A 144,179-nucleotide genomic window follows, 5' to 3' on the forward strand; every position below is an offset into this window, starting at 1 on the left:
AACGCAGTTTGCATGTCATCTGCATTATCGTAATAGAAGAAATGGACCAATCTTGTTTCGTGTATAAACGGAATGGATTTGTGCGTCGAAGTATTGCGATGTTGCCTGATTTCGAAGCATGATGGACATCTTATAATCATGATGTATCGAAATCGCTCTGTCATATTGTAACTATAAACTGAGACTATTATAAGAATTGTAAACGTCGGAATACGTTGCCACCATATAAGAATTTTACGATTTCTCGGATAGGTGATAAGGATGAGATTTTATAATTTTAAGTTAACACATTTTTTTAAACATTTAAAACACACAAATTTAATTTATCTTTTTTATTATAACATATAAATTTCAAAAACTATCATATAACAAAAAAACATAACAATATATACAAAAAAATTATAATACATTAATATCCTACAGATATGTCTTTCAAATAAAATTTATTTACATTTTATCGTTATAAATCATTTTTAACTTTTTATATTTAAATTGATTTTTACTTTTACATTTAAATCGATTTTAACTTTTACATAAAATATTTCATTATCACCTCGAGTGATTTTATTTAAATTATTTCCACAATATAACAGAACGTATGGTGAAAACGTTTACGATGCACATGAAAAGAAAGAGTGATTTAGATATTTCACTTGATAAATTCTTATTTAGTTATAGAAACACACCTAACAACAGGAATTGCACCTCCTAAAAGAATGTTTAATCGCGACATTGGAATTAAATGGGACTTATTAAAACTCTTAGAGAAAAAGGAAGATAAAGATAACATTATACTATCAGGTAATAGAACCATTAATGTAGGAGATTTTATTTGGTATAAAATACAAGGAGATGATAAATGGGATAAAGGCATGATCACACACAAAGAAGGTGACATGATGTTCCAAGTCAGGACAGATAAAGGTATTATAAAAAGACATTCAGATTAGTTAAGAAAAAGAATATGTTATAATATATTTTTGAATCATGATACTAACTCTAAGAATTCTTTTAAGGAAGGAAGTGTGAACATAGATAAAAATATCACATATAAAGATAAATTAACACCAATTTCTAGTCAAATACAAATAAAACAAAAACCTGTTTATTTAAAAGATTATGTAACTTAATATATAAAACAAATATTAAACATTAAAACGCGAAAATAAATTAAATATTGAAAAATATGATATAATAATCTTATTGATTTATCATTCTAATATTTGATTATTCAATTGATTCTATTCTATACATTATTTCGAATCCCATAATTTATTCCAATAATTAATTTATTCTAATATCCAATTCGATCAATTATTATTCCTAATTATTTATAATCGATTGATGATAATAACAATTTTGAAAATTGATAATAATAACAACGGAGTACCACAAGCAAACCAACTATATGAAATTGCGATTGATAAAAACAACTTACGATAAGGATAACAAGCTAACGATTGGACAAACCAACGTACAAACTCAAAATCGATTTGGACAAACCAACATGTAAAATCAAATGCGATATAGACACGCCAACGATAAGGAATATGACTTATACCACGAGAACAGCCAAAACGATAAATTATTTGGATTAAAAGCTCTTAATGATAGCTTATATCAAACTATAGGGACCGCTTCTTAGAAGAGGGAATATGTTAAATGTTTTGAATATTATGCCCCCCCCCCTGTTGATTGTTTTGGACATCACCCTCTTCATTGTCGATTCTCTAAAGGTAGACACTCTCGGCACAGTGCCGTTAACGGCACCATTCTCCGCTCTCTACGCTCAGCTCACCGAAATCCTCAAACCCTGTGGCCTCTCAACTGAAAATAGTATCCGGCCAGATGAGCTGACCTTAATACCTTGGAGTAATGGAACTCCTTTAGCATGGGATTACATTTGCATCGTCCGATTCGCTCCCTCGTTTAGTAAGAACTCATTCGTACGAGCTGAAAATTCTAAAATAAACAAATACATTTCCCTAACCAATTGCAATCTTATACCAAATGTATCTGACACAACCGGTTTTTTCGGCAATCATGCACTAACCTTCTTCAAATCCCTTGGTAAAAAAATTCGCGCCATCACTGGTGACCCACAGGAAGGTTTCTATCTTCGACATCGTGTTTTATTGACATATGCAGATCTAATTGTATCGCCATCCACGGCTCTCTTTTTTGATCTCCTCCCTCCCAACATATAATTTATTATAATAATTATATACAATTTACATTTTGTAATATTTTAAAATTGCTATTTACACATAAATATACAATAAAAGGATTATTCAAAAAAAAAAATTTCTTTATTTAACTTTTTTTTTATTTTGTAAAATTAATATTCAACTATTTTAATTTGTTATCAAAATATTATTTTATAAAACTATTCTAATTTTTGTAAAACTTATTTTGTATTTTTATTTTGGAAAAGCTTTCATTATATAGCTATTTAAATATATATATAAAACATTATATATAAGCACCTAATTTTTATAGTTGCGTGAGTGAAAAAATATAATTTTAACTAAATAATAGAGTGTTAATAAATCAAAATTTAGCATGTATTAGTGTGTATTAATGTGTATTTTGAACGTTCTACCATGTTTTTACATAAAGATATAAATTTAAATCATGGAAATTTCCTAGAACTGATATGTCACCTTGTAAAAAATTTAATCTTAAAATAACAAATAGTTCTTTTAAATAAAAAAAAAATAAATATTTTACATATTATAAACTAGAGATCTGCAAAGTTAGGCCCGGCCCGGGTCGGGTCGGGCCTAATATTTAAAAAAAAATTTTGGGCAGGGTCGGGTAGACCTTGGAAATTTTTTAAATATATCTAAATTAATCAATTCTATATTGAATTTTTTATACGACATATAACATATGTCTTTTATTTTGAATAATTTATAAAAATTAATTTATATATTTAAATAAGGGCCGGACCGGTAAATTTTCTTAAAAAAAATTTAGGCTATGGGTCGGGCCGGCAAAACTATTTTAAGAAAGTTTCGGGTTCAGGCCTGCCGGCAAAACTTTTTTTAAAAAAATTTCGGACCGGGCCGGGCTTGAAAAATTAGGCCCGATGCAGATCAATATTATAAACCCAACTCATCATGAATTTTTTTTCTTACTAGTTTAAAATTGAATTTTTGTATTTAAAATATTACTGTTCTAAATGAAATTGATTTCCTATCAAATCTCAACCTATAGCTTTAAATATTTTCATTAAACCTACACTTTTAAGAAATCTCAACATTTCTAAATCAAAACAACCACTTCCCCCACCAAAGAAAAATTATAATATAAACAACCTAAATATACTAACTCAACTCATAATAATCTTAAACTAATTAATAATAATAATCCTTGGAACATAATCCATAATTCTATCAACTCTGCCAACCTCTATTTAAATATCAAAACAATTCTGATTGGATTAGCTCAAATACTACTAATCTAATTAATCACTTACCAAATAAAAATAAGAAAAAACAAAGAAAAAATATCATAAAATCAAATTAAACGAAATTAAAAACATTAGCAAAGATAAACGAATAATCTTACAAATAACTTAATCACATTACATAATTTAAACGTTCAAACGACTTATATAATGCTTTTAAAATTTATAACCTCATCCAACAATAAGAAAATAAATAAACTAAAGGTTGGCCGCCTTATAATAAAAAATCTTGAAAATCAACATATTTTTGTCGACCATTGCAGATCTATTTTTATTAATAAAATTCCTCAACTTAAATCATTAACTTCACAACAACTCATAACAACTCCCGACTTTATTACGATTATAAAAAAGCTGAAAAATCCCAAAGCGTCAGATAATACCTATAACAAAATATTATTTCCTGATACTATTCCTATTATTACCAACCTTAAAATATTTGGAATACATCTATTATCCCATTGATTGGTGTAAATCCATAACCATTAATCTACCCAAAACCTCAAACCCTCACCTCTCCATATTATAAAATTCTCACAGAATTAATAACAGCCCTAAAAATTAAATTAGAAAAGCTTCTATTTATAAAATCAACACCTATATTATTTTCATCGATATCTCTAAAGCCTTCGATTCCATTAACCAATATGGAATGTACTCTTCAAATACAATATTACTACTCATTTAATAAAATTTTTCATGTCAATCTACAAAAATAGTATTATTAATATCAAACAAAATAATTTAACATCTCTTTATTTTAAAATAGAATGCGGTATCAAACAATGTTCTTTAACTCCATTCATATTTTACTTACTAATTAGTGATCTAATCCCTTCCTGTAATCTTCAAAACGTCGAATAGCTCTGTTACGCAAATGACATTTGTATCATTACTGAAGATTTTAATAATACTAATAGATAGCCCATCAAAAATAACGGGGAATGAAAATTTTCTTCGTTTTTACGAAAGATGTTACCTTTTATTTAAAAACCATGATTTTTATACTTTTTACCTCCTCCCTTCAGGAGTCCAACCCATTAATACGAAGAGTGAATACTATTTATTGATTGAAAATAATAAATTATACGGAAGGCAATTATTATTTAAGTGAATTTTTATATATTTTAAGACATTTGTTTCGATAAATTTACAACTTGAAAACGAGTAACGTATTTTATTCAATATTTATTTTATTACATAATATTACAATTAACTCTAATAATTAACAAAAAAACACGACTATATATCTATAAAAACAAATTAAACTTTAACAACCTAAGGTCATAATCACAATATACTTTAAAGTTAATGTTCAAATTTTATAACCTTTTATCTATAATATCCCACAGTGATAATTTATACAATTTTAAAAGTTACAATTTCAAAGTTAATTTAAATTTAAATAATTTTCCTAATACAACATTTCCCTCTCTTTTAGTTTCCCCCTTCATTATATCTATCGATCGTATCGTATGTTGAAGTTGTCACTAAGATTTTTATCCGTTTACGTCCATGTATCTTTCAGTGTTCATTACCCAGATTTAGCTAAAAAAAATTTCATTTTGTTTATATATATATTTGATAAATCTTTTTCGGTCTCAGATAATAATTCCGATTTTGTTCCTTTTGATTTTGAACTTGACCTCGAACTTGATTTTGATTTCGATTTTATTTGACTTCTTCCCCCTCTAAAACTCGTTCGTCCGTTGTACGATTAGTTTGTCATTTTTGCTATTTTTTATTGTTGCAGTCATTTTGATTTTATCTTTTATCGTTGTCTTGCTTTTGTCATGTTTTATCATTGGCTTGTTTTCATTACGTTGGTTTGTTATGATCGTTTCGTCTCTTTGTTATTTGTTTGATTGCTCGTTTGCCCTCCATCGTTATTATTATCTTTATTATTAGTCAATCAAGAATAATTAGGAATAATAAGAATCAATCCAATTGAATGTAAGAATTAAGAATCATCATAAATGTTGAATATAGAATCGCGTTTTAGTGTTGTTTAAATTTTTTTTATATTAGTATTAATTTACATGTTATGTTAATAATTTTGATCCATGAAGTAATTAAAACTTTATATTACGTACTTTTTTATTCTTTTTATTTTAATTTGAATTTAACTCCTTTATTCTTTAGTTTAATAAATTTTTTTATAAAAATTTTCTTAAATTCAAATTTCAAAATTCTAAAAATAAATTTTATTCACAACAATTTTATTCTCTCCTTCATTAAGAATTCTTTTATATGTTCAATTTTAATTTTGTCATCCTTTCTCCTAACACTACTCCTATTTCTTTTAACATTATTCATACTTTTACACGTAATATTTTTCACTTTTTTAAAATTTTTGCATTTCCTAGAATCTTTATCAATATTAATATTAATTAAATTATTTATATTATCACATTTTTTCTCTTTTATTATTATTTCTTCAAATTTTACTATGTGATTAATATAACTATATATAAACGTTTCTACTATATCATTTTTTAATATTTTTACCGACGTAATTTCAAAATTTTAAGTATTAATTTCTAACTTTTCTACAATTTTTGTTTTATAAATGTCTACTTTTTCTGCGTTAATTCTACAAAATTGTCTCTTGTTAAATTCATTAGTCGTTTTCCACTCTTCATACGACTTACTATTAATATCACTACGAAATAAAGAACTATATACTATTTCTACATCAATTGGCTTATCCTTCACTATTGGTTTTTTTACTTCTATTTTTACATTGATTGGTTTTTTTACTTTTACTTCATTATTTTTTATACTATTATATATATAATTATTATCATTATTATATCGATACTTATTGTAATTGATATTATGATTATTATTTCTATTGTTAAATCTCGCATAATTATTATATTCCTTATTATTGTAATGTCTTTCTTAACAATTTTTACACTCATAATGATTATTATAATTATTCCTATAACTTTTGGTTTGCACTTTATCATTTAAATAATTATGATGTAATTTAGGTGTTTCTTTTATCTCCTTTTCTGCCTTATAGCCAGATAAATATTTTAATATTGTCATAGTTTTCTCAAAAGTTGCATCTCTCCCTGTTGGTAACCTTATTGCTTCCATTAATACGTCCATCTCCAAATATAGACCTTCTGGAAGATTTTGAAGCAATACCTTAGCACTATTTTCAACTTCATATATCAAAAAAAAATTCTCCAATTCATTTATATATTTATTTACATCATTATCATATTTTGGATAGTCCATATTGATTAATTTTATTTTAATTTACTTTAAGTTTTCATATTTATACGTCATATTTATTTTATATCTCTTACGTGTTTTAGAATTTATTAAATATGATCTTTAAGAATCCATTTCCATAATATTTTGTCCATGAGTTTCCACTTGTATCAATTCCATCAACCATTGACACCTAAATTTTTATTTATTTATTTTTTAGAAAAATTATAAAATAATTAATTTTTTATTCATCATACTACTTTTACCGCTGCCACCATAATAAATTATACGGAAGGCAATTATTATTTAAGTGAATTTTTATATATTTTAAGACATTTGTTTCGATAAATTTACAACTTGAAAACGAGTAACGTATTTTATTCAATATTTATTTTATAACATAATATTACAACTAACTCTAATAATTAACAAAAAAAACACGACTATATATCTCTATAAAAACAAATTAAACTTTAACAACCTAAAGTCATAATCACAATATACTTTAAAGTTAATGTTCAAATTTTATAACCTTTTATCTTTAATATCCCACAGTGATAATTTATACAATTTTAAAAGTTACAATTTCAAAGTTTTAAATTTAAATAATTTTCCTAATACAACAGAAAATATATTTAAATTAGCTTTCAACCCAAATCAAAATTATTTGTTAAAATATTATTTATTACCTATGGCTAATATTTAATATTATAAAATCCCAAGCCAGGTCCAAGCCCACAATATTTTTGAAAAATTTCTCTAAACCCGTGACCATAATAAATTTGGTAGTTCAGAACTAAAATAAAATTTTTAAAAAATCGTATAGCATTAATCAGATATCCTCATGGTTCTTTTTTTGATCAGGCCCGGCCCAGGTCTGGGAAAAATTTCTTTAACCAATGTCTGGCTCATATTATATATTAAAAAATTTCCAAGCGTCCAAGACCTTAATAATTTTGAGAATTATTTTATTTTGAAATTTCTCAAACCTGTTCAACACATAATAATTTGTAAAAAATTGTCCCAAGTCAGGTCCAAGCCCATATTAATTTTGAGGAATATTTTCCAAGCCCAGTCCAACCCATAAAATTTTAAGAAAAAAAATTTTCCCAAGCCCGGAGATAGTTAAATTTCTAATTGATTTATCATAGACAGACCTTAGGCTGGAGGAAGTTTAGACTGGGAATTATAAATGGCATAAAACCAGAAATTCCCATGAATAATAAATGGCGAAGGATCACAAATCAGGAGATATCAGAGTTAAATAAAAATATAATATGGGTATGGGGTTAAGAATGAATATTAAAAAAATATTATTAATTTATATATTACCATAATATAAATGAGTATATTTTCATAGGCTAATTTTATTGAGAAGGAACCATGAGAAATAAAAATTATACAAATATTTACTATATGCAAAATAATATGTATATATGTGAATTAAGATAAATATTGTTTGGAGAACCATTTTGGTAAGTTTTCTATAATGTAGGATCGTAGAGAATATACTTTGTTTTTAAATATTTAAAAAAGTAATGATTTTCCATTTTTGAATTGGAATTTTTCCTTTTTTATTGAATCTTTTTCTTTTTGATAGAACCTTTTCCTTTTTTGATCAAACTTTTAGCGGGAAATTAACGGTGCTTAAAAAAAAGTAACAATCCAGAATCAGTTGGAATTAAATTTTTCTAAGAATGATAGGAAGAAAGGGAAAAGAAAAATAGAAAGAAGCAGGAGAAATGAAAGGAATTGGGAAAGAAAATTTTGACTAAACTGAGAATTGGCATCATAACTCAAAAATTAATGACGGAAACTTACATTTTTTTTAATTTTATGTTTATATGAGTAAGTTTACACAAAATTAATCAAAAAATAAAATATTTTAAAATCCCCAAATCTAAAATTTTTTGACTAAACTGAGAAATTACATCTTAACTCAAAAAATAATGACGGAAACTTAAAACATTCTATGTTTATATAAGTAAGTTTACACAAAATGAGTGAAAAGAATAAAATATTTTTAAAATCCCAAAAATGAGTCAAAAATAAAATATTTTTAAAATCCCAAAAATCTAAATTTTTTTTGACTAAACAGAGAATTGACATCATAACTCAAAAAATAATGACGGAAACTTAAAATTTTTTTCATTTTATGTTTATATGAGTGAGTTTACACAAATGAGTCAAAAAAATAAAATATTTTTAAAATATCAAAATCTAAAATTTTTGACTAAACTGAGAATTGACATCTTAACTCAAAAAATAATGACGGAAACTTAAAATTTTTTTCATTTTATGTTTATATGAGTAGGTTTACACAAAATGAGTCATAAAAATAAAATATTTTTAAAATCCCAAAAATGAGTCAAAAAAATAAAATATTTTTAAAATCCCATAAATCTAAATTTTTTTTGACTAAACAGAGAATTGACATCATAACTCAAAAAATAATGACGGAAACTTAAAAATTTTTTCATTTTATGTTTATATAAGTAAGTTTACATAAAATGAGTCAAAAAAATAAAATATTTTTAAAATCCCAAAAATCTAAAATTTTTTGACTAAACTGAGAAATTACATCTTAACTCCAAAAATAATGATGGAAACTTAAAATTTATTTCATTTAGTGTTTATTTGAGTAAGTACACACAAAATGAGTCAAAAAAATAAAATATTTTTAAAATTGCAAAAATGAGTCAAAAAAATAAAATATTTTTAAAAATCCCAAAAATCTAAAAAATTTTTGACTAAACAGAGAATTGATATCATAACTCAAAAAATAATGACGGAAACTTAAATTTTTTTTCATTTTATGTTTATATGAGCATAAAATGAGTCAAAAAAATAAAACATTTTTAAAATCCCAAAAATCTAAATATTTTTGACTAAACTGAGAATTGACATCATAACTCAAAAAATAATGATGGAAACTTAAAATTTATTTCATTATATGTCTATATAAGTAAGTTTACACAAAATGAGTCAAAAAAAACAAAATATTTTTAAAATCCCAAAAATCTAAAATTTTTTTGACTAAACTGAAAATTGACATCATAACTCCAAATATAATGATGGAAACTTAAAATTTATTTCATTTTATGTTTATATGAGTAAGTTTACACAAAATGAGTCAAAAAAATAAAATATTTTTAAAATCCCAAAAATCTAAAATATTTTGACTAAACTGAGAATTGACATCATAACATCAAAAATAATGATGGAAACTTAAAATTTTTTTCATTTTATGTTTATATGAGTAAGTTTACACAAAATGAGTCAAAAAAATAAAATATTTTAAAAATCAAAAAAATCAAAATTTTTTGACTAAACTGATAATTGACAACATAACTCCAAAAATAATGATGGAAACTTAAAATTTTTTCCATTTTATGTTTATATGAGTAGGTTTACACAAAATGAGTCAAAAAAATAAAATATTTTTAAAATCCAAAAAATCTAAAATTTTTTGACTAAACTGAGAATTGACAACATAACTCCAAAAATAATGAAGGAAACTTAAAATTTTCTTCATTTTATGTTTATATTATATGAATAAGTTTACATAAAATGAGTCACAAAAATCTAAAAATTTTTGATTAAACTGAGAATTGACATCATAACTCTAAAAATAATGATGGAAACTTAAAATTTTTATCATTTCATGATTATATAGCTTGTACCAAATGAATATCCAAAGTAAAGAATTATGCTGTTATAACTCATATTTTTTTTTAGTTAAAAACTAAATTTTTAATATATTACGGCATCTAACCGAAATATATTTATGATTTTTAAAATTTATTATATATGTTATATTTTCTATGTAACATATTTGTTCCAGTGACGAAGCGCCCATAGAAGCAAGGGAAGCATTGCTTTACTTGAAATTTTTCTTACAAAATTTTTAAATAAACTTAATATAATCTTTGTACTATGCTAAATCTAAACTGACTTCGTTATAAAAATTAATATAATTTTATAACGCGTTATTAACGTTAAAAAGATTAATATAATTTTTATAACGCGTTATTAACGTTAAAAAGATTAATATAATTTTTATAACTTAAAAAGATTAATATAATTTTTATAACTTAAAAAGATTAATATAATTTTTATAACGTTGAAAAGATTAATATAATTTTTATAACGTTAAAAAATTAATTTTTACTATATTAAGAAATACTATTATTTTTACTACGTTAAAAAAGTTACTATTATTTTTACTACGTTAAAAAATTTACTATTATTTTTACTACGTTAAAAAAATATATATGAGGGAAGCAAATTTAATATTGCTTATTTTTTTAATAAATAAAGAGAAAATCATGCCATCATTTTCAGTCGATTATTCAATTAAAAACATTTGGCCAAAATCGTATTGAAAATATGATAGATTCGATGCGCAAAATATCAATCGAATAGCATAATTCTAAAAGTCAAATCAAATAGAGAAATGTTGAAAATATTGATCAACTCTATATGCTTTCTAGGAATTCAGGAGCTCGTATTCCGTGGTGATGATGAATCTTCTAATTCAGTATATAGAGGAAATTTTATTGTATTAATTTATTTGCTCGCGGAAGAAAATTTACTATTGAAACATCATTTAGAAATAGTGCAGTTTTTATTGGACAATCAAGCAAAATTCAAAATGATTTGATTAATTTTATTTCATATGTCTTACACCAAAAAATATTAAATTCGTCGAATTGTTAGATTTTAGTAAATTCCAAATAATCAAAATTTCCCAAAATATTTATTAGATAATTTAAACGAAACTTATTCTCAATTTTTCGACTTACATAAGCTGGAAAGGTAGTGTTTCCGGATGTTTAATTTAGAAAGAAAAAGAATATTAATTAAATACTTGAATTTTTATATGCACCGATTTGATGAAAAGTTTTGAAGAATTTTTTAAATTATGCAAATTCATCTTAACATTGGCTTCAACAACAGCAAGTGTAGAACGGAGTTTTTCAACTTTAAAAAGAATCAAATCTTATTGCAGAAACAGGATGCGCCAAAATCGATTATCAAATCTATCTTTGATTTCGATTGAAAAAAAATTATTAAAAAATTTAAAATCTAGCTATAACTTTTATAATGCAGTACTTGATCATTTTACTCAAAAACAAAGACGAATACCACATATATACGTGATACGTGATAAAAGCGTTTTCGCCCTCTGGTTGTGGGTACAACAGAGCTACGCTAGGTTTTCCTCAAAATCCATCAAACTGGATAGTTAATTAGGGGAAGAAAGACGAGGAGCCCTTCACACGTTTGTGGGCAAGTCGCACGTACTTGTAGGCGCAACATTTCGGAAAAAGTTGCTTAAAACTCTATAGGCTTAGTAAAAAGGAATGGGGTAAAAAAAAGAGCCTATACCCAAGAACTACAGTATAATTTAATTACTTTAAAGGTGGGTGATGGCTGATTTTAAGTTTAAATTCTTTAATGTAAGTTTTGATGATTACTATCACTATTGAGATTTAATGTTCATAGAATCTGTAAATAAATATGATTAAAATTAAAAAATTTACCTGAACAGTAGATATAGTGTTATTTTTTTAATAATGATTCAACCCATACAATACAGTAATCATAGTCTATGTTCAATTTAATGTAATAATTTCAGCTTTAAAGGGAATTGAGTAGGATAAAAATATTTAGTATAAAATTGGATGATCCTTTTCTCTTATAAATTGCAAAAGGATGTAGATATATACAATCAAGAGTGGAATGAAATGTTCAATAACCTAATTGTGTGATCTTTTGGTTCTTATATATACAAGAATAAGGAATTCAATATATCTAATTGTGTGACCCTTGACTTAATTTTGGATCTGATATTCTCAACAATTTAAAATAGATCAAATGTAACTATTTCAGTTTAGAAGGTATATGTGTAAGTAAACTTATAATTTCAAAAGGAAGTGTAGAATATTATAATAAATCTAATTGTATGGTTATTTTATACTTACTGAGTGGAATAAAAATTTTCAATATAAAATTGCATGTCTTTTAATCTTTATAAAGAATAAAGATATTCTATGTATCTAATTGTGTAAACTTATAAATTACAAAATAATGTAGATATATACATTCAAGAATGGAATGAAATGTTCATAACCAAATTGTGTGGTCTTTTAGATCTATCTTATATACACAACAAAGTCAAAATAGATCAAATGTAACTATTCCAGTTTAAGGGTATATGTGTAAATAAAGATGTATTTATCTACATTATAGTTAATAAATGCTACTTCCTTAAAAGGGATTTAAAGATACAATATCATTACAGTTCTAAAAACATGTCCATAATTAGGGTTCCACAGGTAACAAAACCTTTCTTTAGGTGTAACTAAGGGATTCACAAATGCAAGATCATTACAGTTCTATATATATCCATAATTAGGGTTCCACAAGTACCAAGACCTTTCTTTAGATGTAACTATCTATGTACTGTCTTGATTCAAATGTATATAAAATAAGAAAATTCATGTTATAATTATAAATTGTATAAGCTGGAAGTACATAATTAATAATATATCTTATCATGAGGATCTTCTGATTAAAGCTTCTTGAAAATAATTCCATAACTTTGAATATTCTTCATAGGACTTCAATTAGTGTTTACATGGCATACCCGCCACTGATGTTATAGTTTGATCTAAAAAAATAAATATACATTATAATAATAACTTGTAATATAGTATTGAATCTTAGTATTCTATATTGTGATTGAGGATAACAAATTTTATTTCGTTTCACCGGAAACCGGACCCCATCTACACTTATATATGAATCTTAATTATAGTTTGAGTTTGACTAAAATAAAAATATTTTTTTGATTGTTTCCCTAGTAGTAAACTTGACGTTTCGTCACTGATTTGTTCTATACATATTTTAAATTTATGGACTATAATTTCTTCTATATTCTATTTTATTTATTTAGATAAAAATTAATTATGGATAAATATGATTTACATAATAAAAACTTATTTATATTTTTAAAATAAAATTGATAGGCTATAAAATAAAAATAAATTTTACCTGTCATTTCTCAGTTTTCCTGTCAATTCTCAGTTTAGTTAGTTTGACTATTATACTTGAAAATCAGCTGATGAGCCGTATAGTCAATGGAATCTGAATTTTGTTCTGGTATTTAGATAAATTATTTATTTTAATATTAAATTTATAAAGAAGAACTGATTTTATGTTATCATGGACCTCTACTGTATGAAGCTAAAGTATTCTTTTTATAATTTTATTTATTTAAATTGTTTTAGATTTTAAAAAAATTTCAAATTCAAAATGAAAAAAAGTATTATATACATTATAGTGGTTGGAATAAAAAGTATGCTTATTACACAATATATAAAATTTATTTGCCTAAGTTGGGATGAATGGGTTAATGAAGCTCGAATTTTAAAATTGAATCCTGAAAATATCCTAAAACAAAAAGAGCTTAAATTAAATGTCATTACCAAGTTTAAATTTATTATTATTAATTTCTTAATTATTTCTTCAAAGATGTAAGACCAAAAAACAAAGACAAGCTATTCATTTATCTAAATTAAAAATAAAAAACATATCCAATGAAGGTCAAAAAACACTGAAACAGCTTGATAATAATTTTAATTGCCAGAAGGATACAGAAAGTGATAATAATAAAGAGCCTAAAAGCTTAAATATTCAAATATCAATCTGTGATAAACCCCAAGGGTTGAAGAATATAAAATATATCCCAAGATTAGTGAACAAGAAGAGTTTTAAAGTTTCTAAGAGCTGTATGATGATTAAAAAGAAAGCAAACAACTTTGCTTTGCCGAAATATAGCAATCATAATGAATTCATACTAAAAACTAGCAAATTTAAATCTATGCCATCAAGAAGATACCAATATAACAAGAATCTACATTTTACTGATAACATTGACCCATCTATTGCTATAGATAATTTAAGTTTAGTTTTAAAAATATTTTTCAATTTATAATAAGCACTAGGGCTGGCTGATATTTCATATATTATTGGGGCTGATATATACCATTTAAAAAAATTGGATTGAGCCAATATTTTTATAAAAACTGATCCAATCAGATATTATCATTGTTTTGATTATTTTACGATCATATATATATCTATTTATTTTTTTTATTTGGGTCATTCCATATCAAATGAGTAAAAAAAAGATGTTTGGACAATTCCTTTGATTTTTTTAAAATTTGGTAAATAAAGCAAGATTAATGTAACTAAGAAAGGGCCAAAATTTTAGCCTCCTAACACTTATATTTTTAGAGATATTAGGGTTTAAAATGACAAAATAACATATTGCCTTTATTCAATTAAACATATAAAAACTACATAATTGTAAATGACAAATTTAATATCAAAAATATGCACGAAGATTATACTTTTACATAAACAATTTTTTTTTGATTTTTAAAATTTTTAGCTATTATATTTAATATATAGGAATTAAAAACGATTTTTTATAATTAATTTTAACCTTAATTTTTATAAAAAACATAATTAAACTCTTATATAAAAAAGATTTGGGGTGTGACCAGCTTCATCCTTAAAATATCAAGAAAAATGTAAATATTCTCAAATTAGTTTTTAATGGTTTTTCTTAGTGTATTTGACAAATTTAAAGGATTATTCCATCTCTTAAGTGAAAATAACAATCAATGGAAGTTTCAATCATTAAAATAAATTTGGCCATCCCATACCAAATCAATCAAGATTTGGTTAAGTTTCCAATAATAAATCCCTTTCTTTTAATTTTTTTTATTTTTCATATTTATTAATGACATAGAAATACAAATAATTAAATTCATTACTTTATAAATATATTTGGAACATAATAAAGTCAGAGATAAATATTATATATTTAAATTTAAAAGATGAATAGTTTTAATTGTCTCATCTTTATGTAAAGTATATGTTCGTCAGGTAGCAGTTGAAGGATTGGCCACATCTAAAACTTGTGCTATCTATTTCCACAATTAGTCACTCAGGGAGGGATATGAATAAGAATTTGAGGGTGCAAAAACTAACTAACATCTTTTTTTCAAATTTTTTTCTAAAAAGGCCACCCACCATTGATTGTTATAGATATATGATATATATATCCTTTTATTTTTTCATTTATTAGATTTACATTAATATTCAAGTGAAATTTATGTTTAATATTTGTGATTCTGTTGAATTTGAATAAAATTCTGCTTGAATTTTAGCTTAAAAAATTCTATAGTTAAGTACCAGACTTTTGGGATAATTAACTGCAATTATATTATAAATAAGAGATTCCAATATTATGTAACTTAAATGATTTAAATTATTAAGTGTCTTGTAATAAATCACAAAAGGATGAATGGTAACTTTTATTCCAGTGAAATCCTTGTTCTTTTTGAACCAAAAAAGCATAATATTCAGAAATTTTTATCCTTCATTTAAATTCATTAAAAGAATTCATACCTTAAATAGTTTTTGAGATAAACAATTTCGAAATTTTAAAAGTGTGAAAATAGTAATTTTATGCACCTTTGAGACTCTGCATTGCATCATGGGAATTGGGTGTACTCACGAGATAAAATAAACAGCTTTCTTATTTACCGATTTAAATAAATTCAGCAATATTTAACAATTTTAAATGGGGTCAGCCAGAAATGGGCCTTTTTGATAGATAATTCTAAATAGTATGGAAAAAAATATACTGTTATTGGATAGTTAGCAACAAAATTTTATCTACTTCATATAGCGTATATAAAAGTGAACTATCAATTTTATTTAAAAAATGCATTTTACAACATATACAGTAAACCTTAACTGGAAAGGATTCAAATTGGTGCCAATTTTTTTTATTTCGATAGACCTTTAGAGATTTTTTAATATACAAAATGATTTATTTATTTTATTTTTACCTTAAATAGTTTTTTGGATATAAGCAATTTAAAAATTTAGCTTTGCGAAACTCGTAATTTTTCGCACCTTAGAGCCCCTGTATCTCAGGAACAATATAATTCATATTTTCAAGAACTGTAAACTTGATTGTATTTTTTTTTTCTCTTTAGCTTTCACTTTTTCTGGTGGTAAGCTCCTTCAACATCTCTCTCCACTTTATGTTATTCATACAATCTCTTTTAACTATTTTATACTTCTTTATATTGGCTCTAACTTTATGGCCCCATTGAAGTTTTGGCCTTCCTCTTTTACGTTTGCCCATCACTTCCAAACTTTCAACCTTATTTCCTATGTAGTTCATAGGCCTTCTCATTGTGTGCCCATACCACCTAAGTCTGTTTACCATTAACTTAGTCTTAATGGGCACTACCTTTAAACTATTTAGTATTCTTGTACTGCGCACCTTATCCTTTCTTGTTACCCCAGCAATCATCCTCAGCATTCTCATCTCCAAAGTTTGTAGACTTCTCTCGTCTGATTCTTTGGTTGGCCATGTTTCCGAACTATATAGAATAGTTGGTTGTACTATGGAACTGTAAATTTTTCCCTTTAATTTGTGTGGGATTCTTTTGTCAAATAGCACTCCAGATAAAGATCTCCACTTTAACCACCCTTGATTAATCTTACTCTTTATCTCTTTTTCTATTGTGCCGTTTGTTTGTATAGTGGAGCCCAAATATTTGCAGCTTTCAATTGCGGATATCTGCCAATCATTTATATCAATACTCTCCGTTTCATCTCCTCCTATCACCATATACTCCGTCTTTTCTCTATTTACTTTTAATCCGTGCGTTTCTAGGATATTTATCCAATTCACTAACCTTTCTTTCATTTCATCCTTGGATTGGGCAAGTATCACAATATCATCTGCAAATATCATATTCCATATTTTATTAATATTCTTTAAATATATGTTATATGGGAAAATATTTTATAATAATTATAAATGATTAATAAATTTAATTTCTTTTATTGATTATAACCCTCATTGATTGTTATTTTCACTTACAAGATGAATAATTTTAATTATCAGATTCGTTAAAAAAAACGATTAAAAATTGAATAATATTAATGTATGTAATTTTATTTTTTGGGAAAATATTTATATACTTTTTAAAAAATACATCATTTATGACACTTTGAACCCTAATTTCTTTTAAAATATAAATGATTGGAGGCTAAATTTTGGTTGGCTTAGTTCTTAATCTTTCATTGCTTACCAAATTTTAAAAAAATTGAAGGGGGTAGACCGAATAATGACCTAAACTAACTTAATTTTTTTATTAGGTACAGATCAATGTTCTATATCTTCGAATCAAAAGGTTTATATATTTTGTTTTATTATTATGCATTTGTGATTTTTTAAATTTCTATTTATTATTTGATACTGGTTAAGATACCTAGACATGGGTGCTACCGGCTCACGCCGCGTCCACCGGAAAATTTTCCCATACCGAAAACCGCACATCGATATGAGCCGCTTCTTCTACCCGCCTAATTTTTTTATAACAGCGGAGTGGCATATAAAATTTTTAAAATGTAAAATTTGAATATTAAACTCGATCCATTGAAATATCCTATAAAATAGATATTATTGGCCCTTAATATTTTAAACATCATATTTTCTTTGAAAAATTTATAACCCTTTTTTATGAATAATCGTCACTTCTGAGTATATAGTGTGGTTCGCCACAAGCAAGTAATGATAAATCTCCATTTTCTGCAAGTTTTGAGCCGATTCTAAAAAGGCGTAACCGAATCCGAATTTTTAAGCTGAACCTATTATCTTAGCCTCCATCAAGGTTTAAACGTGGGATAACTGAATCTTGAAAAAAATACTCTTGTCTCAAGGCTTAGTAATTTTTTGACTGTTATTGAGCCGATTTATTAGTCAAGAAATTCCAAAATCTTTCGAATATTTAAATAAAAGTTTGAAATTTTCTAAGAGGTTATTTGTTAATTGTTAAGATTAATCAATCTACTTAAAAGAAAAATAAATTAGGGAATTTTTCTTTATCAATTGGCTGATATTTAAAAAAATTAAATCATTAGGTACATATATAGACAATAATATTTAAATATCAATAGATCAATATTTATAGATGTCGCTCGATTCAAAAATTATACTTTTATTCAAAAATATACTATTTTAAAAAATCCAAAACAAGATTATGAATAAACCAATTTATAATTTCTCATACGGCATCATGCAACACCATCTAATAGATAGCTTTGAAACAAGGTTAAAAGGACTTTAAAAAATTTAACAAAATTATTTTAGAAATTTTTTATTTAAAAATAAAATTAAAGAGTATCTGCCAAAGATTCAAATTAAATAAATATGAAACAATTGCTGAATTTCGACAGTATATCGATTAAGATATTTCTACCTTAACAGTACTACCGAGTGTGAAAGGGGCTTTCATCTTATGAATTTGATCATGGTTCGAGCGAGTTTAGGAATAAATAATTTGTCAAACTTAATGTTCATAATTGTTAATGGACCTTCGATTTCGGAATAGATTCCAGATCATTTATCAAAATATGGAAAAGAAATCATCGCATGCGAATGAAATCTTTTCATAAAAAATACAGCCCAAAGAAATGAAAGATATATGGAATAATTTTATTTCATATTTATTTTAACTTGTATAGATATCTAGGTATTAATAAACTTGTGACATTATATTGAAAATATAATATAAATTGCAACATTATATCGAAAATATAATATAAATTAGAGATCTGCAAAGTTAGGCCCGTACCCGGCCCGACTCAGGTCTAGTTCTATTTAAAATAATCGGCCTAACATTTTTAAAAAAATTCGGACCGGGTCGGGTCGGACTTTGGAAATTTTTAAATATATCTAATTATCAATTTTATATTAAATTTTTTATGGAAAATAAAAATATTTGATTTTATTTATTGAAACTAAACGACATATAACATATTAATTTTATTTTGAGTATTTATAAAGATTAATTTCTATATTTAAATAAATTCGGGCCGGGTCGATAAAATTTTTTAAAAAAGATTTCGGGTTAGGGCCGGGCCGGCAAAACTTTTTTAAAAAATTTCGGGTTCGGAAATTAGGCCCGATACAGATCACTAATATAAATAACGAATTTAATTATTAAAAAAAATTCGATGTATTCCTTCAAAATTTTATGATAAATTTTTTAAATTTAATTTAATGTAAATAAATGTCTTATATTTTTTAACACAATATATTAGCCATGTTAAAAAATTTATTTTGATAATATAATTATAAATACAATATAATATAGCGAATAAAAAGATATTTTTATTTATAAAAAAAATTTCTTATTAAATTTTAATAACAATTGTTTTTCAAAATTTTTGTCTGATAGACAGGAACGCTTGGCAGTTAATACGGCATAGCCATTGGCGTACTCAGCGGGGGGGGGCAGGGGGACAAATCCCCCCCCCCCCCAAGCCAAAAAATGCAGATGCCGGATTATATTTTTCAAAAATATTTATGTTAATATTAATTTATATTTGTTAATATTTATTCCTATCTCATATATATATATTTAATTACATTTATTTATCACATTCATCTACTAAGTTATTTTATCAATCAATTTCGATTTCAAGTTTTCCTTGGCGTAATTTACCTATTATTTTCAAATTTTAAATATTTATCTAAATTTCTAGTCAAATAATAATTATCTCTGAAACTTGTCAACAGGGAGAAAGAAATTGCAAGCTTGTCCAACGAGATCGAGTCTCCGCCATCAAGCAGTAACAGCTATTATGGAGTTAGAAGAGCCGATTATTAATGCTATGAAATATCACAATGGCTTGAAAGACCTAAAGAAAATTATTGGATTCAATACTTATTCCAAATTTTTTTCTAATTAGAATGTATTAATTAATTATACATTTTATGTAATACTTTTCAAAAACATAACATTGACTTGATTAAGAAGATGAGAATAGCGGAGAGCATTTTATTAGAACTCAAGGAAATTAGAGCTAATGTTGTTGAAGAATTTCATATTTTATATGTTATTGTTGAGTCAAAAGCAGAGCTATACGTGTTTAATATTTGTCCCCCTCGACTTGCAGCAAGCAAGGATCAGTAGAAGAGTATTATAAAACAAATGTCCCCTCTCCCAACCTTTTTCATATGGTGATAGAAAAAAAATATAAATATTTGTTAGATTTTTATCATGAAGATGTTAAAATATCTTATGATGCCTTATTAGCTGAATAACTATGATTAAAAGATTAACTATGGTTGATACAGTCCCAAAATAGGCTATGGATGCTTTTTATTTCAAACACATTTTAGATTATACTCCCAATGTATTAAAATGGTTATATATATATTAGCAGCTCTTTAGTACCAATGAGAGAACATTCTCTTTTTTAAGAAGAATAACAGAGCCTTGCAGAGGTACCATTGGCAGGACACGCCCCAGAATTTTTTAAAAAATTTTTTCGGGCCCGGGTTTTTTTTAAAAAAATTTCAGGCCCGGCCTGAATTTTTTTAAAATAAATTTTATTTATTTTTGATTTTTATAGCTAATAATGGCGATTTCAAATATTTGGTTTTAAAATATACAGCTCGGCCCGGATATTTTTTCTAAAAATATTTTCAGGCCCAGCCCGGGTATATTTAAAAAAATTAAAATACGGTCCTGCTCGGGGGCCGGGCTTGCAAGTCTGTGAAAAACATACCTATGAAATACAACGTCTGAAAGTAGATTGAATGATTTTTTTGAATATTCATAGACATTTAACTCCAAGCAAGGATAGATAATTGAAAAATTAGCTCATAACATACAAAATACAATTATTCCTAAGAAACTTTTTGTGTATTAATTTATATTTCCAACATTTAAATTTTTTATACTTTAATATTTTAAAAGCTCAAAAAATTCAAATTTCAATTTTGGGTCATTTAAGTGATTCATATCGTGGGTTATATTCACTTTATATTTTATAATTCACATTTATTTTATAGTTTTTCAATGCCGGTTTATATATATAATTTTTTTAATTCACATTAGTTTAAAATTGTGTATTAGAAAAGTTATTAATCCTAATAAATTTATGCTTATATTTTTAATTAACAATAATATTTCTTTAAAAAATTTATTACCCCCCCCCCCCCCCCAGACCAAATTCCTGCGTACGCGCCTAGGGCATAGCATACAGGGGCAGATAAGGGGATGGCGGTATTATACTTAATAAACAGCTCTTTTAACGTGGAGAATTTATTAAAAACATTTATTGTTTTGTCCTTTGCTTCAAAAAATTGAGAGAAGTTATCCTCCTCCAATCCATCCTTTGCTTACTCGTCAATAAAAAAGATATCTCGAAATTAAAAGTTCTTGCATTATCATTTTTAGGGTTTTCAATGCATTTTTTTTCAATAACGCTATAAATTAATTTTTTATTGGTTTTTTCTATGGACGTTTTATCCATGGCCATTGAAGCTTAAATATTGGATGTATAATTGCAGAAAGAACATATTATTGATCTTCATATATATGTTCAAATCTTTAAAAAATTAAAATATATATAATTAATTTGATAATGATAGGTTTAATACTTTTTACTAATCCCATTGAATAATGCGTCTATCAATAATTGACTATAATTTAGGCCATTAATTTTTTTAAACTATCGTTATTGTTGGGGTCAAATAACCTTAAATGCATTTTTTCTTCAAATTTAATGATTTTTCTTAGTTATATTCTATAAAATAAAATAATTAATATTACAATCAAATGTCGTTTTAAATTGGAACTTGAAAATTTTGAAACTGATATAATACTTTTTGGGCACATTTTACATTTGGTAAGTATTGAATTAGTTCCTTCAATATAGGATGTTACTGTAAAATATTTATCATATTTGGGCTATGGTAATGTTAATTCATCTGATTTTGAATTTTCAGAATCATGTAATGATGAAATAATAATATCCATGCTTATGCTAATCTATTAAATTAAAATATAAACAATAATATTCAAATTAATAAACTATAATAATGGTGTGTTAAAAAAAATTGAAATGTGAAAAGAAAAAACAGTTGATTATAAAAAATAATTTTTTTTAAAAAAAATTCGGATTAATATTATTTTTCAAATAAATAAAAATAAAAGATGTTTTTAAAATTGAAGCAACGTTAAATTCTAAAGCGTTCGTCTCGTCAAAAATAAAATGAACGCGTTCATTTACATCACTAATATTTGTTAATAATATATAAAAAATTGAACGGGAGTGAAACATTTTTCTTTAAGATAATAATTCGCCGCTACTTAATATACTAATAATACTTGATCAGTTATTGGAAATCTAAATCCAATTTATAGTAGATATTTTGGTTCAAAAGGGATATAATTGGGGCTATGTCGTTCCAGATATTTTTCACCTATCCGATATTTATTTTTACCCCCCCTCCCTTATTGAAACAAATGTAATTAAAAAATACATATTTTCTATGCAAAAAATCGAATTATGCATTTAATTTAATTTTAATATTTTCTATTAGACTATAATTTTTAAAAAAATATTATAAATAGGGATGTAATTTCTGGGAAATTTGGGGAACGAGAAACTATCTTTTTTATAATACTTTATAGGTCCAATATTGATTTTTTTTTATGTTTTATTGAAAATATATAAATTATAACCATTATAATTAAACAAATATGAATTTATTTCAACTAATTTGATTTCTTTACATGTTTTATTTGAAATATAGACTATAAACAATATTTAAACAAATATGATTTAATTTTAAGTAATTTGTTGGTTATCTTCGTTTGAAGAAGAAAATGATTCCAGATCAGAGCTTGAAATTCTAGAATCCAGCAATTTGTTATATGTAGAAATTTCTTTATTACTCTCGCATTATCTAAATTTAGATATCCAGAAAATCGGTTAATGATATCCAACCCCTTTGCAACTTCATTGTCCTTATAAATCCGCAAAACCTTGGGTCAAATATATGAGCAGCATAATGTATGTCCCTGCAACAAAATTTTTTTCGGCTTTTAATAAACTGCTCAATTTCTGAAATCTCGCTCTGCAACAACAGATTTGATATTGGTTTATAATCGTTAACTGTCTCCCTGCATCAGATAAATTGACTTTATCCCCTTCCACTATCTATATTTGTGTAAATATGACTTAATACATCGTTATCGAAAAGAGTAAGTCTCTTATCTCTATCATTAAATATATCAAGAATTGCCATTTCCCGTAGAATATCTTTATTTTTTAACATGCTATTTATCATCAAAACTATACCTTCCCAACGAGTTCGGCTAGGCAACTTTAGGGAAACAATTTTATTATTATTTTTTAGGAGTTTTTTTTCTTTTAAGGTTGATAAAAGAATATTGTTAGATTTTTTTGATAATATTTTTAGCTTTTCTGACTAAAATTTGAATCGATAATATCTTATTTGCTATATCCTTTAGTAATAGATTTAATCCAATTCAATAGTTGGATATTTCATTTTTACAAGGGCCCATGATTTTTTCATATTGCTTGCATTGTTAATTATTATGGTGTTGATTTCTGAAATTCCCATCTCTTCAATTATCTTTATAAATTCGTTTGATATGTATTCCCCTGTATGCATGTTTGTTCCTGTGTCAATCGATTTATAGATAATGGGACAAGGGGTTGCCAGAAGTTGATAATGCATACCTCTTATATTTGTTCATCCATCACTAATGAGAGCCAAATTTTTGCTTTTTTTAATTTCTCATTTACTATATGTTAGATCCTTTTAAATTAATTCACTGTCTCATAAGTTTTTGCTTAGTAAATATCTGGAAGGCATTTTAAAGGCAGATCTAAAGGATTGAAATAGTTTCTTCCAAAACAAATAATGGGTTATTGAAAATGGACGATTTGACATAAAAATGGCTTGTACAAATTCAATATCCAGTTTACTTTGTTCTTCAGCTGTTATATTATCAATGTATTTTAAATTATTTTGTTTGAAAGGTATTGATTTTTTTGAAATGATTTCATTTTTATGTATATTATCATTTTTATTAGATTTAATATTGGAAGATGTATAGTTGGTCTATCACTGAAATCAGCAAGATGATTATTTAGTGAAGTTATGACTTGAACTTCTACTGGATCTACATTATTGTAAATTATATTATTACTTAATGATCTAAGATACCTATTGCATTTAGAAATATCTATTGTCATCTTTGTTGAGTTGGGAAAGCTGTATTCTAAATTGCTGTATTAAGCCCTTCTTATTCTGAGCTTTGTGTTTATAAAAATGGGACCAAACACCTGAATACTTTCTATGCTTCTATCTATAAGATCAAACATGAGCAATTTAAAAACTTTAATAGTATGTATGTTGTATATATTGATTTGATAATTAAACCTAAAAATTTTTATCTAAAACATTGATTTAAAAACTGTGAAATTGATTACTATAAATATTTTTTACTAAAAATAACTTTTAAAATTTCTTATATAATTTATAAATTTTATTTGTATTTATTTATAATATATACTTTTTAGACTAGCTATTTAATTAAGTTTCTTCTAGTATTTTGCAAATGTAGATAAGGAAATGAACATATATAAAACAAATCACAATTCTAACTTATGATATGATTCACGAGAAAATTTTTTTTTTTTAAATATAATAAAAATCGTATTTAGGGGAGACCGGGGTAAAGCGATTGACGGGGTAACAATGTTAATGCAAATAACTTTTCAACCCTTGAGCAGAAAGATTTTAAATTTGGTGTGAAGATGTATTTTTATATCTGATTTCTTGCCTATGTTTATCTTTTAAAAAACTTACCCGGTTTTATATATTTTGTCAAAAAACTGTTTTTTACCCAAAAAATATATAAATCATTCATTCTCTAGTATATTTTACTTTTAGTAAAATATACATGTCCTCAGGATTTGGCACACATGTTCCTTAATGTATCAGATATAAAATAAAATTTATCTGACATCTATAGCTATGCTAGAAGTCATGCAATAACGATATTTATAATATATGTCACATTGGGGTAAAGCTGTTATGGGTAAAACGGTTAAAATATATAATTATTCACATTAAATTTTTCATTCATTCATTTATCATTTTATTGTATCAATCAAATAATGAGAAATTATAAAAGAAAAACCATATTCAGAGATGAAGTATAATATATGAAGCCATAAAATATAAAATAATAAATAACAAATAATACTTCATTGAATTTGTCTGCTAAAAAATATAATATACCTTATACAAAGTTAAGAAGAAGATATAAAAATGGTATTAAAAGTTCAGATCGTCATAAACAATATTTAAAAATGAAGAATCTTTGTGTGACTACATATTAGAAGCAAATAGGTCATTTATGGGATTAACGCCTAAACAAGTAATTAAAATATATTGTTTATATTCGAATTGAGTATTAATTATTAAATATATGTTTCAATTGAGCATCACTAATAAAGTTACCAAATTAATATTGATAATTGAATTGAGCTTTATTAAAATTATGAAATACAATATATATTTCAATTGAGCATTACTAATAAAGTTACATATTGATATTTGAATTGAGCATTATTAAAATTATGAAATACAATATATATTAATTGAGCATTTTTATTAAAGTTACCAAGTTATTTGAATTACCATTTTTAAAATTATGAAATTTATTGAATTTATTTTTTTAAGTCTATAGAACTGGTATTCGTAATTTTTAAAATGAAATTGTTTTATTTTATAAATACACAATATAAGAGAATTTTGCATATCAGCTTGCTCTAGAATATGACAAATCTTTCCCAAAGAACTGGATAAATAATGATATGGCTAGAGATGACTGGATGGGGTTTAGAAAACGACATTCCCAACTTTGGATTCATACCCCTGAAGCTACTGTTAGCAAGAGTATATGGCTTCAATCTCACAAATGTCAATAAATTTTTTAAAAATTTAATGAAGCTATATAATTCTTATAACTTTGAACCCATAATATATGGAATGCAAATGAAAGTGAAACTCCTGCAATAATTATAGCACAGAAGAGTGCCAAACAAGTAGGCTCTATAACGTTAGGAGAAAGTGGAACTTCATTACAGTATATTTAGCCATCAATGCTATAGGCCTGAGAATTCCACCATTTTTTATTTTTACAAGAAAACGATACAAAGATCACTTTCTTTATTTTATCCCTGTTGGATCTAAGGGTATGGGAAACGCATCTGGTTGGATGCAAGAGGAGGAATTTTATGTTTTTTTGAACACTTTAAAAAATATTCTAGCGCATCCAATGAGGAAAAAGTATTCTTAATCTTAGATAGCCACTCATTTCTCAATTTCTGTTATAGACTATTGTCGCTCCAATTGGATCGTTATTCTAACTGTTCCACCGCATTGCTCGCATAAACTCCAAACATGACAAAGCTGTTTATGGGACATTAAAATTTTTTTATAATGGAGCTATTGACACATGGATGAGAAATCATGTGGGGCAACAATTTCAGATTTTGATATTCCAGGAGTCTTAAAAAATAAAATACCGAGGGCAGTGACACCAAATAATATATTAAATGGATTCTTAGCTTGTATATATTTTTTAGACCCAAATATATTTACAGATCAAGATTATATCTTCTGTAATAATTCAAATGCTAGCTTAAATATTGAAATTGAAAATAATGAGGAAAGTCTTACAGTGAATATAATATAGTATTTATGACTGAACACAATGACAGTGATTTATCTGTATTAATGAACGAATATGTCCCAAATGATATTGATGAACCCAATTATCATGATATGTTACCATCTTGCTCTAAAAATTATAATAAATTAATTAATTGTATTTTAAAATTTTATTTAAATAATTGTAATAATATAAAATTTGCAATAAAATATTATTGTTGTAGTAATAAATAAAACGAAAAAACAACATTTGTGTTTTTAAACATTGATAAATCATTCATTTATATAGGGGAGACCGTGGTAAAACGATAGGCATTTTGCATATTTACCATAAAAATTTTAAACAAGAGTCAAACACAACAAATTATAGATCAACGTGTAGCACCATCCCTCATTTACAAGATAAAAAAAGTGTAGCCCTCTACCTATATTTTAGGAGCTATGATTAGTTATGTCAAACCACTTATTTTCGTCATTTAAACATTACCCTGGGTTCAGGGTAAAATGGATAAACACTAGGGTAAAGTAGTTAAAATAATATTTGACACATATTTATTGTTTTATTTAACAAATATTACAAATTTAAGATATATTTATGATTTTTATTTACAAAAATCAATACAATAAGGACAGGTAAATAAATTATCATAATTATAACATTTAAAATGCGCCCATTCAAGGCACATTGTAATCGCTCTCGCGACTATTTTTATAGTTTTAATTGCAAATAACACATAAACAATTCTTTTTTGATATTTTTTTTCTTCTCTGAATTAATAATTATTTTTATAAGAAGTAGATGTTAGTATTTCTCACTTCTTTTTCGGATGAAATATTGAACAATATTGGAATAGATATTATAGACGAAGGATGAAAAATTTATAATTTTTAGAGCAAGATGGATACATACCATGATAATTGGGTTCATCAATATCATTTGGGAAATTTTCGTTCATTAATAGAGATAAATCACTGTCATTATTTTGAGTCATAAATTCTATATTCACGTAAGATTTTCCTCATTATTTTCAATTTCAATATTTAAGCTAGCATTTGAATTATTACAGCAGATATAATCTTGATCTGTAAATATATTTGTATTTAAAAAATATATGCCACATGCTAAGATCCATTTAATATATTATTTGGTGTCACTGCCCTCGGTATTTTATTTTTTAAGACTCCTGGAATATCATAAATCTGAAATTGTTGCCCCACATGATTTCCCATCCATGTGTCAATAGCTCCTTTATAAAACTTTTTCAATGTCCTATAAACTGCTTTGTCATGTTTGGAGTTTATGCGAGCAATGCGGTGGAAGTGTTAGAATAACGAATTCATTGGAGCAACAATAGTTTATAACAGAAATTGGGCAATGAGAGGTATGGTTATATAATTAACAAGACTTTTTTCTCATTGGATGCGCTAGAATATTTTTTAAAGTGTTTCTAAAAGATAAAAATTCCTCCTCATACAACCAGATGCGTTTCCCACACCCTTAGATCCAACAGGACCATCACGAATAAAGTGATCTTTGTATCGTTTTCTTGGAAAAATAAAAAATGGTAGAATGCTATGGCCTATAGCATTGATGGCTAAACATATTGTCACCCTTCTGTGCTATAATTCTTGTAGGAGTTTGAACGGTGGTGAAACCACTTTCATCTGCATTCTATATATTATGTGGTTCAATGTTGTGAGAATCATAGCTTCATTAAATTTTCAAAAAATTTATTGACATTTGTGATATTGAAGCCATATGCTCTTGCTAGACTAGTAGCTTCAGGGGTACGAATCGAAAGTTGGGAATGTCATTTTCTAAACCCCATAAAACAGGCATCTCCAGCCATATCATTAGTTTTCCAGCTCTTTGAGAAAGATTTGTCATTTTCTAGAGCAAGCTTATATGCTAATCCTCTTATCTTATGTATTTATAAAATAAAACAATTTCATTTTAATAATTACCAATACCAGTTCTATAGACTTAAAATGATATAAATAATTAAATAGATTCAAGTCATAAATTTAATAATGCTCAATTCAAATAATTTGGTAACTTTAAAATGCTCAATTGAAATATATATTGTATTTCATAATTTTAAAAATGCGCAATTCAATTGTCAATATTAATTGGTATCTTTAATAAAAATGCTCAATTGAAATATAATTGTATTTCATAATTTTATTAATACTCAATTCAAATATCAATATTAATTTGGTAACTTTAATAAAAATGCTCAATTGAAATATATAATGTATTTCATAATTTTAATAATGCTCAATTCAAATATCAATATTAATTTGATAACTTTATTAATAATGCTCAATTGAAATATATATTTAACCCTTCAATACTCTGGTGGGGTATATGAAATCTCAGGCATGCTAGAAATGATATTACATAAAACCGGTTAAATATTATGATCTGGAATCTTCAGTAGCTTCATCAAATATATCTTAGAATCTAGATTCCAAATTTCATATATTAGGTTGAGTAGTTTTTAAGATAAAATTTTGTGACTGATTGGGGTTTGTGAGACCCCACTAGAGAAAATTTGTATGTTCTGTATTTTTTTTATATTTGAATGTATCAGTGTAATTTTTTTATATTGAAGAATAAAGATCCATATTATGAATTATCATGATTATATGATAGATAAGTTATTTATTTTAATTTTATATTTGAAATTTAAAAAAAGTAAGCTTTTTTAAAAATTTTTGGCACAAATTATAATTATCCTCATCATCTTTAATCTAGGCTTAAAAAATAAAAATATTTTATCAAGCAAATAAATATTAATGGATATATACACATTTGAAATTGGAGTCTATTAAATCCCACCCGAGTACTAACGTCATTTTTTTTCACCGGAGTATTGAAGGGTTAATAATTAATACTCAATTCAAATACAAACAATATAATTTAATTACTTGTTTAGGCTTTAGTCCCATAAATTACCTACTTGCTTCTATAATGTAGTCACACAATCTATATTCTTCATTTGTAAATATTTGTTTATGATGATCTGAACTTCTAATACCATTTTTATATCCTCTTCTCAACGTTTATAAGGTATTTTATATTTTTTAACAGACAAATCCAATAAAGTATTATTTATTATTTTATGGCTTCATCTATTATACTTATATCTCTGAATATGGTTTTTCTTTTATAATTTCTCATTATTTGCTTGATACAATAAAATAATAAATGAATGAATGAAAAATTTAATGTAAATAATTATATATTTTAACAGTTTTACCCATAACAGCTTTATCCTGAGGTGACATATATTATAAATATCATTATTGCGTGACTTCTAGTAAAGATATAGATACTAGATAAATTTTATTTTATAGCTAATACATAGGAACATTTGTGCCAAATTTTGAATCCTGAGGACATGTATATTTTATTTTACTAAAAGCAAAATATACTAGAGAATGATTTATATATTTTTTAGGTAAAAAACAGTTTTTTGACAAAATATATAAAACCAGGTAAGTTTTTAAAAAATAAACATAAGTAAGAAATTAGATATAAAAATACATCTTCACACCAAATTTAAAATTTTTGTGCTCAATGGTTAAAAAGTTATTCGCGTTAACATTTTTACCCCGTCAATCGTTATACCCCGGTCTCCCCTAGTAAAGTCGTTATCTTTTTTTGTTCCAAGAGTATATCTATCGTGTATAAATTAGAATCCTATCTAGTATATTCATGATCAACATAAATTATTAAAATTAAGTTTTAAAATTATATATATTCTATAAAAATAAGTTATGTATTTTATTATATTTTTAACATCTTCAGTTATTAGTTAGTTTTTTTATAAAAACAATAAGAATGTTTTTAATTTTTACATATTTTCTTAAAAATTAATAAATAAAATTTTTTTTTTAATTAAGACACTATTTTATAGTATCTAATCCGTAAATTTATTAATATCAGTCGATAAACAATATTTTTAAAAATCGGCCGATCCGATAAAAGTATCAGTACATCCTTGATCAAATTGTTATGCCGACCTGAAAGCACCTTTAATTTTAAAATATAATATTTTTCACATATTATATAATAAAAATTTGGTTTTTTGTTTTTCTAATTATCAATGATTTTATCATAAGTGTATAATTTAGGGTTTTAATAAGCTTAGTTTTATTATTTAATATTCGAGAGAGGTGGCTTAATTTTGCACATTTACCAAAATTCTCAAGTAATATAAAACCTATCGGCTTAAATTTTGTTTCTTTTAAATTTTTGTCGGAATTAGAGATTTGCAATGGGCAATATTAAATCCGAAAGTTCGCCCACTCATTGTTTTAAAAAAATTTTTAATTCACCCCCTCGCCATTTATTTTATTTAAATATATTTTTACTTCTTATAAAATATGCAATATTATGAAATAAACAAGTGTTTTTTAATAAATAGAATTTTGTTCTGCTCATTACGCTCGATAAATATTCCATAAAAACTAGCCCATTTCTCTCACCCCCCCCTTCCCACAATTTTTAAAATATTTTACCCGCCAGTAAAATTGGCAGGCTGGCAAACCTGTACATTGCAAACTTTTAATCGGAATCTCCCTTTTTTTAAATTTGTGACGGAATTTATCCATACATGCATTTTCAATGGGGCATTATTTCTATTATCGAAATTGCTTATTTGCTAAAATTCCGAAGAAATTAAAATATTTTAAACCCCTTATCTACAAACCCATAATTTTTTTAAAAAAATTACCCGCCCGTCAATTTATTTAAAAAATTTGTTTGTTTAACCCGCCCGCCCATCAATTTATTTAAAAATTGTTTGTTTAACCCGCCCGCCCATTGTTTTAAAAATGTCTCTCCCACCTAATGTGATGGAGGCGAGCGAATCATTACTCATCCGTTCCAGACCTCACTTTAAACCCATTTCAATCCCTGATACAGAAAGAAAATCAATATAATAGTGTACTCTTAATTTAAAATAAATTTTGGTGTACGCTAATAAATTATGATGAAGATAAAAAATTTTAGTTTGAATTTAAAAGTTTATAATAAATTATATTTTACTTGTTTATTTTATGTATTAATTAAAAAATAAGATTTTAAGAGGATTTTCATTATGAACAATTTTGCCAAAATTAGGTTCGAATTCCGGATCTTCGATCTTTTGATCGCTATTATTTAACAACTCTATATTATGATGGCGCTATCAGTACCAGTTTAATATTTTTTTTCAACTGTTGAAGAATAATTATTAAATTATACTATTTTTATTATATTAATTTTACGGTCTACACATACGCTAGTTATTTTTTATAAGAATTATTATAGGACCTGGCCATGTGATTTAAGAATATCTAAATCTTACTGTTCTTATACCAATGAGAAATGGGGTACAAGTTTTAATAAAATTTAAAATAGTGAATTATTTATAAATTTTTATACCAATAAAGTATAGCCTCCAAATAAAATTAGCCTCATGCCCTTATTGCAAATATGATCTTTTATATTATTTTGACTTAGTAAATGTAATTATTTTTATATTGACAAATTTAAAACTTTTACAAAATAAAATTTCTTGCATATATTTCTAATGCTCTATTATTTTTGATTAAAGCTTATACTGAATAGTGATACTTCACAAGTAAGAATTCACATTCCCGAAATTTTCAAGCCCGTTCTTTTAGATGATTGGGATTATGTCACTAGCCAGCAAATGGTTTGCATTATTATTTACATAAAATTTTTGAATATAATATATAAATTAATTTTATTAGTTATCAATGTTAACTAAAATAACATTCTGTAAAGTTATCAATTTTATACCTTTGGCACTAATTTCTCATAAAAATCAATTCACACCTATAAAAAACTATAGTAAAAAAATATTTTACCTGTATTTTTAAGCAAAAAGGGGAGTTTGTTATCAAAAATTTTTTTTGCTTTTTATTTAGACATTTTTTATAAATAAATATAGGATGTCAAAACCTTGGCGACGCTATCGACTCTTCCGAAATATACATTTTTATCAAAAATTGAAAAAATAGATAGCGCTTTATGAAATTACGGATTATGGTTAAAATTTTGTTGCTAACTTATCAATGACAGGATATTTTCACTTTTTATTTTCGAATTTCTACTAAATATACTAATTTAACTGAGGGTAGTACGGACAAATGCCCATTAGACACTTAATAAAATAAATAAATATCTTTCGTATTATTTTTTTATTATTCATTTTAATTAATAATATAGAAATATAGATAAATAATTATATTCATTCCTTTAAAATATATATGAAACAAAATTTAGTTAGATATAAAAAATTATATATTTTAAGAAAATAAATTAAAAAGATTAATAGTTTTAAAATCCTTGTGTAAATCCTTAAAAAAAAATTATAATATATAGTAATAAATTAAAATCTTACACCTTTAATATTTTCCTTACAATAGGCAAAACTCTAGGACAAGATATTTGTTCTGAAACAGGTCTTTATAAAGCCCTGGCCACTAAACTTTTGACTGCACCTCCGACCCTGTCACAGATGATTTGCCATGAGATGTGGCTCAGAAATACCACTCAGCTTTTATGTTTGAGTGAAACCCCTGTACTTCATCTTGAACCATAAAGGCATAATTTTCAGCAAAATCTGTCTGACCTATATAATATCCTTCATTTTAATTAATTTTAAGAGAATTCGTGAATATTGTTTGCTGCTTTTTTGTCTTCATGAAGAGCATATTAACATATTTAAATTGATTGGTAAATTTTTTTCGGTCGTCCAGGGTAGAATCCTAGATCGATAATAAGCTTGTCATTGTAGATTAAATGGTTGCAACATTTTTTTGTTTTAACATTTGGTACTTCCATCTGTGATATAGAATAAAATTTCAATTGATCTGCACCTAGAATATATGTTTTTGCACTCTCCAAACCAATGTTATTGGTAGAAGACATAAAATAATAAGCTGCAGACGGGTTGAATTATTTAAAATTAATCTGAACGGGCAAGTTAAAAATATTATGCAGAAAGAGAGATCGTTTTAAACAGTTTATTTTGTAAAATAATATGCTCGTAAAATATCATCTATAATATGCCTAAAATATTCTTTCTTTATGCAGCTTTTATACATTATCGAGCTAATAAGTCATTCGCTATAGTAGCAAAGTAGAGATCTAAAAAATGTAAAAGTTTTTAAGGATAGTGGGAGGGGGTCAGAACTGAAAGGAAAATTTTATTACATTTCTTATTATAGTGATACCAAATTTTATTATAATTTTAACTATTTTTTATATTTTGTACCGCCGTATATATATCTTTTACAAAACAAACAATTAATATATATATTTAAAATTCATCATATATTTAATTGCCTTTGAGGCTAATTGTTTCTATTACATCTATTCTCTCCTTTTTTGGGCTCTCGATTTGAAACGGTATAAATTGTTTTCTTATCCGTTTTGGATAACGGCTGCTTGTACTTTCGTTCTCTACCACCGTTTGCTCATTACTGTCTATTTTCATCTTATCATTTATGATGGTGTCTTTGTTTATTGAGTCTTGTATTCAGTCAATGTCTTTGGTCACCAATTCGTGTAGAGGATCAATGTCTTTAGTCATTGAGTTTTGTATAGGCCTATTTTCATTCATTTGTGGTGTATTTTGCATCTTTTCTTCTTCTCTTCCCTCCTCTTAAATCGGAGTTGTCGAACCTATGTTTTAACTGATTAATATGTCTTCTCCATACCCCTAATTTAGTTTCAACTAAAAACGTCATTGGTCCTGTTCTTTTAACGATGATACCTGGTATCAAATTATCTTTTTTTAAATCTTTTGCATATATTTTTTCATTTATATTAAAAAAAACCTGGTAACTGAGGTATATATGGATGAGGATAAATTGGTTTTATTAATTGTAAAGGTCCTATGGGTTGAAATTTAAGCATAATTGAACTTGGTGATTGTTTTGTGGTTATTTGTGGCGTATTTCGATAATTAAACAAAAAATCTTGTATTTTATTATAATCATTATGTTTTTTTTTAAATTTTTAAAAGTTTGTACTAACCGCTCCGCTTCTCCATTGGTTCTAGGGTGGTATGGGGCACTATATACATTTTTAATTGATAATTGTTTGCAAAATAAACTAAATTCTCTACTTTGAAATGGGAGGCCATTATCCGTAACAATCGTATTGGGGTAACCGAAAATAGCAAACAGTCTTAACAACTATTTTCTTACTTCAGTAAAATTATTCGTCATCATTTTTTGTATTTCAGGCCATTTACTAAAACTATCTATTATTACTAGATATATATCTCCGTTAATTGGTCTGGCAAAATCTAAATGAATTCTTCCCCATGGTTTATTTGCGGAGGGCCATTTCCCTATGATCGTTTTATTGCCAGGATTATTTGTTTGACATAATTCACAATTCTTACCGTGTAATTCGATATCTTCGTTAATATTCGGCCATCAAACGTTCTCTTGTGCCAATAATTTTGTTTTAGTATAACCCTGATGCCCCATATGTAAAAAAGACAAAATATTTACTTGTAATTTTTTTGGAATTATGGTTCTTAATCCCCATAAAATACACCCTGCCTCCCTCGTGAGTTCATTTCGGCGCTGAAAAAACGGTTTTAGATTTTCCTCTATTATCTTTGGCCATCCAGTAAGGTAACGTGAAACCTTTGATAATACCGGGTCATTTCTTGTGTGTGCTTTTATATCTAACGCTGAAATAAATTGTGGAGCATCCGATACTATTAAATTAATATCTAACTCTTCCCAAGCAGATGGTTTACCGTCAATTGGAAACCGGGAAAGCATATCCGCACTACTATTTTTTTTGTCCCTCGAAGTTGCAATTCATAATCATAATTTGCTAGTAGTAATGACCATCTTAATAATCTTGATGACATATCTGTTATTCTTTTATGTGGATTAAGTAACGATATTAGGGGTTTATGGTCAGTAATGATAATGAAATGTCTGCCTATTAAATATTGTTTAAATTTAATTAATCCAAATATAATTGCTAAAGCCTCACGCTCTATCTGACTGTAAATTCGTTCGGCAGCATTTAATGTTCGAGACGCGTATCCAATCGGTTTTTCCTCGTTGTTAATGATATGAGATATAACTGATCCTATTCCATGTTGAGACGCATCAGCAGCTAGAATTATCGGTTTTTCCGGATTATAATGTGTTAAAATTGGTGCTTCTGATATTAATTTTTTAAATTTATTAATTACAATTGTTTCATTATTTGTCCATTTCCATGGCACATCTTTCCTTAAAAGCCTATATAATGGAGCGGCAATAGTAGAAAAATTGTTTATAAATTTTTGATAATAATTTATTATACCGATAAAAGCTTGTAATTCTTTAACGTTTTTAGGTAACGGTGCGTCTAAAATTGCATTGACATTCTTATTTGTTGTCGTAATTCCCTCTTCGCTAACGGTATGACCTAAGAATTCAATCTTTTCTTTAAAAAAATCACATTTTTTTAGATTTAATTTCATACCGTTTATTTCTAACGTCTTTAATACATTTATCAAATTTTTCTTATGACTCTCAATTGATTCCCCCGTAATTATTATATCGTCCAAATATACCGCTACTCCAGGTAATCCCTTTAATAATGAATCTATTGCTTGTTGAAAAATCGCTGGCGCTGAGGCTACCCCAAACGGAAGTCGTGTGAAACGATACAATCCACTAGGCGTGTGGATTACTAACAGCTTTTTTGCCTCATCATCTAGCTCTATTTGAAAATACGCTTCGGATAAATCTAATACTGTATATTTACACCCATTACTTAGTGTGGCTAATAATTCATTAATTCTGGGTAAAGGATATTTATCTATCAAAATATTTGCATTAACCGTTTGTCTGAAATCACCGCAAATTCGTAAAGATCCATCTTTCTTCAATACGGGCACAATCGGAGAAGCGATATTCGAGTATTTTCGTCTTTCTAAAACTCCCATGGATTCCAGTCGTTGTAATTCCGTTTCGAGTTTTGCCTTCCACGCAAATGGTATCGGTCTACTTTTCATACATTGAAACTGAGGGTTGGATTTTACCGATAAACTGGCCTTAAACCCTCTTAGTAAACATAATTTTTTAGTAAATAATAAGGAAAATTTATGTACAATATTATCCTCCCAAACCTCATTGACTATATTACATTGATTTATTTTTATTAATTTTAATTTGTACCTATCAAATTAATCCCATTGTTTACAATAATAAATTCATAATATATAACTTTATTCATATAATTAACGGGTAATATACATTTACCTTTAATATTGATCATTACATTTATATAAGATTTTAAAATAATATCCGTTTTTGTTATTGGTATTTTTAAACGGTAAACATCTTCTATATTCAAAATGGAAACTGCCGATCCTGTGTCAATTAAAAATTTAATATAAATTTTATCTATCAATAATTTCACCTCAAATTTTTCTCGAGACTACTCTGGAAATTCCCAATCCTCAAAACTTTCTCGCTCATTTTCTGGAACATCTATCGTTCAAATATATTCTTTCTTCCCACCATTCCTTCTGCATACTTTTTGTAAATGTCCTTTTATCCCACAATTATGGCAGATGGCATTCAAATTAGGGCACTTAGGTTTTTTGTGATCTCCTAATCCACAACAATAGCAAATAATTTTTGATACTGGTCATACTGCTCCCTTGTTACTGTTTTTGAGATTTTATTTATCTCCTTTCCTGCAGATAATTTTTCATACGACATCATTTCTGTAGTCTCCATTGCGGTCGCGATTTGTATTGCACTTTCCCATGTCAAGTCCTGCGTGTTAATTAATTTCATTAATATTTTTCCATTATTAATTCCTGACACTAATTTGTCCCGCAATACTGTATTATACATATCTTTAAATTCACACGTCTTTGCCTTTATTTTTAATTTATTAATATACTCTACGATGGTTTCATCTTTTTCTTGTTCCATTTTAAAGAAATAATATCTTTCTAACATGAAATTAGTCTTCTTCATATAATAATTTTTTTAAAGTTTAATTATGTCATCATATGATATTTCCTCTAATGTCTTTGGCAAACACAAATTAAATAATTTAGAATAAACCTCTAATCCAATATTCGCTAATAAAAATGATTTTTTATCTTCTATTTTTGCGATTTTAAATATGAAATTCATCTTTGATAAATAAACTTCCATATTGCACTCCTTTATATTATATTTCTCCATTTGAAACTACTGCGCCATTATAGTGATACCAAATTTTATTATAATTTTAACTATTTTTTATATTTTGTACCGCCGTATATATATCTTTTACAAAACAAACAATTAATCGTCGTACACAATTAATAATATATATATTTAAAATTCATCCTATATTTAATTGCCTTTGAGGCTAATTGTTTCTATTACACTTATAAACATCAATATTTTCATTTTCCTTAAGAATAATATTTTTAAACCATTAGCGCCATCTATTTTTTTATTTGGTAAAAATATATATTTCTGAAGAGTCGATAGTTTCGCCAAGGTTTTAACATCATATATATATTTATAAAAGGTGTCAAAATAAAAAAAATAAATTCGAAAACAAATTCCCTATTTTGCTTAAAAATACAGGTAAAGTAAGATTTGTAAACCAGAAGTTAAAGACATTAGCGCCAATTTTAGTTTTTTTTGATAGCCCTTAAGATTTTTTTACTATAAATAGTTTTTGAGATATAAGCATTTTAAAAATTTTACAGATTCCAAAGTGACTCTTTTTGCCCCTATGAGCCCGAAGATAATTATCTATAAATAATCTTATTAAGCGATTAATCATAGTGCGACCTAATTGAGCGTTTTCTAAAAAAAAAAAAAAATTTATATTTCCATTGGCACGATACCATTTGAAATGCTTTGTGTCGTTTTTCATTACGAAACGCAAACGTTCAAATAGGGTGCAGTATTAAGGCATATAATATTATCAATAATAAACTCAATGTGTAAAAATTATGATCAGTAATATCTTAAATTAAAATTTATAATATACTAAAATCATAAATATGATTAGTAGGAGTAGGATGATTAATTTATGTTCACTGTATTTGTCATATTACTAACTAGCTCATTTGATTTATTCATGTAAGGTTAATTGATTAATACTACAGTGTTGTGCAGATTTAATTCAAATATATATTAATTTTTACAATTTAAATAATTTTATTTACAAACGAATTAAAAAATATGGAAATGTTTTAAATTAAATCTGCACAGCACTGTATTTATTCTGAAATAGTAAAGACGATTATCAGTTCATCATTTTAAAAAAACTTAGAATATATAATTTTAAATCATAGATATCAGGTTTTTTATGATTAAGGCCTAAAATTTTATATCTTCAGGGCCAAAATTCCCCAGAATGAAAGGAATAAAGTAATTGGTAAAAATAAAGGGAATTTATTGAATTTTCATATCTCCGTTTGAATAATGGAGTTCCGGGGAATTGCTGACGGCAAATACGCCAATACATGTATAATCCCAGGTTAATTCTCCGTCTTCCTTGAATGGAATAAGTGTTATGCCATCAGACCTTATCCCATTTATTAAGTTAAGGTCTAGTTTAAAAAAATTTATATTCATTTTTTTATAATTTAAATATTTTTAATATAAATTGAAATTCTACAAACATTCATTATAAAATGGTCTGAAATTTATTGGCTAGCAGAGTTGTTAAAGTAGCGCGCTAGTAGCTATAGCTAATAGCGGCTACTTTTTTTTTAATTATTTAATTTTTTAGCGGGCTACTTTAAAAAAATATAATGAATGTAAGTATAATCACGAAAATTTAAATATAATACCATAATTAATTATAATTTTTATGATTTATTATTTAATTTTGAAATTGAAATATATTTTCAATTTATAATTAATATTTTCAATATATTATAAACCTAAATCAACTGTTAATAATTAAAAATGGCATCGCATATGGATATCCAAATCGTTGAAAGTGATTCAGAGTCAGACAATGATATTAATGAAATGGAAGATACCAGGGAAGAATATAATATTCATAGCAATACTTTCCCATTCCCTAGATTTCAAAAAATTTTCAAGATAAATATTAAAACAAAAACTGGCTTCAAATTTGTTTAAAATGTAAAAAAAATATTTCCTCAAATCAATCCAGTAGCTATAACCTCAAGAAACACCTAAAGGTAAATTATCATTTTTACATAAAATAATAATATTTATTTTATAAGACTGTTCATGCTAATTGTTTTAAGAAAATTGAACAACATTTAAATAAATTTGACATAGGTGAATCTACATCAAAAAAGACTAATTCCATTCAGACAAAATTAATTAATAATACAAATGCTAATATTTCTCAGAAATTAACTGATAAAGTTATTGTGGATTTTATAATTGATACAGTTCAGCCAATGTCCTTGGTTGATAATCCATCATTTACTAAGATGATTAAAAATATCACCTGGTACAACTATTTTATGTCGCCAGACACTTGTGAATAAAATAGCAGATAAGTTTAAAGTGATGAAAGATGCTTTAATAGTAGAATTATCAGAGATATCTCATATATGTACCACGGCAGATAGTTGGACACATAACAGAAGGTAAACACTTATTTATATTTATAAATTGATCTGATTAAATATTTTTAGAGCTTATTTGGGAATCACAGGCCATTGGCTAGATCCTAGGACTTGAAAAAGAAGATCAGTAGCATTAGCCCTCAAAAGGATAATAGGATGCCAGACATACGATTTTCTTGCAATAAAATTATTGACATCCACAAGTCTTTTAGGATTCATAATAAAGTTTGCAAGATGGTGACTGATGGGTCCAATTAGCTGAAGGCCTTCAGTATTATAAATTAATTTTTAAAATATTTAGAGTAATAAAATTAAATCAAGTATTAAGTTATTAATTAAATTTTTCAGTATTTATTTAAAAGTTGTTTAATATTTCACATTATATATAGAATTTTTATTAACTAAATACATACATATTTTAGTAATATTATATCATAATTTATATCAAATTAAAAAAAAAATTAGTGAATTTAACTAATAAAATTTACAAGAGAGATGGATTATTTCATTAGTTTTTATTGCACAGTGTCATTGAGCTATTTAATATGATATGGTTATTGAATATTTCATGGATGATTAGAATTTTACTATATTTATTTCTTATTGATTAATATCCATCAATTTATATACAGTACAGGGAATTCAATGTATTCATTTGATAAAATATTTTTACTTAGTTACATCATAATTCCTGAGGTTTAAAATTTAGAATTGCAACCTAATGATTTTACCACTCCATTTTTGATAAATATCACTACACATTTCTATTAAAAACGGGATGAATAATTTATTCTATTTAATATGAATATAGAATATTTGGTGAGGATAATGCTGAAGGTGAGACACAGAGATTATTTAGTAAGGCAAAACTGATACTTTCTGATCGTCGCTTGGGGATGATAATATTGAAATGATTTTATTATTAAAATTCAACAAATTACCATAAATATTTAAAATTTATTACATAAATTTTTTTATAATCAAAATTAACTATATTTTAATATTTATTTATGTTGATTTTTATATATTATTTACTATACAATTACATAATATGCAAAATAAAAAAAAAATTGTTTTTAAATTTTTTTTATAAAAATTAGCCAAAAAGTAGCTAAAGCTACTTTTTTTTAACAATTAGCGTAGCGGTAAAAGTAGCGATTAACAACTCTGTTGGCTAGGCATTCTACACATAATATATATCCGGCAAAATCATATGGTTTAAATTTAAGAAACCAACTGAATACCTGATCTGGTGTACAACACCCGTAAAACTATCGCCTTACCAATGATTTTTAAAATGTACATTGATTCAATTTTTTTCATAAAATACAGCTTGTTCGACTACCTTGTGACAAAACAATTAGCTTAATATGCTCCGAATATCTCGATTCAAAAGCTAGATCAGGTTGGAACGAAATTAGGTATACATTTTTTATTTTAATTTCACTCTTTAATTGCTTCTCCGAAAATTACTCCTAATTTAATTGATACCTTTTTTCGGGACAGTAATTTTAGAGGAATAAAGATGGTATTTATTGCCTTTAATAACGTTAATTATCAATTTTAGACTTATTATAATGTATGGTAGAATACTAGTTTACAAAAGTCACACAGAATTCAAGTCGGTTCTTTTTAAAAGATAAATTTCTTAATGCTCATATTTTCAATTTTTCTTTGAAACAATTTACAATATACCAGTTTGATTACTATGATGAAATTTTTGACTGGCTTCCTTCGGTTTTTATGAAATTAAGTTAGGTTAATTAATTCTTAAGCTGTGTTTTGCATAATCCAGGATTTTCCTATGGGGAGGGGAGCACTATTCGCTCAGTTTTCCCAGATAAATTTTATTTGAGGTCTCTAAGCCCACTTATTGTAAGCTTTTGTCTGTTATAATTTTTTATAAAGGTAAATAAATTAGTTTAAAAATATTAGATTTGGGCAATAGGGAATTCCTATTGCGATTATTAGACTAATTCTTAAAAATCTAGCTTTTATCTTTTTGGTAAAATTTTTAATATTATTTCTTATATAAAATTTTATTATTTCCTTTTTTTTATATGACTATAAATGCGAGTGGGTTGAAAATTGATATATTATTCAGAAAAAGTTTAAGTGACATATAGTTTCAGTGGAAAAAATTTGAATTATTTGATTTTTTTTCCCCAGAAATCAAAGTAAAATGTTTTGCAGTCCTGTATGGATAGAAAGAATATCAAGAATAATTTTTTTGGTCGTAAATTTCAAATGCATATGTGTAAAAATTTAGTCGAAATGATTATTTATTGTGAATATAAAAACATTTTTTCAGATATTAGGAAATCAAAGAGCAGCTAACTCATCAAGTTTGAGGGGTGAATCAAATTTTTCTCTTTATTTAATGATAGGGTACTTTTAATATGAACAAATAATTGAAACATTTTTTGTAAATATACTAGTATGACAATTTTTTCAGATATTACATAATCGATATAATAAAAATAGTATATTTATACATATGTTTTTATTTATTCATATTTAAGGTATAAATAAATATATATATATAAATAACAGTTCCGTGAAGTTGGCCGAACATTTGGAAGCACTAACGATGAATCATATGTCATTTTTTAGTGCTTCGTTAGTGCTTATTAGTGCTTCAATCCGTATAGTAGCTGAATTTAAGGGAAAAAAAGTTATAGGCAAAAATAAAAATTTGTGCCAACTTCACGCTTAAAAGTTGATTGAAAGCACTAACGATAAAACTTATATCATTCTTTAGTGCTTCGTTAGTAGAGGTTAGTGCTTCAATCACTTTTGTTGCCGAATTTAAGAATAAAAAGTTATTTGCGAAAAAAACAAATAATGACGACGTGCCAAAACAAAAACTATAGTAGTACTAAACATCCGATTTTCGCCATTATTTAGTGCTTAATTAGCAAAAGTGAATTCCATAATTAATTTGGTTAACCGTCTTTATAAAAAATTGTAATACGATAAAGAAATGTTTAGAGGTCAAATTATGGCCAGAAAATTATGAAAGCACTAACGATGAAATTTATATCCTTCTTTAGGGCTTCCTTAGTAAAGGTTAGTGCTTTAATTACTTTTGTAGCCGTATTTAAATATAAAAATTTATTTACGAAAAAAACAAAAATAAACAAATAATGGCGACGTGCCAAAACAAAAACCATAGTAGTACTAAACATCCGGTTTTCGCCATTATTTAATGCTCAATTAGTAAATTTGAATTCCGTAATTAATTTGTTTAACCGTATTTATAAAAATTGTAATACGCTAAAGAAATGTTTAAAGGTCAAATTATGCCAGAAAATTATTAAAGCAATAACGATGAAATTTATATCCTTCTTTAGGGCTTCCTTAGTAGAGGTTAATTCTTTAATCACCTTTGTAGCCTAATTTAAGAATAAAAAGTTATTGGCGAAAAAAACAAAAATACACAAATATTGGCGACGTGCCAAAACAAAAACTAGAGTAATACTAAACATCCGGTTTTCGCCATTATTTAGTGCTTAATTAATGAGTTTAAATTCCGTTATTAATTTAGTTAACCGCCATATGGAAAAAAAGTTATAAGCTAAATAAAAATTATGACGTCACGATTTAAGCGTGAAGTTGGCCGAGCTTTTGGAAGCACTAACGATGAAACTTATATCATTATTTAGTGCTTCGTTAGTAGAGGTTAGTGCTTCAATCACTTTTGTACCCGAATTTAAGAATAAAATGTTATTAATGAAAAAAACAAAAATAAACAAATATTGGCGACGTGCCAAAACAAAAACTAGAGTAGTACTAAACATCCGGTTTTTGCCATTATTTAGTGCTTAATTAATGTATTTAAATTCCGTTATTAATTTGGATAACCGTTATATGAAAAAATCGTAATACGCTAAAGAAATATTTAGAGGTCAAATTTTGGCCAGAAAATTATGAAAGCACTAACGATGAAATTTATATCCATCTTTAGGGCTTCCTTACTAGAGGTTAGTGCTTCAATTACTTTTGTAGCCGAATTTAAGAATAAAAAGTTATTTGCGAAAAAAACAAATAATGGCGACGTGCCAAAACAAAAACTATAGTAGTACTAAACATCCGGTTTTCGCCATTATTTAGTGCTTAATTAGCAAATTTGAATTCCGTAATTAATTTGGTTACCCTTCGTTATAAAAAATTATAATACGCTAAAGAAATGTTTAGAGGTCAAATTATGAAAGCATTAACGATAAAATTTATATCCTTCTTTAGGGCTTCCTTAGTAGAGGTTAGTGGTTCAATTACTTTTGTAGCCGAATTTAAATATAGAAATTTATTTACGAAAAAAACAAAAATAAACAAATAATGGCGATGTGCCAAAACAAAAACCATACTAGTACTAAACATCAGGTTTTCGCCATTATTTAATGCTCAATTAGTAAATTTGAATTCCGAAATTAATTTGTTTAACCGTCTTTATAAAAATTGTAATACGCTAAAGAAATGTTTAAAGGTCAAATTATGCCAGAAAATTATTAAAGCAATAACGATGAAATTTATATCCTTCTTTAGGGCTTCCTTAGTAGAGGTTAATTCTTTAATCACCTTTGTAGCCTAATTTAAGAATAAAAAGTTATTTGCGATAAAAACAAAAATAAACAAATAATGGCGACGTGCCAAAGCAAAAACCATAGTAGTACTAAACATCCGGTTTTCGCCATTGTTTATAGCTCAATTAGTAAATTTGAATTCTGTAATTAATTTGGTTAACCGTCTTTATAAAAAATTGTAATACACTAAGGATTATGAATATATAAAATTATAAAATATGTAATAAAACCTAATTAAAAATAAAATTCTATAGTTGAGTCCCCCAAAAGAAACCTATATTGTGTCTAAAAATTTCTATTTGAATTTTTTGTCGAATAAAAATAAATTCTCTGGGTTCATTTGTGAAAAGTCGTATTTTATTACACAGATTTTTTAAAAACATAAATGTTGAAGGCGAAAAATGCCCGTTAGTAGAAGTCACTACTTGGAGTAAATATGAAGTTTTTAAAATTTTTGTATTTGTTTGTCTTTTTAATTTCTGCCTGTGTTATTATATTGAAATTTATGTTTGAAGGGAATGATGAGACACACGTGTAGTCCCAATGAGTGATTTGCCGAGAGCCCAAGGTATGGTTGTCATACCGGTCTTAAACCATCTACTTGAGATAAATTTGATGGTTCAAGATTGTTTGTAATGTGTGCAGCTGTTAGGTTTTTATTTATTAATGGTTTACAGCTGAGTGTTGATTTATTAATCACATGTGGGAAATTCTGTGGTAAATTTTTTATATTACTCAAAAAATTTTGATTACTTGTAAATTTTTATAGTATGTAACACATTTCCATAATGTGAAACATTCTTATATAGTTAAATAACTTTCCATAATTATTGTAAAAAACATTTTGATTTTGATATAATTTTTTAAAAAAAATTTTTAATAAAGACGAACGTCAAATTTATGAATCGAATATAATTTTTTAATGTTTTGGCCTAAAATTTTCTTAGGCGTCAAGAAAGGTTTCAGAAAATTTGAAGGATTAATATGGCAGTAATTTATCGAATCAGGAACTCTCAGAATTCCTGCATAAGTTAGTGATCTGCATCGGGCCTAATTTTTCAAGCCCGGCCCGGTCCGAAATTTTTTTAAAAAAGTTTTGCCGGCCCGGCCCGAACCATAAATTTTTTTTAAAAAATTTACCGACCCGGCCCGGTCTAGCCCGAATTTATTTAAATATAGAAAATAATTTTTAAAATTACTCAAAATAAAAGACATATGTTATATGTTGTCTAGTTTCTATAAATAAAATAAAATATTTTTATTTTACATAAAAAATTTAATATATAATTGATAAATTTAGATATATTTAAAAAAATTCTAGGTCCAACCCTACCCGGCCCTTTTTTAAAAAATATTAGGCCCGAACCCGATTTATTTTTAAAAAATTAGGTCTGAGCACGGTTCGACGGGTACTTTATAATATTGTGATCTTAATATAACTAAAATTTATGATAGAAATAAATATATGAGTAATTTTTTCGAATAAAATAAAACTATGTAAAAAGAACAATTTGAATTAAGAATAAAAAATTTCTGAGAATGTTTTTAACCATATCATTCAATGACACCTCAGAATAATAGATGCTGGAGAAAAAATGTAGTTGTTACAATAAAATAATAAAAATTATATAATTATTACACAAGAATGGGGTTCAATGGACCCATTTAGGCAGTAGTTGAAATAATATTTTATGACTTGGTTATAGCTATTCATGTATTTTGGGAACCTTAATATATATAAGCTTCTGAAACATTATATTACTCAAATATGGCAGATGATCTACGGAAACAATTATAGGTTAAGTGCAAAAAGACAATATGCATTTTTTAATTACTTGGTGTTTTTAATCAAACTAATTATGGTTTAAATTTTACAAAATAAGTACTAAATAATGGTGAGAATAAAATGTTTGTCGCTGATAGATTTTTTGTTTATTTTGGTAATAACTTTTTTATTTTAAATTAGTAAACTGATTGGAGCACTAACCTCTACTAAGAAAGCTCTAAAGAATTATATAAATTTTATTGTTAGTGCTTTCTTTCTGGCCAAAATTTGACCTCCTAAACATTTCTTTAACTTATTACAATTTTTTATAAAGACGGTTAACCAAATTAATTATGGAATTCAAATTTACAAATTGAGCACTAAATAATGGCAAAACCGGATGTTTATTACTACTAATGTTTTTGTTTTGGCATGTCGCAATTATTTGTTTATTTTTGTTTTTTTCGCAAAAATCTTTTTATTCTTAAATTCGGCTGCAAAAGTAATTGAACCACTAACCTCTACTAAGGAAGCCCTAAAGAAGGATATAAATTTCATCGTTAGTGCTTTCATAATTTTCTGGCCATAATTTGACCTCTAAACATTTCTTTAGCGTATTACAATTTTTTATAAAGACGGTTAACCAAATTAATTACGGAATTCAAATTTGCTAATTAAGCACTACATAATGTCGAAAACCGGATGTTTAGTACTACTATAGTTTTTGTTTTGGCACGTCGCCATTATTTGTTTTTTTCGCAAATAACTTCTTTTTTTTAAATTCGGCTACAAAAGTAATTGAAGCACTAACATCTAGTAAGAAAGTCCTAAAGATGGATATAAATTTCATTGTTGCTTTCATAATTTTCTGGCCAACATTTGACCTTTAAATATTTCTTTAGCGTATTACGATATTTTCATACGACGGTTATCCAAATTAATAACGGAATTTAAACACATTAATTAAGCACTAAATAATGGCGAAAACCGGATGTTTAGTACTACTCTAGTTTTTGTTTTGGCACGTCACCATTATTTGTTTTTTTTGTCAATAACTTTTTATTCTTAAATTCGGCAACAAAAGTAATTGAAGCACTAACCTCTACTAACGAAGCACTAAAGAATAATATAAGTTTCATCGTTAGTGCTTCCAAAAGTTCGGCCAACTTCACTCTTAAATCGTGACGTCATAATTTTTATTTAGCTAATAACTTTTTTTCCATATGGCTGTTAACTAAATTAATAACGGAATTTAAATACACTAATTAAGGACTAAATAATGGCGAAAACCGGATGTTTAGTACTACTCTAGTTTTTGTTTTGGCACGTCGCCAATATTTTTTTGTTTTTTTTGCCAATAACTTTTTATTCTTAAATTCGGCAACAAAAGTGATTGAAGCTCTAACCTCTACTAACGAAGCACTAAAGAATGATATAAGTTTCATCGTTAGTGCTTCCAAAAGTTCGGCCAACTTCACGCTTAAATCGTGACGTCATAATTTTTATTTAGCTAATAACTTTTTTTTCAATGTGGCGGTTAACTAAATTAATAACGGAATTTAAATACACTAATTAAGCACTATATAATGGCCAAAACCGGATGTTTAGTACTCTCTAGTTTTTGTTTTGGCACGTCGCCAATATTTGTTTTTTTCACCAATAACTTTTTATTCTTAAATTCGGCAACAAAAGTGATTGGCACTAACCTCTACTAACGAAGCACTAAAGAATGATATAAGTTTCATCGTTAGGGCTTCCAAAAGTTCGGCCAACTTCACGCTTAAATCGTGACGTCATAATATTTAGCTAATAACTTTTTTTCCATATGGCGGTTAACTAAATTAATAACGGATTTTAAATACATTAATTAAGCACTAAATAATGGCGAAAACCGGATGTTCGGTACTACTCTAGTTTTTGTTTTGGCACGTCCCCTATATTTGTTTATTTTTGTTTTTTTCGCCAATAACTTTTTATTCTTAAATTCGGCAACAAATGTGATTGAAGCACTAACCTCTACTAACGAAGCACTAAAGAATGATATAAGTTTCATCGTTAGTGATACCAAAAGTTCGGCCAACTTCACGCTTAAATCGTGACGTCATAATTTTTATTTAGCTAATAACTTTTTTCCATATGGCGGTTATCTAAATTAATAACGGAATTTAAATACATTAATTAAGCACTAAATAATGGCGAAAACCGGATGTTTAGTACTACTCTAGTTTTTGTTTTGGCACATCGCCAATATTTATTTATTTTTCTTTTTTTCGCCTATAACTTTTTATTCTTAAATTCGGCAACAAAAGTTATTGAAGCTCTAACCTCTACTAACGAAGCACTAAAGAATGATATAAGTTTCATCGTTAGTGCTTCCAAAAGTTCGGCCAACTTCACGCTTAAATCGTGACGTCATAATTTTTATTTAGCTAATAACTTTTTCCCATATGGCGGTTAACTAAATTAATAACGGAATTTAAATACACTAATTAAGCACTAAATAATGGCGAAAACCGGATGTTTAGTACTACTCTAGTTTTTGTTTTGGCACGTCGCCAATATTTGTTTATTTTTGTTTTTTTCACCAATAACTTTTTATTCTTAAATTCGGCAACAAAAGTGATTGGCACTAACCTCTACTAACGAAGCACTAAAGAATGATATAAGTTTCATCGTTAGTGCTTACAAAAGTTCGGCCAACTTCACGCTTTGAAAACCAATTATTTTAGGAAGAGCATCACAGATTGTTCCATCATCAAGATGGCAAATAATTATATCCAAATCAAATTTAGATTTAAGATAATGGATGTGATAATGAATACCAAGGTAAAATAAACGAGAACGTTTTCCCCTTGCTGGATCCTTTTGTCAGAATCTATGACATGTGGGCTGAATAATGAAATTTTAATTTTGCAGTATGTCTCTAGGAATTTTGAATAAACAGGAAATTTGGGATAAAAACAATTTATGAAATGTTCACAAAATTTGCTATTGAAAGCATTTTTAATGTCTACTTTGATAATACCCATTAGGAGGAGGATGTAATACAAATGGGTGAAGCTATGCCTTCTCCCTTAACACCAAATCCTAATTGATAAGTATACTTAATAAGTTAAGACCCTGGGTTTTGACCCATGTTTGCTAATAATCTTCTAAATAGCCCATTGCAATGGGGTGGATACCACCCCAGTGTTTGTGAGATAATCAGGTTTGCCCCCATGATTGATTCGAATCTATTATGGCAGGTCTTTTTTTAAAAGAGTATTTAGGAAGGTTTTAAAAGCATTTAAATGATTCTTTGAGAAGAATGTAAATTTTATACGAAGTGAGAGAGCAAAAACCATTGCGTCTGGATGTGGAAAATATCTTAAAAGAATTGATAAATATTATAATTCACAAATCATATTTTTTTTATTCCATATTTTTTATAATATGTTTGGCCTTTTCTCTAAAAATTTATAGAAATATTGGAAGGATGAATACGGATAATCTATTCTTCTCGTTTGACTATTATTCTGATTCACCCATCGTCAAATGATGGTAAAATTTATTATTTATCCATACGGAGAAAATTCTGATTACCCATCATTCTTGGGATCAGCTAGTTTAAAATAATCTTCTTTTTTTCTTTAAAATTTATTTTTATGGCAGAAGTTTTTATTATAAAATTAATTTTTATCCATAAACTGGAAGACTTTTTGAATAAGTTACAAATACACAATTTTTTTTTGAGCAAAACTTAAGGTCAAATTATGATAATTTTTTAAATTATTTTTTCGTTGTTTATTTTATTTTCTATTATAGTTTCGAAAATGATTTGTGAAATCTTTAGTTAATGTATACAGTAGAGATCTAGTAGGCCTGGGCCTAATATATTTTAAGAAAATTCGGTTCAGGTCGGGCCTTAGAAATTTTTTAAAATATATCTAAATTTATCAATTTTATGTAAAATAAAAATATTTTTTAAAAAAAATTTCGGGTTCGGGCCGGGCAAAACTTTATAGAACAAATTCCGGGCCGGGCTTAAAAAATTAGGCCCGATGCAGATCACTAGTATACAATAATAATTGATTTGTTTAACAGATTTTCATAATGGGAAAAACATTATTATTTTTAAAAATTTCCGATAATTTTACTTCAATTAAAACTTCTAATAATTCTTTTTTAAGTTTGCAACAATTTTAATTTTAAGCTTCTAATAATTTTTTTCCGATTAAAATCTATATTTCTTTTTTTTTTAATGTCAAATTTTAGTATCGCTATAGTATTTTGAATCTATCTCCAGTTTCAGGTTTGTTCATATAATATTCGATTATTTACTAACTATATATACATTATTTTAGATACATCTAACTCAGTGGCTTAGCCAGGATTTATCCATAGGGGTGGATTCACCCCCAAACTCTATTTTTAAATTTTGGCAATATTATATGCTTTATTAGTGTCTAATCACTATAGTAACAGGCATAAATAAATAAAATATTAGTAACAATTTTGGCTAAATTATGATTAATAAGCGCTGAAAGCATTATTCTAAAAATTTTATCTATGTTTAGTCAATTGTATATTAATCCAGTTTAGAAAAAAAAAATTTGCTCCCCGAACCTTACATTTTTTAAGATCACTCAATATATCTGATTGAATGTTAAAATAATTATTTTAATTTAATTTTAGATATAGATTTTATTTATTATTAAAATACTTTAGTAAAAATAAAATCCCTTTATTTAACTATGCATTTATTTTAATGATAATATACAATAAATTAAATTTCAAAATGTAGAAATTTTTATGCAGATTATTATATTAAAAATTTATTGTAAATAACTATATTTAAAAAAAATATAATTCAATAAAATATAAGTAATTCTTGTACGGTATTTAAAAAAATATAATTTAACAATTATAATTAATACAAAAGAATCAAAATATAAATAATTCTTATTGCATACATAAATATTATGACTAAGAATTCATTATAATTAAGTTTTGCATATAAAAATTTTATGACTAAGACAATATAATAATCATATAGCAATTTTATGATTTGAATTTATTAAGAGAGGTCAACTTTTCTCTGAGATTTGGCTAATTCATCTAGAATCAAATTTTTATCTTGAATAATCTCCTTATAAATATTTAAAAGGGTTAATCCATTTAAACGGTTTTCATCTGTGCTATTTCTTAAATAGGTTTTTAACCTTTTCAAAGTTGAAAAAGACCTTTCATTAGTGCAAATCGGTAAAGTAGCTAAAATAAAAAGTAATGTTTTGATATTTGGCAGGGAATCTAAAGTGCAATTACACATGGAAAGGGCCTTCAAAGCATTTTTAGGTCTCAAAGAGTACTCTATTCTGTCAAGATTTTTATACCAAAATTCGACATCACAAAGTAACTTATCATACGTTCCTAATAAATCATCAGAATAAAACTGAGATTTTCTTAATATCCTCTCGCGTTTCATGTGTAATCAACAATTCAAACTCAACCGGCAGAAGAAAATAAAAACTTTTTAAAATAAAATTATGATTAATAAATCTTTCCTTTAATTGAAATAAAAATGTGTCAATAAGGGGAATAAAAATATTTATTTTATAAAAATCCTCAATCGAAGAGGCATCAATATTTAAGCGATTGGACTGTCTAGAAACTACTCTAGGTTTAAAAATTTCAATCCCAAACTAATTAGCGATCTCCTTTACTTTCTCGTAAATATCATGTAATTTTTGATCAACATTTTCTCTGATATTTGTTAATATTTCAACTATATCCTTTGCCCTATTCATAACCTCTCTAAAATTCAAATCAATTTTTTGAAGCATTTTGCTAAAATCATGTGTACAATTAAATAAAAAATATACACATTGAATTGTTATTAAAAATTGTGGCTTCGTAATCGCCTGTAAAAAATTTCAGCATCTGAGGAATCCTTTTCTTTGCTGGATACGTAGGATTCGAGTGCTGCAAAAATAACTTCATATAATTTAATTTTAGGTAATGTGAACTACAGTGAACATATAAAGCGGTGCTATAAAACTCTTTAATTCTTGACTGCACCCCCTTAACGTGACCACTCATTGAGGGAGCTCCATCATATCCCTTGGCCTCTCATTAGATTTAAATCTAGACCTTAAAGGGATGCTAAAATTTCTTTGGCTATTGTCTCTGGTGTCTTGTAAATCAATAAATTGGTTCCTTCATTTTATAATCACCTGATTCCATATCAATAAACCTTATTGCTATGGATAATTCCCAACATCCGAAGTCTCATCGGCCAGAACATTAAAAAATGGTGATGCTTTTACTTTTGAAGAAATTTCTTTCAATAGAAACTTATTGCATATGGATATAATTTCATTTTGAATGCATGGACTAAGGTAGGTGGCATTTTTAGCCGAGCTTTGAAAAAGCTGTATAAAATTATGATTATTGTTGCATAAAAGTTTCAGCAATTCCTTAAAATTTCCTTCATTATGAGAAGATGAAAGTGTTAAGGGGCCAGCTGATACTCTATGAGCTCTTAATGCTAAGCCCTGCCTCCCGCCAAATGATTGCATCAATTATTATAATTATTCTGGCTTTGTTGGTTGTAACAATATCAAATTTTTTTTTATTCAATACATTAGATATTGATATCTTTTGATTCATAGAAATGGCTTTTAAAGCATCAGATATCTCACAAGAATTGAGATGATATTTATTTTGTTGATGATAATTAAGATTTTCAAGAGCATCTTACCATCTTGTATATACTTGACTTACCAATGTTTTAAGTTTTTGTAACCCGGTTCCAGCATATCTTGGTGAAAAAATGACGCACACTTTACAAAAAGCTCCCTTTTCATTAGCTGAATAAGCAAGCCACTTATATTTGTTAAGCCACGATGTTTGAAATGTTAAATTTCTTTTATCCAAGGACAATGGAAATTTATAGCATTTGTCAGGTGTACAAATATTTTCAACAGCCAACAATTTTTCATTATCATTTTTAAACTGAAAATTTAAGTATAATGAAATATCTTTTTGAGGACATTGAATCTTTATATTTTTTTTTAAATTTTAAATTATATATTTCAATGTGTATCGTTGAGTTCAGACCTGAGCAGCACAACAAGAAAAGAATATAGTTTATAAAAAATATATATTAGATAAAAATTCAAGTTACTTATTACAAATTTAAAAGACAGGGTAAGACATAGAAGGAAATTTTTGTTTTTATCTAAGATACAAGTTTTCACAATACTGTCCAACTCTGCTTGTGCTTATAATGTTCTAATATATAAAGATTATTTGGGAATTTACAATAATCAAAATGATGAGCTTTTCATATAAAAAAGGGTTATAACTAAATAAAGCACATTGCAAAATTTTAATAACTCAAATGAAAATAATATAATTTACAAATAAAAAATAGAACTCAATTATATTATAAAATACCATACCATCATTTGATGATTTTCCAGCCAAATCAATTGAGAGCTCACATGCTTTTATAACACATAATGTTTCTAATTATAAAAAATTAAGAGAACTTATAAATGATAATTTAGAATTTTATACCATTATCATTTGATGATTTTATTATAGCTAACTCATTTGTTTTCCCTGGGTATAGTGGTTGTATTTCTAATTGCAAGATTTAAATAAAAGATATTATAAAAGTGAATATTACCATTGTCATTTGAGGATTTTGTTATTTCTAAATCAAATTACATAAATTTTATAAATCAATTTAAATATACCTTTTAATAAAAATTTTCTTATTAAATAAAAAATAAACTAAAATTTTAAAAACTATCTAAATTTAGTTTAACAATTTAAATTTTATTATTAAATTTATAAATATCTAATTTAAACAATAAAAATATATTTACAATATATCTTTAATTGTTATTTAATATTTTATTAGTTCATAAAAATATATTTCATTTTGATATCGTATATATTATTTATTTTATTTCTAAATTGAAACAGTTTTTTAAATAAAATTAAAAAAATTTTTAAAAAAAAATTTTTCTGGGTTATTGGGGGGCTGGGTTTCAACCCTAAACCCCCCCTTGTCTACGCCACTGACCTAACTTCATATTCTCTCGGGGTTATCTGAAATAACAAATAGATCAAAATTATTTACATATCATTAAATTCCTGGAGATGTCTAACTGACATTAGAGATGTCAATATTCGAAAATTCACAAGCTACCAAATTTTGATCCCATTCGATTGCGGAAAATAATGGTAATTATAATGATAAAATAATGGAATTGGCTAAAATATGGCTGAACAAACCAATTGATGATTAGCCTAATGCAAAGATAATTGCCCAAAATCTAAATTTATCAATTGGTTCAGTTTATCGTTTCAAGCGGGAAACTTTCCCTGAATATTATGACTACCTTTTATCTGAATATATAATAGAACAACGAGATCGGAAGAAAAAAGACACATAACTTTAAGTTTGGTAATAATAACGGCTATACCATTAGAAACATAATAGAAGATTTACCGCCACATCTAAGCGTTGAGCGAGTCAGCTATATCAAAATGTATTAAATTATTGAGTTAGAGCCGGAAAAGGGTTGGAAAAGAACCCGATAAAAATATTTTTTTGAAAATGTATTCTTCATGACGAGACAGGGTTTAAACCCATATAATTTCGCACTAAGGGTGGGCACCCTTCGGAAAAAGGTCAACTGTTAAGTTAACTCTCCAAAGGAAAAAATATATCAGTCCTATGCACAATAGGAATAAGTGAATTGAAAAAATTCACAATTATAGATAGGGCTTTCACTGCTATAAAATTCAAAACATACCTCGATGAATTATATACAATTTTACCATCGAATTCATTGCATATAATGGATAATGCTCCTATTCATCGAGCTATAATTAGTGAAAATTATCCAAATATCATATATTTACCACCCTATTCGCCACAATTAAATCCGATCGTAAATTTTTTCGGAGTTATTTAAAATCAATACCGATCGAATTCTCCTGAACCAATTAACCTAATAGAAGTTATTGCTATTGATACGAGTATTTTGAGCAATTATTTTACATACTATTTTTCAAAAATATATTCTCACACCATAAAATTTATTAAAGATGGAATTCGATCCATTCCTTTAAATGATTGAATTTATAATTTTTTTGTATTTTATATTTTATTTACATAGAATAAATAACCGTATTTTTTATTTTGGTGTCTCGAATTGATCATAAAAAAATCTAAACAAATAAGAATGAAGTGAAAATCCTAAATTTGAATTTTCATTATTTCCAATCTATATAACTAAAAGTAAAATTAAAATATTAAAATAATACTTTAAATTTAAAAAAATTTAGTAAAAATCTTAGAAAATTTTTTTTTAAATTCTCATTTTCCCACTTAAACTTGTGTCCAAAACATAAAACTATATTCGATTCATAACTTTGACGTTAGTCCTCATAAAGTTGAAAAACTTTTATTATTAAAATTTTTTTTAAATTATATCAAAATGTTTTTTACATTAATTATGGAAAGTTATTTAATTAACTATATAAGAAAGTTTTTTCACACTGCATTTATTTTTATATAAAAGATCAAAATATATTTATTTTTCTATTTGTGTAAAAACAAACTGAAATTTTTATATATAATTATGGCCCCTTTTGGGTAACACAATTTAAATTTGTATTAATTTTTCATTCTTTAAATTTAACCTTTTTAATAATATTTTAACATATTTCAAATTATAGATTTTTAAATTTAGAATTTTATATTAAAACTAGCTGATAACCCGTCAAGAATGACAGGGAATCAGAAATTTCTTCTTTTCAAATATGAATGAACAATAAATTTTACCTTTATTGAAGGACGAATCGGAAATTTTTATATTTTATGATTATTCAATAATTAAGTTTTTACATGGAAAAAATGTTTCTTATTAACACCCCAAATACTAACATTATCCACCAGAGCTCCTGTTAGTCAGCATTGCTGTTCACTCCCCACCACGTGAAGGTAGGAGATGGATTTTAGGGGAGCAAAGAGATGAAAAAAAGAAGGAAGAAATAGAAAAAAAGAGACAAAAATATGAATTATAAGAAAATATAATAATTGTATATACCTCAAGGCTTGACGATTATCGGATTCCAACAAATAAGCTAACCATATTAAAAAAATATAATATAGTAAATTTATAATAACAAAAATTTTACTAAAAAAGGAGATTTAAGATATTTTAAAAATTGAGAGGAATCTAATATTTTTAAGAATTAGTCTCGGGTATATCACCGTATGTTGCCTTTTATTTGAAAATGTTGTTGTCATGTCTTTGATGGTTTTGCTCGATGTGGTATTTTGATGATGATGTGATTTCCTTGCTAGTAGTTTGCCGTAAATAACCTGAAATAAAGAGTGTAAATTGAAAGTTTAAAATAGAATTTACTGATGATGATGGTCGTGTCTTTGATGGTGTTGCTCGATGTGGTATTTTGATGATGGTGTGATTTCCTTGCTCGTAGTTTGCCGTAAATAACCTGAAATAAAGCGTGTTAATTGAAAGTATAAAATAGAATTTACTGATGATGATGGTCGTGTCTTTGACGGTTTTGCTCGATGTGGTATTTTGATGATGATGTGATTTCCTTCCTCGTAGTTTGCCATAAATAACCTGAAATAAAGCGTGTAAATTGAAAGTATAAAATAGAATTTACTGATGATGATGGTCGTGTCTTTGATGGTTTTGCTTGATGTGGTATTTTGATGATGATGTGATTTCCTTGCTCGTAATTTGCCATAAATAACCTGAAATAAAGCGTGTAAATTGAAAGTATGAAATAGAATTTACTGATGATGATGGTCGTGTCTTTGATGGTTTTGCTCGATGTGGTATTTTGATGATGATGTGATTTCCTTGCTCGTAGTTAGCCATAAATAACCTGAAATAAAGCGTGTTAATTGAAAGTATAAAATAGAATTTACTGATGATGATGGTCGTGTCTTTGATGTTTTTGCTCGATGTGGTATTTTGATGATGATGTGATTTCCTTGCTCGTAGTTTGCCATAAATAACCTGAAATAAAGCGTGTAAATTGAAAGTATAAAATAGAATTTACTGATGATGATGGTCATGTCTTTGATGTTTTTGCTCGATGTGGTATTTTGATGATGATGTGATTTCCTTGCTCGTAGTTTGCCATAAATAACCTGAAATAAAGCGTGTAAGTTGAAAGTATAAAATAGAATTTACTGATGATGATGGTCGTGTCTTTGATGTTTTTGCTCGATGTGGTATTTTGATGATAGTGTGATTTCCTTGCTCGTAGTTTGCCGTAAATAACCTGAAATAAAGCGTGTAAATTGAAAGTATAAAATAGAATTTACTGATGATGATGGTCATGTCTTTGATGGTTTTGCTCGATGTGGTATTTTGATGATGATGTGATTTCCTTGCTAGTAGTTTGCCGTAAATAACCTGAAATAAAGCGTGTAAATTAAAACTATAAAATAGAATTTACTGATGATGATGGTCGTGTCTTTGATGTGTTTGCTCGATGTGGTATTTTAATGATGATGTAATTTCCTTGCTCGTAGTTTGCCATAAATAACCTGAAATAAAGCGTGTAAATTGAAAGTATAAAATAGAATTTACTGATGATGATGGTCGTGTCTTTGACGGTTTTGCTCGATGTGGTATTTTGATGATGATGTGATTTCCTTGCTCGTAGTTTGCCGTAAATAACCTGAAATAAAGAGTGTAAATTGAAAGTATAAAATAGAATTTACTGATGATGATGGTCGTGTCTTTGATGGTTTTGCTTGATGTGGTATTTTGATGATGATGTGATTTCCTTGCTCGTAATTTGCCATAAATAACCTGAAATAAAGCGTGTAAATTGAAAGTATGAAATAGAATTTACTGATGATGATGGTCGTGTCTTTGATGGTTTTGCTCGATGTGGTATTTTGATGATGATGTGATTTCCTTGCTCGTAGTTAGCCATAAATAACCTGAAATAAAGCGTGTTAAGTTGAAAGTATAAAATAGAATTTACTGATGATGATGGTCGTGTCTTTGATGTTTTTGCTCGATGTGGTATTTTGATGATGATGTGATTTCCTTGCTCGTAGTTTGCCATAAATAACCTGAAATAAAGCGTGTAAATTGAAAGTATAAAATAGAATTTACTGATGATGATGGTCATGTCTTTGATGTTTTTGCTCGATGTGGTATTTTGATGATGATGTGATTTCCTTGCTCGTAGTTTGCCATAAATAACCTGAAATAAAGCGTGTAAGTTGAAAGTATAAAATAGAATTTACTGATGATGATGGTCGTGTCTTTGATGTTTTTGCTCGATGTGGTATTTTGATGATAGTGTGATTTCCTTGCTCGTAGTTTGCCGTAAATAACCTGAAATAAAGCGTGTAAATTGAAAGTATAAAATAGAATTTACTGATGATGATGGTCATGTCTTTGATGGTTTTGCTCGATGTGGTATTTTGATGATGATGTGATTTCCTTGCTAGTAGTTTGCCGTAAATAACCTGAAATAAAGCGTGTAAATTAAAACTATAAAATAGAATTTACTGATGATGATGGTCGTGTCTTTGATGTGTTTGCTCGATGTGGTATTTTAATGATGATGTAATTTCCTTGCTCGTAGTTTGCCATAAATAACCTGAAATAAAGCGTGTAAATTGAAAGTATAAAATAGAATTTACTGATGATGATGGTCGTGTCTTTGACGGTTTTGCTCGATGTGGTATTTTGATGATGATGTGATTTCCTTGCTCGTAGTTTGCCGTAAATAACCTGAAATAAAGAGTGTAAATTGAAAGTATAAAATAGAATTTACTGATGATGATGGTCGTGTCTTTGATGGTTTTGCTTGATGTGGTATTTTGATGATGATGTGATTTCCTTGCTTGAATGGTTTTTCAGAAAAAAATTATTAAGCGTTTTAAAATATAATCAAAATAAGAAATTATAGGTCTTGGTTTTTTTATCAGGACAGACTTGTAATCAGTTTATATAATAAAAAATAAAGAGATTATTAAATTTACTGTTAAGGATGTTGAAGCAATATTACATTGATTTTGATTTTCAGTACTACTACACTTTGATATTGATGCAATAAGGTTTTGCTCTTATCTTTTCTTGCTTCGACAAAGTTCCTGTCTGCGTCTGGCTTTCTTTCTCCTTATGCTGATATTATATTAAAATTTAAAAATATATACCTATTAAATAATTTGAATTTTAACTTATATACACTAAAAAGATATGCATAACTCGATTTTGTAAATTATCATTTTTAACCCCAATAGAAGCAAAATCCAAGTAACTATTGTATGTTATAATAAAGATTGTCTATTCCATTGCTTATCAGATATCCTTAAAAAAACTTAGTTAATATATATATGTATTAATTATATAAAATGTATAGAAAGCAATAAAACAGGACCTTCATGGCAACAATTTTTAAATTTTCTATGAAATGGTTTTTCAGAAAAAAATTATTAAGCATTTAAAAATATAATCGAAATAAGAAATTTTCTTGGTTTTTTTTATCAGGACAGACTTGTAAACAGTTTATATAATAAATAATAAAGAGTCTATAAAATTTACTATTAAGGATGTTGAAGCAATATTACACTGATCGATTTTCAGTACTACTACACTTTGATGTTGATGCAATAAGACTTTGCTCTTGTCTTTTCTTGCTTTGATAAAGTTTCTGTCTCCTTCTGGCTTTCTCCTGGGGCTGATATGTTATTAAAATTTAAAAATATATACCTATTAAATAGTAAGAATATCTATAATATATCAGTTAGTTCTGTATATATATGAGGATGTATAAGATGGTAATGGTTTTATGGTAAAAAAAACATTTAATAGTTTGAATTTTAACTTATATACACTTAAAAGTTATGCGTAACTTATTTTTGTAAATTATCATTTTTAGCCCCCATAGAAGAAAATCCAAGGAGTTTTATGTTATAATAATGATCAGTTATGTCTAAATTTGAGACAAAAATTTATTGTACCTTCCTGGCAGCTAAAATTTAAAAATATAAGAATACCTATTTAATAGTTTGAATTTTAACTTGTGCAGGAATCTAAAAATATAATAAAATAGTAATTAAATCAAAAAATTTACCATTGCCTATAACCTTTTCGTGTTACTTCTAAAAAATGAAAATTTTGTTTTGTGTACCTTCTAAAAAAATGAAAATTAAAGGAGCGGTTAAAAACTATATATAAATTATAATAATATATATATAAATTGTAAATTATGTATAATTGTGTAAGAATATCGATTATCAATTATTTTCAATTCAGTTTGATTTATCGGTTAGTTGGTATTGGAAAATGAATGAATGTTTAATATGATTCTCTGGTGATTTTTAAAAAGAATGTAAAAAATTTAAAAATATCAGAATACCTATTTAATAGTTTGAATTTTAAAGTAGCTACAAACTTTGAATCGTATCTTCTATTTGATTAATTTTGTCAGAATAAGAAAAAAAAATTTGCCGGGATTCGAACCTAAGTCCAATAATCCATTAGATTTGTAAGCGAAGTTCTTGCCGATTGGGCCACAGGCACTTTTCAAAATTAACGATTTTTTAAATATATATTATAGATAAAAAGTGTGACAGTGAGAGCGTAACGCTATTTTTGTGACAAGGCTTTTATATATATTACTAGCTAATAACCCGTCAAGAATGACGGGGAATTAGAATTTTATCCTTTATAACTATTTTTATATCTTTAAAAACTCAATCTATGAAAGGATGATAGATATTAGGGCTCCTAAGTTCTTAAATATAGTCGAGACATCCCGGTGCTTGAGACATTTTCTTTATTGTCAATAAAGGACACAAATATACACCTTGCTCACATTTAAAAGATAAAAGAAAATTTTACCCAATAATTAAGATTTATTACATGGAAACAATGTCTCTTATTGGAACCCCAAATATTACATTATCCACCAGAGCTCCTGTTAGTCAGCATTTCTGTTCACTCCCCACCGCGTGAAGGTAGGAGATGGATTTTAGGGGAGCAAAGAAATGAAAAAAAGAATGAATAAAAGAAGGAAGAAATAGAAAAAAAGAGACAAAGATATGAATTATAAGAAAATATAATAATTGTGTATACCTTAAGACTTAACGATTATGGGGTTCCAACACATATACATTTGTAACCATATAAAAAAATATAATATAGTAAAATTTATTGATAATGATGATGGTATCGTGTCTATGATGTTTTTGGTCGATGTAGTGTCGTTTTATTGATTTCATTTCCTTGCTCGTAACTTGCCATAAATAACTGGAAATAAAACGTGTAAATTGGAAGTATAAAATAAAATTTACTGATGATGATGATGGTATCGTGTCTATGATGTTTTTGGTGGATGTAGTGTCGTTTTTTTGATTTCATTTCCTTGCTCGTAACTTGCCGTAAATAACTGGAAATAAAACGTGTAAATTGGAAGTATATAAATAACTGGAAATAAAACGTGTAAATTGGAAGTATAAAATAAAATTTACTGGTGATGATGATGGTATCGTGTCTATGATGTTTCTGGTCGATGTAGTGTCGTTTTTTTGATTTCATTTCCTTGCTCGTAACTTGCCATAAATAACTGGAAATAAAACGTGTAAATTGGAAGTATAAAATAAAATTTACTGATGATGATGATGGTATCGTGTCTATGATGATTTTGGTGGATGTCGTGTCGTTTTTTGATGAATTAACTTGAAGTTACAGAATTTAATACGTCCTGATATACGACATTAAGAGTAAATACTCTATTATCATTCAAAAGTGTGCCCTGGTATTTTGTAGGTAATATTTTTATTTTCATATTTTTTTTAAATCTGCAACGTGTTAGAGCGACATAGAGCTGACCATGGGAAAACACAGGTTCAGGAGGAAAGAGGCCGACATTGTCGAATGTTTGACCTTGACTTTTGTTTATAGTGATAACAAAAGCAGGAATTATAGGAAATTGGCATCTTTTTAATATGAAAGGCAACCGGGAATCGCTCGGGGAAAGATCAATTCGAGGAATAAAAACGCGATGGCCATTATGCGTCCTTGATAATATTTCAGAATCTATGAAATTATCATATAAATTTTTGATAAGAAGTCGTGTCCCATTGCATAAGCCTCTGCTGGGATTCATGTTACGAAGAAGCATTATTATTGTCCCAACTTTAAGATTTAAAATATGAGGAGGCATTCCTGATGGGGTTTGAGAATGAAGAAATTCAATGGGGAAATTAAGTAAATCCTCAGGATTATCTGTTTGTATAGAATCAGCGCTAAAATATATCTTAGAATTTCCTGGTAGTTTTTGAATAATTTCGTTATTTAAATTTAGGGCTATGTTATTTTTAGTGGTTAATATAATTTTTTTTGAAAATAGGTTAATATCAGATATTTGTATGGAGTCTCCATATATTGATTTGATTAATGAATTTTCTAATAATGAATTTGGGATTTCAATCAAATCTGAAGGGAGTAAAGAATTGGAAACATTTGATAAAGATTCTCCAACATCCAAAAGCCAGGAATTATACTCAACATCTTCAGAAGATAACCGCATATTTTCATTCAGGTGGATAACTTTAAAATAAACCCATAAATCAGAAGACTTAAGACACTATTCAATAATATATGCTTTTGAACTGTTTGGAATGACAGGTAAAGTTTGCCTAAAATCGCCGCCCAATAATATAACTTTACCACCGAATGGGAACTGTTTGCATTATATCTTTAAGTAATCTATCGATACAGCGTAAAGCGTATTTAGTCATCATTGTGGCTTCGTCGATAATAATTAATTTGGACCTTTTAATAACAGTAGCATCAGGGAAATGAAGACTCATGCGAGATACAGAGTTATCAACAATCGGAATAGGTAATTTAAATCCACCATGTATTGTTCTACCCCCTTTTAAAAGAATAGCGGCAATGCCTGTTGTTGCAAACGGTAAAACTATTTGGTTGCGTCCTCTAATGTAGCACATTAGGGTATTATACAAAAAAGTTTTTCCCGATCCACCTGGTCCATCAATATAAAAACAAGGCTGAGGAAAATCATTATTTTCGATAGATTGAACGATTAAATCAAAGGCTGATTTTTGTAAAAAATTTAATTTAGTAATCAGTTTCAATGACTCAGCTGCCTTAAGATCATTATTATAAAAATCATCCTGAGCTATTAAAGTAGGAACAGGCAAATTGAAATTACTACAACGAAAACCATGGTCGTGCAATACTTTTTCTATATCTGATAAGGCCATATTAATTGCAATAGAATCTGTATGTGTATGTGCAAAATCTTCTATCTTATATTTTTTAAATTTTTCCCAGAGGTTATTTGGATTTTCTGGCTGACAAAAAATACAAATAAAGGCAAAAGATTGACGCAACTGTATGGGCATTAAAAATGTTGACGCTTCTTCCATAAATGCTTCCCATTCCTTGTCATCAACCAATAAATTTCTTTTAAAAGCCGCCTCTTTAAAAGTATTATATAAAACTCCATTTACAGTTCTCAAATATTCAAAACTTGTGGCGCCAACAACATGAAGTAATAGTTAACGTAGGAAAAATCTCTCGCCGGATTTAGGATCAACAGTATACATCCTTGAAATTATATTGTTTTGTCTTTGTCTAAGTTTCCACTTATTAAACGTTCCATTGTTTGGTTTTGTTGAATGGTATCTTGTGTAGGAATCTAAAAAAAATAATAAAATAGATTTTAATGGCCCACAGTAATGTTCAACTTGTTCTTGATTTTCAGTATCTTCAAGATGATTGGATGTTGAAGCAAATTGTTTATTTCCAGTATCTTCAAGATGGTTGGATGTTGTAGGAATAAGACTTTGCTCTTTCCTTTTCTTGATACGACAAAGTGCCTGTCTCTTTCTAGCTTTCTCCTTATGTTGATTTATTATTAAAATTTAAAAATATAAGAATTACTCAATTTTATAAAAATAAGTTTAGTTTAAAATATTTATTATTGTGGACATAAAATAAAATTACTAAATATATACTTCATAAACATATTTATAAAAAATAATGGAAAATATTAGAATAGCCCCTCACCTAATAAATATATATTTCGGAATCACATCTTATAAGATAGGAAAAATCTTTCCTCGTCATTCTTGACGGGCTATCAGCTAACATACAATACAAATTTAAAAAAATATAAAATTCTTGTTGAAGCAATAATGCCTTCTTTAGATTTTGGTAGTATGAAACGTTCCATTGTTTGGTTTTGTTGAATGGTATCTTGTGTAGGAATCTAAAAAAAATAATAAAATAGTATTTATAATAATTTTAAATTACATTGCTTATGAGATAACCTTATAAATAAGTTTTTTAAGGTTATCTCATAGGCAATGAATAAAGGTATTCTTTTATTATTATTACAATTTATATGTTAGGTGATGGGGGGGGGGGGGGTTAAGCTTTCATTGATAAAAAAATTCTAAGACAGACAACAATATTCAATATTTTATTGGGTTACAAAACTAATACCAATACAAACCAAAATATAAAACTAATACCACTTAAGCCAATCTCAATAACCGATAAATTCATCTAAAAGTAAAGATATATACATGTTTAAAAGCAATGACAATATTATTTACAATTATACGTCAATACTATTTTTTAATTGTAATAATAATAAAAGTATAAAATAAAATTTACTGATGATGTGGTGTCGTTTTTTTGATGTTTTCCTTGCTCGTAACTTGCCTTAAATAACTGGAAATAAGATGTGTAAATTGAAAGTATAAAATAAAATTTACTGATGATGATGATGGTTGATGGTTTTGCTCGATGTGGTGTCTGTTAAAAAATATAATTATTTACTGATGATGATTGAAGGTTTTGCTCGATGTGGTGTCTGTTAAAAAAAATATCAATTATTGTAATTATTATATTATTATATGTTTTGTAATTGTTTTTTGTATTGAAATTCTTTTTTTGAAAATGGCGGTTCGATTTGGTTTATGAATGCGTGTTTGATATGTTTAAGCTATGATGATTTTTATTGAATATATATTATAGATTTGAATTCCTTAGAGGAATATCTGCAAACATTTTTTTCATACTAATATTCCTTCCTGCCTATTGCCTCAAAATACTTCTGAAATGCTTTCCATGATTTATAGGAGATTAAATCCATTTTGCTAATATGATCTAAATTGGCTTAAAATTGCTATGATAGATAGATAGATAAATTATAGATATATAGAAAGAACAATATATTTGACATCAATTAAGACAAAATATTTACATTTCAACTTAGAAATATAATGCTATTTAAAATATAATATTATAGATGGCGCTAAATATCATGGAGATTAAAACTACAATTTAACATAACTTAAATACTTCCGAATTTGTTAATATTAATTAAATATTATTAAGAATCACTCCCTATTTAAGTAGGACAAACGTCCAATAATTAATAAAGAAGTTGAATAATACATAATATATTAACAAAATTATAATTGACTATTATCAGGTAAAATAATTGACTATTATCAGGTAAAATAATTGACTATTAACAGGTAAAATAATTGACTATATAATGTCACAGTTGTGACAAACCTTTTATTATATAAGATAGATTAATCATATTTAAATTAAATATTATGTTAGAATTTATTTTATTACAAAAACAAACCGGAAAATATATATTTTACGCAATGGATAATTGCAACATGGTCAATTTTAAAATTAGTTGATGATCTATTAAAGTTTCTAACTGATTTTAAACAAATAACCTGTAAAAAATAATCAACTAATTTAATATCAGATTTTTTTATCACTCCTTGGAATGTCGTGAATTCAGTATATATATAAAGATTATCCCAATATAAAGTTATGATTCATAAAACAACAACATTTAAGGGCCCCTGTAGAAAGACTTGTTAGTGATATAAATTCAATATTTTAGCAATAGAATCCTAAATTAGGTATGCGCATTACATAATTATCAGATCTGCGGAGGTACTTTTTAATAAAAAATTTTCAACTCGTTCGTTTAATTTTAAAAATTTTTCGGCCTGGCCCAGATTTTATATTTTCCGGCTCGGCCCAATTTTTCACCTCAACCCAGCTTGAATAATATTTTGCTAGATATATTATCTAAGGATTGAAAAACTGGAAAAATGATAAGTGAATGAATGTGATATATTGTTCTTTGATACACAATTTATAAATATATTTTATTTATTTTTAATTTTTAAAGATAATAATGTTGATTTAAAATTCGACCCAATTCAGTTCGGGTATTTTAAAAAAAATTAGGCCCAGCCTGACCTGTATATTTAAAAATAAAAAATATGGGCCGAGAGGTCTCTGATAATTATAATAAAAATATATCTTGCGTAAAATTATTTCTATACTTAGATACCTTGTAAAAAATTGTTTCTGTGCAGATATAATGTAAGAATTATCAAGATATATATTCTTTTTCAGCCGCTGTACCTATATCTAAATCCATTTGGATAGTATTTTTAACAACTCTGATTCCTGGCGATCACCGAGGTGGATTACTATTAATTTTAAATATATTAATTGCAGTTTATAGCTCTGTTACATATGTCCATTTAAATTTGGATAAAATAGTTCATCTTTCCCACTTATCACTGATATCTTCTTAAATATATGTGCTTGTAAGCTTAAAATTTTACATTAACCTAACTTGTTCAAATTTTACCAGAATCGATTCGGATCAGTTAAAAATTCTATTTTTTTTAGCATATTCGCATTTATTATACTTTATAATTTAATTATCTATTTATAAGGTTGATGTCAGCCCAAGAATTTGTTGTAGTCTTAAAGAAATATTTTAACTTTACCCTTGGTTCCCAATTATTGTACAGTTTCGAAAGACCTCAATATGCTGATGTATACATCTTATTCACTGTTTTTTTAAATAAATATATACATCTAATATTATTTTTGATCATTTGGTATAAAATTTAAATTTGAATATAAAATATTATAGGGGGTTAAATATGATATTAATTAATTATTATCAGACTTGTTAATATTTATATTTTTATCAAATAACTTATTTTACGATAGAATGTAAAATAACTCGGAATAATTAATTTTTAATCAATAAAACAATTTGTGAAAATTAAATATTTTTTTTATATTAAAATTTGAGAATTAACTATTTTAAGAAAGTATCCATTTTTCAATACATTATCGGGCAAAGACGACGAACATTAAAAATTTTTATCGATACAATGTATTGATCTGATATATATTATCACGATACTTTACTTTTACCAACTCTGATTATTATGCCTCATTTACTAAAATTTAAAATTTTTCATTTTTTTAAAAATTGGCCTAGAAAATAAGTTTTAAATTGTAAATTCATTTTTTGGTCTTTCTAAATAGAATTTAAAATCTGAACTAAAAGAGGTTCCGGTTTCTAAACTCTTAATTTTTTATTACGAATTTTTAAAAATTCAAATTTTATTGACTATTTTTCAAAACTAGGTCTTAGAAGAACATTCGAATAATGCCTTAGTAGACGTTTATGGATGCGTTCACTTCCTTAGATTATTCGGTAACAAATTCACTAAATAAAAAATAATACTAATGAAAATATGTTTGTTATTAATTAGTCAACCTGTTCGAAAAACTTAAAGAATTTCAGTTATCTCCACAACAAATCGCGTTCCTAATTCCATTCCTGAAAGATTTATTTATGTATCGACTTTTTTCAATTTTATACTTACTACTTCTCCTTTACTTACCTTTTAATGAGTTACATTATTGAATATATCGAGCACGGAGATTCCAAGCCACTAAAAAATTGAATTTTTTAAGATAGGCTTCTTTTTTGTAAATTTTAGATATAATTCCTTTTTTTGTTATTATAGATTGAATTCATTATTAAATGTCGTAATCTCATTAATTGAATGATATTCAATATTTTTTACCTCAAAGATAATTATAAGGTTCATGTAGCCTACTAATGGGGAAAGTTTTAGCCTCCTACCATTAAACCATAAAGATATCAATTATAAGGGTATGAAAAATTACCTTTTTACGGGTGTCAGTAACAGTGGCATAGACAGGGCCGTAGCCAGGAATTTTCAGTTCGGGGGTCAGCTGCTTGCTTAGGGGGGCCACTATTTTTTTTAAATAAAACAAATAATTAAGCATTCATAGAAATTTTTATTAAAAAAATATTAATGTTATATGAATAAAAATAATACTATAATATGAATATACAAAATAATACTATAATATAATACGACAATTTTTTATTTTTAAATTTTAACATAAATGAATTAAAAGATTAATTCTGTATAATTCTTTTTTCATTAGCCATTAATACTACATTTTGTTTACGTTGATCTTTCATCGACTCTCTAGTGCTCGATAGAACTCTCACTAGTGTACGTTGATACCACAATGATGGCTGCTGAATAGCATTTATAAAATTCTTTAAATGCAAGATGATATTTTTTTTTATACATAATATTTTAGGATATTTTCAAAATTATGTGTTTCTTTAACTTATGCAACTAATAATCCTTTAGCTATTTCCATTTCATGATGTAAAGTTTCCATATTTAAGTTATAATTATTCTAATCGGGCCATTTTGTCCGGTATAAAATAATCAGGGTCAAAGGGGGACAATGCATTAAAACTTGATAGAAGATTATAATCATCTTGTGTAAATCTATCTAATAAATTATCAACAAAGTAATCAATAATTCCTTTTGAAGAACTTCAATTGGAGTCTTTTTCACAATCAAATTATAATTTGGTCTCGACTAAAAAATCTTGAAAATTTAAAGGCGTTTTACGTATCCTTGGTGATTTGTGGGGTTTGCTAAAAGTTTTTCAGCCTTTATTCTAATCAAATCAATAGAATTATTGCTTCTTATATTTTTTAATATATTGATCGTGGAATCAATACAATTTTTAGCATCCACTTGATAAGTACCTACTGAAGATACTTATATAGTGGATCTATTGTTTTTAATATCTCATAAATTATAGTGGCTAATATAACGTAATTAATAAACGTATTGAGATAAAAGACCAGAGGCTTCAATAGAATCATGAGTGGAAACCTCTGAATTAAGAGTTCTAAAAGTAAACCAATACTGCACCAATAGCCTCAAAATTAATATAAATGATGCGAGATGTTTCTAAATGACCAGTCCACCAACCTCTGGTCTAAAAGTCTCTTGAGTATCCTGCATTTACAGGATGCGTTAAACCGCTTAAAAAATTATGCAATGCATTGAATAAATTAAAAAAATTAGAAATGATAACAATATTATTATACCAATTTTGAACCACAAGATGCAACATGTGGTTGTAGCAATGTATAAAAGGAACTTTTTTGTTAATTTTTTTTTGAAATAGGGTTTGCACTCCTCCATTTCGGCCAGACATAACGTTTACACCATCATATGTTATCATATTCGTTGAATTAATATTTAACTCATTAAGTTGCTTTAAAATGCAATTAGTAATGCTTTCAGCAGAAAGAAATTCCTATTAAATTTTCTTGGACTTTCCCAGAAAAAAAATATAGCGAATAATTATGCTCAGAGTTTCATAACCTTATGCATCTTTTGTCTCATCAGCCATAAGACAAATAAAGCCATCTCACTTTTGTTATATTTATCTGAAATATATTCAAGCACCATATCTGCCATATTTTTAGAATCTGGGGTGATGTATATTGGGCATTTTTAGGTATAAATTTCATAATTTTATTTAATTCAGGATTTTTTTGGATGGTGTATTGCTATAAATAGTCCAGAAAGAATAAATTATGTTTTCTACATTTGCAGCATCCGTAATATTGTTGAACCAGTCTCACGGAAAGGTAACTCCTGTATGTTAAGAAATATCATGAAATCTTGATTTAAGATCCTAAAGATTACGGTTAATTTGTTGGCTTACCAAAATTGTTGTTATCTCAGTATTTTCTTTATGATGCTAAAATATTCACCGCTGTTTTAAATAACTGGTTATATCGGGGTTAGATAATATTATTTTGTCTAACCTAATCGGACCATTTTTAAAAATCGGCCCAAATTGAGCTGTTTAGCAACACTGCACAATTACCAAATTTTAAATAAGAACCTTTTTTATTTTAATAAATATTTACGGATCGGTATCAATCTGTTTCCTTAGATTTGATATATATATATATATCAAGCCTTGAGTAACCACTTGATTAGCTTCAGAAAATCCCTGTTTTTTTATGATTTGCACCTAGATCTATATCAGAGACCTTCAAAAGATAATAATATTGTGATTGAACCATAATAAATAAAATATTATCATTGAAATAAGTACAATTTAAACGTTAAAATAAAGCGCCTATTAATGTTTTACACAAACACGTGAAAATGATAAAATATGAATGAATAATGATTTATTATTGGATAAAAATAAAACAGGATAGGAAGAAATTTACAAACAAGACATGTTTTTTAAATAAATATTTAAAAATATAAAAATAATCAATTACAAAAATTTTTTTTTAAATTTGAGGGGCTGGAAAAATTTATGGGGGCCATTTTTTGGGGCTTAAGATTTTTTCTGGGACCATAAAAAAATTTGGGGGGGGGGGGGGGGTGGTCTGCCTCTCTCGTGGTTTAGGCTCTGGGCATAGATAAGGGATGGCTTGAGTTTAACCCCCCACCCCCATGTTAACTATGATTAGATAAAATTTTGGGTTTTCATAATACTTTTATATATCTTATATGAAAATTTTCTTTTATTTCTTTAGAATTTATAAAACCCTCTCTTTAATTTAGTATTTGTATAAAATCATCTCGGAAATTTCTTCATTTAAAAAAAAAAATTGAAAAAATCCTAAAAACCTAAAAATGAATAACGGAACCGATCCTATAATTCATATGCAATTTAACTTTTAAATATAAAGGCGAACTTAGCATTACTTTACTTAAAAATCGCTAAACCTTAGCTCTTAAGGGTCATCTATTATAAATAAAAATTCACCTTAACCAATACATCTTTGATATCATATTTTCGAAATATGGCCGGTTATTTCTTTATCTTTTTATGCTAACTTTACTAAATTATAAAGTCAAAGCTACATAGACTTCCAGTCTCATATTTTATAATACTATAAAAGTTGATGTTTTAATGATGAAGTAATTATTTTAAATATTTTCTTGTTTATTTAATATTATAATTGCTAACGTTCTTCTATATTTTTTGTTCTATCTTGAATCTTGTTACCAATTTTAAACTTTTTCTTATTTTGCTAGCCACTTTTTTATTTAAGCTGTTTACCAAAGGGATTAAAGTATTAAACTAAAATGTATACTAGTTAAACCTTACATATTGGTCTACGGTTTGATACAGATTCATATAAAATTTTTGAAATCTCCATTTAAAATATGAGATTTTGACTATAATATTTCTATAAAATCCAAGAACAAATAATATATATAAATCGTAGAATCATAAGATTCATAAATATTTTGAATCGCGGAGAAACCTCATAATGTATTTAAACGTAATTGGTTTAAAATCTGATAGTTAAAATTCAGTCTATGGCGTGCCAATAATTTTTATTTTATTTTTAACTAGTTTCTGTTTACTGACTGCAAAAACTTATTAATTAATTAGTACGTACTTATGCATTACATATATACGCACTCATATTTTCAATGCTTTTATTATTTCTGTTCATCTCACAATCTTGGTAATTTTTTTTATTTTGCCAATAATTTTCTTTCCATTTAAACCATCTACCAAGCAGAATAAAACAATAAAATGTGCTAATAAAGCACTACTTAGCTTGACTCACTTCACGCTTAAAAATGACCTCGTAGTTTTCATTATGTTTACAAAATTATTTTTATGAATTTCTAAATTGATTGAGGAATTAATAAGTAGCAGGCATAGCAGATATTTAGCTCTTGTATACTTAGTTAAAATCAAGCCTTCCGATGACGATCTTACAGTGTCCGGTTACGAATTTCTGGAAAGATTTCCCTATCCGCTGACTAGCTAAGATTTGCTATTGAAGTACGGCCTTGCAAAATATTTCTACCATACCAATGTTAACATTGTGAAACCAACGTTGAAGGGTAGACATTGTCGCTTTGTTGAGGCCGTTTCCCACGGCGCACCAAATATAATGATATCATATTACGTGCTCTCAAATCCTCAGGCATTCCATTTAGACTCAAACCAATCGGTATTTTTAGAACCGATGGAAAACGTCCTAATAGAATATCCTTAAAATCTTGGTCAAGGGGTCAGCTCCTGGTTTGGGACTTCATGTGCATTGATCCAAGTGCACCATCCAACTACAAAATCGATGCTCTTGCCCTCGCAGAAACCCGGAAAATCACCAAATACAGTTCCATAGATCCTTTTTTCTCATTCATACCCATCGTAGCTCCATTCTCACCACCTTCGGTAGCAAAGCTCAACCCTTTTTTTAAAGAATTTAGCAGACAGATTCGTGAAAAAACCCATCAGCTTAAGTAATCCCTTTTAAGGCAAGGACTTGCTACCGTCATTATTCGATCTAACTATCTAAGTTTTATCTCTTCCATCGAATAATCTTACATGCTTCATTATACTTTCTTTCTTCCCTTCTCCTTCCAAGTTTTTATTGACTATTATCTTTTTTAGGCATTCTCTTTTTAAAATCCCCAATCCTTTCTCCTAAATTCTATTTTTATAATTTTCACCTTCATTAATTTTATATTAGGCAAAAACAATTAAATTATAATTAATAATATATTATATCAGCCTATTCAAATAAAGAAACCAATAACCAGTTTGTGAAAAAAATTATTCTAAAGCATGATGCCAATTTTGGGAATTTTGTTTTCGTCTAATAACCTTTTTTTAAATACTGTCAGCCAAACGGATTAAAATAATAAATGATTCAAAGCACTAAACATTTTAAAAATTTTAGAAAAAATGCTTTCAGTCATTTTTAATCTTGGAATTTTTTAAAGTAGATCCTTTACTACTTTATTTATAAAAACTAGTAAAAAACTTTTATAATATTTTATTTAATAATCCTAATTTGATTAATGTTTTATTATCAATTTTGCTTATGAAGTCGTCAAGTCTACTTCTAAATTATTTTGTATTCATAGTATAATAATTTTATAATGATATTGGACAATATATTTTGTATAAGTACGCCTTATTCTGATAATAGATTTATTATTTACAAGTGCTTAGTTTTTAAGTAATCATTAATTTAATGACGATTAACTAGTAAAAAGGGGTTAATTTTTATGCCTTTTTATCCTTAATTTCTGCAAAGGTATAACAAATATTTTGCCAAAATATAGGTTACATAAACCTTAGTTTGTATACTAATTTTTTTTAAAAAAATTCTTTTTTCTCTAAAATAATTTCCTAAAGTTTAGAATGCTAATATGATTGATATATATTATCTTGGGGAAAATATTTTACATTCATTTTAGTATTGTATTAATACTTTTTCTTTGTTTATTAAAAATATTTTTAGATATCTCAATCAAAACTTATATAATTACATAAGAATTGATGACTATGAATGTGCACCACCAGATTATTATAGGAAAATAATTTAATTTTTTGGCCTATCGAAATTTTCATAACTATATTAGGTGTACGACTATGTGATATTATACCCTTTATGTTTCAGAATGATTTCTTGATCACGCTTATATTATCGTAAATATATGAATCCACATTTTGATATTTATAAAATTGAAAAATGTTGCTTATTATTTGTCAAATTGATAATATGCTAATTTTATATTATATAATCTATTTATTTTTATATTATGGTATTTAAATTACGAATTAATATATTGATATAATGGCAATACTATCTGTCCGTTATTTTTTCTCCTTCAGTATTATACAATTCCTTTATTTAGTATGAATATATCACATGATAAAATGGTATATAATTAATATTCGTATATACATGCATGATTGATTAGTATATGTCATTTATAACATTAATAATATATCTCATTTATAACATATCCCCACACATGATCTTACAACTCCTCAATCAGCCGATTTGTAGGTTTCCTAGCTCTTTGTGATTTCCGCGTTTCTAGTTTTCCATCATCTTCCACATTTTCTAAAATCTCAACTATATCCGACTCTCTATTTTTTATATTTTCTTCCTCTCTCTCTTACTCCATATTTTTTCCCCCTGGCCCAGACTTTTCCATTTCTTTAGCTACCTCCCTTTTTTGAAGTTGATCCGCATGCTTCCGTACCATTCTATCCTAGCTTTCTACCAAATAAGAATATCTACCAGTTCTGGATTTTATAACTCCTTCTCTCCAACCTGAATTTACATTATGCACTCATACCGGTTGTGCAATCTCAAATTCTCTCATTTGACTATGTTCATCATGCGCTGCTTTGTCGTATATTCGATCATTCCATTTCATTTCTAACATTTGGATGTAACCAAATCCCGTTTTTAAATTTCTCCCCAATAATAACTTTGCTGGTGAACGTCCAATTGATTGATGTTCACCCATTCTATATGCTATCAAAACTTCTCCCATGGCTTCCTCAGGCTCCCTGATGTCTTTCCTAGTTGCAAAATATCGACTCTTGAGGGTTCGTATTGTTCTTTGCGCTAAACCGTTCGTTTTTGGATGGTACGGTGTTCTATGTATCAATTTAATATTTTTCTCGAAACAAAATTTTCGAAATTCTCCAGAAATAAATTGCGGTCCATTATCTGATACAATTTGTCTAGGTGTTCCAAACCGTGCGAACCATTTCCTTAAAGCCCTGATCATTGTCGTGGACGTGGTCTCTTTCATTAACTCAACCTCAACCCATTTAGTATGTGCATCAACTCCAACTAACCATGAATACGAATCAATAGGTCCCACGAAATCCTAATGAATTCGTTCCCATGGCATATTAGATATGTTCCACGAATATAAAGGAACCTCCATAATATTCGACCGGTTACTTTGACATGGCATACATTGACGAACATATTGTTCAATGTCTTTATCGCGATTAGGCCACCAACAATACATTCTAAAAATTGATTTCATAGCATTTATTCCTGGATGTTCTCTGTGTATAATCGTTAATATTGATTTCCTCAAAACGGTTGGAATTACCAACTTCCCATTCCATTCAATAACATCATGATCTACTGACAATTCCTCTCTACGATTATAAAAATAAACTAACTGTATCTTTTTTCGCATCAAAATCCACCCATCCACGTTCAATGTTTTTAACTACTTTTTTAAACAAGCTATCATTCCTTGTCTCTTTTTGGATTCAACTTGACTAATATTTATATCGTGCAAATTTATAGCTCTGATTTTTACCTCATGTTTTTCATCGTTATTTGATTCTATGCCTTCTACTGGAAACCTAGATAAAGTATCAGCTACTTTATTTTCTTTTCCTGGAACATATTCAATATCAAAATCATATGCGGACATTTTCCAAGCCCAATGCGTTAATCGACTATTGGATATTTTTTGTAGTTCCCGTTTATCACCAAATAATTTTTTCAAAGGTTTGTGATCTGTTCGCAATATAAATTTTCGACCAAATATGAAAGTATGAAATTTTTCCATTTCAAACAAAAGTGCTCGTGCCTCTTTTTCTATTGGTGCATAATTTTTCTCTGACTCCAATAATGTTCGCGAGGCAAATGCGATAGGTCTGCTAATACCTTTTTTTTACTAAATGACCCAACACAGCTCCAAAACCAGTGTTGGGGGCGTCACATTCCAATATAATTGGCAAATATGGAATTAGCGTTTTATTTGTTGACAAAAGCTGTTTTATTTTATCAAATACCTCTTGTTTCCTGTCCGACCAACCCCAGCAACATTTAATGCTTGTTAGTTTATGCAGTGGAGTGGCAATTCCATGCAAATGTGGCAAAAATCTCTCGTAATAATTCACAAGTCCTAAAAAAGATCGTAATTGGTGTATATTATTAGGAGTTGGTATCCTTCGAATAGCATCTATTTTTTCTTTCACTGAGTTTATTCCATTTTTGTCTATTACAAAACCTAGAAAAAAAACTGATTCATTTAAAAAGCGTATTTTGGTCCATTTTCCCTTCATACCCACCTGTTTTAATTTCATTAATACTTTTTTTACGTTATTCAAATGTTCTACATCATTTTTCCCCGTTATGATAATATCGTCAAGATATACTCCTGTCATTTGACAGTCTTGTAATAAATTATCCATATATCTTTGGAAAATGGTCGGCGCAGTAGAAAGACCGAAAGGCATACTTTGATATTGGAAATAAACAATATGGGTTGATATGGTTAAATATTCTTTTGAACTTTCTTTTATTGGTAATTGTAAATATGCATCTTTCAAATCTATTATCGTAAATTTCAACCCATCTTTTAATTTGGTTATAAGATCATCCACCGTTGGTATAATATGATAATTGTATAAAATATATGGGTTTAATTTCACCTTAAAATCCGTACAAATCCTGATTTCTCCATTTGTTTTGCGTCGTTTACTGTTGGAGTAGCCCATGTCAAACATTTTTTTGTTAGGTCAATCTCCTTCAATATTCCTGATTTAACCAATCTATCGAGTTCCATTTCAATTGGTTTTCGTAATGGAAAAGGTACTCTACGAGCTGGCCATGATTTCGTTGCTGCCTCACTCAGGTGTATGCTAACTTCCATATCATTCACCCGTCCTGGCTTGTCATCAAAAACACTGAAAAATTCTGTCGTCATGCCAGCAATTTGTTTATCGGTTGTCATAACCTCTTTACTTGTGATACTATGTATAGTAACTTGTCGTGAGATAAACATATTAAATGCCAGAATCCATGGTAGTCCAAATAAAGGTATGTCATTTGAACGGGTCACCACAATCGGTAGTGATCTGCTTATATTTTCAAGACGAACCCTTACCATAGTCTCACCAAGTACATCCAGCGGTTGGTTACCATATACTGACAAAGGTTTGGTTGGTTTAAGCTTGGGTCGGTCAATTTCATCCCAATATTGTTTCCCAATCACCGATACCTATGCCCCCGTATCATAGTCAAAATCTATAGGTACTCCATTTATCCTAACATATATCTTCGCACTATTTCTACCAATTTGGGAAATATTATTAATTGAATCTGATGAGTCATTGTCATCTTGATGCATAGCATGTAACTTCCATCCCTTACAATATTTAGCATAATGCCCTACCTTTTGGCAATTATAACATTTCACCCTTGATGCAAAACATTGAAAGGGGGGGGGGGGTGAGTTCTTCCACATTTTAAGCATTTATTGTATTTACACATATCGTTATTGTTAAATTTATTGTTATCTCTGAACTTAAAATTATTATTATTGTAATAACTAAAATTTCCTTGTCTTTATTATTATTATATGGATACTTTTGATTAGAAAAATTTCCTTGATTATTCTCTATCTGCTCCTTAGGTTTTATTTTTTTTACCGTCATATTTATCACTTCATCCTCAGCCCTTTCCATTGCCAAAGTCATATTTAAAACCTGTTGAAAACTCACCCTTTTTATCATGTCATTTATTCCATCTGGAAATCTGGTGCGAATATCTTTCTCCAATGCACCCATTTTGATTCCAGCCACCATCTGATCCCTCAATCTCCCATCCAGGTCAGATTCAAATTTACACTCTTGTGCCAATTTTTTAAGTCGGTCTGCAAACTCAGCAACTGCTTCACCATCCCCTCTTTCTATCCGAATAAACTTAATTCTCGAGCTCAATAACTTTGAAATAGGCTTAAATATTTTTTTACCCACTTCATATATCTCCTCATAATTAAGTTCTTTCAAAATTTTATCTCTGCCAAATTACTAATCCCCATATAAGCAAATAATATTTTTTTCTAGGTTTTACCTCCAACATATCATCTAGATATTCAATATAATCTTGAAAGTTGTTTTGTTTGTCATAATTTTCAAATTTTACTTGTATAACATTATTTACTGGATTAATATTATTCGTTTCATTTGTATTCAACTACATCACTAGTAATTGGTTCTTTATTCATAATGAGATCGTCGCTAATATACAATTCCTTTATTTAGTATGAATATATCACATGATAAAATGATATATAATTACAATTCGTATATACATACATGATTGATTTGTATATGACATTTATAACATAATAATATATATAATATATCTCATTTATAACAAGTATTAAATTTTCAAAAATAAGGTATTACAATTTCTTAAGTCTTGATAAGTATACTTTTTTCTAAAATAGATAATTGAAACAACATAGGACATTAATCTAAAAAAAATAATACGGATGTACATATATTTTTTATCGGAATATTGTTTGGTATAACAGTTCAAATTCATTTTAAAAAGTACATTATAAACAAACGATTAATTGTAAAAGTTAATTGAAAATTAAAAATAATTCCTAAAAAGAATTATCAAAAATGTAAAAATAAATTGAGAAAAAATCAGAAAAATAAAGAATAAAATGATTTAAAGAGATTTAAAAGGTTAGATATGTATGTAAAAGATTACAATATAAGGAGAAAGAATTATAAAAAGTCAAAATATTGTTATGTAGGATGAAAAAAGAGGAAAGAATTGTTAAAAAATGTAGTAGAAGAAGAAAAATAAAATAAAAAAATTATAAATTATTTTTAAAAAGACAAAAGTTAATTATCAAAAATGAGAAGAAAAATAAATTGAGAAAAGATATAGTAAGAAATATAAATTAAATCGCAAAAAGTTAGAAATAAAATAAGAAGGAAAATTGACAAGAAAAATAAAGATTTTACTTTTTTGATTGACACTTTTCCTTTTGGGAATTATCCTTTTTTGAATGACAGTTTTCCTTTTTTGATCGAACTTTTTCCTAAGCCTTTGGGACTTTTCCTTTATTGATTAACATTTTCTTTTTTTGATTGAACCTTTTCCTTTTTTGATCAGACCTTTTCCTTTAATGATTGAAACTTTTCCTTTTTTGATTTGGTAATTTTCCTTTTTTGAATACTCTTGTAAAAATAATTATATTTAAGCGTAGATATCTTTTAACAATAAATCATTTTCTTCATTTATTGTTAAATATTAAACATAAAGAATAAAATTAATAACCATTAGTGCTCTAAACGTTACTACAAAGAAGAAACTCGTTACGACTGAAAAAAGGAACGCGTTACCGTTACTCGGTACCTTTTTAAAAAGAAACGCGCGGTTACTTAAAAAAATTAAATATTATATACAAAAGAAAATATTTTTTTCTTGCAATATATGAAGGATTGGGTGAAGATAACATCTTTATTCTTTATGTTTATATAGTTAGATAAATCATGCAGAATTGTAATATAATCAATGACATATATAATACCTAGACTGACGATTCATTCATTAAAATGCATTTTTAAGCGTCGTTAAAAGCAAATCAGCTGGACGCGCCATTTTGGTAACACATATAGTAATTATTCTCATGTTAAAAACTACTATTAAATTGATAACTTGCTTCCTTATTATCACGATGATCCGGTAATTCTTTAATAAAGTTTGCATCAGATATAGGAATAAATTAGGCTCGTGTTTAAAATTTTTATAATGATTAGTGTAACCAAGATGGCGTCTCCAGCTGATTTGCATTGATGTATACTTTTAATGAATGAATCGTCAGTCTAATGTCATTGGATATAATAACTTTTTTTATTCAATATATTATTACAATTACAATTTGATTATTCATATTAAAATAAATAGATTTTTCTTTTTTATATTATTATGAATTACATTTTATATCTGTTTTAACCAAAAAAAATGTTCCTTTTATATTTTTTTTAAACAATAAATAAATCATGAAATAACCAATTATATAAAATGAAAATGTTCGTTTAAAATTGAATTTAACTTCATATCAAAAAATATATCAATTGTCAAAATAAATTGATTTTAAAATAATGTTAATACTATAAAATAAAACGTTATTATAAAATAATCTCGATCACTTATTTAACTTCAAAGAAATTCGACTTATGTTTTCCTTGGATATGTTGAGTGGTAAAGGCTATCGACGTTCAGGATCGCCACGCAATACGCCACTCATGTTCATGGTGCAATCTCATACGGAACGATAGCTTGGTAAAGTAAAGGCAGCCCTTAGCTAACTTCCCAATCGGATCGCTTGTGCATGGTATCGGGCATCTAGATTTATCTCGAGCAAGGTTTATGTTGTCCTTCAGCCAGTCATCCAATTACTAAGTCGTTGCGATCTTTTCACACGGAACTCTCCTTGAAGGTATGATCTTAGGCACTGCATCGGGCTTCAAGTGAACTTTCTCTTGTCTGACCATTTTGGGTTTGTACGAGTAAGTTGATGTTGATTCGAGGTCTTTTTTGTTGTCGAGATTACCTTCTCGAGATCATTATCTACGTAACCCACTAAGAACATTTTTAATATGTTGTTGAAGGCATGTAGCTACATACGCCCTAGTAGGGGGATCTTATCATAATCCACCACTATTGCCTCCAGCGTTTGTGAGTTACCTTCAAACTTAACGTTCACATTTACCAGACCTAATACCTTGATGGCGCTGCCGTCATACCCAGAATTGCCAGGTCAAAATTTTCAAATTGCGGGAGAAAGTTGGCACTTTGCGGGAGAAATATGAAAATTGCGGTAGAAATATAAAAATTGTTCGGCCCGTAAAGTGCCGGCCTTCGGCCTTGATTTTGAATTGACTTAATTATCCCTATTTTTTTTCATAATTAATTATATAAATACAAAGTCGGTAACTATTTTTCAAAATCAAATAACATCTTGATTTATTAAAATATATTAATTTATAAAAACAAACCAACGATCTTTTTTAAATAAACAAGAATGTAAACAAGATAAAATTTTATAAAAAAAACGATTTTAATTTTACTATTAAAAATATATTTCATGCGAATGTCCCACAAAACGACCGTAATTGGAAATCTACCCATGTGTGTGTATAACATTATAGGGATAGGCGCTTAATTATCACGTATCACGTTTAAATACATAATAAGGTGCCCAAAAATTAGAAACAATACAGATACAACTACAGTTGCGGCAATTGTAATCACTTATCTTGTAGTACAACATTCACAGAGATTATCATCACAATGTTGGTAGAATCTTTTTCCCATAATATTTAATCTCTAATATAAATAAAAACTATACTTGTAGAACAAAAATGAGCAAGGTTATCATCATTGTTTTAGGATCTTAATCCAGGAGGTAATTCTTGACCATTTAAAAGATGGGCATATATATGCAATTCTAACAGATGCATCTAATAAGGGAAATTGATCCTCCGCCATTTCAATAAAATTAAGGTCGTTTATAAAAATATTAAATTTTTTCCCCTCAAAGAGTGAAAAATCCAAAGACATAGCTAACCATATAATGAGCAGATTCGAGATTATCAATAAATTGCATGTCAGCTTTCTGATCTGATAATGCCTCAGTTAATTTGGTAAAACAGAGTGTATTTACAGAATTTTATGTTCCTACTACCCGCCATCGATAGAATTTTAAAATTTTATAAACCTTTAAAAAAATATTTCTTAAATAAAGATTATAAAAGTGGTCCTAACAATTTGAAAATTTTTTTCAATAATGAATGGCAGAGGCATATTTATGAATGATTTCACATGTAGGAAATCTACCATGCTGTTAATGTGTAGTTGCAATCAGAAGAATCTTAACAAAGATTCACAAAATTATGCTGCAGATGTGTTCATCTTTACAGTTAAAAATTGACAATAAATTTTATGGCGCCATTGCTAAAACTTAATTATATTTTATTTGAAATTTAAATAATAGAAATAAATATTTACCGTTGTTATTAGATATTTATAAAATTCCTGGCATGACATATTATATATTTGTTTAACCATTAGCTCGACTCTAATGTTGTTAAAGCAACCGATTTCTCTTCTTTTTCCAGGCAGTCCTTATCAGGCTAAAAATGCGCTCGGATAAGGCATTAGAATGAGGTAAGGAGAAGACATACTAACATATTTTTTCCAAGCATGGTGATTTATCGTTATTACGAAAAAATTCTACCCATTTCACCTCTGCTTTTAGACCATCTAACTAAGTATTTTGGCGAATCATAAAAAATAGAGAGAATTACAATTTCCTCAAACAAGACATCAATGTCTTTCGGTATTTTTAATATATTTATTAAATTATAAAAACCATCAATTGATGGTTTCTGTTCCAAGGTCATAATATTTATACATTTGTAAATAGAGTTATTAAAATCAAATTTTGATTATAAATATTCTAAAATTGACTTAATAAAAATTCTGCTTCATATAAAAATATATTAATTAGAGTATTATTTGAACATTTTAATATAATATTTTTAGCAATAGCGCCATAAAATTTATTATCAATTTTAACTGTAGAGATGAACAGAGCTGTAGCATGATTTTGTGAATTTTTTAATAAAGAATATTTTGATTGCAACTGAATATTAACTCCATGAAGTAGATTTCCTAAATGTGAAACGAATCCCAAATATGTTTCTGCCATTTCTTACTCGAAAAAATTTTTCAAAATTTTAGGATAGCTTTTAAATCTCTATTTAGAAGTATTTTTTTAAGGGTTTGTAAAATTTTAAAATTCTATCGATAGCAGGTATTAATGATAACCACCTGATAGGTACATTTCGCAACAACTCATACCATTCCAAGTCAGACCACTCCACCAACTTTTTTAATTCATTAATTCTTTTAGTTGATTAACTAAATTCGTTAAAACATTTCATCACAATTATTTCGACATCTACAGATACTACATTCATTGCCTACTTGCAAGAATTATGTAGTATATGGTATATACAGCTAATTGGTAATAATTTTATTATTGTGCTGCCTTGATTCGGTAAATACACTTTGGTTTTTGCCAAAATTTACAGAGGCATTATCAGCGCAGAAAGCTGACATGCAATTCATTGATAATCCTGAATAAGCTATATTTACATTGAGTGGTTAGCTACATCACTGGATTTTTCACTATCCGAGGAAAAAAATTTAACAGTTTTATTGAAATGTTCTTAATCTTGTTGAAATAGCGAAAGATCAAGGGAAATGTTTTAATATTTCCCTTATTAGATGCACCTGTTAGAATTGCATATGGATGCCCATCTTTCAAATCGTCTAGAATTGACCTTTAGGATTCAGGTACTAAAACACTTGTGATAGCCTTGCTCATTTTTGTTCTGCCACAAGTAAGGTTTGCAATTATATTGGAGTCGTTAAATATTATGAGAAAAAGATTCGACCCACATTGTAATTTTATAGCTCTGTGAATGTTGAACTGCATGATAGATGTATACGATTTCCGCAAATGTAGTTGCATCTGTATTATTTATTATTTTTGAGAATATTTTTGTATTGCAATCGATATAGATATACTCCCCTGTACTGACTTATGAATGAAATGATGTTGATTTATTATTGGATAAAAATAAAACAGGATAGAAAGAAACAAAATGTTTTTCGAATAAATATTTAAAATTTATTTAAAATTTATTTAAAAAATATAAAAATAATTAATTAGCGTTTCTCAAAATTATTATTTATATATTAAAAACGTTAAAATACTATAAAAAAATATTTGCGGGAGAAATTAAAAAATTGCGATAGATTTTTGCGGGAGATTTCTAATTGCGGTAGTTTTGCGGGAGAGAGATGTCTGCGTGTAAACTAAAAAATTGCGCGAGTCTCCCGCTGATGGGGGGAGACATGGCAACCCTGGTAACCCTATCAGTTTCATATCCGCCTTACGCATCGTGGTTATGCCTACAGTCTTAGCTATATTCTTCGGAAGTATTGTGTACCTAGTACCGGTGTCTACTTGCATCAACGTGGGTATGTTGTTGATGCTCACCGTTACGTTGTACGCATCATTATCTGATGTCGTTGACCCCCAGATTGTACACTTCCAGATTCTGAAGATTATATTCTTTAACGTCTGTGTTTGTGACGTCATCATCATCGATTACTTCGATGTTCATAGCATGGTTGGTATTCGATTGACAATCACGATCTTTATAATCATAAGATCTGTTATAGTTATTATTGTCATTTTTGTAATGGTTGGGCCTCGGCGAATATTTCGAAAAACCATTAATATTTTGAGGATTATGTCTATGCTGCCCGCGACGGGGATAGTTGGTTTGGTTATCACCTCTATAGCAGTGATCCCGTTGATCAGGGCTCTGATGATGGTCACAACGATAGTCGTAGCGGTTGTCATGGAAGTTGTACCCGAAATTATTGTATCGATCGTCGTAGTGGTTGTCGTAGCGATTGTCCAAACGTTTGCCTCGGCAGTTGTCGTAGCGTACATCGTAACGTTCATCGAAATGTTGTCCGTGGCGGTTGTCATTGATGAGCTAGGGTTGCTTGATAAAAGCATCATATTTTACAAGAGATTTACCATGTGCATGAGAGTCCTGAATGGGTTTTATGGTTACGTGGCTATTTTTGGCTCTGCCCATATGATTAATCTATTGTACTCCAGGTGATTCATTCAAATGAATTGCTTCAACTTTCCTCACTCCCTTGATGTCACTTGGCTCCGTGGTGTCTTCCTCTAGACCTAGATTTAAATATCTTCTATAATCATAGAGCTCCTGGCCGCTTTTCTGACATTTGGGAATTCGAAGCAACTCTCACTTTCTCAAAAATGCGCTTAATGCCATTTTTGCATTCTTTATTAAGTCTTGCTACGCGTGTGACCCAAGCCAAGAACGTCTCATACTTGCCTTGGGTGGCAGCATAAAATAATAAGAGTTTGGAGTTCTCAGTCTTCGACGGATGTTGTAGCTTGAATTTGCCAAGAAGAGCGATTGGGTCCTGGAAGTCTGCCTCCGTGCAAATTGCTCCAATGTTATTGAATTCGTCATCTGGAAGACTTAAGAGATACAACGCGGCCTTTTCTCCGTTGGAGATCCTACTATTGTCGAAGAAATTTTGCAATTTCCCAATATAAGCGCTGTCATCGCTACTAAATTTAGGGAAATCAAGCTTGACAAATTCATGCGAAGATCAGACATAACTTAGTCTTTATGAAGGATTGGGTGAAGATAACATCTTTATTCTTTATATAGTTAGATAAATCATGCAGAATTGTGATATAATAACTTTTTTATTCAATATATTATTACAATTACAATTTGATTATTCATATTAAAATAAATTACATTTTTGTTTTTTATAATATTATAAATTACATTTTATTTCTGTTTTAACCAAAAAAAATGTTCATTTATATCTTTTTCAAACAATAAATAAATCATAAAATAACCAATTATATAAAATGAAAATGTTCGTTTAAAATTGAATTTAACTTGATATCAAAAAATATATCAATTGTCAAATTAAATTGATTTTAAAATAATGTTAATTCGATAAAATAAAACGTTAATATAAAATAATCTCGATCACTTATTTAACAATATATAATATAAATAAAACTATACAAAAAGAATATATAATAAGAGATATTTTTATAAAAAAAAATTTTGATATATATAATTATAATATAAATAAAATCTATAAAAATAATATCTTATATATAAGATAATAAATTTTTTTATATTTTTAGCAACAATTGATTTTCAAAATTTTATCAGACAAACGAGCGTTTTGTTCTCAACATACCCTTCGCCGTGATAAACACACGTTCAATTGGCGCAGAGGATGGGAGAGTTGTATTATATTTAATAAATAAAATTTTAAATAGGGGAATTTATTCATAATATTTAAAGAATTATCTTTATTTTGAAAAAAGCTTAATATATCATCTTCATAAGAATCTTCATTCAATTCCTCACCAAAAAAATTTTATCGTTATAAGAAAATATTCTGGTATGTGTGTTGGATAAAGGAATTAAGTCTGTTCTTTTTCAAGATCTTTTCTCAAACTGGAAATTAGTTCTAGCATGCTTCCTTTGTTGACTTATAATTTTATCCAGAGCCATTTCAATTTAAATAGTGGATGAATTATCGCGTATACTATATATTCACCTTTATAGATGTGTTTGAATGCATTGAAAATAAAAGATAATCAAAATATAGCTTGTAAGCAATATTTGAACTGTATACCTTTTATCTACGCCTTCCAGGAGTTAATAAATAAGCGGCTTATGAAATTATTAAAGTCATTTTTTTAAGTTTTAAAATTATAATAGTTATCGTGGGAGTGAGATATCCCAAATTGAAAGAGCCGTAGCAATCGGTTCCATAACCTATAAAATTATATTATATAACACATCATATTTCTTAATTAACACTAACCTTACAATATTCATCCATGGACCACTTGTCGTTATCTGAAATCTCTGTAATTCAGATTTATCACAAGATTCGTCAAATTTTTAGCAATTCTCCTTAATAAGACTATCTAATAATTTCACGGAGTTATAAAAAGAGTTCCATCATGTTAAAGCCCTGCCTTTTTAATGTCAACACTTGCAATGAGATTTAAAGTGTGTGCTGAACAGGAATGATGCTTAGGTAAGTATACAATACTATCATTAGTATTTTGATTTTCAAATAGATCAATTAATGGCAGACGAACTATTTTATCACCCGATTCCTCTCCTTGTTCATATACTCTAATATATTTTTAATACACTTGAAAGCGTTTATATAATTTCTACCATTGTCGGTAATGCATTTGGTCACTTGTATCTTATATGTGGTAAAAATTTCAAAGATTATTTTTGCTAGATAATCAAATGTGTGTTTTTAATTTAGCTTTTTACAAGCTAAACAGGCTGAAACCCTCTCAAGAGTGTTTGGGTGCAGCCAGTGTATCGTCATTCCTAAATAAGAACCTTTTTAAAAGACAGTATTAATATATCGATTATAAGCTGACCAAGAATCCACATTTGTACAAACAATTTTTTATACACAATATCCACTAATTTCTTTGCCATGGTGTTGCTTTGTTAATTTTTAATACCAGGGTAGGGGTCTAGACATCACATTTTTAGTAGGCTGCAATTTTTTGATAATATTATTAAATGCAGTACTTTCTACAATTGAATATGGTTGTAATTCTTTAATTACAAAATTAAAAACTAATTCATCAACAGCTTATTGTGATATTTTTATCTTTGATGTAGATGGATTCTGCATCTCAATGAGTGTGAGTTGATTGGCTTCAATTTTTTTTATTACTATTCAAATGTTCATTAATTTCTTTCATTTTTGAGGAATGTACATTCTATAATTTTTTAATTAAAATATTATTAATTCCTAAATATCAAGCTCAAATCTGTCTCAGGATTGTTTCCAGGTTACCGAGCATGATCTTTTGCAAATACTTTAGCTTTATCTGCTACCAGATGTCTAGCATATACATCTTGCAGTATTGTTTTTATAGGTTTGAATAACTATTTTGTCTGATTTGAAAAGGCAATCTTTTAATACATTTGGTTCATTTTCTGTTTTTTTATAAATCCTTTTTATGTGAGTTCTATTTTTTATAACATCGCCTTTCCTTTTATTGATTATGACTTCTGAAATACGTTTATCACACGAAGTATCTGCTGCCATTTTTTCATATATCAATGGTTGCACAGGTTTATTATAGTTATTATCATTATTCCCTGCTAATTTATTTAAGATACCTTTAAATGCCTTGAACCATACCCTGCCAAGCAACGGGCCTTTCGTACTCTCCACAATGTAGGCTTCCAAATTTTTTAATGTACCTTCGTAATTAGCATCAATGTGTGGGATACCCAGAATTTTTATGGTGTTTTCGTTATAACCCGTTGATATGAGATTTCTTCATGTTTTTGATGCCTACTTTGTTAGCTACACAATGTGGTATGATTGTTTATCTCATACCTGTATCTACCTGCATCGTCGTCGCTATGCCATTGAGTTTAAGTATTATCTCATAATCGTTATACTTTTTGTCATCATGACCTTTACCTAAATTATTTACACTTACGTTTAGTAAATCATAATCTTTGTTTACATTGTTACTTTTGTCATTTTCCAGTTCTTCGAAATTAATAGTGTTTATCTTGCTGCCATCTGGTATATGATTTTTGTTGTTTTGATTTCTGTGGGTATTTTAGTTGTTGTTATGTGCATAGATGTCTCGTTATTGAATCTTAGGTTCGACCTATTATGATAGTTGTTTCGATTGTCGTATACTGGTCACTTGTTGTTTAAAATTATCACTTCTATGAAAATTGTTTTGCTTGTTGCAAGTTTGTCTATTGTTATTGTTAAAATTAATACTTACTTTTATAATAATTGTTTCAACCACCATAAGTTTGTCTATTATTATCACTAAATTTTCCATAGCTATGTTGATTGATATTATCATAATTTGTTTTGTGTCTTTGATGATCATAATAATGGTCTGTAAGTAATAAGTATCGAATTTGCTTTAATTATTGTGTTTGTTGTAGTTCTGATGACGTGGTATAAAGTTGTAGTTTTGGCTATAAAATCTTTGAGTGTCAAAATGTGGTCGTGGAGCCCACTGCTGAACATAGTTGTTATCATACGGTATCAATTGATAATATTTTGACGTTATTTTTGTATCTGAGATACGTCTAGAATTCATCTTTTAGTTTATCCTCCAAACCTAAGTAGTTTAGTGATAACTTTATCAAAAGTAATATTAGTTTCGATGTCTCCTGCCTCACATCCAAATTTTTATTATCTCATCAATTTTATCTAAATCTTTTTTTTTAAACTTAATATCTTTAGATAGGGTGCATATTTAAAATTTTTTTTATAACTCTATCATCTGTATAATTACATTCTTTACTCAATTGGCAAATTTTTGTTGCGGGCTCTATAAATTTTTCATCCTTAGATTGACTTGCTTTATAGTCTAGAATTTTACTATTAACATTTTTTTTTTGGATAAAGAATTTTAAGTCTTTTTATTATTGAATCAAAATGATTGATTTCAGCCTCTTAGCTTTTAGATTGTAGTTTTATGTAAATGTTATCAGGAAGATTTTGCGTTAGAATCTAAGCTTTGTCGGTTATTATTTTTATTTATATATGTAGTTATTCTGTCAATATAAAGGTCAATGTTGCCTAAAGTCTTTCTTTCTTTCTTTTGGAAAAACAATTCCATCATCCTTTCCTTTGGACATGGTTAAACAAATTTTAAATTATTATTGTTATATATTTTTTTGTTATTTATTTATTTATTTGACAACCCACGTTATTGTGTAAAAGTTTTAATTATTTGGGAAATTCGATAATAATTTTATCATTTCTATGATTGTTTTAATATAAAATTTATCATTTATCGCTTCGTTGTGCGTATTATTTATTTATTTTTATTATATATACATGAATTTCTCTTTCCTTAAATTAACAGTATCCTTTTTTTTATTATTATTTTTTTAGAATTCAAGCTTATCGACCTTGTACTTTGAATGATGACCTTTGAAGGTTAAGAAAATGTTTATTTAAATTATTTAAATAATTTATTTATATATATTATACTATTTTTTCAATGACTTATGATGATTAATAAAAAATATCCCGATGGCCATGACATTACCTTAAATATTAATTAACTTGATAAATAAAATAAATAATTAATTGACTAAATGTATGATAATAAGAAAAGAATATCATAAAAATGATAAAATAATAAATATATATTTTATATTTGGTGTTTTACCTTCTTTTTGAGAAACCAGCATTTCTGCAGACTGACTTGGCATGATGCCATGGGTAGCTAACCCCTTTCCAGGAGAGGTCAGATAGCATTATTTGGGGAAATTTTTTTATTTTATAGTATTGGATTTTATATAGTTTTTAAGAAGTTAATTTAGATTTTAATATTTTACATCTTTCTTTTTATTCTATTTTTTGTTCATCACTATAAGTAGTGTAGAATCCCTCCGTTTGCCACCATAATGAGGTTGCAGAGAGTTAAATAAAAATAGGAAAACAAAATGATATTTATTTTGATTTTATTAATTTAAAAATATAACTCACTAAATCTAATAAATTTTAAATCTATATATATTTTACAAAATTCAATTTAATAATTTACTTAATCGGTTAATATAAAATAACAATCATTTAAACGACCAAGGTATTAAGAAACTATTAAATTAATATTATATAAAGTGAAAGAAATAATAAGATCAGTCCGTAAGGTAAATATTTATATTTAGTTAGTTTAATGTAAAATAAAAGAAATAATAAAATCAGTCCGAATATCTTAACAAATGTAAAAGATATAGATATTTTAAAAGAAAAATTTGTCTGCCTTACCTTCTCAAAATGTAGTGAAGTAGAAATTATGATATATTTTAATATTGATAATCTATATTATTAATATAATATAGAGCAATGTATAGCTACCGAGCACTTTTTATGATATTATATATCCCTATGTAGATATCCAGGATTTTGTGAATTGTGTGTGTAAATATTAAATTGGAATACACAGCGTATGTATAATTACTAAAAACAGATATATTATTTCTTAGTGAATTAGGAAGAGAAACAAATAATCCAATTAACGAACTCCATGCCATGTTTAATTCTATATAATATATAGCTATTTATATTATTAATAAATATATTTTTGATATCTTGAATACTAGATATTTTCCACTATTTTTACCGAGATTTTAGTCTATGACACCTTTGCAAATAAAAAATTTGCATAAGAAAAATATTTACGGCTCGTTTTTCAAAAAAAAAATTCGATCATGCAAATTTTGTATTTTCAGATCAGGTCCGGATTCATTATAGAAAAATTATAAGGCCCGCGGTGCTTTTTAAATATATTACATTTATTATTAATTTTTATAAAATGGCGTATTAAAATATATGACCAGATCCGTATATTTTTTACATAAATATTTTTAGACCCAGCCTGTATATTTTAAAAAAAATTTTTAGACCCCGGATATATTTAAAAAAATAAAAATACGAGCTTACTGCCGGGTCTGCATTTTCTGTAAATACATTGTCTGTGATTAAATATACATATTACAACAAATAATATTAAAAACGATTAACTATTTATAGAAATAAATATGGTTTGATTTTTGCCAAAACAAAAATAGCTAAAACTTTTAGCTAAACCTCGTTCAATTGCAATACCCCCCCCCCCCCCGTTTTCTCCAAGAACTCTAGATTATGTATTTTTGAATCAATATATGAGATCACAAATAGTTTAGGACTTCTAATTATCGTTAACTTGCTGGGCTTGGAAGATGTTCAAAATTTACCATCGAATATAGACATGAAAGGTAAAAATATGATTGTGGATGAATTATCGCTTCATGTATCTGACGTGGAAAAGAATCGAGATTCTCAACATGCTTAGGAGATTTGGAGTATAAATTTGGAAGATAAGCATGTGTCGGAAAGTAGTTTACTAAATGAGTTGATGCAGGACTTAACACTCACAAAACATCATAGCTCCTTGCTTCTAGAGAAATCCTTTTACAATAGTCAATCCTCCCTCGTCAGCATCATAGAAAGAGTGAGGTAACCATCTAATTAGAAATTCCGCTGCATACCATAAATCGAGAAGACAACCCGAAGACTATTCTCTACACTTTTGCATTTCCGCAAGTAGCTGTTACAAATTTTCAATGGTTCCATCGAGAAACTTGACCAAGGGCTAAGCAACGAAGAACTATGTCACGCCAATGGTCTTAGACTCAATTACAAAATGGTCCTATCTGGTGTATTTTTTGTGAAATCGGTCAGCTCCAAAGGCCGTCACTTTGCAAGCATTGTAGATTCATTAAATATTCAAAGTTAAATGTTACTATAGCTAGTAGAACATTGTTAAAACCCGCGATTAGGATCGATTTTTAAAAACGGCCTAATTAAAATTATAACCAAAATAATATAATGTATTCATCTAGATTTTGCTCATAGCTGGCAGAAAGATTAATAATATTTAGGCTAAAATCTTAATCTGGCCGTTTTTTAAAATTGACGACCCAAATTGAGCTTTTTACCAACACCGATAACCAGGGTCTTGAAATCTACTGGCATTTCGACAACCCTCTAACCCACTAGACCATACACTTCCGATGACAAATGGGCAGTCTAATATTAAATGTTAGGGTTAGTATAAAATGGAATTCTTTATTCTTTCCTGGGATTTTTTAATGTATTTAATCTCCTGCTCCACATAAGTGCTAAGTCAAATAAAATTGCTATATATTTGCCATCCCTACCTAACAACTAATCGATAAGACTTTAAATCGTTCGGCACTCAAGCCCCATTAAAAAGTTAGGGAATCGCATCTAAACTCTGCCCGAGTATGAAACGTAGTAAAAAGGAATTAATTATCTCAGATTTATATATTAGCAAATAAGACTCCATAAATGAACATTCTATACTTGGAATATGTTTCAAACTACTCAGTTCGGTAATGGATACATCGATGAAGACTCATTGATTCCTAATCGAGTGAAAGAAAACAAATAAAAAATAAGATCTATATGTATGCCTACTTTTCATAATTGAAATTCAAAATTAAGGCTTTTTTCTTCTATATTCATTATATTTTTTGCAATTTTAAAAATATTTTGATATTTTGGAATTTATTATATACAAACTAATAAAAAAAGTTATTCCATTGAGTATTTACATTTATTTTTAAATTTATTTTAGCTCTTATTCTATATTTAAAATTAACCATTTCTTGTTAATTCAAGACTAAGTTCAATTTTTGATACCATCTTCTCGGTAAGCTATTTTATACATTTTAGATGAGTATAATAAGTTATTTACATTAAAATTAACCTTTTACCCAGGGGCATCGCTAGACTTTACTATCTCAGGGGGCTCAACTAAAAAAAAATTTCCGCTTTTGTCAGGCCTTCAGCCGGGGTTTATATTAATATATTATATTTTTTTTAATTTGCTAACTCTGAACAATTCTGAATTTCATTTTTTTTCATTTATTATATTATGCATACAAAATAAACTAGCATATAAATAATTAAAACAATACATGACATTTCTAAAAAGAATATTTTTTAATATAAAATCTATTTATTATAGTATAAAATATTTTCGTTTGCTGATATCAAAAAAATTTTTATTCTAAAGAATTAAAAGTGATAATATAGGTTAATTAATTCATACATATGGCTCAATTGATAATGGTTTTTAAAAACCACAAAATAAAATATTATTCTTAGCAACTTACATTGACAAAAGGTCATGAAACTAATATAACTATCTGACCATTTTAGACAATGTTTTATAGAATGGACTAATAAGGAAAAATTTATAGGCCTAACCAAATCAATAATTCTTGAAGAAGAGATTATAAACGACCAATCCATATCATAAAACAATATGGTGTTTAGAGCTTCCTCTTAGATGGTATGATGGAAGCTAGATAAATAATCGAGAAAATTATTGTGAGATATTAAATTTCTAAAAGATTATCTTCCATTTTTAATGTATAAACGACTAAACGTTGACCAATATTGCTTATCAAAAATATGCAATCATATGCTTTCAGCAGCGTAGTAATAATTTTAACTTACATTGCCACACAAATAATAGATGCTGGTTAATTTGCAGTCATAGCTATGACACTCATGATATTAAGATCAAATTTATTATGTTAGACAAATTGATAAAACAAAAACACTAAAAATCATTAGAAGATATTATGTATATATTGATTCCTTAAGTTATTTACATGGAAAGGATGCCATATTAGAAATGAAATATTTTTACCAGAGTGATATGTTGAAAGCAATTAAGAATTTATATATTATTGTCGCACCACCTCGAGTTGTTATATCTTGAAATAATAGTAGTTTATAATAATATCAAAAATATACTCGTATAAAAATTTAACTCAAAACTGTTTTTCAAATAAGAAAAAAATAGTTTTCATAATAATATGTAAAAAAAAAAGAAGAAAAGATATCTAATTTATTACATCCATTGTGGGATGAATAATAAGATGAATAATTTTTAATAATATTTTAAATAAATAGATGGCGTTAAAGATCTGAATGCAAATTTTTACTTATATTTATTATCAAAAGCATTAATTAGTAAAATTTATTAAAATATTAACTGTAATATATTATATAACTGTCAAATACGTCTATAAAAGTGGCATTTTACCTAATATTTTATAACCAATTATATAAAATAGGGGATTATAAACTATATGTCTTTTATAAAGAAATCTCCTATACTTATTTGGACCTTGAAAATATTTTGAGGAAGAGGCATGGTAATTAAATTTATAAATGAATAATATAGTTGATTAGTGATTTTGAACTCGGCTTATTAGAATATTAAATTGGTAATTTTAAATTAATAAATGATTGTAACTATTTAAGGGTGATATAATGATTTAAATAATAAAAGTCAATTAAACTTCAGCTGTTAATGCTAAATTAATATTTAGTGAGTGATATGATATTCTATTTTTAACACAGAATTTAATTTCATGCACAGTGAAATTATTTATATATATTAATCTAATCTAATAATTAAAATAGTATTCATTTAATAAAAATTGAGAGTCTTATTAATTTTTAAATAATAAAATTAAAATTATATATTGCGTAATAAAATTATAAAAGAAATCCTTCAAGGGGTAATCAAAATAATTTATTTTTTGTTAAAGGGGATACCATTAAAAAAAATTGTGCTTCAGGGGGCTATTCAAATTTTTAAGGGGCTCGAGCCCCTGCGTGCTTCTCCCTAGTGACGCTACTGCTCTTACTCAAGACAAAACTTGACTAGTTTATATATAAGATCTGAAGGCGTCGCAAAATCAGGCTGAAAGTCCACAAAAATGGGAGACTTGGGGGCTAAACCCCCATAAACTTAAAAATCCCCCCATAGGACTTATTATACCTATGAATATTATTGTCTTTATTATTATTAGAGAATGAATTTATATTAAAGTATTGTAGATTAAGTCTTTTCAATTTTTGTGCCAATAAAACAATGTAGTTACATGAATTTCTGATGAATACATAAGAATAACAGTGGAATAATTGAAGGAATATTTATTTTGAAGTCATTGCCTTAGTTATACATGAATTTCTGATAAATACATAAGAATAGCCATGGAATTTGATAGGATATTTTATCTGAAGTCATTGCTTTAGTTTTACATGAATTTCTGATAAATACATAAGAATAGCCATGAAATAATTGATAGGATATTTTATTTAAAGTCATTGCCTTAGTTTTACATATTTTTTATATTACAAATTTTATTAGGCAGGTAATCGACATGGCGTTAATGGCTGCTCCAGCTTATTTGTATACATACTTTTATGAATGAATTTTCAGTGTATGTATTATTATCATTGCAATAAAAATGTAATTTTATTAATTATTTATTAATTAATTTTGGTCTATTATTTCTAGATAACATTTTGAAATTTTTTTACAAACATTATTGAAAGATTCTTAATTATATTTTATATAGATACTAGATTCATATGATTTTTATATTACCTTTAATTTATTTATTATGTTAATTAAACTCTGACAATATAACCATGAACATTTAAATTTTTTTAAATATAACATAGGAGCAAAACATCATAAGGTTTTGTCCAAATTCAACACTAGCCACCCCCTTTAAATGCCTCTCCCTATCCCCCTTCATAAAATTTGTCAGTGAATGCTCCTAACGCCGCCCCCCTCCTCCTCACCCGGCGCTCATTACGCTGATCTTATGTGTGGAAAAGTTAATTTTATCGAATTTCGATCATTACATTATTATACCTGTCAAATTCCCTCAAATAGTCTGATGACGTTTTATCGCATCTATTTTTTGCAAAGCTTCAATATATACGATCATCTAATGTCGGATACTGAGTGGGGTAATTTTTATTAAATATTATATTGTGGTTTTTTAGTCACTATCATTAATGAAATACTCTATACTGAAATAGCTCAATTTAAATAGCTATCTGTGGTCATTTTATATACTAAATTTGTGGTTTATATAATTAATAAATAAAATATTTTTTGATGATAAATTTTTCTCATAAATCTTAATTAAAGAGTAAAATTTGACAAAATCTTATTATTTAAATGTTAATAGATTTAGATCTCTCGCGAAATATTATTAAATCAAGAAAATTGATAGAGACTTACAATGATGAAGAAATGGTGGATCAAATCAAAGTTTGCTTTGGCCTAATTTTTTTGTTAAATTATTTGACTTAAAAGGATAATTGGGATGATGAGGAGGATGAAAATCTAATATCACAAATTATATCTAACAATCACATTAATAGTATGATGATATCAATGAATTTTGCCTATTATAATTTTAAGATGATGATTTAACACAAAATATATTGATCAAAAATTTATCACATCCCTCTGCAAATGAGGATGTGTCTCATAAGGGCAACTCACTTGATAATATAAGAAGCAATGACACACATCAAACTATTTCATTAAAGGTTATGACTATTTAGTATTTTAATTTATATATATATTTTAAATATTATGAACCATAATTTATTTAGACAAATTTAAATACAAAGGAATTGACTCCAGAAGAAAAAATAGCTGAAAGATTGAGGTTGCAAAAATTGCAAGAGGAAGATGATCTTTTATTGGCTAAAGAAATGTTTGGTAATATTTTGCCTAAAATTAACAATCATTTTTAAATAACCTAGTTTTTAAAACAATATGGTAAAATTACATTATATTAGTTCTAAGTTAACTTTGTACAGTGGCCCCTACACTTTCTGAAGAATGGAAGCAGAATACCCCCCCCCCTGAAAAGTCCCCAAGTCCTTTGAAAAAATGGTCAATTATTTTTTGACACCCATAAATTTTAAAAATAATTTTTATTGCAACAATCTTTAATATAAATAAAATGTAAAAATATATTATTTTTAAATTAATAATTTAAATAAATTGGGGGAAGAGAAAGCGAAAGAACTTATAATTATATTATTATTTATTGCAGAGACCTTCATAGGCCTTAATTTTTTGACCAAGCCTGGCCCAACCTCGTGGTAAAAAATTTTTTTAGGCCCAAGCCTGGCCCAGCCTATATCTAATGTTAAAAAAAATTCCCAAGCCCATTATAAGTTTCAAAAAATTTTCCAAATCCAGCCCAAGCCCATATTCAAAAGTTTATTTTTTTTTATTTAATGAAAATAAACAATATTTAAATATATTTAGGCAATCATTTTGTTTACAATACTGAAATTTATTATTATTAGAAGAAAAAAAGGCAATATTTCTTTAAATTAGCAACTGTTTTAAATAATTTAAATTTAATAATTTTAGGCCCAAGCCCATTAAACAAAATTTTTTTTAATCCAGGCCTGGCCTAGACTTGCTAGAAAATATAATATTAGACCCATACCTGGCCCATGAAGTTGTTTAAAAAAAATTTTCAATGATAAAATAAGATTTCTCTCCTTCATAAAATCTTGTACTTTTGAAAAAACATCCAAAAATTCAGTGTTATTATCTATTAGGATTAAAAAAGAATTAAAGACAATTTAAATTATACTTCTCAAATTAATCAGGCAATCTTTTGCCAATTAAATTTGATTTATTGAAAACCCTATATCTTTCAAAATGTTATGAAATTTTGTTCAAGTAAAACTTGTTATCAACAATATTTTATCCAAAACACAAAGTGATAAAATAAAATAAAATTTTTCTATTCTAAAGACTATAGCACTAGCCATAGTGGAAGTGGCAGTATCTTCAGAATCCTTTAAATTTGTTAAAGCTGCCCTCAAGGCATCATAAAGTAGGAAAAATTTACAATAGCTTTATAAGATGATAGCCAGCTTCTATCCAAACAAATAAGATAATATTACTGAGTGGTATTCTTGATGCGTAATAATCGTTGCGATTTTGTCCATATATCTTTTAACACCATTAAAATATATATAATCTTGTATAATATTCCTAAAACATTTCGTAATTCATTTATTGATTGACATAATTGAACAATGATTAAATTTAATGGATGACCAAAAGCTGCCTTTGGCGCCTCCCATCTAATCACAGCCTGCACTCCATTGATTCTTCCACTCATGTTTGAGATGCATCATAGCTTTGCCCAACTAGGAATTCAAGAGGTAAATTCATGGAGCCAAGTTTGGATATTCTATTCTTTTTAATATCGAGACCAGTTGTATTTCCCATACAATGTATGTCTATCAGTCAGTCTTTCAATGGGCTTAGGCATCTCACTATTTTTATATATTACTATCAAAGATATTGCTTCTGATTTTGAAACATCATATATGTGCCATCAACTATGATTGAAAAGCACCTATTAAAATAAACCTCATTTTGAAATTTTTTTAATAATCATATTTATGGTATCAATGAGAATATTTATGTTATTATATGATAATAGATTTGAATATAATTTCGTTTTAAACCCTTATTTTGTTTTCTCCCAGTACAGGTTCAGAATCTGCAATGAGTTTAATAAGGCCCATCATATTGCCTTATTGTTGCCTGTTCCCCCAGAAGGTTTGGTTATGAGATATTAAATAACCTAGACATCTTATTATTATTTATGATAGAACGGTTATCCACACATTCTTTCTGGTGTAATATAAATTGTAATACGGAATTTTTATTGTGTGAAAGCCTTCCATAATCGGCCATCTTATGTGCCTGTGAAGATTCATGCACAATAATATCACTATTAAATTTCATGATCGATATTTTTTTTTCTTCTAACACATTTTATTTTTTTTGGTTAATATTTTTGAGAATAAATTGGTAAAATAATTTATGACAAGAAATCTCAGATAACAACCTAATTTACTAAACATCGGCCAAAATTTCCGTCAATACTAATTAAATTATTAATAAGTGGGTGGGGGGAGTCTTATTATTACATACATAAACCAGAAATCAATTATGGATGGATGTAGCAAAACAATAAAAAAATTAAATTTAAAAACAATTTTTTTAAAAAAAATTAAAATAAGAAATAAAAAAAAAAGTACCCTCACTCAAATTTTTAGAAGCAGTTGCTTCAGAATCTCCCCCCCCCCCCCCTTGTTGTAGGGGCCACTGACTTTATATATATATATATGAATGTCTAATTTTTATGTTTTTATGAATAATTCTTTTTAAATATATTAAATAACAAAGGAAATGAAAATATATGCAGAATTGAACAACCTCCTATATCTATAATTAGCACAAATTCACAAATATCTAGTCAAAGCTCTGATCATATGGCTAATGATATTGATTCTATTATTAAATCTATCACAAAACTCCCTAAAAATACAAGACAAGATTTTGAAAATTTGGCTCATAATCTTAAAACATTATTGGAAACTGTAAAGGTCAAACATTTTATTTTATATTACTATAATGGTCTTCAGCTTCAAATTTCTTTTATATTATTAGGCTACATTAATATGAATTTGATTTTTTAAAATAAGTTTTTAAAGATTAATTAACATTAAAATTGATGGTTTCAAAACGTTTTAAACATATTTTATATAATAACAATGAATGGGGCATGGTTAATGAGAGTCAGTTGATCAATATTTCTTAACACACCAAAAACACTGGCATGTCTCTGTTTTAATTAGATCTAGATTCAATAGATCCAACACAGAATAAATTGGATGGTAATAACACTAATCAGGGATCCAAACCACAATGAATGGTTTAGGTTCAGATAAAATAACTGTTTAAGTTCAGTTAATAAAAAAATTTATTGATTAGTGTTGAACCTTTAAAACTCCTGTTTGAACTTTTGGTAATGCATACTTAATAGAATTATGTATAGAAAAGCACATTTAAAATTTTTTATGACTATAAAACACATAGTTTGTGCAAACCTATTAGAATTTTATATAGAAAAACATTTAAATTTTTATCTCTATAAAACTCATATATAAATCAATTATTTATTTTAATAATATTCATACTGATATATCTAGTCTATATATTACCACAAATAAAGGAGCTGCAATATTTATAAAAAATTTTTATCATATTTATTTAATACATTATTTTATATCCTCTAAATTTTGTACCATGTATTTTATAAGAAATAATTCTATGAATTTATTGGGACTTCCCTTGTTTTTGAACAGAAACTGGCATAAGAGTACAAAATATGTCAGTACCATTTTTTACATTTTATTGTGTTTCAATTCAAACATAGATAAAAAATGTCAATACCCTTATTTTTAATGTTGTTTCAAACAGAGTTCATTTTAAAATGAATATTTTTTATTAAATTTTTATTTTTTTACTTATTGATCTATTTAAATTTAATAAAATGACTTAATACTATGTTTTTATTAACTGTTACACTTTGTTATTTTATATAAAAAAAAGATTTCTCAACTTTCTTTTTTCACCCAGATGCATTTGCATCATATTTTTTGGAATATATTAAAAGAAGTTAACACAAATTTTAAAGGAGTTTTTTAAAATAATTTTAATTAGTCCTTAGGTCATATGAGGAATTACCTTCTAGATACAATAAAATAATAATTAAAGATGTATAACATAATTAAGACTGTGCCAATATTGGATTGGCATAACAATTTCAAATATATGGCCCAATTTCAAATATATGGCCCAGTCGGGTTATTTTTTAAAAATAATTTCAGGCCTGGTCCAGGTATATTTAAAAAAATTGAAATAGGGTCTGGCTTGGGTACCCAGGCTTAGGGCCAGGCCTGAAGGTCTCTAATTATATTATATTATTATAATATTTTAAAAGATTTTTATTTGAAGAATCAACTAGTTTATCAATTATTTTTCCTAATATTTCTACAAATATTGGCGGAATAATGGCCATTGGTAAATAACCATTTTCAATAGTCCAAATGGATTTGTAAGTTTATTAAAACACTTATGCCTTATCAAATAGTAGACGGTTATCTCAGAAAAAAATAATTCCTAATATTAATAATCAATTATCAAAAAAGTATGCTAACAAAATAGAATAAAGAAAGTATATCTTTCATTTATTATAGATCTCTGATCAAGTAATTCTGGTGACATATTCCATATTCCCCTGATATGCCTTTATATAAATAAGGAATTTTTACTATGTTGCAAAATTTAATGAATCTCACCCCGCTTTAAATATTATTCACATTTTAGTTGAGATGATTAATCATAGGGAAATAAAAAAAATATTATAAGCATTTAATTATTTTATACCCAATAATTCACTGAATATGGCTTTTGATTATGAAAAATGTAAATATGCCTTGACCGTATAAAATTTGAAAGTATCTCTTGCTTTGCCCATAATTACAACTAATAGTACGTCACTTTTATCGCTGCAAGCTATCAATTGATATTCCAGCTTGTACAAGAAAGATAGTAGGACACTTTAAGCATTCCTCGATATCCCTAAACAAGTTTAAAGAAATTCAAAGCCAATTAAACTATCGATTAATCTAAGATGTACCTACACGTTGAGACTCTACATGGTGTTTAATAGTTGAACGAGTAATTGAATAAAAACGGGCTATTCAATTATTCATTAGATAATAACATTTTAAAAAACTTAGTTATCATGTCAGTTATTAGTTATTGTCCGCTGTTTTTATTGATTTTATTTTTCAAAAAATTCATTATAGGATTTTATGGAATGGTATTAAATATTTTTTTTCTTTGTCGTCTCTCGAAATAAGGGCGTTGCAAATAATGCATTTTGCAAGATTTTCTTTATCAATTACTAATAAATTTCATATTTCTGACATAATAGAAAAAAATAAAATGTTTTAAAAATAATACATTATTACAATCCAAAGTTATATCAAAATTATATACTTAATAAAAACATAGAAATAAACAATAGACAGATACATATGGATTTGATTAAACTGAAATGCCTAGTAGATTGATGTTGTTAATCGGCTTAATTTTTAAAATGGCTAACCTTATTTTAGCCAAAATATATTACGCAATCCTCAATAGCTTGTTAATAAATGTCCAAACTTTTTTACCTTCTAGAAACAAAATCTCTATTGCGTGATAGTTTTAGCTAAAATATTGGATTAGCTGTTTTACTAATCAAGCTGCCGTTTGACAACACTAGCTTACGTAAACTACTAATGCAAACTGCAAATGCTTAGATAAAATTTTTTTATTTATACTTTATTAATTTTATGATACAAACAAGTTATAAAAATTAAATTACTAGATATTAGTGATCTTCATCGTGCCTAATTTTTCAAGCCCGGCGCGGCCCGAAATTTTTTTAATAAAAGTTTTCCTGGCCCGACCTGAACCCGAAATTTTTAAAAAAAATTTACTGGCCTGGCCCGTTTTTATTTAAATACAGAAATTAATTTTTATAATTACTTAAAATAAAAGACATATGTTATGGCGTCTAGTTCTATAAATAAAATAAAATATTTTTATTTTACATAAAAAATTCAATATAAAATTGATAAATATATTTAATTAAATTTCCAAGACCCGGCCCGATAAAATAACGGGCTCGGGCCTTGCCTAAAGATCTTACTAGATATATTCAATAAAAAATTAATTTTCTTTTTATAAATTTCTTTTAATATAAATTTATTATAAATGATAAAAATATATTATTTTTAAATTAATAATTTAGATAAATTGGGGGAAGAGAAAGCAAAAGAACTTATAATTATATTATTATTTATTGCAGAGACCTTCATAGGCCTTAATTTTTTGACCAAGCCTGGCCCAACCTCGTGGTAAAAAATTTTTTAAGGCCCAAGCCTGGCCCAGCCTATATCTAATGTTAAAAAAAATTCCCAAGCCCATTATAAGTTTCAAAAAAATAAATGTTTTGAGGTCAAGCTTTTGCCAGCGAACTTATGGAAACACTAACGAGGAAACATATACCATTCCTTGTGCTTCGTTAATAGAAGCTAGTGCTTCAATCAGCTTAGCTGAAATTTCCAAAAAGTTATTACGAAATAAACAAAAAAATGGTAACATACCAAAAGAAAAGACAGCTACAAACATCCGATTTTCGCCAATATTTAATACTGATTGTATTTAAATTTCCTTTAATTTCGTTAACCGCCTTATGAAAAGAAAAAAGTTATGAGCTAAATTAGAGTTAAGACGTCACGATTTAGGCGTGAAGTTGGTCGAATAATAGAAGCACTTACGATGAAATTTATATCACTCTTTAGTACTTTCTTAGTATAGATTAAAAAATTATTAAAGAAATCAACAAAATGGCTACATATCAAAACAAATACTATAGTAGCAATAAACATTCTGTTTTTGCCATTATTTAGTTCTTGATTAGTAAACTTTGAATTTCGTAATTAATTTGGTTAACCGCCATAAATGAAAAAACTAACTATAAAACCGATATATAATCCAGTGTCTCGTTAATAGAGGTTAGTGCTTTAATCAGTTCAATTGCCGAAATAAAAAGAAAGAAGGTATTAACGAAATAAACCAAAAAATCCCGGTACACCAAAACAAAAATCTAGTTTTTGCAAATGACTTTTTATCTTCATTTTGGCTACTAGAGTAATTGAAGTCCTAACCTTTACCAATGGAAAACTAAAGAATGATATGTTTCATCGTTCTTTCAATCGATTTTTGGCCAAAATTTTTATTAGCATATAATTTTTTCCCCATAATTTCCGTTACTATACGAATTGAAGCATCAAAAAATGGCACAAGATTTATCCAGTACTTCTAATCGTTTGGCCAACTTCACGGAGCTAATAAAAAAATATAATATATTTTCTTTAAAAAAATACCATTGAGTTAAATAAAAATAATACAATAAAAATATTTTCAAAATTCTCTTTTGTTAAATTATTCCATAAAGAGAAAAATAAATTTTATGGTTGAATATGCTAACTTGGATAGTGATGGGCACCATCAAATAGCAATATACATATCTAAAATGTCTCTGATAATTTATCAATCAAAATTCATAAATATTATAACAATAAAGTTATCAAAAAGTTCAAACTGGTTCACAAACCATTTTAGAGGTTCAGTTAGGGTTGGTGACAATTTTTTAAATTATTTAGGTTGGGTTTATGTTAAGTAAATAACGGTTAATTTTATACTGGTTTGATGGTTCTAGCTTGATTTGGATCCCTGAGAAAAATATAAAAAACAAAATTGGTGCTGAAAAAATTCGTAACCTATTTAGCTGGCTAGTTTGAATATTAGATAATTTTTGCATTACCTGTAACATTATCCATATTTATGAAAAAAAATTTTTTAACCTAGGATTCATCACATTTCCATTTTCTAGCTGAAGAAATTATTAGATACTTTTGCCAACAAAGTGAGTTGAATATTTTATTTTTTATGAAAAAATTAATTTATATATAAAAATGATTTAGATTATAAATTCATTACTAACAAATAATCGAGTATAACAACAATCCCTTTAATGTTGCCAAAAAGCCTTATTTGGGTATATTTTTCAAAATGGCCGGATTAAGATTTGGCTAAAATAATATTATGTGAGGATCGAGATTTGGCAAATAGATGTCTAAGCATTTCTGTGCCAGCTATGAGCAAAATTTATAGGCTTGCATAATGTTATTTTGGTTATAATCTTAATGGGGCCGTTTTTTTAAAAAATCGACCCGAATTGGGCTTAAACAATACTAAATCCTCTAGTCCTGGCTGAAGACTTGTTCTGTGTGGGCTCTAATAAAAAATACGCCTTTAAGTTGCATCATTATTCTTTTAATTATTCTCCGCCCCCATTTATAATAACTAAAGGTTCACAAATGGGGCCATAAACCAGGGATCCCTGTTGTTTTAAGGCTATGGTTACAGTTCAGATACATAAAATATAAAAGCCTCTGGTCGTTTACGATAAATAATTTATTAAGCAATACGGTTTTTAAAATTCTTTAGAGTTAAAAAAAATATAGAAATACACAACACCAAAAAATTTAAAATGATTTTACTTTTAATCTATATAAATTAATGTAAGATTTGTACATTTTAAACAAAATAAAATCTAAATAGAATACCTACTTAATTATAATATTTATTAGGATTAGGGTTGTTAAAATGCCCAATTCTGATCGATATTTAAAAACGACCCTATTAAGATTTTAGTCAAATAATATTGGGTCATTTCATGTCAAATCAATAACTTTTCGACCGACCCCTTTCGATTTCGATAAAAAATCGTAGGCTGGTTATATATGTTCCCATTAGGTTATAAACAAATTTTAGCGCATTAGCAACTATATTAGCGGAGATAATCGGGGTTAAAGGTCCAAAAAACGTCTTTTTTTGCTTTTTACTGATGTATAAATAATTCGTTTTTAATTTAAAACTAAATAAGATCAAATATTGAATCTAATATCAATAGCTAAGTTAATAATTGATAATTATGGCGAAAACATCAAAATTAATTTTTTTTAAATATGGGTCATCTAATGGTCAGTTGAAAATTCGAAATTAATATTTCGAAATGAATATGATCTCCTATTTTTAATTTTTTTAAGAAATATTATCCATTTACTATTTTTTTAATAATTTCTTCAACAATTAGCTTGGCTGGATATTTATTTAAAAAAATATTGCGATTTTTATACTTTAAAAAAAATAGATGGAGCTATATATAATAGTCTTAATATGTTAAAATTCATTTTTTTTATTGATTAAAAATATTTTAATGTATAAGATATCATAAACATCGATTATATAACTTTGTAAACCTTATTCTCCTGAGATATTCGTAGGATAAAAATTAATAATTTTTTTAATATTTCAATGTAAATTAAAAATAATGAAAAATCTGACTAGCACACGAACAAAAAAGCAGGATTAAAGGAGTGCAGGAAATTATTAAGGGAAAAATCGAAAATCACATTAATCACCAGGCCTACCCCTCCCCTCCACCCCTCATACTAAGTCATACCCATCAAGACCAAGAATGTTATGAAATTGTCATTATCTTAAATTATTAAAATAACCAGAGATATAAAGAAAATTTCGAAGATTATCCCCAATAACCCATAATCAGGATGCCTTTGAATCGATAAACGAAACATTACACAATATTGGAGAATCACCAATTAAAAGAGAACGTTTAATGGAGAAAAAATATCCTAAAAATAAAATTCAAAAGATTGAAAAAGCAACAAAGAGTAAGGTTTTAGAAATATCTGATTCCGAGATTGATAGTCCAATGAAAGAGAAAATTCTTATTATATTAAAGGATAACTAATAAATTATCAAAAATCAACAAAATTCTAACAATTTTGCCTTATAGATGTGTAAATAAAATTCAAGAGGAATTCAACGTAACATCTTACATGTCAAGAAAATTCAAAATGGTGGTAAAAGAAAGTGGAATTCTTTCATTCCCAAAACATAAAGCAGGAAAGATACTAAACGAAAAAACATTTAAACTCGTCAAAGATTTTTATAGTTCTGATGAAATAAGCAGACTCATGCCTGGAATAAAAGATTGTGTATCTGTTGAAGGTGAGAAAGAACCAGTCCAAAAAAAACTTAAATTAAATAATCTTAAAGAAATATTCAAGATGTTTAAGGAAGAATACCCAAATATATCAATTCGATTCTCAAAATTTGCCGAACTTAGACCAAAAAACTGTATTTTAGTTGGAGCTAGTGGCACATACAACTGCTTGTGTCGCGCTATTCATCAGAATGTGAAATTAATGACAAATGTAATAGCTGAAATTACAGCAGGAGAAGATTACTGTATAAATTCTTATAACTATCTTTTGGCATTATTTGTAATCCATCTCAGCCAAAATGTTATTTAACGAATTGTGATCAATGCCCTGGTATAGAATCTCTTAAGGGCCAAATATAACAATTGTTTCAGAGAAATCGTATAGAATATGTCCCGTTAAAACAATGGATCACGATGGATAGAGCAAATCTTGAAACTATTATATAAAGTCCTTTGATGATTTCATCGATTATCAGAAAAAGTTCAAATTTAAGGTTTATTTTTGAAGAATTCCAAAGAAAATTTAAAAGATGGGAAATTTTTAACAATTCTAGATTATTCTGAGAATTATTCCTTCATTTTACAAGATGAAGTTCAGGGATTTCATTGGAACAACGTGCAGGCCACTATACATCCATTTGTAGCATATTATAAATCTGGAGAAGAATTAAAAAATATAAATTTTGTTATTATATCCGAATCATTAAGCCATAATACTAGTGCAGTACATCTTTATTAAAAAAATTTATTAATTTCTTAACAGCCAGATTTAATTCTAAACCAGAAAAAATAAAATATTTTTCAGTTGGAGCCGCGTCCCAATACAAGAATCGCCAAAATTCTCTGAACATATGCTTCATAAATACGATTTTAATTTCCTGCCGAATGGCATTTCTTTGCCACTGCTCACGGCAAAAATGCATGTGACGGTATCAGAGTCAAAAGATTAATTGCCAGAGCTTAGCTTAAATATAAATCAAAACCCCATTCGAATTATATAATTAGTCTAAAGAAAATATTAATGGAATTCAATTTGAATATGTATCCAATCAAGAATATATCGAAGGGGAATTAGCCATTCGTAAAAGATTTAATTCTACACTGCCCATACATGGGACCCAAAAAAATCACGGGGTTATTCCCATTGATCAAAATAGACTAAAAACCAAAATATATTCAAATTCCCAAAAATATAATATAAAACAAGTTTCGTTTTTAAATGAGAAAATTATATTTATAAATATTATAATCGATAAAAATGAAACAAATGAAAAAGTAAAAATCCGATTATTACACCCTTGTGGAGCCTCATTTAAATTTCCTCTGAAAGATGATATTTTAGTGTTGCTTAAATCTCATATTCTCTCGCTGGTCAATCTTTCTACTCCCACCAGTCAAACATATATATTATCTCCTGAAGAAATCTCACAAGCTAGCCAGGCTTTGTATTCCTTTAGATGAAGTAAGATTTAATTAATTTATAAACTATCTTAATTAGGCAAAATGTTTGAAGATTTTAAAAATTTCATGATCTGAATTACGAATAAATATATATATAATGCACATTGTAATCGATTTAGTATGATATATATACATTAAAATATTTTTAATCAATAAAAAAATAAATTGTAACATATTAAAACCATTATATATAGCGCCATCTATTTTTTTAAAGTATAAAAATTGCAATATTTTTTTAAATAAATATCCAGCCATGCTGATTGTTGAAGAAATTATTAAAAAAATCATAAATGGATAATATTTTTAAAAAAAATTAAAAATCGGAGATCATATTCATTTCGAAATATTATTTCAAATTTTCAACTGACCATAAGATGACCCATATTTAAAAAAAATTAATTTTGATGTTTTCGCCATAATTATCAATTATTAACTTAGCTATTGATATTAGATTCAATATTTGATCTTATTTAGTTTTAAATTAGAAACTAATTATTTAACATCAATAAAAAGCAAAAAAAGCCGTTTTTTGGACCTTTAACCCCGATTATCTCCGCTAATATAGTTGCTAATGCGCTAAAATTTTGTTTATAATCTAATGGGAACATATATAATCAGTCTACAACTTTTTATCGAAATTGAAAGGGGTCGGCCGAAAATCTTGATTTTTTTGCTCATTTGACATGTGAAATATTGTTGCTGATGGCAGAAAGGTTTAAATTTTCCAATTCTATTTAAAAAATGTTATATTTTATTCTAAATATTAGCAAATAGTTAAAATTAATTTAAATATTTATTCCTTCTATATTAATATTTTAAAAAATTCGATTTAATTTATCTCTACTAATAACTATAATGAGAAAATTTCTGAGTGTATGTAAAAAAAAAACCTACAAACTAAAACAAAACCTACCTAAAACAACTCCTATAAACTAACCCAACACTTCTAAGAACAAACTGTCAAAAATTATATTAAATTAATAAGATCAGAAAACACAAAGCTGAAAATATATCAATCGCTTTCTTTATTCTATTATTAATTTATCAAAATTAAATTCCAAAAAAAAAAATAATACAAATATCACATCTATATTAGATATTACATAAAAAAACACGTGATTATGAGTGACGTGTTATAATATATACTATATATATTTATAATAACAATTATATCTAATGTAAAAAAAAATATATAATGTAAACGTATTTACGAATACGACATGCCACCCCTTTATGGGATCGTGGCATATCGTTAGATATAAAACAAAAATTCGAAAAAAAAACTTACGACATCATTTAAAGAATAATCTTCTTAAATAGACATTGGATTCACCCAGAAATCATCATTAATATTATTTTACACATTAATATTAAGTTGTTTTACCGGTGATAATAAAACCTTTGTCAAATCATCTGCTTCGTACACTTCGATTTTTTTTTTTCGTTTGCAATATCCATTCGGCGTAAAGAATGTTCCTTGACTAATCATAGCTGGTACTGTGGTATTCCTTCGTGGAATTTTGGAATAATGACTGCTCAAAGCGGCGACGCAGAGAAATATAGCCCCACTGAATAACATGGCCATAGCATAAAGATCTTTATTTGCCTACATTGCCGTCATACATCGTAATCGGGTGGCTGTCATTGCTCTTGACACGAGTTTGTTAAGACTGTAATCTGTTACTACGGGTTCCTCATCCTATCATAGTCATAGCGTGCAAAGGTCTGATCTTCATTTGTTTACATACACGTCCTACATAAGTCATTAGATGGTCATTGGGAATCGTGGTTTGTTAATTGGTATACTTGAAACCACTCGAAATTTTTCATATAATTTTCGAATTTCGGGAAATTTTTTAAAAAATAAACAATTTTATAATTTAAAAAAAAAATCTTTTACAAACAAAATTAAATTAAATAAACACCTTTTAAAACTTTTCATATTTCCCTTTACGGTATTCCGAACATACACGGGCCATTAAATTATAAACAAGAGAAAAAGGGGGGAAAAAAAATAAAACAAAACTTTTTAATTTTTACAAATGTCTTCCTAATACCAAATAACTCAAACACGCCGCACGTGCTAACCAAAAAAAAACTTTTTCATTAATTAATTTTTTTTTAAAAAAAATTATCTTCCCAGTACCAATACCAATGTTCAACAGCCGTGATTAATCCTATTAGGCTATGAACAAAAATGTATTCACAAAATGAATTACAACTTTTCTATTCCTTTTATTTTTTTACACTTTTATTCATTTACAATAAATATATTACCACAATTTCAATCTTTTTTCCTTGTTTATTACCGACAGCCGGAACATTAACCAGTTTAACTTAACATTACATATATCTACATATACTTTAATTTCTCGTAACATTACCGGGATAACCTCCTTATTCAATTTCACGCTTTCACATAAACATTTTTATCAATCTACCATCGTGTAATAATAAATAAATCACAACAAAAAAATACCAACAGTTCATTTACATTTCCTTTCCTTTTTATGCTTAATTTTCGCATAAATATATATACGTACCCCTTTAAGAATAGCCCCTCTACTATTTGATCCTTTAACTTCCCATTCCCACATTACAATACATTACCCAAATCTTCATTTATCACATAACTACATTATATATCTGCTCGGAAACGAGTCTAATCCTTCGGGTTGAACCTCTTAGAATTACAGGTTGAATTCCCTTCTTTTACAGTTGAATCCGTCCCTTCAATTTTCCAAATTTTATCTTGAACCTTATTAATCCCCAGACTCATATTCTTAGTCCCCTTTGCAGCCCCCGGTTTTGCAAAAATATTCCAAAAATTATTAAAGGGACCCAACTGAACAATCCAACTCCACCCCATGATGCTTTCCACACTTTCCTTCACCACCCATAAATCAAGGAAAAAGATTACATCATTAAGATTAACTCCCAATTTGGCTCTTCCCAACACGGCAACTTCCGACCCATCAAATTGCCTGACGCACATAGCCTCTTTTTCCAGTTTACCCCAGGCCAATACTTATAAAAATTCTCCTGCGACATTAGAGAAATACTAGCCCCGGTGTCAAATAGCATTACTATATTCCTATGGTCAATCTTCAAACTAACCCTCGGACACAAACATGGTCCATCTAATCTTTCCGTCATTAAAATATCATATGTTTTAATCGGAGAATCAGCGTTTATTTTATCTAAAATAATAATTTCATTGGCATTCTCATTGCCCCTTAAACTCGACTCGGAATTTAAATTCTTATTACTGACAATTACATTTCTTTTAACAAGATTTGTGGGATATCTTTCCCAAATAAAATTCTTAACATCCCTTCTAAGAGAATAACGGACAATATTCCTCGGATATTGTTCCCACCTAATCGACTAACCTCCCTCTAAGAGAAATTACGAGAATGATTTCTTATTTTAATTCTATCATTCCCCTCATTTCGACTAATAATATTAAATGTTTTATTATACAAATTTCTCCGAACTCTCGGAGCCCCAACTCCTATATAATTCACCTTGCAATGATATAGTCAACACGAATTTCGTGATACCTTCATTCAGTCCACAGCTACATGTCCCAGTCTTTTACATTTAAAACATTCGAGATTCATTCACCCGAACCACCTTTACACTAGCATTTCCCATTTCAGGTCTCTTTAATGGAAATCCATCTTTAAACCTTTGCTCTGGGACTACGCAGGTATCCCTTTTATGTCCTCGCCATCCGCAACGATGATCATTTCCACAAATCTTTTATTTTCCAACAATCCTTTATTTTCCTCGTAATCATTAAATTTCTTATTCATATTTCTATCACCCACCTGGCTCTTAACCAGATTTTTGCTCTCCTTTATCAACGCATTGATGGCTTCTTTCATTTCCAGAAGGATCTTATCCGACCTCTTCCCAACATTTCCAGCCTTGATTTCCTCTAAAACATCTTTTAGATTACTTTCCAAGTCTGCTATTTTCTTCCCATAAATATCCGATATTAAATTAAAATACGTTTCCTCCATTTTTTTATAAACATCTGACACCGCAGTTTCCTTCTTGCAATACATGTCTGCCAGTACCGCAGTACCCCTTTTTATCAAATATTTCACCATAATGATCAATATATAAATTATTACCAATATTCCAATTACCATGCCCTGCTTAATTAAATCCAACTCATCAAAATTTTTATACAAAACTTTAAGACCCAAAGTCTTATATAGTGAAATCTTAGCAGCCACACTATAATCATCATGATACCTAAAAAAATAAACCATTTGGTCATGAATCTTTTAGTCAATACTAATACTCAATTACAAACACTTTAAATATTTGTAGAAAATATTAAAACAGCACCTTAAATTTAAATTCACTAGCAAAAATCGTATGATGGTTAGTACAAAGGCGCAGTCAAAAATTCTAAAAGTTATATAATTAAAAATTTTTTGTTTTACCTTCTAAACCGAATAACTCCTAGGAAACTATCAGCGTCACAAGGCATCACTAAAAAAAACCTACAAACTAAAACAAAACCTACCTAAAACAACTCCTATAAACTAACCCAACACTTCTAAAAACAAACTGTCAAAAATTATATTAAATTAATAAGATCAGAAAACACAAAGCTGAAAATATATCAATCGCTTTCTTTATTCTATTATTAATTTATCAAAATTAAATTCCAAAAAAAAAAAATCATCAAAAAAAAATAATACAAATATCACATCTATATTATATAAATACGATATTACATAAAAAAAACACGTGATTATGAGTGACGTGTTATAATATAATACTATATATATTTATAATCACAATTATATCTAATGTAAAAAAAAATATATAATGTAAACGTATTTACGAATACGACAGTATGATGTTCAGATATCTGAATAGAGAGAAGCCGAATATAATTAATTCGGAAACTTCTTGTGATACAGTAAAAAAGAAACTACAAAAGGCCTGCATGACAAGATATAGCCTTCGACATCAAGCGGTTACAGCATTTTTTGGATCTAGAAGAGGATATTTTGTATGCCCTTGATGAAATATCAGAATCACCTGATATATTTAATCTAAAGCTGATGATACATTATTAGATTTAACATGACTGCCGATTTTTTTATTGGAATGCATTAATAAATTCTTTATTACAAAACAATTTTATGCACTATTTTTCAAAAAATGGATTTGACTGAAGTTATGAGAATCGCGAATATTATTATATTGCAACTTAGAAAACCAAAATATAATATCGACTAGGAATTTCTCGAGATTTTATTGATTGTTGAGGTGAAAGGAAATTATATGATTTTGAAATTCACAAGCCTCTACTTTACCGACAAACATATAGTTCCACTATAAACCTGGACTCTATATAGGATAATTATAAAATAACCATTTTTATTCATCTTTTGGATTTAATTTTGACTCAAATCAATGAACGATTTGTGATTTATCAAATGGCTCTATCCAATTTACAAATACTATATCTCATAACTCCCTCCGATCTGAGGATATGCCAAATCTTGATTGAAAAATAAAATAATAACTGTATCTGAAGGTAAATTATTTCAGAATTTAAATGCTATAAGATTTTTATAGATAATCCTCCAAAAAGTAGAGTGGAAGCATTGCATATTTTAAAATATATTTAAAAGTTTTCCAAATATATTAAATTTACTCTATATTTTGGCAATGATACCCATTAGAGATCTGCAACCTAATTCTATTAAAAATAGTCAGGCCGGGTCGGGTCGGACCTGGAAATTTTATTAAATATATCTAAATTTATCAATTTTATATTGAATTTTTTATGTAAAATAAAAATTTTTGATTTAATTTATTGAAACTAAACGCTATATAAAATATGTCTTTTATTTTAAGTAATTTTAAAAATTAATTTCTATATTAAAATAAATTCGGGCCTGGCCGGGCCGGTAAATTTTTTAAGCCCGATGCAGATCACTAATACCCATTAAGCACAAATGAGAGGACCCTTTCTTTAGAGTATAAAAATATATCAAAAGTATGACATCTTAAAATTGATAATAGACTAGCTTTACTCATCGAAATTTAATCCCCAACACAAAACAAATTATTAAAAAATTGGCGCAATCGCGAGTAAGATAAAATTTTTATCTATGAACGATATTTCAGCTATAATATTTTCTTAATATTTTGTATTTTAAAATTGGTTCGAATTAATTTTATATGATCATTAGTTCTAATAAATTTAATATGCTCCAATAAAATCATTTTAATAAATAAAAAAAATTAGCCTCCATCCCTTAAAAAATTTTGGCTACACGCTTGTGAGGGTTACATACTATTTTACTGAAATGTTAAAATGGTCGTTTTTAAAAATTGACCCGAATTGGATTTTTAAGAACCCTAATTATGATATAATATGGCTTGAATTAATTAATGTTGAATTTGTGTAATAATTTAATGTGAAGCCAGAAGAATTATATTAAGTTAAATCAGAAAATTGAAATTAATTACAAAATCTTTCGATAATTATCAAAACAGTTTGGGCGATAAAATTATATGGGCAGTTCGCTCTTTAATCCAATCGATAGTTCGCTCAATTTGGTGAATCTGTATAAAAGATCCTTTACGATTCGAATCCAGGAAAATATGAAAGCTCGGTTCAGATTAAAGGGTAGGCTCGGACCCCTGGTTTAAACATTGCAAAATTACAAGCTTCACTTGACGATGGTTAAGATCCATCATAGACCTTTTTTAATTTTTTTTAAATATATATTTTATGGGTTTTTCCTCTATATATGGTTATTTTAATTTTATTATAATCAATACCGTTAAAGTAGCTATCAGTATCGAAGCTTCCTTCATAAAAAAGTCGTTAATTAATAGTACTGCTACTTTTTTTGTTTATACTTATTTATTTACTTTTTTAATATCAATTAATATTTTGAAATGATGAATATTAGTAATTTTAATTATTTATTTATATCAAATAAAGAAATTAGATATATTTTAAAAAATTAAATTTATTTATAATTCAAATAAATAGATTATATATATTTTAAAAATTAAATTTATACAAATCCTTTCACTTCTTGTATTCATTTATTTAAATTTTGAAATCGAAATGATGGCACCTTATTCGTAATCAGTAAATTATATCAGGAATATTTTACGTCAGGTAAAGGGAATTTACTGACACTGCAAATTATGCCCCTATCATTTTTTAAAGAAAATTTGATGTGGTTGAAAATAGAGAAGAACACAATAATAAAAGATAAACTAATCCATAAATTAGCTTAGGAGCTATATATTTAATCTTCAGTCTCAACGTTTAAAAAAAACACCTAACAAGATTTGAACATTCTCGTTCTAGATTTTTTGATATTTTCGATGAGGATAATAAAAACAACAGAGTTGTTAATGTATCTAGATACAAAAAGGTGGTTTTATTTATTTTTTATATTAAAAATATTTATATGCAAAATTCATTTTATTTCATATTAACATAAATTCAATAACTATATATTAAAAAAACATTATAACGAATGTATGAAAAATATATATAAAATATTAAATTTATATTAAAAAAATATATAAATTTTAATTAAATAATATTCTTTTTTTCCTTTAAAATATATAGACATCAGTTCAAGAGTATGAAGGATATTTTACTCATATAAAGGAATATATAAATCCTTGCTTAGCCATGATGCCTTATAATTATTAAAAACAATACCAATTATTCGCAAAATTATTTTAAGCAAATAAATTTATTTAAAATTTTAAATAATTTTTTAAAAATTCAGTTAACATAAATAAATTATAAGTTTTATGTTAAAATTTTTTTTAAATAAATGCTCGTTTTAAATGAGAATTTGTTTGAAAGAACGACAAGAATAGGGATATTGACTAGGGAATTTTTTTTATAGGATAAAATCGGGCCAATATTTTAAAATATCGGTTATCGGCCAATATTATGAAATTTTTCGATCCGATATAAAATGGTCTTTAATAAAAATAAAATATAAAATTTCCAAATCATTTATTTTTATAAATAAATCGAAATCCATTTTTATGTACATTTTTTTAATAATAATAATTAATTAATAAACATTCTGCCATATTGTTATTTTTTTGCGCATTCTGTTTATAAAAGTGTACGATAATCTCTTCAGAATCTGTTTTTAGTGAAGCTGGTGATATTGACAGTTACCATCGCCTCAGACTGACCTCTGATAAATTGGAAATTTTGGTATTTCTAAAAAGAAATCGTTGATATATTAATGTTACATATTATTTTAAATGTTTATTTCAAATTTCATAATATATTTGTTTATTACTTATTATATAAAAGTGATTTAACAATAAAAATATTTTATATACTTTTAGAATTGCAATTGTATTGAATATAAAACTATAACAGATCATAATATATTTAAATAATATAAGTTTTGGTATAGTTAAATTATAGACGTTATAATAATAAAAAGTATTAAAAATTAAAACCATTGGTATCTTTAAGAATACTAAATTAGTTATGATATCGGATCGGTAATCGGCCGATATCAATTTAATATAAGGAATATCGGATCGGATCGGCCTCCAAAAAGTGGTATCGGTACACCCCTAATATTGACATTTTTTAGATATTTTTTTATATGATGTTCAAATTGAATGAGAACAAATTATAAAAATGTTGTTAACGTATTTTAGGCTTTCATAATAAGGGTTTTTGTTTGAAAACAACGGTAACTGTAAAAATTATATCTTTATACAGATACATATGTTAAAATGTATCTATGTCTACGTTAGGCGATGTAACTAGTTTAGACGGTGAAAATCTTTTAACAACTCTGAAAAATATTGATGTAAATAATATTGATTATATAATAAATTTTTTAAGATCATCCATATTAAAAACGAGAATAGAGTAATTATTGTAAAGAGGAAAAAGTATTTAAAATTTAACAGTTTCTAAATAATAATAATAAATATACATATAAATAATTTACTGATCCTTTATTACATGATCCAATATACTTATACCATAAAATAATAAATAAATTAAGGTAGATAATTAAAAAAGTATTACAAAATAATTTGTAAAAAACATGCAAGAAAAAATTAATGAAACATTATTCCAAACAAAATAACTTTCTTTAAAAAATAATATCTTGGATCTTTATCTTTTTAAACCTATCATTTCTATGTCTATAATATAAAATTCTCTAATAATAAACAAACATCCCATATAATATCGTATTATTCTTCTAATTATATCTCGTGTCCATGAATTTGCATAAGAAAATATCTATAAAAAATATTAATTTGAATATCACAATCCTATAGAAATTTATATTAAAATAACACATGTAAAATAAAAAAACAAATTTTAAGTATATTAAAATTTTAGAAAACCTATAAAATAAATTAAAAAGGAGTATGCTAAGTGAATAATTCGGGCCAAGAGTTAAACATTAAATAATTGGACCAAATTATATTATTGTTAGAGCAATGTTTTGTTTTAGTTTATAAAAAGAAGAAATATGTGTTTTTTTCCTTATGGATTTCGAAACCGTTTTGAAAAGATTCAAAGCGGCTTGCCTAAATGATTGTAGCTACGATGGGGACGAAGTGGTTATCACCCATCAGGTAAGAATATTTTTGGCATTTTAATGACTCAGCTCTGGGGGGAGGGAGGTCATATATATTATTAGAAGAGGTAAGGGAATCTATGCAAGTAAAATCCCAGACCAAGGGTTTGCATGATATAATAGAACTATAATTTTCCTTCAGGATATTTTTTATCTATGCTGAACATAGACCAAGGGTTTGCATGATATAATAGAACTATAATTTTCCTTTAGGATATTTTTTATCTATGCTGAACATAGACCAGGGGTTTGCATGATATAATAGAACTATAATTTTCCGTCAGGATATTTTTTATTTATGCTGAACATAGGTTAAAAATGTACGGGAAATTTGCCTTGCTTAGAAATTTAGCAAAATTTATTTATTTTATTGTGTCATTATTTGTTGTGTAAGTATATTGGTTTAAAAATGATATGCCCAAGCGCAAACTGATTGCATAACAAAAAGCGTCATCTATTAGTTGATTAGATATGGTAGGAATCAAGCCATTCAGGGTTGTTGAAATTAAGCGTCCCAAGGAGAGGGATTTATATTGGTTATCACCGCTTAAGTTGTGATAAGCAAAGGAACGAGATACCCATCCTAGATTTCAGTCTTTTTGCTTTGACGAATCTGGTTGAGGTGTATTTGGCAAGGCCTGAAACTGGTAAACTATTTTTGGAATTATCATTTACAAAATTTGAATTAGAAGATTAACAAAAGCGACCTTATGGCAAAATAATTTCTCTTAAAAAGTTTACACCTACGCTATGGGGTGTTAATTTATGTTCAAATCCTTGATGGAATTAAAGGGAACGCTCATTTCAGCTGCTAGATTTGTACATAAAATGAACTTAGCTATACTACTTAATAATGCTGAATCACTGACATAAATGTCCTGGACAAAAAGACCCGGGAAAAGTAGACACGAACAAAAAGGCATTTGATAAAATACCTCAATTTTTGAAAGATTTTAAATGCTTAAAAGTGAATTGATGATGCCACAGAAGAATTGTTTTGGAGTAAATTAAATATAATTTATCTAGATTTTTGGAACCCTTGGTGAAAGAAAAATATTTTTTAAAAGAAAAATATTTTTTAAAAGAAAAAACGACATTTCCACATGCACATTCCGGGCTAAGGAATCATTTCACTAATTTTACTAATTCTATCATATGTGAGACAATTAAATTATTATTTAAAAATTATGTTTTATATTATGGTTAGCAATACTATGCTCTTGGCTTATCTTCTAGACCTAAAGGAACTTTAAAAAAAATTGACAGATATTCAAATAGCAGATCTGCTATTTTAAATCTATTTAAAATCTTTTCTTAAATATTGGAGCAGAATTTCTATTGTGTGAATTAATTCCGCGGTCAGTGAGTAATACTGATTTGTGATGGATCGCGCCATCGTCTAACCGATGACCAAGTTGACAAACTGATTTATATATTTTGATGAAAAATGTTCCTTGAATGCTTGATTTTCTATTATTTGTATTGTTAGATTTATTTTTATTTTAAAATTTTATTTTAATAATTGTTAAAATCCTTCATTTTTCTACCTGATGAAGATATATTATATATCTTTGTCAATAACATTGGAATTGTAAATTCCCTAATGACAGCAGGACCTACTTACAAGCTTACATCCACGACGTTTTAAAAACCATAACTAAATGGAAATCAATGACTAAATAATTATATATTTTATTTCAAAATTAAGCAAATGGTTTTTTAATTATATTTAAAAAAATAATAATTTAGATTTTTTATTACATCGCCTTTAATGACTTTTTTATCAAGAAAAAATGAAATAACTAAGAGAACGATGGGTATTTCAACCTAATTTTTCTATTAATAGATTTGTACTATTCAATTAACTTATATGCCAATTTTTAGAAAATTTTTTAATCAAACCTTTTCCGGAAACGAAAACACGATTTAAAAAAAATATAACAATTTTAAGAAAGGGACTCAAGGGCTATCTAGATACCAAAGATCTCTCTTTATTTTTATTACTTTTTCCTGATTAGAAAGACGCCATTTTTAACTTTGACCCGCCATATCTCTGGAACTAAATTTGGAGCTTGACAAATTAAATTACATAGATCCTCAAAACTACAGGTAAAGTGAATTTTTAGCGGCTCGAGCCCAAATTTAAAAAAAATTTATTCGAACCTGACTAAAAAAGATTTATAATTTGAGTTTAAATTTTTTAATATCTAAGAAACAATTAAAAATTCTTTGTATTTATTCACATATTGCCATCTTAAAATAAAAGTATATTTAACCCCCATAATTTAATCAATATTCATATAAAGTTACATTTTATTTAATATGTTTACATATAATTTTATTCAGTTTAAATATAAAAGGTTAATTAAAACACAATCGAATTTAAAAATTATTGTGATTATATAAAAATAATTTGCATGATTAATGTCGAAAATGATAATTGTTTATAATAAGGAAAAAATTTCTAAAAAATATATAATTGAACATAATCATTATCAGTTAATCTAATTGACAGTTTTGTGAAACAAATATATTTAGTATATTTGTATTTTCGGGCTTAAGACAGTCTATGCAGATTTCTACTCAAAACATATAAATGAACTTTGCATAAGTTTCATTTGTTATAAAAGAGGTTCACGAAACTTGATCGATTTCACATGGAATGACAACATATATTAATATATTTTTTACCATGAAATGTTTAATAAATTTTAAGAGCTAACTTTTGAAAATTTTATTATTCTATTTTAACATGATAAACATTTGGTCTTCCTTCCTTGAAATCCAACTTTTTTAGAATAGAAAAATATTTATTGTAATAGAAAATTTATTTCATCCATTTCAATATTTTCTGTATCTGTTAATAACCAGCACAACATTTAATATAATTGAATAGTATCATCAATTAAATAAATAATTTGGGCTAACTAAAAATAATTCATTTTTGTTTACCGGACACAATATTTATCTAATTTTTTTTAAACTGAGATGACACGAGTTTTGGACTTTTAGTACCCATCATTTGAGCTTGAACCTTAATCTTGTTAAGTTTAAGTTGGATTCTATAATCATTATATCAAATTGATCGTCTGAAGATCGCGTTTTTTTGGTCGATTTGTTATTGAAAAAAAAAATATAGAACAAATAAGATTTTATTATTAAATACTTAAAAAATAAAATATTATTATATGATATATTGCTAATATTTTATAAATCATAATGTAATGAAAAATAAACATAGTTTTTTATAAAAACAAAATTCGACGTAATTGTTTATTAATATCAGAGACCTGCAGAGATATCATTTGCATGGCCCGGCCCGGCCCAGGTTTTGTTTTCAAAAAAATTTTTTGCCTGGCCCGGTTTTTATACTTTCAGGACCGGTGCAACGTACTATTTTTACTCCATATAAAAATTACTCATTTATTTAGTGATATTGACATTTACGATTGACGTGCATAAATTTAATAATATATTTTTTAGTTGACATTTTTGACTGACTTGTAAAAATTAAATATAATAAATTTAGTAATATTGACATTTTTGACTGACTTGTAAAAATTAAATATAATAAATTTAATGATAACATTTTTGACTGACATGTTTTACTCCTTATAAAAATTACTAGATATTGACATTTTTGACTGACATGTTTTACTCCTTATAAAGATTACTACTTATTTAATGATATTGACATTTTTGACTGACATATTTTACTCCTTTACAAAAATTACTCACTTATTTAATGATATTGACATTTTATACTGATATGTTTTACTCCTTATAAAAATTACTCACCTAGTTAAGGAAATTGACATTTTTGACTACGTGTAAAGATTAAATATAATATAGTGATATTGACTTTGACATTATAAAAATTATTCACTTATTTGACATTTAAGACAATTTTTTATTCTCTTTGCAAAATTTATTTATAACTTGAAAAAGGTCAAAAATTATTATATAAATATGAAATATAACAGCTTTAAAAAATATCCTGATATAAATAAGATACGCGATATAAATAAGATCGCGATATAAATAAGATACGCGATATAATAAAGATATATGATGTAAATAAGATACGCGATATGAACAGGATTTTCTTCAGAATTAAGCTTTACATTTTTAATTGCTGGTTCTTGAAAATTTTCTTCATTATCTAAAAAAAGGAATATTATTTAATAATTAAATCAATTGTATACCTTCTATGGTAGAAGAAGAACATTTTCACTTGGTAACCTGAGAACTGTTTAAAAGTTATTTAATAAATTTTTTAAAGTTTTAACCTTTTTTCTGTCCTGCTTTAATTGTGTCATCTTGATAAATATATAAATATAAAATTAATTTATTTTTAAACTATACCTTTTCTTGTAACATGATGTTTTATGTTACAATTATTTGCTTAGGTTTTTATCTGTTTCCCACAGGCTCTCATTAGCTCTACATTGCTTAAATATTATAAATATTTTGTTGTTAAAAATCTTAATTTATACTTTTGTCAATCCCAACTATTGTAAAAGAACCCAGCCAAGGCTGTGTTATTTTTCCACCCTTCCTATCAGCTCAATAGCTGTTCCAGATAAGCACCTAATCATTTATCTTATAGGGAGTATTTTTCCCAGTATTGCGGGTTCTATAATCCCTCTGCTGCTTGAGCTGGGCAATATTATGTATGTCTTGCATCTTGCAAACAATACTTTTAAAATGGTTTTTCCTATCTTTCTCCTCAACATTGTCGTGATCTATATCATAATCATCATCATCCTTAAATATAATTAAGTATATAATATATAGTATATGATTTGGTTTATTATACCCCATAAGCTTGTATTGCTTTTCTACCATACATCAGCTCAAAGGGCGTGTCAATGATTTGTGATTAGATGTGTTATAGGCAAATAATATGCCAGGCAAGGCAGCTTTATTATCAAATAAATCATACTTTTGCCCTGCCATATGTGCATAGTAATTAAAGGAATTTCGATACTGATTTAGCTGTTTTATCCTTAAAAGGCATGGCTACAACATATTTGCTGAAGTAATCAACAGCTACTGCAATATATTTATAGCCATCTTCACTTTCTGGCAAAGTACACAAATCAACTCCTATTTGTGACCATACCTGTTATAAAAAAAATTCATTGTTATACTATATATATTATATTAAAAAGAGTTAATCTCGTAATTAATTTTAGTGTGGTTAAAAGGTTAGAGATGGGGATTAAAGTCAAGTAAAAAAACTAATATAAATTATGACCTGAAATTGTAGACGCTTTACTAAAATGGATATATCATATATTTCATGTAAAAAGATTCAATGGATAATTTAATAAATTTGCTTACCTACCACTTTATATGGTTCTTCTAATAAGGATAGAAGATATAATAAACTATTTTAAAATTTAAATGGTTCAAGATGTGAAAATAACATCTTATAAAAACAAGTGTCACATCATACCATTAATAAGACTATAAATAAAAATATTTAAAAAAATTATATACAGTTAAAATGACAAAAACTATAAAAAAATTAACAAATCAATGATTTTAATATAATATATTTTACTACCTTTGCTCTAAAACAGGAATTGATTGTAACTCATTGGTAGTTTTATCAAATCTTGTATTACACCTTTGACAAGTGTCACAAGAATTAATAAATTTGACTACATCATCTATCATATTTGGCCACCAGAAGCTAAAATATTATATTAATTATGACAATGAAGTCATTTTACTTATCAGCTAATTTTTTATGGGTCTTGTTAATACCAAAATGGCCAGCAAGTGGAATTGTTTCAATATTATTATCACAACCACTGTGAACTGATTTAATAAGTTCTTTTCTTCTTGTAGTGTTCATATTAACTTCCCCATTGTATGTATGTTGATATTATTTATCATTGCTCATAGTAAATTTGGGGATTTTTTGTATTATATGAAGTTTTTAATTTCTTCATAATCTAAAAAAGTTATATAAAATTCAAATATTTAATTTACTATCTTCATTATCAATTGTTATTTCTGAAATAAATGTTGATTCTAATTTGAATATTTTAATTTTATAGAAAATTTATGTTTTTTGATTGACAAGTTAGAAAAAATATGAAATTAAATTATAAAATATTTTTTAAAATATATCATTATTAAAAATACACTGGTAAAAACTTACTCAGGTATGTAATTACCAGAGTTGTTAAAAGATACTTTTTAAATGGATCTAGATACAGATACAACGTCTAAAATAATATCTAGATACAGATTATTTAATCAAAAATCTATCTAGATACAGATACCACATTTTTAGATCCTTTAACAACTCTGATAATTACATTATAATAGAAGAATAAGTATTAAATTTACTCATTAAAATAGGCCAAAAAGAGTGATTTTAATACATGAGTGATTCTAGCACGTTACATATATCATTATTAAAAATGTATTTTATTTATTTTTGATTTTTATAACTAATAATGTAATATGGGGGGGGGGGGCAGATTTAAGTGTTTGTGGATGGGTGTAAACTTTCAGTGGCTTAGAGAAAGTAGAAGTTTATCGATTTAAAATATACGACCCTGGGTAGGACTGTGAAGCTACAATAGCCATTGTAGCTTCAATACCGTATTGATATTTTGGTATTCTAAAATCAATACCGTATTGATTTTTAAGAGTTGTTTTCATCGTTTTAAATGTATTGGCGCCCATTAAAATTGTAAAATATTTATTCATTATATATTTTTCATCGTTTCAAATATATTGGCGGCCATAAAATTGTAAAATATTTATTATAATATATTTATTCATCGCTTCAAATATATTGGCGGCCATTTAAATTGTAAAATATTTTTTATTATAAATTTTTCATCGCTTCAAAAATATTGGCGGCGAATTTCAATTTATAAAATTTTAAATATATTTAAATGATTATAAAAATGATTTCCTATTCTTTTATATAATTTTTTCAGGGAATTAATTTTAAAATTCTTGATATTCTATATAAATTTTTTTGTTTACGCATTATTTGTAATAATTTTCTTTCATCTATAAATGTCGATTCAAAGATTTGTAAATTATATTTTAGATTTTGTTCGTAAAAGTTGAGGTTCGGTCATAAATTATCAATACGGTATTGATTTTACAATATTGTAGAATCAATACCGTATTGATCCGTATATTTTTATAAAAAAAATCTAGGGCCTGGTCTGCAGGTCTCTGATTAATATTATACAATGATGGTAAATAACCTGATTTTCGGGGTGTTACGCCCACCAAATGATAAAAGCCTTTGTGTATTTTGGTGGTCATGTTTTATTTTTTAAATATTCTACATTATATTTATTTTTTTTTTTTAGGAATTCTAAAAATCAAATGATCTTATATATATTATGAATAATTGATTAAATTTAATCTAATTGTCATATAACAATATTAAATACGAAAAAATGTTGTCTAGCTGATTATTTAAAATGCATCCTTTAGAAACTATAAAATTATACGATTAAATCGTTATTTAATAAATTCGCTTATGTAAAATTTTAGTTAGTACTTTATTTCTTTTTTTAATTAAAATTTAGTTTCAGCCACCGAGGTTAAAAAGCTTAGTATTATGATGGATACTTTATCCCAAGAAAAATTAAAATCGCGACAGGTTTCCTTTTTCTTATTTATTTGTGTAACTATCCTCTTTTATCCTTGAAAATGGTTTGTATTTTTATTATTAAGACATAATTTAATTCCAGAGACCTTCATGACCCAATGGCCCATATCCAGATCATATTTTTTAACGGCCTGGGCCGGTCCTGAGTTTTCGATAAAAAATTTTTTAATGGGCTGGGCTTGGGCCAAAATTTTTATATTTAAATTTAGCTTATTTAAGTTGTTAATTTTAAGAAATATTTCAATTTTTTCTTCGAATAATAATAAATAGTATTGTAAACAAAATGATTACACTTAAATATGATTTATTTTTATTTAATACAATAAATTAAATTTTGGATATGGGCCTGAGCCGGGTTTGCGAAATTTTTTGAAACATATTATGGGCTTGGGCCGGGTTGGGAATTTTTACAATATTAGATATGGACCGGGCCTGGTTCTAAAATTTTTTTTTTACTACGGACCTGACTTGATCAAAAAATTAAGGCCCATGAAGGTCTCTGCATTCCATACCAGATGTTTTACACGGAATATGTTATTCCAGACAATATTATTTTATTAACTAATATTGATCTTTTTTGTTTATTAGAGATCAGCACAAGCGAAAGATTTTCTAGTCTAAACCTACCTGTACAAAGTTTTTGTACGAGTTTTTCGGCTTAAGTCTTATTTTTTTAGCTGAGTTCAGGCTTGATTGTGCAGATTTCTAATGCCTATACTTAAAGACACTAAATAACATAGAAGTAACGCTAATAATTTTTAATTTTATGGAAAGGGTAAGAAAAAAATTATTCAACAAACCACAATTCCAGCTGCAAGCAAGAGTAAAAGGCCTAGCCTTAAGAAAACTAGTGACAAAGACTATGATTCATTTATGCCACCAGATGAGGATGAATATGATATGTTTTAAATATAATCAACACAACAAATAAAATTGACATAAATTTTACCATATCTTATGCTTTAAAATACTTGTCTTTTAAAATATAATCAAATTTGGATATTAAAATTTAGGAAAAAATTCATTTTTTTTGCCAATCAAGTTTACAAAAAATGTGTTGGGAGATTAATATAGAAAAAATCATATCAATTTTTTTATACAATGAATTTGTTTTCCAATTTCAGGATTGAATCTTTTATAGTTAACTAACAAATAACATGGAGTGGAATTTTCCTCAATCATTTTGTAAATCTGAGTTGAACTAGATATATTTGTTTGATATTATTTAAAATATATGATATATTATTTGCTAATTAAATATACGATAATTAAAAGTAATTTTATTCACTGGAAGTTATCAAAATGTTTAAGGCAGTTTTTATTACAAAATATAACGACAAATAACGTTAATAATGTAATTTAGATTGTAAAAATCGGCGACCTCTTTTTTTCCATTTAATGGACACATCCAGATTTACTCGGTTGACCAGCTGTATCTCTAATTCCCTTTTTGCATTTTCCAGATCTCAACCATCATTAATAAGACTCAATATATATTTCAAAATATATAATTTGTCATTCGACGAATGAATTAATTTAGAGCTCTTCCCCGCCATCCTAATTGTGTTTTGTTTTACATATGGTTTTATTCCGTCTATTTCCAACACAGTACATCTCTTTACTATCATAGTTGGCCTTTCTTTCAATATTGTTAAACAGCCTTAATTTATGTCTTCTCCTGACATCAATGCATCGTTTCTATTCTAAGCCTTTCGCTCAATTCTGGTTCTTCTTTTCTAAATAGTCATCCAGTCAGATACAACGAGACATTTTTATCCGTTAGATTCGACGATATGTCTAGATTTTTTTATGCATATTCTTTGCCACCGCAGATCAACGTTACCAAAGCCTATAAACGAATTATATATATACGAAATACGAATAACAATGGGAAAAAATTATCCATTAAATAATAGCATTTTCATTATGAACCGAATTTTTCGAAATATATACTTGGAGATTTTATGTGCCCAAGGTTTTTGCGAGCCTTGGGGTTTTCTTCTAGTATACTCAACTCTAATAGTAAATTTTTTAACAAAAAATGTATAACTACATTATGCTTTTATAACTTTTTAATATAAGATCACATTAAATTTTTATAACACAATATATGATTAATTTAATTCCCTCAAAAGTAACTTTTTTAAATGCTGCAATTTATTAAAAATAATAAAGGTTTTAATTATCCAATTATCTTTGAAAGATTAAATTCTATTCTAAAAAAATTATTCTTTATTTGAAAAAATATGTTTAGACTACCATAAAATTAAATTTTAAAGATATTAAGGATCTAGGGCTACTTTTCAGAGGCTCATGTGGGGGACTTTTTGAGTGTTAAGATGACCTTTTTCCAAAGGGTGCCCACCCATAGTACAAAATAATATGGGTATTAAACCCTGTATCGTCCAGGATGAAGACATTTTCAAAAGAAATATTTTTCATCTAGTCATAATATTCCTTTCGAAATTGAATAACATCTGGTTACTAAAGGGTTCTTTTCCGGCTCGAACCCATTGTAATACATTTTGATATAGCCGACTCGCTCACCCTTAGATTGGCGGTAAGTGTTCTATTATGTTTTTGATGGTAAAGCCGTTATTATTACCAAACAATTCAGCTATATTTGATTAAAGTTATGTGCTGTCTTTTTTCTTCCGATCTCGTTGTTCTAGTATTAATCAGATGAAAGGTCGACATAATATTCAGGTAAAACGATAAACTGAACCAATTGATAAATTTAGATTATGGGCAATTATCTTTGCATTAGGCTAATCATCAATTGGTTTGATTAACCATCCCTCTAATTACCATTTTTTTCCGCAATCGAATGTGATCAAAATTTGGTAGCTAGTGAATTTTCGAATATTGACATCTCTAATGTCAGTTAGACATCTCCGGGATTTGATGGGATATGTGAATAACTTTGATATGTTTTTGTAATTTCAGAGAGAATATGAAGTTTCATTAGGTGTATCTAAAATTATGTATAAATGTTAGTAAATAATTGAATATTATATTAACAAACCTGAAACTGGAGATAGATTTAAAATACTAGCGATAGTAAAATTTGACATTAAAAAATAGAAATATAGTGTTTAATCGAAAAAAAATTTATATTAGAAGTTTAAAATAAATATTGTCGCAAATTTATAAAAGAATTTGTAAAAAAATTGCCAGAAGTTTTTTAAAATAGTATTATTTTTCTCAACATTTTCTAAGTCTTTTAAAAAAGGTGTTTTTCACAACAAGTTTTTACAATGCTCAAGGAAAGTAATATAATTATATTGTAATGTTTTTTAACATAAGTGTCGTGCATTTCAAAACATTACCATATTAATTTATTTAGAAATAAAATTATTTGACTTACAAAAAATTGTTAAAATGACATGTTTATATAATCTTATCAATTTTTACAAGTTTAATAATTTTATTTACAAACGAATTAAAAATATGGAAATGTTTTAAATTAAACCTGCGCAACACTGTTGGTGTAATTTTAAATGTACTGGAAGTAATAGGGTACTCAAAATTAATGAACCTTGCTTTCACTAGATGCTTAATGGATATCATCTCGTATAGATGTTAATTGTACTCGCTTATATCATTGGTTCAAACATAAAATATAATATATTTTTTTATTAATTTATTTAAAAAATTAACTTTCGATTTATTTTGTCCAAAAAATGTGAAAAGCTTAGTATAATAAAAAATTATTATAAAATTACAAAGTAGGTTATTTTTCACAATTATGGAAAAATATATAATATTAATAAATCACAATTATATAAAGTCATTAATTTTTGCTGTATTTTATCAAATGCCAAGTTCCTTTTAAACGTCAACATTATATGTGGGAAAATAGCCTAAATCCCTATGTATAGGATGTTCAATCAGGGTGTTTCGGTAATTAAGTGTATAAAGATTAGATTTGCACTTTATTATGTTTAGAGCTAACCTTTGACGTAGGTAGAATCCCTTGTTGCGATCCTCGGTCCCAGCAGAGATCCGTTTTCCCTGCTCTTTTAAGAAGGCTAGAGCATGAGAGCCGAACGATGTTAGAGTCGTGTAAATTAGTGGTAGGAATGATTAGTTGGCAGGTAGAGATGGCAAATATTTAGCGAGTTTATTCGTCTCTGCGTCCAGTAAAGCATCCCTATTTATAAGAGGCAAGAGGATCGATGCATGAAAATCCCAGTTAGGGATTCCCCCTTCTTCCAAGAAATCATGGTAGAACCATCAGCCCGCTTACCATCGGAATTGTAAAGGCTAGTAGGGTTGACGGGATGCCAGCAGATTTCAAGGGTCTGGCAATAGTATCATTGCATTTTGAATGCCTAATGAATCTACCTCTACAGCGCTTGCAATGCAAAGAGTGACGACCTTTGGAGTTGACCGATGTTTGACAGAGGATACAGTGATAGGGTATCACAATAAAGTCTAAGACCGATGGCGTGACGTAGCTCAACATCGCTTAGGAGCTGGTCAAGGTATCGCTATGAGAAAGCCTGAAGAAATTCGTACCCACTATCTGCGGAAATGAAGAAGAGTAGAGAATGGTCTTCGGGTTGACTCAATTTTATGCAACGGAGTTGCAAACTAGAGACTTATCCCAGTCCTTCTGTATTGCCGATGAGGGAGGATCGATTAATGAGAGAGACTTTTATAGATCAATTACCTGCAGAAGCAAGGGGTTAGGATGTTTTGTGAGTGTGTATATGATGGGCTCGCAAGACAGACGAGAGGATATGAACGCACTAACGGGCGACCTCATGCCACTGCCACCGGATTTGGTGGGTAAGGTAGCCTGTAACAAGATAGGTCTCCAAATTTATGATTGAGTACTTCTGTGAGGCGTTTAATCTCGAGCTCATGTGCAGCGGGGTTGACAAAATTGAAAGATTAGCGACGATCGGAGTGTATATAAAATTCTCGAAATTAGTAGGCAGTTCTTCAATAGGAAGAAATTTGGTGGGCTGGGAGGCGGAATAGTGTAAAGCGCATGAGAGATATCTCTCGTGAAGTATCGGCAAGGAACTTGATAAAGGACTCGTCTTTACCTACTGGAGATCCGAGATGTGTCAAAGAGTTCTATGGTATATGATCATGGTTAAGGTCAATGATCCCAAGAAGACAATATTCGCTCTTCTCTTGATTAAAACGTAGTCCCAAACTGATCTCGCTGGATTTTATTATCTTCTTTCATCACTTCATCCGGTAGGCGCTTAGTATACCATTGTCGATATACTAAATATGAAGATTTAGCTTGCATTGGTCATTTAAGTCTCGTATCAGACATTGATGCCCAGACAGAACAAAATGGTACCTAGAGGGTCACCTTGTTGCAGGCGCGTACGCAACGAGGGGGCAGGGGGACAAATACCCCCCCCCCCCCCCCCCAGCCAAAAAATGCAGATGCTGGATATATTTTTCAAAAATATTATTGTTTATATTAATTTATATTTGTTAATATTTATTCCTATCTCATATTAAATATTTAATTACATTTATTTATCCATTCATCTACTAAGTTATTTTATCAATTAATTTCGATTTCAGGTTTTCCGGCGTGATATTTACTTATTATTTTCAAATTTTTAGTGGCGTAATATTTATCTACCATTTTCAAATTTCTAGTCAAATAATAATTATTTCTGAAACTCCTTGTCCAACAGAAAGAAAGAAATTGCAAGCTTGTCCAAAGAGATATAGTCTTCGCCATCAAGCAGTAACAGCTTTTATGGAGTTAGAAGAGCCGATTATTTGCCATTACTGAAATATCACAATGGCCTGAAAGAAATATTTCCTCAGAAGCAAGAAAATTATTGGATTCAATGCTTATTCCAAATTTTTTTCCTAATTAGGATGTATTATTTAATTATACAACTATATGTAATACTTTTCAAAAATATGATATTGACTTGATTAATAAAAATAAAATAGCGGAGAGCATTTTATTAGAACTCAAGGAAATTAAGGCTAATGTTGATGAAGAATTTCATATTTTATATGTTATTGTTGAGTCAAAAGCAGAGCTATACGTGTTTAATATTTGTCTCCCTCGACTTGCAGTAAGGCAAGTCATTGTTAAAACATTAATATAGGATCAGTAGAAGAGTATTATAAAACAAATGTCCCCTCTCTTAGATATATTTATAACCCAAATAAATTTATGGTTTTTAATTCATCATGCAGCACTTACCAATCTGCAGATATTACTTCCACAAAAGCCTTACCAAGCTTTTTCAGATGGTGATAGAAAAATAATATTTGTTAGATTTTTATCATGAAAATGTTAAAGTATCTTATGATGCCTTATTAGCTGAATAACTATGTTTATAAAATTAACTATGGTTGATATAGTCCCAAAATATGCTATGGATGCTTTGCATTTCAAGCATATTTTAGATTATATTCCCAAGTATTAAAAGGGTTTATATATATTAACAACTCTTCCCATTAAACTAATAAGAGAACTCTCTTTTTTAAGAAGAATAACAGCCATGCTGAGTTACCATTTGCAGGGCACGGCCCTTATTTTTTTAAAAAATTTTTTAAGGCCCGGTTCGGGTTTTTTTAAAATAAAATTTTCAGGCTCGGCCCGGATTTTTTTAAAAATAAATAATATTTTTTTTTGATTTTTATAGCTAAATAACGATTTTAAATATAGGCTGTTTTAAAATATACAACCCGGCCCGGATATTTTTTTAACTAAAAAAATTTTCAGGCCCTGCCCGGGTGTTTTTTTAAAAAAAATTTTGGGCCTGGCCCTGGTATATTTAAAAAATTAAAATACGGGCCTGCAGGTCTCTGAAAAACATACCAAGAAGTACAACTTCTGAAAGTAGATTGAAAGGTTTGGATCTTTTGAATATTCATAGGCATTTGACGACAAGCAAGGGAGATAATTGAAAAATTAGCTCAATCCCAACGAAGATTGGATTTTACATATAAATATATAACATACAAAATACAATTATTCCTTATAAGCATTTTGTGTATTAATTTATTCCAACATTAAAATTTTTTATATATATAAATTTTAAAGGCTCAAAAAATTTAAATTTCTATTTTGAGTCATTTAAGTGATTCATATAGTGGTTATATTCACTTTATATTTTATAATTCACATTTATTTTATAGTTTTTCTATACCGTTAGTTATATCCGTTTAATATTTTTTAATTCACATTTATTTTATAGTATTTTATATGACGGTTTATACATACAATTTTTTCATAATTCACATTAATTTAAAATTGTGTATTAGAAATAGTTATTAGTTATAAATTTTTGCTTGATATTTTTAAAAAACAATAATATTTCTTAAAAAAATTTATTATCCCCCCCCCCCCAGACCAAATTCCTGCGTACGCGCCTGCCTTGTTGTATTCCATCGCTAGTAGGTAACAATCTATCTCCAAATTGGAGGTGCGAGGGACTAGCATAACAATCGAATATAAATTGTGAGTATACTGGGTAGAGGATAAGGATAGGATTTAGAAACACTCTACGTCTTAGAGAGTTAAAGGCGTTCGAAAGTGTGTTTTAACTAGGATATCGTCGCTGGGGTCTGTTTAAATTTATCCGGGTCATGTGAAGGGATACCTCACATCCACCTTTTACGTTTACCCTTGATTCGGGCACAGGTGAATGGATATTGTGAACAGTATTCTGCTTACTACTAGATTAGTGGTTAATTGAGCCAAGTAGTTCCAATAGCAATAGAGTGAATTATCAATACTAGGTTTATTGAGAGCGATGAGTTTATAAAAGAGGAACAATGGCGGATGGTATGCCTACAGTAAGCATACGGTTGATGAGTTGGATAATCTTTTCCAAAACGTAGCATTGTTGTGTGATGTAAGGTGCGGTTAGATTCTATAGGAACATTGGGGGAAACCCATCAACCTCAGGTGAGGAATCGCGTTTGAAGGAGAGAATAACCTTTCTAACGTCGCTTGTAGTATAAGTGGCTGCAATTAGGGGAGTTCCAGGGTAAGACGGTATTTCATCCTCAAGATCGTGTGAGTGGTGTCTTAGGAGAAGTACTTGATAAATTGCATGATCGTAGGGAGCCAGCTTATTGGCAGAGGTTGCCAGGCGTATGGCAGATTTAACATTCAGGTTATCCAGTTTTTTAGATATCAGCTTAGCTTTGGCGAGCAGGTCATTTTAATGATTTTTATTTTTATCTGTGTCATCCCCTTAAAGGATATGGAAATGTGATTAATGGGTAAGGGGTAGATAGTTGCATCCTTAATTTTCTGTGTCAGGGATTTTTTGCTGGCAGAATCAGGAACTTGTTAAGTAGTAAACGACAGGGTGTCTAGCCAATGTTTTACAGAAGATTAATTATTTATCAAAAAGGTCAAGATTTCGACAGGTGCCTCACAACCTGAAGCCTTGCTCTCTTAGGCCATTTCTAGACAGAAGGTTTTTTCAAAGCTGTTTTTGGGTATTGTTACCAGCAATTTTTTTTATTTCCAAAAAAAATGTTAAATTCTAAAAATAATTTTTTTTATATAATATAATATTTTAAAATAAAACAATCTAGAGCCACATTTCAAAACGTCATTTAATCATTATTAAAATCAAACCAGTTTGTTTTCTATTTACGCTTAAAAAAATGGGAATCTATATTGTTTTTTTTAAATAATATATTGTATAAAAAAAATTAATTCATTGGGGGAAAGGGTTGAAGTATTAGATTTATGGATAATCAATCATAATATAGAAACTGTGTTGGGGTGGGAGTGGATCATTAGAATTGGTCCATGATATGATTTTTGGGGAGTATTTTCATGGTGGGGTGTATTTGTACCGATATTTAGTGAGTAATATGAAGTTATGACGTTGAGTGAGAATGTGCTACCGGGAGTTGAGCCCATGTTTAATGGAGAAATAAGAGAAAATAATTCTAGGAGGGAAATAAGGAGAGATAATAGGAGTGAAACAAGGGAAAATAATTCTAGGAGAGAGACAAGTGGGAATAATTATAGGAGCAGAATTAGGGAAAATTCTAGGAGCGAAACAGGGGTGAATAAGTCTAGGAGCAAGAGGGAAATAATAAGAGTGATATAAGGAGAGATAATTCTAGGAGCGGGATAAGGGGGAATAATTCTGCGAGTGAAATAGGGGAGAGAAATTCTTGGAGTGAAACATGAGGAAATATTATAAGCGAATTAGTAGAGAAGAATTATAGGAGTAAAAATTTTGTGAGTGAATTAAGAGAAAATAATTCAAGGGAAACTATAGGTAAATAGTACCCGAGGAATGTTGGATCTATTAAAAAATCTGGTGAAATTAAGTGAAGGACTGAGAAAGGAAAGACTGAGGAAAGAGATGTATGGTAGCACCAAGAAAATGGGGAAGTGAGGAATGCTAAGACGTAGCACAGTGAAGAGGAGTTGCTACTTAATGAAGAACATGGAGGGAAGTTGGATATGACCAAAATGAGGGAGTCCGGAGATTGGTCCAGAATTATCGGGAGATTGGTCCAGAATTATCGGGAAATTTTTAATGAGGATTTGGGATGCCTTAGAGATTGGATGGTTGTGTTCCAAAATTTTGTACTTTACGACGGATACTGTTAGAATGGAGAAAGGAGGTAGAAATGGAATTGGATCAATGAGTACAAAAGGGCAATGTATGTCCGGTCGAATAGTGAATGGACGATCCCGCCTGTGCCTGTGAAGAAAGCCAATGGAAAACTCTTCTATGCGCAGATTTTGCTGCTGTTTTCCAGAGAATAGAGGGAGTTTTCTACTACATGTATGATGTGTTGGTGACTGGAAGAACTCCCGAACAACATAACGGAGGTTGGAGTAAGTATTTAGGAAAATAAAAAAAAAGGATTGAGGGCCAGTGTGGAGAAAAGTTTGTTGATAGTTATGGAAATGACATATCGTGGACAAAAGATTACAGGGGAGGCTGTTAGACCTGACAAGAATATGACAGGAATTAATAATATAATAAGACCTAATAGTAAAGCAGAAGTGCAAGCCTTTTTGGGAATGGTCTACTATTACCATCGGTTCGTGGAATGATTTTCTCAGATATCAGCGCCATTATATCAATTGTTGAAGAAAGGAGAAATTTGAATGGACAGATGAACAAGAGTCGGCCTTCATAAATTTGAAATGCAGAATTGGAAAAGAACCTATTTTGGTGTATTGGAAGTGCTATTAGCTGAGGATGCGTCTAATAAAGGTCTAGGAAGAGCTTTGTTGCATTGTATTGATGAAGTAGAAATGTAGAACAGCAGAGGGTATTCCGTGATTGAGCAAGAAGCGCTAGTCATTTTTGGGTTAACCAAATGCTGAGAATATTTAATTGGACGTAGGTTTGTTATTTACACGGACCATAAACTGCTTGTACATCTATTTAAAAAGGAAAACAAGGAATTAATGCTATCGCCAAAATTACAAAGATGGTTATTGCTACTGAGCAGTTTTGATGAACAAGTGAAATATAGACCAGGGAGAGAAAACTATTTACCAAATCTAGCTGTGGAGCTTGAGAGGATTTCGGGGAGAAAGAACAAGAGGGACCGGAAGAGAAAAACGAGCAAGTACTGATTAGAATGATGGCTGGAATATCCAGTGGTGGGGGACATAAGAAGAAATTAAAAGGGTGACATTAAAAGATAGGGAATTGAGACGAATCAAAGCGTCCCTCAATACATGGAAAACTTGGCAGGATGGAGACAAAACGTATAAAAGGAGTTGGCAATAATAAATGAATGTCTGGTGCGAGGAAGTCGGAGTGTTAGACCTGTTGTACTTATATTAAAAATATTTAAATTTTGAAGGTTGCGTTTTTGTTTTGATATATTTTTCGTCGTTTTAAAAAAAAGAAGAAAAAGAATTATTAATATATTATTTTTTGATTATTTGGCGAAATGAAAAATATTGAAAAAATTATGTATCAGTATTTTTTTTAGTTTTTTTATGATAAAATTTTATTAAAAAAAACAAAGAAATAAAAATATTTTGTGTAGTCATTTTATTTATAGTTTACTGTTTCCTCAGTTCTCATTAGTTACCACAATTTATTCAATAAGGACTGCTCACGACAATTTATTCAATAAGACTGTTCACTATAATTTATTCAGTAAGACTGCATACGACAATTCATTCAGTAAGACCGTTCATGACAATTTATTTCTTCATTTAATTTAGATAATATACGACAATACAGTTCAAATTAAGGGAAGCAGTGATGGCAATGATTCATGATGGACATCAAGGAATGGATAGAATATAACAGTGGGGACATGAATATGTATGGTGGCCGTAAAGATATTGAAAATATCAGCCGAGCTTGTGTTAGATAAAATATTTGGGCTCCGATGCCTCGAAAAGACAGGGAAAGTGTGCGGGCGAAGGCAACTAATTCATGGGAACGCATCTATTTAGACTTTTTCGACTTTGAAGATAAGATATATATATATTCGTTGTAGATGCAATTTCAAAGTGGGTTGAGTATGAGGAAGTAAAAGTATTAACAACATTGAAAAATCTATAGGCTAAATTCGGAGTTGTTGCAACAATTACTATAGTATTGGATAAGGGCCGGCTTTCATTAGTAGACAATTCAAGATTTTTTGGGCGGAAACTGGAGCAAAACACATAATAGCACCGCTGTATCATCCGAGTTCGAATGGGCAGGCGGAGAGGATGGTAGCTGTGGTAAAAAATTGGTTGAGGAAATCAAAAGATGGTGGTGGATAGATGGGGTGGCTGTGGCATATTACAATAACAGTAAAAAGGGGGAGGAGCCATCGCCGGTGGAGAATTTTTTAGGAAGGAGATCTAGGATTTTTTGGATTCGCTAAGACCGGCAGTACAAAGAAGGGAATTTACCTAGACGAGGTATGCATCAGAGTTCATGGTAGGACAGACAGGAAATGGGAGGCTGGGGTTGTTTTGGAAAACATGGGGGGCACAAAGTGAGTAGAATAGAGTTTACTGACGGAAGAGATGGTGTGCACCATAGGGATCAGCTTTAGAAGACTAGAGGTTATGAGGGGATTCAAGGGAGATAAAGAGTCAATAAGTAAATAATACCCGGTAAAAATTGAGGGTAAGAAAAAGAGGGAGAGAAACGATTATTGATAAAGTAATTGAATATTATTAGTAGTGAATAATTAAATAATAATTTTGTTGGAGGGCGAGTATTATCCATTTGACTATTTTAATTTGAAGCAACGAGGGAAAATGTGGTAATTAAACATTGTAGTATTTTTTTTCTCGTTTTTGATAAAGACAGATGTGAAAAGAAAAGTTTTAGATAAAGAAATTTTTTCATTAAAATAAATTTTGACAAGATAAAATGTTTTATTAAAATAAATTTTGGCATTGGCAAGTGAAGGGAATGGGATGGGAAAAGAAATAAATCATAAAAATAGAAAAATAAAAAAATGAAAAATAGTGGGAAAAGAAGAAAGTTAGGATAAAGTTGAAAGTTAAGATAAATTTAGATGGTAAAAAAATGAGGATAATATTTCGAAAATATTGGTTTTGTAAAAGAGAAAAGTATGAAAAGGAGTAATAAATCATAAAAGTAGGAAAAATAGTTGGAAAAAGAAGAAAGTTAAGTTAAAATTAGATTTAGAAAAAGTAAGCATGATACGCTAATTTGTAAAAGAAAAGATATAAAAGGGAACGGAGAAAATAATTTGTTTAAAAAAATTTTTTTTAATGAAAACGGAGGATAAGATTCGCTAATTTGTAATATATTCTAGGATTAAACAAGGTTAAATTATGTTTGATAAATATGCAATTATAGATTAGTAGAGATGGGAGTTTAATTAAAGAATGGGGAAGTAAGTTATACGAGCAGAAGGGCTGGTTATAAAATAGAATAGTATCTAGTAGATAAGGATAGGTAAATATATAAAGTTACTTACTATTAAACCTCGAATTTAGAATGAGTATGAGCCATAGTTGAATTGAAGATTTCGAAATACAGATAAAACCCCGGCGAACCCCAGATTGTTAGTTACGAATGGGAGGATAAGAGCCGAGAATGACCCAGCCTAGGATCGATCGTAGGAGGTGTTATCATTGTAGAAGTCGGGTCCGCAAAGACGATCAACAACATCGAACGGGCGTGGAATGATTGGTGACCAAACTGCGAACAATGGAATGACGGAGTGGTGAGTTGCAATGTCAAACGTAAGAGGGGTGGTTGAAGAATTATTGGACCCGGTATCCGGAGACGTAGCATGGGCGCCCATATGGTTACGTGAGGATGAAGAAGACACGACAGGGAACTGGGAATAGGAACACAAATTGGATGTAGAGGATAATGATAATTCTCAGGGAAACGGAAGTAAAGGGAATGACTACGTGACGGAGATATTGAACACGGGTTCAGCGGAAGATTTAGAAGCATCTCACACCAGAGTTCGTATGGCTGGAGTACGCCATATCGGACTCAGAGATAGAGTTTGTGTTGGGCCCGGATCCTAGGTTTTAGTAAGGGGAAAGTTGTTGTATTATTATTTTTCTGCTTGTGTTATATTGTTTAAATTTTTTCATGAGCGATATTTATGCGAAAATTTTTTGAACATTGAAGCTTATTAAAATACATCTATATTTTAAATGTCAAATACAAAGTTTATTAGTTTTAAAATTATTTGGAAAGAAATTAACTGCCCCAAGATAACACTATCCCCGGTATCTCCTACTATTTGGTATATGTATTTTAAAAAAAAAATATTTGGGATTTTTAGGATTTTTGTTTTAATGTTGATTTTCACATATTAACCACTTTTAAAAATATAAATTATATATTTGTTATATATAGGATTTAAGCAACATTACTTATATTTAAAGTACAGTAACTATTAACATAGTATTCTTCCTAATCTAGGATTTTGTACAAATATTAGGAAGTATGATGTATAAAAAATATTTTAAAAAGATAATTTTTTTAATTAGCCATTTCTGGCTTATTAACATTTAAATTATGGTTTCCGCTTAATTATTTGAGATATCAAATTTAGCGTTTTTAAAGATGGGCGGTGTTGTTAAAAAGCCCGATTTTGGTTTATTTTATAAGGCACCATTAAGATTTTGATAAAATAATATTATGCAAGCATCGAAATTTGCCAAATAAAAATCAAACCTTTTGCTATCCAGCGTCTACATGAAAGGGGAGAAGGGAGTAGGTACAAAAAAAAATTCTTATAACTTTATTCGAAATCTAACTTGCACACTAAAAAAAAAATCTTAAACACAAACTAAGAAAAAAAACAAAAACAAGTCCAACAAATTCCCAAAACTACAAAAATCACCAAACAGACAGGAAATATAACTCGCGAAAAATGATTTTCTTTATTAATAATTTCCGAAATAAAAGAAAAAATTTTCTAAAAAAAATAATAATAATAATAATAATAATTTTACATATATGTATTACATCTAATCTAGGTTGATTGGCATTCCGCGTTAAAAAAAAAATATAAAACATTTACGTATTTACAAATACGACATGCCACCCCTTTATGGGATCATGGCCTATCGTTAAAAATAAAACAAAAACGGGAAAAAAAAAATATCTACAAAAAAAAAACTTACAACATTATTTAAAGAATATTCTTCTCAAATAGACATGGGATTCATCCAGAAATCCTCAGCTCTCGACGGTTGCGAATTATCAGTTGATATTGTATTAGTCACTAATCTCTGCAAAAAATCTCCTTCATTTGTACCTCGAATCCCATTCACGAATCGACCCCGAACATCCACATTACTAATATCCACGGCCTGTCTCTCCATCTCCCTATCCAACCCTGAGGTAGTTGCGTCAGTTGGTGGTCTTCCCTCTGAAACATGATGTCCCCGCTTCCGTCCTGGATACACACGATTCTCAGATATTGCTTGCAAAGGTACGCGAGTCTCCCTAGATGGCCGGGAACACTGATGCCTCAAGTGTCCCACCTCCTGACAATTGAAGCACCTTCGTCGTCGCACTTCTGGAATTGGTGCCTGGTTCTCGTTAGAGGATCCCGTCGTTAGAGTCAGTCCATTGTTTTTCTTTATCAGGGTTACTTGCAAGTAGCAATCACCCATATCGATTATCCTTGATAGAGTTTCCATGTGGAAGGCTAATTTTCTAATATAAATTCCCTTTCAATATAAAGAATGTGTTTATACCCAACTTCCGAAAACTTTATCAATTAAAGTTTTCTTTTTTTAAATTATTATTCTCTTTAATTCAAATTTTACAAAATAAAGAAATTAAATTAATTTTTTAATTTACACTTTTTAAATTATTATTTTCTTTAATTCAAATTTCACAAAATAAAGGCTTTAAATTAATTTTTTAATTTAAACTTTCCAAACGGGAAAAAAAAAATATAAAATAAAATATTAATTTACCCCTTTCAACATAAATAATATAGATGTATTCATAACAATTTTCGAAGGAAAAACAAACAACTGTACCAATTAAAGTTTATAATTACAACATCTATAATTATAACCTCAACCAGGCATCTACACCCCTCACCCCCTCTACATTCCTTTTTAATTTTAATTCCTCTTTCACAAATGCCGCACGTGCTAACCCAACAAAAAAAATAATTAATTAATTATATCTCTTTCTATTTTTTTTTTTTAAAAAAAATATTTTCTCAGTACCAATACCAATGTTCAACAACCATGATTTATCCTATAAGGTTATGAACAAAAATGTATTCACAAAATGAATTACAACTTTTCTATTCCTTTTATTTTTTACACTTTTATTCATTTACAATACATATATTACCACAATTTCAATCTTTTTCCTTGTTTATTACCGACAGCCGGAACATTAAACCAGTTTAACTTAACATTACATATACATACATATACTTCAATTTCCCGTAATATTACCGAGATAACCTCCTTATTCAATTTCACTTTTTTACATAACATATCAATAAATTCTAATACCATCATATAATAATACATAAACTTAAACAAAAAGGTTACCGACCTTTCACGTACATTTTACTCCTTCATAAATATATATATTTACCACTTTAAGATGAGCCCCTCTCCTATTTGATCCTTTAACTTCCCATTCCCATATACAATATGTTACCCAAACCTTCATTTACACATTATATATTTGCTCGGAAACGAGTCTAATCCTTCGGGATGCACCTTCATTTTATTTATGTATATAATTTCATATTTATATCATCATATGAGATACCTCAGATTACTTCCTTGGTCTTAAATGATCATTGTGGCGCATCACTGTGCCGCCCATTTCTAATTGAATCAAATTCAACTTTGAACCTCTGTTTACCCCAACAATGCCCCTGGCCCATTTCTTGCCCTTCCCGTCAAACAAACGAGTCCATACTTTTTCTCCAACTTCAAACCTAATCTTTCGGTCCTCCAAAACTCCCTTCTCGTGACTCTCGGCCCTTAGAAAATCTAGGGGAACCCTAGTCCTCCGACCCAAAAACAGTTCAGCAGGTGTCACTCCCTCCTTATTCCTAGAATTGAGGTAATACAACTGGGCCAAATACACCCCATTCCCTTGATTGCCGGCCTTTCTTATCCAATTCTTAACAATTGCTACCATCCTCTCAGCTTGACCATTTGAGCTGGGATGATAGGGCGGGGTCAAAATGTGTCGAATCCTAGACTCTTTACAAAACTGCTTAAAATTTTCGCTAACAAAGGCAGGTCCTCCATCAGATACAATGGTATCCGGCAATCCAAACCTGGCCATTAATGCCCTCAATTTCCTTACAACAATTTTCGTGGTATATCCATGTACCTCCTCGTACTCTATCCATTTCGAATACGAATCCACTACTAAAAAATACGACCTTTTGTCTAAATCGAAAAAATCAACATGTAAGCGCTCCCACGGTTTTCTCGACCTAGGCCATATCTGACCCACCTCCTTTCGTGGCATCGCCGCACACGAATTACACGGTTCACATGTCCTTGTGATAATTTCAATATCTTTTCCCATACCTGGCCACCAAACATATTCACGGGCCCACGATTTCATCTTCCCTTGACCTTGATGTCCAGCATGTAACAAATTTAAAATTTTACCCCTTAATTTGAACGGAATTACAGCACGATTACCCCTCATTAAACAATCATCTATCACCGACAATTCCTCCTTAACCTTTTTAAAAACTTTACAATCCTCCTCCCAAGTCTTTTTCCCCATTACACATAACTTTATCCTAGTCATTTCTCTATCTCTCAATGTACTCAACTTAAGATCCTCCCAATTGGTAGGACCCCCTTTGAGCATATGCGAAAGCGAACAAACCAGGGCTTTTTCACTGTTTCGAACCTTATCCTTGTTCCCTTCATCATTTCCTTCACTTAATCCTAATCGGGACAAACTATCAGGCAAACAATTCTCTTTACCGCAACGATATCGGATCTCCACATTAAAGCTGCCCACCAACAACAACCAACGTTGTAACCGTGGAGACATCATTAACTCCCGATTGTTTTTCCGAAATAAGTGAATTAACGGTTTGTGATCAGTAAAAATTACAA

The 144,179-nt window shown here is 27.8% G+C and overlaps 2 protein-coding genes and 1 long non-coding RNA gene across 7 annotated transcripts; 2 read left to right on the plus strand and 1 right to left on the minus strand.

Moving 5' to 3' along the window:
• The first annotated feature begins 13,772 nt into the window (after nt 1-13,772).
• On the plus strand, nt 13,773-75,276 carry LOC135927455 (uncharacterized). Of its 4 annotated transcripts, none has more exons than XM_065463445.1 (12): nt 13,773-13,864; nt 13,907-13,953; nt 13,993-14,060; nt 14,101-14,193; nt 14,237-14,667; nt 17,957-17,991; nt 32,978-33,079; nt 42,323-42,411; nt 68,175-68,277; nt 68,884-68,953; nt 69,012-69,096; nt 74,898-75,274. In XM_065463445.1, the coding sequence occupies exons 1-12, from the start codon at nt 13,843-13,845 to the stop codon at nt 74,980-74,982; spliced, it is 1,230 nt and encodes a 409-aa protein (XP_065319517.1). In that variant the 5' UTR covers nt 13,773-13,842; the 3' UTR covers nt 74,983-75,274. The 4 variants fall into 4 exon arrangements, with proteins under 4 accessions (XP_065319517.1, XP_065319520.1, XP_065319519.1 ...); XM_065463446.1 differs by having other exon boundaries at nt 13,812-13,864; nt 13,910-13,953; XM_065463448.1 differs by lacking the exon at nt 69,012-69,096 and having other exon boundaries at nt 74,898-75,276.
• A 21,920-nt stretch (nt 75,277-97,196) lies between these two features.
• LOC135926312 (eukaryotic translation initiation factor 3 subunit J-like) lies at nt 97,197-127,843 on the plus strand. Of its 2 annotated transcripts, none has more exons than XM_065462141.1 (9): nt 97,197-97,286; nt 97,511-97,593; nt 97,639-97,705; nt 97,747-97,877; nt 97,962-98,052; nt 100,564-100,763; nt 105,649-105,706; nt 126,561-126,634; nt 127,418-127,843. In XM_065462141.1, exons 1-9 carry the CDS (start codon nt 97,214-97,216, stop codon nt 127,550-127,552), a joined length of 912 nt encoding a protein of 303 aa, XP_065318213.1. In that variant the 5' UTR covers nt 97,197-97,213; the 3' UTR covers nt 127,553-127,843. The 2 variants fall into 2 exon arrangements, with proteins under 2 accessions (XP_065318213.1, XP_065318212.1); XM_065462140.1 differs by having other exon boundaries at nt 97,944-98,052; nt 127,418-127,829.
• LOC135927453 (uncharacterized) lies at nt 123,273-123,702 on the minus strand. The gene is made up of 3 exons (XR_010572094.1): nt 123,480-123,702; nt 123,349-123,434; nt 123,273-123,302 (listed from the first exon to the last, which is right to left on the minus strand). It is a non-coding gene; the product is annotated as an uncharacterized LOC135927453 (long non-coding RNA).
• Nucleotides 127,844-144,179: the final 16,336 nt, after the last annotated feature.

Source organism: Gordionus sp. m RMFG-2023, chromosome 3 (assembly GCF_954871325.1).
Source record: "Gordionus sp. m RMFG-2023 chromosome 3, tfGorSpeb1-WG-v2, whole genome shotgun sequence".
Classification (NCBI taxonomy): Eukaryota; Metazoa; Nematomorpha; class Gordioida; order Chordodea; family Parachordodidae; genus Gordionus; species Gordionus sp. m RMFG-2023.

Excerpts from the sequence above, each read along its gene's own strand:
- LOC135927455 (XM_065463445.1), top strand. The coding sequence starts at position 13,843 with ATGGAATCTGAATTTTGTTCTG. Across the intron at positions 13,954-13,992 it reads CTCTACTGTATGAAGCTAAA|ATTTTAAAAAAATTTCAAAT; the intron begins GTATTCTTTTTA and ends AAATTGTTTTAG. Across the intron at positions 14,668-17,956 it reads TATTGCTATAGATAATTTAA|GTACAGATCAATGTTCTATA; the intron begins GTTTAGTTTTAA and ends TTTTTTTATTAG.
- LOC135926312 (XM_065462140.1), top strand. The coding sequence starts at position 97,214 with ATGACGTTTTATCGCATCTATTTTTTGCAAAGCTTCAATATATACGAT. Across the intron at positions 97,594-97,638 it reads AAATGGTGGATCAAATCAAA|GATAATTGGGATGATGAGGA; the intron begins GTTTGCTTTGGC and ends TTGACTTAAAAG. Across the intron at positions 98,053-100,563 it reads ATTGGCTAAAGAAATGTTTG|GAAATGAAAATATATGCAGA; the intron begins GTAATATTTTGC and ends TAAATAACAAAG.